At 45.3% G+C, this 123,550-nt stretch overlaps 2 protein-coding genes across 2 annotated transcripts; both read left to right on the forward strand.

Annotated features, from left to right (window-relative positions):
- Positions 1 to 218: 218 nt before the first annotated feature.
- LOC137412467 (L-lactate dehydrogenase A chain) lies at positions 219 to 19,853 on the forward strand. The gene is made up of 7 exons (XM_078772551.1): positions 219 to 394; positions 10,652 to 10,769; positions 12,885 to 13,058; positions 14,630 to 14,803; positions 15,399 to 15,516; positions 15,642 to 15,765; positions 19,342 to 19,853. The coding sequence occupies exons 1-7, from the start codon at positions 365 to 367 to the stop codon at positions 19,504 to 19,506; spliced, it is 903 nt and encodes a 300-aa protein (XP_078628677.1). The 5' UTR covers positions 219 to 364; the 3' UTR covers positions 19,507 to 19,853.
- Positions 19,854 to 37,606: 17,753 nt separating this feature from the next.
- Positions 37,607 to 110,856, forward strand: LOC137412468 (single Ig IL-1-related receptor). Its single transcript, XM_078772557.1, has 5 exons — positions 37,607 to 37,942; positions 72,900 to 73,107; positions 87,467 to 87,606; positions 107,898 to 108,038; positions 110,663 to 110,856. Exons 1-5 carry the CDS (start codon positions 37,873 to 37,875, stop codon positions 110,839 to 110,841), a joined length of 738 nt encoding a protein of 245 aa, XP_078628683.1. The 5' UTR covers positions 37,607 to 37,872; the 3' UTR covers positions 110,842 to 110,856.
- Positions 110,857 to 123,550: the final 12,694 nt, after the last annotated feature.

Raw genomic sequence — 123,550 nt, forward strand, 5'->3', positions numbered from 1 at the left:
AGAGAGGAGAGAGAGAGAGAGAGAGAGAGAGAGAGAGAGAGAGAGAGAGAGAGAGGGAGAGGAGAGAGAGAATAGAAAGAGAGAATGAAAGAGAGAATGAAAGAGAGAATGAAAAGAAAATGAATGAGAGAATCCTTTTTGGCAACGGAGCCTTTTTTTTTTTTTTGTTTTGGGGGTGGGGATACATCAGGTGAGCAATGAGTGATGCCGGTCTCAAAGGCCCTTTTTATTTTGTAGATCGCTCATTTGATTCCTGCCTTCCTTCGTCATGGCAACCAAAGACCTTCTGATGCATGAGATCCAGCCTGTGTAGAGAAGGTATTCCCAGGAACAGGTGACCATTGTAGGGGTTGGCCAGGTTGGCATGGCTTGTGCAATCAGCATTTTGTTGAAGGTAAGCTTTATAGTGTCCCTATTACCTCGCACCAACACTTACTTTGTTTTTAAAAAAATACTTTGATGTTAATTAATTTTTGGTGATCATACTTTTAGATCAAATTCTATCCACAGGGTTTTTTCATATATTAAGGGAATTTGAAGAGGGAAGTCACCCTTCATCCTCCCCCTCCTCCCCCCCCCCTCCCCCTCTTTCCTCTCTGTATCCACTTGATCCCATTTTTATTTTAACTTCACTCCTTGCTTTCACCACTAACTACATGCAGTTGCCTGGCAGGATAACCTGGAGGTATACGCACGTACATCTAAGCTGTCTATTCTGGGTTCAAATCTGGACCCAGCTAAAAACGGTCGGTCATGTCCAGGGACGGCCATTAAACTAGGTGTCATCTGCTATCGTTAGTTTGTGAACGTTAAAGATCCCACGGTGTCCTTCACTAAGAGTAGGTGACCTATTGCCGGCGTCCTGACCAAATTCCAATTCATGCTGTAACCTCCAGTGGGCGCTGCATGGCACTGCCATGCCCCTGCAAGAACTGTTGCCAACCTATTTATTTCCTCCAATGGAGAGATTAGTTGTGTTCTGATACATTTTGCAATTGCACCTTGATATACGAGATCTACAAGATGAAACTTGGAGCCATCTATTTATTTTGTATGCACAGGGGGTGGGTTGGTAATTTAAGATTTTGTGTTGGTAATTTAGGATTTTGTGTTGGTAATTTAAGATTTTGTGTTGGTAATTTAAGATTTTGTTGGTAATTTAGGTTGGCTTAAACTCCAATATCGATCAATAAATGCAAGGTTTCATTTTATTGATTATTTTTGTTCTCCATACCAAGTCGTTCAATAATCTAAAAGCATTACTGTGTGTTGGTTGTCTTTGCATGTCTGAAGGCCATTCACATGAAATGTGAATTACCTCATCAATTAGTTTATTACCCTCGCCAGAGGAGAAGGTATTGCATTCGAGTCCGTTTGTCCACACAGAATAAATATGATTTTCTCTGCGACCGTTGGTTCAATTGACAGGAAATTTTCACCATAGGTGCACCACCTCCTGTAAAAATTATAATCATGACGTCATAGGTCACGTGATATGGGCGCCATCTTGGAAAAACCGAAAAACTTCACCTCAACTCAAAGTGCTGCATAGAAAAAAAATTTGAGACATGTCTCATAGTAAATAACTCTCCCTAGAGAATAAAATATGTTTGTCATAGGTGCCTCCATTATGACGTCATAATTCGACAAGTACAAAACTTCCGATCAAGATGAAATTTTTTGAGCCTTATTTATAGATAAATTGTTGGAGGAAAGAAAAAGACGTCATGTGGTTCGGCCACCATATTTGTTTTAACACAAAAGCCAAAAACACGTCCTGGCAAGGGTCTGCAATCTGATTGCTCTTGTTTATAATGTAGAAGCTGCTGCCCAGACAAGAACCACACACTAAGATAGCAAGTAGTACAACCTGGTGTCTAGGAACCTCGAAGACCAAACCACTTGATACCCACAAACGAGGCAAGCATTTTGGAGTTTGGCCAGGATACCAGCATTAACCATCTTGCTCTTCATGAAGCGCACAGTGCTGTCATTAGCATATACCAATCGATGCCTGCAGATGGGACGCTCAGTTTAACGTCCATCCGAGAGCCGGCATGCATGTTGATGTCGTCCTTTATGTGAAATACAGTACCAGGATGACTGTTTACAGCTGGGCCATGTTTCAAAACAAGGTTAGATAGCTGGAGAGGGCACGCATACCTGGAGACTATCCTGCCATTATAAAATAGTCACGCCCAGTGCCGTATATTAACAGAGTCTGGCCAGCCTTTGATCTGCTCAACTACCGCCGTGATTGGTCGAGCCCGCGTCACGTGGTTTACAGGCGCCATTTTGTATACCACCTCAGCCGAGCAGCTTTCCCGCTGCACCCATTCCGTGGAATTGCTTCGTATCGTTGCATATTTCATTTGAGTAATATTTCAATAAAATCAACCAATATGGTATGTTGTGCCGCTTGGGGATGTTCTGTTAGACCAGGACAAGGTCGTATAATGCACAGATTTCCTCGAGACAAGGAACGAAGTGCTATTTGGGCGGTTAAAATACGCCGAGTTGGATGGAATCCATCACCTTACTCATATTTATGTTCGGTAAGTGAAATCGCTTAATATATATTGGTTTCAAATCAAAAGTGACATGACACGTGTGTATTAGGTCTCTGGTGAGCTTAACATTTGTTTAGTCAGCCATATATATATATATATATTATATATATATTCCCTGTAACATTTTTCGTGTACATATGCAGTGTATAGAGTGTATGTATATATATATATATATATGTATATATATATATATATATATATATGTATATGTATGTATATATATATATATATATATATGTATATGTATGTATTATATATATATATATATATATATATATATATATATATATATATATATATATATATATATATATATATATACATACAGTGAAACTTTGACTTACGAGTTTAATTCGTTCTGTGACAGAGCTCGTAACTCAATTTGCTCGTTTCTCAAATTAAATTTCCCCATTAAAATGCATTGAAATGCTATTAATCCGTTCCAGCCCCCAAAAAACCACACCAATTTTTTTTGTTACGCGTTTTTAAATAAGAAAAATGTACTTTATAAATAACAAATAATGTATAAACAAGCACGACCTCGTATATACTGTACATAATAAGCGGTGTTACGCGCGCTGCTTGTAAACAAGGAGGAAGCGGACAACGCGGTAATTTGTAAGTCTTTATTCAAGAGCTCACTGTAACACTGGCGCGCTCCGGGCTGCGCGCCCGGTGTATATCCTGAGGCCACGCCTACCCCTCGGCGTGGCCGCCGCCCACTTGGTGCGCGGAATGATGTCACCACGCCAGTGAGCTTCCGTGTCCGCCACAATGTAAAGAAATAAACTGGTTTTATTAAGTGTATTTACCTTGAAGATCAGACGAAGATGCTGGCGGAGGTGGAGGAGATGACTTTTGCCTTTTTCGCCACACTTTCCTCGCTTTCACTTGCAGGGCGTTTCAATAAAAACCTGTCCAACAAGGTTTGTTTCTTCCTCCCTTTCAAAATGTTTCGATCGTACTGCTACGGTCGTACTGCCTCGCCAAGTCGACAACGCGCACACCTCGCTCATGTTTTTCGACGATTGCGTGTTTTATATCCAAGCACATCATCCTCTTCTTCTCATTACTGCCCTTGGCACTCAATTTCTTAGGACCAATGGTTAAAACTAAGAAATTTTCCAAAATAACCAACATGCGAAAACAAAGCAGCAGCGATATACGGCAGAGATGCTTGCATGGCAAGATAACCACGTGACCGGAACGCTCGTTGGGCCACCTAGTGGCGGGTGGCGTAAGCTCGTAACTCAAATCCCGGCTCGCATCTCAAAGCAAAAAACCGCCCGAGCGACGGCTCGTATCTCGGAAAACTCGTAAGTTGGTGCACTCGTAAGTCAAGGTTTCACTGTATATATATATATAAGGGATTATGTATAATAACTGAAAATCAGGTATTATACATAATCCCTTATCTCTATATATAAAGGAGGGGTGTCTGTGTGTCTGTCTGGATGTCCGCTTATAACTCAAGAACTACACATCGGAGAAAAGTTTTAGACACAGATTCGGAATCAGCATAAAATCCCGGTGGTTATAGGCTACTTTCTATTTTAATATCAATGGTTTAAAAAAACCGCGCCAGCTGCAATTCCATGGTGTAGTTTGTGGCGGCGCTATTGCCCCTTTCCGATCCCATGACGCATTGCGGTTCCGATTCGCGATAAGGTCTATGCGCTATCACCGACACTTTTCCACCTTTTCCATACCTTTTAATCAGATTTACCTTATCGTCCATCGTAACCACATTACGCTTGGAAACACTAGCATTATCCTTCTTTGGACCCATGGCTAACACAGACACAGTAAAGGAATACTGTACGTCGCCTCTGTTTTGAATGAGAATCAGCGGTTGCGCGTATGTACAGTATATTGTACGTACATATTTATATATTTTTAATGTGCTTTTTATTGTATTTTAAATTGTTTTTTAGCTTCTTTTATTGTTAATTTATGTACTATTTTATTTATTTTAAATATATTTTTAAGGAAAACAAATGTTTTCACGTCTGTAGGAGTAACGTAATGTCGCACATAATGACGTTCGCTGCCTGGTCATGAAATAAATGATGATTCTCTTGACAAAGTGACATGCAGATCAGGCAGTAAACCTCCCAACTGAGTTTCTCAACAGTTGTCAGCCTCAATTCTAAAATCCTTAATTTTCATCCTATTGACTTGAAATTTGAATGGGATTTACATATCAGCAAACTGAATTCAACCAACAACTATTTTTGAGATCACCATAGGCCAAAAGAGCAACATAGGCCAAAAGTCAACAACAATTTCAAATTTCTAAAATCCTCAACTTTCATCTGATTGACTTGAAATGTGAAGAGGATTTGCATATCAGGTCACTGAAATTGAACCACCAATTCTTTTTTGAGGTCAGCATAGGCCAAAAAGTAAACATAGGCCAAAGGTCAACATCTTAAGGTGAAGTTTTAAAAATCCTACATTTTCATCCAATTGACTTGAAATTTGGATAAGATTTGCATACCGGGTCACCGAATTCAACCACCAATTATTTTTGAGGTTAACATAGGCCAAAAGGTCAACAACTTATTTCAGGAATATTTCAAGACATATTTCTGGCGCAGGGGCAATCAATGAAGGTTGTAGGCCTGAACTTCACAGAACAAGTGTTTGCCCATGGCCAGCTGTACTTGGGCTGCTCGAGGGTTGGAAAACCAAGCAATCTTTATGTCTTGGCACCAAGTAAGAAAACCAGAAATGTTGCATACCCAGAGGTTTTGAGAAATTGAAAATTGAAAAAACGTCATGTAGGAAATGTACTGTGATATTGCTCCAAAATATACATGTTCTTTTCATCATATATTTGTATTATTCTTATTCAACCCATTGATTGATTGGTCGTCACGTCTCTTCAAAGCTGTCCCCGCGCACACGCTTTCGAAGTTAAGTAATTTTTCACAATTGTGTTTTTGTCGAATCTGTATCTTTCTTTCGGTGTATGGACCTATTGGGGTGACTTTAATAGGTTTCTCGGTGCTGGTTTTTCATACCTGTGTACAGAATCGTCGGTTTTTTCGTATCGTGTATTCTGAGGCCTAGTGTAGTACTAGTAGGCTACCGTGTCAGCCCTTGGCTTGAGGCTTTTTTTTTTGTCTCAGCGGTTCTTCGATCGTGCTGCAGATTACTTTCGGTCTCTGTTTTTCACGGTCTTTTCACCCCATACTTCCTTGTTTTAAAATCTCAAAAAAAAAAAAAAAAAAATTTTTTTTCCTTCTCTGTTATCCGTTTGTTCGTTCTTATTTGTTCGTTCGTTCTTCGACCACGTTCTTCGTGATCACGTTGTTAAAAAATGTTTCATCTGTCCCCTGAAGAACTTTATTTTGTCATATTCTATAACACCTTTTTCTTCTTCTTCTATAAAAGAATGCTTTCGACTTGCTCACCAAATATATTCATTCCAAAAAAAATTCCAGCTCTTACAGTGCATCTTTCATTCATTCCCTAAACTCTCCAGGACTCCACCCATCCTTCAGTGTCCTCAAAGGTATTTTTGACTTGAATGTCTCAAGAAACTCATTTTGCAATAAATGTTCATTTCCCATTAATCGTACACTTTTCAAAATCCAATCTCACCCCTTCCCTCCAAATCTTCCCCATCACCCATCTTTCAAATCTTCCCCCTTGCCCCTCCCGCCCCCAAATCTTCCCCCATCACCCATCCCTTTCAAATCTCCCCCCTGCCCCTTCCCTCCTAAACTCCCCCCACACCCCTCCCCTCAGACTCTCCCTCACTCCTCCCCTCCTAGACTCCCCTCTCACCCCTCCTCCTCAAAGCGTCCTCCCCGCTTCTTCCCCCTTCCAACTTTCACCTTCTTCTCCCTCAACCTTCTGCCTCACTCTTCCCCCTCCTCAAATAACACCTCACTGCGCCTCACCCAATCACCATCAAACCTCTTGTCTGCCCCATTCTTCCCTTTCTCCAAGCTATTCTGTAATCTCTGACACACCTTCAACAGCTCTCCCTACCTCTCCCTACCTCTCCCTACCTCTTCCTCCTCTTCCACATCTTACCCTACCGCTCCCCCCCCCCTTGTTCTGTATCCGATGCTCCCCCTTCCTCTTCCTTAACAGTATGGACTTCAAACAAATGGGGCCTTCGCTCAAACTTAACTGATTTCTCCATACAGGTTGCTTCTGACAAACCAGATGTGATCTGCTTAACAAAAACTTCCCTCCTTCATGATGTCTCTGATTCCTTGGTATCTTTCCCAGGTTACTCCCTCCTCCGGTATGATAGACCTGAGCCTCGTCCTGGAGGTGGGGTTGCTATCTTTATAAAAAAAACTCTTCCTCACTCGCCCTGCACTGCCCTCTCTCCACATCACCCCCAGGAATACCTTTGGCTACGGCTTCCCCTTCGCTCCCACCTTTTGTTCATATGTGTGTTGTACCGTCCACCAAACAGTGATGACTCCATCTACATCTCGCTGTCTGATAATATGGACCAACTTCTATCTACCCATCCCAACTCTCTCTTCCTCATATGTGGTGATTTCAACTGTCACCATGCCAGTTGGCTGGGGGTGGGTACCTCTCTCACCAGCCATGGCTCTTCAGCAAAGGACTTCTGTGACTCACTGGGACTGACACAATCTGTCAATTTCCCAACCCGGATCTCAGTCAACGGAGCATCTTCTCTTCTGGACTTGGTTATCACCAACTTCCCTGAAAATGTCTGCTGCTCTTCTTCTGCTCCAATCGGCTCTTCTGATCATGTGCTTGTTAAAGTGGACATCTCTCTGACCATTATCAGAGAGCCTCCTCAGCGTCCACGAGTCTGGCATTTCACTCAGGCCAACTGGCACGGTCTTCAAGCAGCCATCAATCATCTGGACTGGTCTCCCATCTCTACTGCCTCTGACGTCAACTCATCCTGGGAATTCTTCCAAAGTAAATTGCTCTCTCTCATGAACAGATTTATCCCATCTCGTCTTCAGTTGTCATACCCTTCCTCCCGTCCATGGTACACGGAATCTTGTGGTGAGGCTATTGCCCAGAAACAACTTGCTTTCGTCTCCTGGAAAGCAAATCCAACGGAAGGAAATCTCATTTCCTTTCACAAAGCCCGAAACAAGTGTGTGTCCACCCTCAGGAGAGCCAGGAAACAATATCTCTCCGTTCTCAGGACCGAACTCTCTTATCTGTCTCCCTCTTCCAAATCCTGGTGGCGTCTGGTCAAATCTGTTTCTGGTGTTTGTTCCCCCTCCATCCCCTCCCTCACCTCAAATGGCCACACGGCTGACTCCGCACATGAAAAAGCTGAATGCCTCAACTCTGTGTTTGCCTCTAAATCTTGTGTCCCAAACCCATCCCTCTCTGTACCCACCGTACCCAGTCGTACCCAGCTGCTCCTGGACTCTGTGTCCTTTCCTCCTGACGAGGTGGAAAAGTTTCTGTCAACCCTCGACTCTGATTCTGCAACTGGACCTGACGGCATCAGCCCACGGGTCCTAAAATCATGTTCTTCCTCTCTTTCACTCACTCTCTCTGTTCTCTTCACCCTCTCTTTTGCTCAAGGTCATCTTCCATCTGCTTGGAAATCTGCCAACATCACCGCTTTGCACAAAAAAGGTGCAAAAACAGATCCCAGCAACTACAGACCAATCAGCCTTCTCCCAATTATCAGCAAAGTCATGGAATCCATCATTGCTTCAGATATGAAATCTTTCCTCTTCTGCAATGGCTTGATCTCTGATCATCAATTTGGTTTAAGACCTGGACACCACTCTGGACATGCTGCTTCTGCTTTCTCAACAATGGATGGAGGTCCTCAATGCCAAACAGGAAATTAGAGCAGTCTCCCTTGACATATCACGTGCCTTCGATACGGTCTGGCACCCCGCTCTGCTCACCAAACTCTCCTCTTTTGGTATCCATGGAAATCTCCACGCATGGCTGGCGGACTTCCTCTCTAGTCGTAGTCAACGTGTGGCCCTGAATGGGTTTCTCTCATCTCCTCTTCCTGTTCAGGCTGGAGTTCCCCAAGGCAGTGTTCTGGGCCCTGTGCTTTTTCTGGTCTTCATCAATGATCTCTCTGACTCTCTTGAAAATCCTCTCTATCTCTTTGCTGACGACTCTACTCTCTGTCGCTCCATTCTTCATCCCTCAGATCGGCAGTCTGCAGCCTCCTCACTCTCTGCAGACCTGGACAAAATCACAGAATGGTCAAACAAGTGGAACATGTCTTTCAATCCTGACAAATCTCGCACTCTTACGATGTCTCTCTGAAAAGACCGACTGGACAACCCTCCCATCCACTTTCTGAATAATCCTCTCCAAGAAGTTCTGTCACTCAAGCTTTTGGGTCTCACTATCTGCCATGATCTTTCCTGGGAAAACCACATTTCAAATCTGGCCTCCAAAGCCAGTCGCCGACTGGGCATCCTCCGTCGTGCGAAGTCCTTCCTTGGCACACCTGAGCTCCTCACCACTTACAAGGCTTTCATCCGCAGCTCAATGGAATACTGCTCTCCCCTCTGGGCTGGTGCTCCTGCCTCACACCTAGCTTGCTTTCACGCTGTTGAAACCAAAGCATTCAGAATCATTGGAATCTCCCACGATGAAGCTAACTCCAAGGGCCTCTCACTCACTCACCGCAGGCAGGTTGGTGGTCTTTCCGTCTTCTACCGACTCCTCTCTGGCCTTGCCACCCCAGCTCTCTCTGGGCTCTGTCCCGCAAATATTCCTACAGGTCGCACAAGATCTGCCTGCAACCCTCTTATGGTTAAACTGCCAAAATCAAGACTCTCTGCTCACCTTCGCCCCTTCATTCCTCTTTTCTCCCGCCTCTGGAACAAACTCCCTCACTCTCTTCAATCCCACTCCACCCTCCAAGTCTAAAACAGCTGTTCACCACCATCTCTTATCTTCCCCCATCCAAAACCTTGATCTTTTCTACCCCTGCTAATTTCACCCCAATTCCACTTTTTTGAAATACCAACTTCTGTCCAGGAAGTCCTTGGTGTCCTTGTGTTTTATACTTCTCCCTCCCCCCCCCCCCCCCCCTTCCCATGCCTCCTCCCCCCTGGCCCTCTCCCTTCCACACATCTCCCTGCTCTCGGATGTTGTGTTTGTGTGCTTCCCCTTCTCCCCATCTTGTCTTCCGCTCCCTCTTTTTGGGTATTTTGTTTGTCTGGTTGATTTGTTTGTGAAGTAAATGTTAGTTTTCACGGGCCTCGATTCAGTATACAAAAAAAAAAAACCCGGGCGAAGCCGGGTACCTCAGCTAGTTATACATATACCCTGTAACATGCACTGTTTATATATGCTTATATATCAGGAAATACTTGTTTGTGATGCAATATTTGTCACTGTTTGTGTCAGTTTCCTGAGTAAAGTGTTCTTTGAAAACGTAAAACGAAAGTATAACAACATTTGTGAACCCAAGCTAATGAATAAAATAATAGACATTGTACTTTCGTAGCATTATGGGACTATTGTATGTTACGTTTCCAGATAATAGATGAAAACTAGTATACAAGCTCCATTTTATCAAATTACAATTTCATGCCAAGAGAAATAAAATTTATCAGTATGCTGTATGCAGCTGACAATAAATCGTGTGCTGCGACAGGCAAACAATTCGTGTGAATAAATGACGCCGCTTGCAGATTTTATTATTCCAATAACAAACAACACGTCACTTTAACTTGAATTAGTTGTTCCTCATTAAATCTGCGACCAAACAGTAATATCGATTCCCTTGTCACAGAACTACAGGATTGCCACAGCTGACATACATCTCGCAGTGCCAGCGCGCGAAGTTAGGTATGCAACATGGTGCCAGTATTTCAGTTGGCCAGACTCTCAATATACACGGCACTGGGGCCACCCATTGCTGGATAAGGAAAGGCTATGCAGGTTGTCGATAATGGAAGCGTGAAATAGTTTGTAACATCTTGTATGGATGTTCATACATATGGGAGGAAAGTTGTCTGAATTTTAATGCCTTGCTCACTCACGCATGCACGAGCAAGTATTGAGGCTTTTTGGCCTGCATACATGGTGGTAACGTGGTCCATTTTGCTCTCGTGTGGCGTCTCCAGAATTTGACCGATGAGCTTGCCCTTGTGGATGTCATGGAAGACAAACTGAAGGGCGAGATGATGGATTTGCTCCATGGAAGTCTTTTTCTCAAGACTCCCAAAATCGTCGCCAGCAAAGGTAATGGCAAAAGGGATTCCATCTGGACCCTAGTGTGTTTGCACCTCTGCCATTACTAACTTCTTGTTGGTATTGCAGTAAAACTTTTAACATATGCATACTTTCAATGTGGCATTAAAAATTACAAACTTTGATACCTGTTGCTGACATGGCCCATAAATCTTAAAGGATTGTTGTTGCATAAGCTTCAATTTTGACCATATGTTTTAACAAAGGATTCACATTGGATTTACAATGCAAGGTTTACATTGGGAATTCAGGAAGGAATTGAGGCTCGAGAGAGAAGTCTACAAATAAGTAACTGCTACTGATGAGGCTTGAGGTAATTGGTAAGGCCAGGCAACAAAACATAATTACAAGGAGGGAAAAGTTTAAAAAATATTCTAAGCCGATACTAATGCCAGGAGTTTAAATTGCAAGATGGAAAAGCTTGAAGCTGAAGTAGATATATAGTCAGATATATGAAGATATATGAATTTCATATAGTCAGATATCTCAAAATCACAGTAAATGAGATTTGGTTGAATGAGGAGAGTGAGTGATTGGATGACAGGCCTAGAAGGTTACAAGATGTACAGGTGTGGTGGGAAAGAGAAAATAGGAGGAAGTGTTTGTAATCTGGGTTAAAGATAATATGGTATCGAGGGAATGTGGAATGCTTTTCTGGGTGCCTGGTGTGAGGGAACAGCAGGAAGGAGTTGTTGAAGAATTCAGAAGGTCATGTGGTGGAAAGAGTATTGATTATGGGGAAATTTAATTTGCCCAGGATATATTGGGTCCTTTAACAGGAAGGGTAGAACTGATGATTTTCTAGATCCAGCATTGTTTTGTAGACTAGTCCATGAGGGGTGTAGTTTTTGACCTTTTCAGCAAGTATCCTGATATGGTAAAGGAAGGCGTGTGTGCGTGCGCGAGTTTTGGTCAGGATAGTAGAGCAAGGCTATTAGATGAGACAAATTTTGAGGATACAAGAAGAGAGTTAGGTGTTTTCTATATTGGGCAAACTAACTGCAAGGAATTGCCATCAAAGAACTGGGTAACCTTCAAAGTAAATGTGCAGTGGATGGAGTGTAGTCCAGTGAGGTGTAAATCATCCAGAGGCAGAAAGAGACCAGGGAGTTGCGGAATGATAGAGGATGAGCAGAAGGAAGCAAGTACAGTATGAAACAATGCCACTGGATTGTAGACGAGTATTGCTATTAGAGTAAACGGCTAAAAAATACCATGACCACCTAAAAGAGAATGAGGATCTCGCCAAGACTAGGACACTCAGTAGAGTGCAAACCTCCGCCAGACTGGACAGTTTGTTTTGTATCTCACTGATGGGCCAGATCTGGATTTGGACCTGAACCAAAATATAATGGGCTTGTTTTTGTCGCCGAACCACCTTCTCCACCGAGTTTGGTCGTAAGTCCTCCGTCTTCTACCGACTCCGCTCCGGCCTTGCTCCAACTTCCTTTCTGGAAGTCCTTGCCGTGTCCTTGTGTTTTATACTTCTCCCACCCCCCCCCCCCCTTCCCAGGCCTCCTCCCGCCCAAACCCTCTCCCTCCCACAGATCTCCCGATGTCCCTGCTCTCAAAAGGTTTGTGTGCTTTCCATTCTCTCCCCATCTTGTCTACCGCTCCCCTTTTTATATACTTTGTCTTTGATTTGTTTGTGTGATAAATGTTAGCTCTTTCACAAGCCTCGATTCTGTATACAAAGAAAGATGCTATACAGTGTGTTGTTTTTGGTCCTCACTCAATGGTGAAGTAAAAATTCTCGTATTCAGATCTTAACTAAAATTGAATCGATTCGTCCTTGTCATGCACGCACAACCTGTCCACCAAGTTTCGTCTGAATCTGTCCACAACATTTTGATATCCTGCTCACAGACAGAATGGTGAAACCGTAATCTCCGTGGCGAAGGTGAATCGTCCTTTTGATTTTTAATAAGTTAGAGTTATCGCTTGGAATTGTACTTTCGGATTTAGGCAGGGATGTTTGAAGTGTGTTTGCGAGCCAATGGTATGAAAAGGTACACCTTTCGACTTCTGTCTGTCTTGCCGATGGGTTCAGAAGTGACATTTGCAAGATGTTTGGTGTGAAGTTTACACTCCACACAATGTTTGCAGATTATGCCGTAAGCAGTGACTCGCGGCTGGTCGTGGTCACCGCTGGTGCTCGTCAGCAGGAGGGTGAGAGCCGCCTCAACCTTGTGCAGCGTAACGTGAACATCTTCAAACACATCATCCCCAACATCATCAAGTACAGTCCCAACTGTACACTGCTCGTCGTGTCAAATCCTGGTGAGTGAAACGTTGGACATCGGTGTGTGTACATGTGCGTGCCCCAATGTCCCACCCTTTTGTCTGCGCTGTCGCTGATTCACCAATAAGCAATGAAACCTGTCCGGCAGCTGAGGAGATGTGTAGCTTTGGGATTCATCATGTGTACTATGTGTCCTATGTTACAGCTGTGGAGGGACTTTTGAAACAGCAAAGAGCTTACCTTGTGTAGCCTTTCTTCAGGTAGATGAGCATGGGAGGAGTCTATTCTAATTGATCCCAGCCACCTGGCCCCGGTTGCTAGAAGCTATCCAGTGGATACATTTAATGTGCCAGATATATGATTTATCCACAGCATAGGCTTAACCGGGCCCTTGCGTAATTGAAGAACATATTGCGTGCCTGGAACACGATCGCCCATAGAGCGTGTACTCTGCTGGTACTTAGAATTATCCAGGATGATTCGAGTCGCATAGAATTAGCCCATCTCATGAGGGTTTTGTGTGAAGGGGGTTGAGGTGGGCATGGCCACCAAGAGGTGGATTACAGCAATGGGGAGGCGGTATGCAACATGGTTGTGAATTAAATAGTCTGACATGCTTTGCTCCAAGGAAAGCATTTTCTTTCCAATAGAAAAAAAAAAATACTGATTTGTGGTTGTCCACAACTAACTACAAAGCTTCTTTCCTACAGGATTTGTGATGTCAGCATCCTTTTCGATGAAGAATGGCCAAGTGCAGCAATTGCTGTTACTAATATGAAGGAAAAGAATGTTGAGCGGTGCATGCATGTGCTCCTGAGCTTCAGTTGGTCATGCCAAAAATTCCTATTTTAAAGCCTAATGGCATGAGTGACTAATTTTTCATCCTAATTGCTGTTTTCTACCACTGCAAGGTAACAGTAGGTCAGTTTTAATAGATCGTTGAATTTATCATTCTTTCGAACAAAGCTGACGGATTGCAGCTCGTGATGTTGGTTCAATGCATTGCGTGGATGCTTGGACACACCTGCACCTGCAGGTCCAAATTAAATTGGCCAAGTTTCATTTGCATTTGAGGGGTGTATTTATTTTGTTTGGTTAACAGCAGACCTGCCAACCTCAACTCAAGCTGTATGTGCACAACCTTGCTATGATTCGATTGGATGCCAGTTCATGAATTGCACATCAAAAAAAGTGAAATTAAACCCATTACCTAATATTTTGGTGGAATTAAAGGAATTGTAAACCTGTATGTAACACTGAGATGAACAAATTAAAAAATAGAAGGTTCTCCATCTCTGCTCAACGCATCTCTTGCTCTTCCTCATCTTCGCTCCAATTTGAAGCATGTTCACCATTCATCCACCCCACTCGATGCCTGTTCCTTGCACCCCTACTTTTCCCATAACACATGCCCACCCTGTTAATGTCAGTTTGCTACTTTGTACTCTTTGCTTGGCTTGCATGAGCTTCCAGCTGTCTGGTGGTACAGTGCAATTGCCAAGGACAAGCTGACGGCTTCAATCTTGTGGTAAGTGCGGAGACCCTTGCGTTTCTGACTTTTGGCTTGCTTCAGGCCCTCGCTCCCCTCCCTTCTTTTTTTCTCCGTCAGTCGATGTGCTGACATATGTGGCTTGGAAACTTAGTGGCTTGCCGGTGCACCGGATCATTGGCAGTGGCACGAACCTGGACTCTGCGAGGTTCCGTTTCCTCATGGGCGAGAAACTGGAAATCAATCCAACAAGCTGCCACGGCTGGGTCATTGGCGAACATGGAGACTCGAGTGGTGAGATAGAGGACTTGCTGATGCATTTACTGGTAATATAATGCTCGCACAATAAAGTTTTGGGATTTAAAAATGTGGTGTTAGACATTTACTTCCTGAATGGGGTAAAAGTAATGCTCAGTGACGACGTCAACACGTTTTCAGGCCTCTACAGCCGAAGACTGGAGGTATTATTTTCTGGTTGTCTGTCTGTCCATTATCAGTTTCCTTTTGTTACCATCATAACTTTTGAACCATTGAAGAGATTTAAACCAAACTTGGCACAGTTATGGATTCTAATGGAAAGATTAACTGATTCCATTTTAGGTTTAAAATATCAAAGGTAAAAGGGCACATTCCCTTTAATTGAAAATCATTTTGCAGACCATAAGTTGAGTTGAAAGCATCTGTTTCTTCTACTTTTTGCTCGTCTTCTCTCGTGTGACCTTTAATATCTAATGCCACCTTTAATTGCGATCAAACACAACAGTAGGTGTAACGCGGGTGGGGGCATATCCATCACACTCATGAAATTGTAATTTCTAGTTTAGATTTTAGAGATTCCGCCCACCCCCTCCCTGACTATTCACTCACTGCCTCTGTCTATGTACTGCAGTACCCGTGTGGAGTGGTGTGAATGTGGCTGGCGTCAACTTGCAGACCGTGAACCCATCATTTGGCAAGGATGATGATGCTGAAAACTGGAGGGAGATCCACAAACAAGTGGTGGACAGGTATGTTCTGGGCAACAAATGCTTAGACGTGTTTTCAATTAGCTCATTGAAGAATTAAAAGGCACATGATCTGCACAGGAAATGTTCTGGTGACACCCTGGGTGATGGTTGTTTGTTCATGACAGTGCCTATGAGGTCATCAAGTTGAAAGGTTACACATCCTGGGCTATTGGCCTGAGTGTGGCTGACTTGGCCGAAACTATTCTCAAGAATCTCCGGCGCGTTCATGCTGTTTCCACTATGGTTAAGGTAGGTGAAATACAAACCAGCATCCTGCGGCTCGTTTGTCAGTTTGCATGACGTAGGCAAAGCTCTGGGTGGTGATGGGGGTGTGATGGGTATTGGATGGGAGTGGGAGGTTTCCATGTTTGCTCTTTATCATACTTACCATCTTGTCTCATCCAAAAGCAAGTGCTAGCAAGGAGAGAATGTGCTCACTCCAAGTTCTGGTCAGGCTGTGGTCTGTCTTTGCTGCACTTTTAATGATCGAGCAGACAAGGGTTAGGGTTAGGGTTTCAAAATGCATAGCCCATCCGTGTCCACTTTGCACTCCAACTAAACGTTATGAAAACGAGTTTTTTTTTTTTTTTTTTTTTTTTTTTTTTGTATTTGTCTTTGTATATATGTATTGATATTTGACAAAATCTCAATTGGTAAAAATGGTATGGCCTGGACAGACACTGGATCTCAATGGTAAACAAGCATTACGCCTAGGTCCCCCGTCGTTGGTGATGAGTTGACAAAGTGGAAGACGCAAGGCGGCCATCTTGGATTTTGACGTGGCTACCCAATTTTCAATAGCATTCTCCCATATGCGTAGATACACCCACACACTAGATTAGAAGTTAATAGTTCGTTTATTTTTCAAGATATTTCGCTCAAGGTTCAGACATATATATGGTGGTGGCCATCTTTGATTTTGACGTGGCGACCCAATTTTCAATAGCGTTCTCCCGTATGCGTAGATACACCCACACCAGATTAGAAGTTAATAGTTCGTTTATTTTTCAAGATATTTCGCTCAAGGTTCAGACATATATATGGTGGCGGCCATCTTGGATTTTGATGTGGCGATCCAATTTTCAATAGCGTTCTTATGCCTGGATACACCCACACACCAGATTAGAAGTTGGTACTTCGCTTATTTTTCAAGATATTCCGCTCAAGGTTCAGACATACATGGCGGTGGCCATCTTGGATTTTGACGTGGGTTGCACCCACACACCAAATTATAATTCGGTCCTTCGCTTACGCACGCACGCACACACGGACAGAGGAAAACCATAGTCCCCCTTTCCCTCCGTGGTGCGACGGGGGACAATAAACGCGGAGGCAATTTAAATAAATTAAATTTATTAATAAAAAATGTGGCATCTCGTTGAGCTTTTGTATTGCAGTGGGGCTAATAAGGGCTATTTATAGTCACTGACTTTGCCCTTTCATATTTTTACCCAATTTTAAAATATGTTCTCCATATTCCCATAAAGGTTTGTTGTCTTTTTTTTTTTTTTTTTTTTTTTTTTGCCAAAAGCTCAAATGGTTAAAAAAAATTAAGGTAAGCATGCACACATTTCCTGCTGCGTGGAAGGGACAGGCTAGCAATGCCAAAACTCAACATCACAATCGATAGTTGTCCAAACCAAAAAAAACAAATTTGGATTGTGACATGTCCAATTCCGCTTGTGGATATAGACCAGCAACAGCTAGTTGCCTTTTTATTTTTATTGTTTTTAAAAAATTTTTTATTGACTATATTAAACTGTCTGACAATAATTTCGAGAACGCAATAGTTTTGTGCTTTTATGTAACTGCCATGGTTTATTTAAAATAAAATAAAATAAAAAACCAATCCCAAATTGATGTTCCTATACAAAGTCAAATGCACATGTGACTGGTCTGCATTTAGCCCCTCTTACTCAACACTAACAAAGCTGCCTTGGCCGTCATCACGCTTTGCCTAGTTCTGCTTGGCCAGTTGGAGCAGTAGAAATATGCCTTTTTGGGAGAGTGAGGAAGGACTTCAAGCCCAGCTCCAACTCTCTGCATAGTTTTATTTTTTGCCACATCTAAATTTGTTTGTTGGTGCCATTGATGCCCGTTCTGGTATTTAAATCTTTGAGTATCACGCTTGAGCACCCAATCTGACTTCATTATGCTATTCCCTTAGGTAGGGTCTTGGCAGACCCCACTGCCACTGGTGTGTACATACTTTTTTTTTCCCCCTTTTTTTTCTTTCTTCTTTTTCTTCTTCTTCTTCTTCTACTTCCTGTAAGCCTTTTCTGACAGTGTGCTGAAGTGGACATCGTAGACAGATTGCTGTTCTCATTGATGGTTACTTTCTTGTCCATGATTTGTGATGGTGACAGTTGGTAAATTATATGATAGACTCTGTGCATCTCGAGGTGTGCTAACTCTAACTTTGTGTGCTCAAGGCATTCCACCCACGCAGGATTTTTTTTTTTTTTCTTTCCGGCAAGTTGTTGGAGAAAAATCAGGTCGGTGGTGATGTAGGGTGTATGCGTAACACAAACCTGCAAATGGCGACAAACTGTCATGACTAGATTATGAAATTCAGCATTTTTTCTTTGCCACTCATTGTGATGTTTACATTGTTGTGAAGGTGTCTCTACTTCTTTAACTCCCCCAATTATTCCTACTTTCATGTAGGGTCAGCGAGGAAAGTTTACGGGCCAAGTCTTTAAGCCCCCCTTCCACCAACAGTGGAATATTTGGGGGAGGTGGGGGGGGGAAGGTTTTCCCATTCGCATTTATTATATGCTGCTCATCACGTGAGGGTACACACGAGGATCATGGAGGACATTTGTGAGCTTGCTGCCATTTGAAAGCCTGTCACAAGACGAGTATAATTAACTGTGCTTGGACAGTGCTTGGAATAGGCTACAAAAGTTAAGACAAGATTGAGGCTCGGTTGGTCCGATTGTTCCCAATTGGATTTTGGTCTTAGATTTTGGAGTTGCAATATAACATATTTTTGTAATTGAGTGTAGTATTGTAATCTGGTGTTTGTTTGGCCTCAATGATTTGACCCTCTGTGCTGTCCAATTCACCTCTATTTGGGGTTGTGGCACCTGCCAGGAGGGTGTGGTTTCACTATTTTTAGAGGGTGTGGTTTGGTCTTCAAATTGCCCTGGAGGGCATGTCGATCCCTACTCATTTAATATTATGCACTGTTTGGTACAGGTTGTTTTGACTTAACATATTTTGCTTCCACATTGTTGATGTTGTTGTTGTTGTTGTATAAGCATGGACTCTTCAGATTCTACGTGTTCCCTACATGCCCAGAGTATCTTGCTTGCCATCGTTTTAAGGCCATTTTCCCCGCTGGAGCGGGGGTTAGCCTTGCGGGCCCCATGACAATCATGGTTCCCTTTTTGAGGCAATGTTTTTATGGCCGGATGCCTTTCCTGACGCCAACCCTTAGTCGCCTCTTACAATGTGCAGGGATACAGGGTACCTATTCTAGGTTGGGGTACACACCGGGATCATTCATCCCGGCAAGCTGGTACTCGATTTGCCGACCTCGGAAGGATGACAGGCTGCTTTTTTGATTACACGTATATATAATGTAAAATGTGGGCGGGGGTATATTTGTCGACGTCGTGACACATGAGTGTCCTAGTTTGAGGTTCCATTCTACTTGTCACAATTCGCTTTCCTAATTTGGTTCTGGTTCTGGTTCATGGTTCTGCCAAATTTATAAAATAAAACAACTCGGGTTTGTGGAAGAATTTTGATATGATTTTGTAAAGGTTTATCGAAAGTGACCAACTGAACTCTTTGCCTCTACTCCTAATCACCTCCAAGGGTGTTCATGGCATCACTGAAGACGTGTTCTTGAGCCTGCCGTGCGTGCTTGGTGTCAATGGCATCACTAGCCAGATCAAGCAAGCTCTGCAGCCTTCGGAAGAGCGACAACTGCAAAAGAGTGCCACCTCACTCTGGGATGTGCAAAAAGACCTGAAATTTTAGATCAGCTTTGCGCTTCTGTTTTTGTGCACGCATGTGAACTAGTATGTGCTATTGTGTCGTGTGACTGAGTGTGTGCACGCTGCTGTTTTCTGCACTCCACCTAAACACATGGCTAATGCTACATAATGATGTGTTGTGCTTGGCATTGGTTGTGTCCAATCAGGGTTCTCAGTTATGTCCTACCTTTGCTTTAATTTTTGTTTTTTTAAACCTACGAGTTGTGCGCTCCCTGCCGGAAGATGGTTACACTGTTTTTGCGTTATCACATGTGAGACCCGATTGAAATTCCAAGTCGTCTCGTGGACCATGAAGCTCCACACTCCATTAAAGGTGCTTGCAGTGATAAATTTTCAGTGTTTTTATCTCTACTAGTGGTAACCCGTGAAAATTTCAGCTTTCACGAGCCTCGATTCAGTATACAAAAAAAAAAAAAAAAAAAAATCACAGGCATAAATAGTGTTTATGTTCATACAAACGAACTTGCCCTTCCTCTTCCTTTCAAAATAATTGTCAGTTGGCACCAACATTCATTCTGGTGGATCTCATAAATATCGCTTTGTATTCAACTGCAGTATTGTCTCTTATAGTGTGGTTACTGGTAAGTATCCCCTTTACATTTCTGATCACATTTATATTTGTATTAAAAGGCGTAGCATGCCTCTCGGCGCTGCGCATCCGGCACACATCGGGACGTCTTCTTCTCCTCGGTATAAAGTGCAGCGTCTCACTGTGCGTAAAACAAAATGGCGTGGGTTATTCAAAACTTTTCACTGATTTTCAGCTTTTATTCCACACTTATAGACATTTGGCGACATAGGTATGCTTATATGGAAGGGTTAGTCATAACTACATAGTATCACACATATCTTAGGGTGACAGGAGCAATAGCTGGAGAGAAGTTCCGATTACAAACTTCAGAAATAAGCGTTTTAATGACATAGATTACACTTTGCTCGGTTCAATATTTTAGTGATGCAAATGCAACGTTTGGATTGAAACCGTTTGGTCTTAACTGTTTGTCTGAATTTGGTGTGGTGGGGGAGAAAGCGGGGGGGGGGGGGCGGAGGTTGTAATTTGTATGCAGCACGTGACTGCAGTTTGGCATGGTGGTACTGCTGATATGGTGCCCCCTATAGGTTAGAGCAGTAATTTGACAAATGAGCTGACGATGGCTCAACTACTCGATGCGGCCCAGTTTGACGTCCATCCGTGGGACATCACACACGATGTATTGCCGTGCCTGTGAAACGTCAGAACGAACGTTTATAGCTTATCGGTATTTGAACCCAGACGAGACCGCTTGCAGGAGGGAGGGGGTGGGGGGCACAGGGCAAGTACACAGAACACTCGGCTATTGTGCAGCCCATTTATCTGCATTAATTTTGGTTTTTATTTGTTTAGTGCTCTGCTATTAGGACAACAACAAGAACAGGCATTTTAAGGACATTTTCCCTGCTAGAGCGGGGGTTAGCCTTGCGGGCACCATGACGATCTTCTCCATTTTTACCCTATTTTCTGCATCTCCCCTTGTTAACCCACTTGCCCGCATTTCTTCTTCCGCCGCCTTTAGCCAAGTCTTTCTCGGTCTTCCCCGTCCTCTACTTCCTTCTACATTCATTTCCATCGCTCTTCTCAACCAGTCACTTTCATCCTTCCTCAACACATGACCAAACCATCTCAACCTGTTTCTCTTCACAGCATCCATCACAGGCTCTATTCCCATCATCTTTCGCAATTCATCGTTTGTCCTCTCAACGATACGCCGCACATCCACCGAACCATTTCCCTTCTGCTTCAACGACATCCCTCCTCGTCAGCACGCCACTCAGTTCCCGAAACTTCTTCCATGCACATCTCACTCCAGCAACCGTTGCCGAGTCTGATCCACCTTCTCCATTCAGCATGTCTCCTAGGTAGCAAAATGTTTTCATGCTGTCTCCAAGATCCAACAACATTTTCTCCATCTCCAGCTCCCTCTGTGCACACCTTACACTTGAATGTAGCTGCCACACTGGTTAATGACCCTCAGACTACTACATTTTTGATTAACCCACTCAGCGCACATTGTACATTGAATGGAGTTCACTCCGACACCCTTCCTGCACACGGCCAATTCCCAGTTCTTTCCACCTCACCACATGCTTTACCACTTGCCATCACCTTCGTTTTTCCGATATTCACCTTCAGACCTTTTGTCGCCATACGTTCCTTCCACTTGTTCATCTTCAGTTCATCCATACTTTCCGCAATAAACACCAGATCATCTGCATACAACAACTCCAACGGTAAACCCTCCTTATCATTCCGAGCCAGCACCTCCATCACGGCTACAAATAGTAGTGGACTTAGTACCTACCCCTGATGCACTCCCATCTTCACCTCAAACTCACCACTGTTCTCGTCCATCGTCCTTACAGCTGTGCGCGCTCTTTCGTACATTGCCGTCACTACTCTGATCAACCATTCCTCCACTCCTAACTTCCTCAATGCCCATGTCACTACTTCGCGTGGAACCCTATCGAATGCTTTCTCCAGATCAACAAACCCAAGAAACAACTTCTTCCTCTCTCCATGTACTTCTGCAACTGCCTTAAAATAAAAAGCGTGCCTGTCGTTATTCCTGGCATAAATCCAAACTGCATTTTGTCGATCTTCACTTTCTTCCTTATCTTCTTCTCCAACACCCTTTCCAATACCTTCATTCCATGCTCTAACTTTATCGCTCGATACGAGCCACACTCGAGGGTCACCTTTCCCCTTGTATAGAGGGATGAGGGTACTCAGTTCCCAACCACTGGAATGCAGCCTTCTTTCACCACCAGATTACAGATCTGTCATTCTATTCACACCCCAACTTCCCGCTGCCTTCACCATATCTCCCTCCCCCTTTTCTACTCTTCATTGCTTTTATCGCTTCCTCAACTTCCTTCTCAGTTATCTTCTCTGCTGGTCCTAAAACTGGGTTACTCTGTTGCCATCCCATTCATTCTATGCATTCAACAGCATTTCCATATATCTCTTCCATCTTCCTTTAATTCCATCTCGGTCCACAATGATTTGTCCCACTTCATCCTTCAAGCAACTCACCCCCATCACATTGCACCTCTTTCGATATCTGTTTTGCAATCCTGAATACCTCTGACCCTCTTCCGAAGCCTCCTGCACCTTGCTACCTTTCTTGGCTGCCTTAACTTTCATGCTCTGCCTTTTCTGCCACTCCTTGAACTTCTTCCTCTTCTCGTCAATCCTCTTTCCAACTTCATCCCACCACCATGTTTCCGAGTGCCTCGGTGGTCTTTTTCTCCATCCACATACCTCGCCAACGGCTCCCAACGGACGATCTTTCATTGACATCCAACCACTTTCAAACTCGACCACATCCTCTTCCATACTCGGCCTTTCTTTTAATGCTCCCTCACTGTCACATCTTTTAACCTCCACACCATTCTCGGTTGGTACTTCACCCGCCGAGCTCTCCTCGCACCTTTCACCCTTATTTCGCAGACAACGAAGTGGTGCTGTGAAACAGCCTCCTCCCCCGGGATCACCTTTGTGGCCCGGAGGTGCCCCCTATCTCGTCTACACACCATCATGTAGTCAACGGTTGTCGTCGACCCACCTGACGTGTACAGTATGTAACAAGCTTATATCCTCTTTCTGGAACTGAGTATTACAAATCAAGAAACCAGCTCCATCAGCAAAATCTTTTCACCTTCATTCTTCACACCATATCCATAACCCCCATGAACTCCCTCAAAATCGTTTATATTCCTTCCCACATGCCCATTTAGGTCTCCTCCTACCACAAACTTTCACGTTTTCCATCAGCTTCTCTATTGCACACCAGAACTTGTCATTCTCTTCATCACTCCGACCGCGATGTGCACTGCTTGCTGGAAACCCTGGCTGGAAGAGTGACAGAGAACAACCTCTGGAAGGTCATTCTATAGATGGAAGAATAGTTGTGTGTCAACTTGAATTTTGGAAGGGGTTACTGGAAGAATGCATGTATCCTGGAGTAGATTGGGAGGGTCAGACAGGAGGGAGCAATGTTGGAGAATGGGCTCGAATGGAGATGGAGATCACTGACCTGCCTGTGATGTGAGCAACAAATCGTGAGCTTCGATCTCGTCCTGGTAGGTTCCAATCATTTTTATTTTTTTTAGAGCTTTATATTCCAAAGAACCCAGGAAAAACAGCTATCATGCTGGGGCAGTGCAAAAGTCTTGTAGCCTGGAGAGCAGAGGATCCAAAGATGATGGTTTTAGATTGGGGATGATCTGAGGCTGGCTTTGGAGGCAAGCTTTCCAATGTGGTCAGCTCAGGAAAGGTCATTCATGGCTGACTGAGGCCCAGAAGTTGAAGAGACTAGCAGAGGGATTATGTATTGTACGACAATATGGAGTCTTCTGCAAAAAAGAATCTGGTTTTCCAAAGCATCAGGGGCCATTTTTATCGATGATTGAGACCAACATCCTGCCTTGGAGAAGCCTGTTAAATGTGAGATATGTCCAGGGAGACTGTTCTAACACATCTCACTCTTCTTCATCCCACTCTCCATGACTCCTCCAACCCCAACTCCATGGTTTTCATTCTCGTTATACTCGACTAAAGTGTTTCATGGTTTCACATGATTTAAAGTTTTAGCCTCAATTGACCTTCATGTTAAGGATCTGAGTTGAGCACCCTGTTGATGCTAGCCGATCACTGATGCACCAACGCTACCGTTTGCAAAGAAAACTAAAACGCATCTGAAAATACAAAGCCCGTCCGCGTCTGTTTGTATTCAGACGTCTTCTTCTTCCGTATGCACAAAATAACAAACGGTAAAAAATACAAAATAAAAATTTGATTTTATGCAGCCTTGACTTTGGACCTTTTGATCTAAAAAATACAAAACAATCAGCTCGTAGCTTTTGATTGGTGAACCAATTCAATGACCCAATATGCAAATTCTTAAAATTTCAGGTCAATCGAATGCAAATTGACTTATGTGAAGCTGACCTTTGACCTTTTGACCAAATTATTAATTTCTTCTCCATATCTTATAGAGCAAACGTATATGGTTATGTACGTCTTCAAATTAAATTAACACCCAAAACACAGTCCGTGAACTCTTAATTACGTTTAGACTGCTAAGACCCCTCAGACCTGTGACGACCCTTTACAGCCCACAAGACCCAAAAGCTCTGAAGATGCCAAAGACCCAAAATACCTTTAAAGGCCCAGAGGATCCAAAAGACCCAAATGGCCCCCAAGACCCAAAACACCCTGAAGACCCTGACTACCTTAAAGTCGCAAAATACCTCGAAGACCCAAAATACCCTGCAAGGCCCAGATGATCCAAAATAACCAAAACACCCAAAAATACCCTTCAAGGCCCAGAGGATCCAAAGACCCTTTAGACCCTTAAATACCCCAAAAACCCTAGAAGACCCAAAATACCCTTCAAGGCCCAGATGATCCAAAAGACCATGAAGCCCCGAAAGACACAAATGGTCAAATATGCCTATCCCTCTGAAACGACGTGTGGTGAGGCATGCGGAGCGCACCGAGTCACGCTAGTCGTCATGATGATGCTTTTGAAAATTTGATTACAAAACTCTGTTGAATTGAAATTGCAGGTCAATTGGATTAAAATTAATGATTTTGTGATGCTGACCTTTAACCTTTTGACAAAATTATTAATTTGCATTCTATATTATAATAAAGCTTTGAAATTTTGATGACAATAGCTCCAATGATAAGGATTTACGGCCTAGACACACACATGTGATTTACAAAACCCAGTCTCCTGCTGTGCAGGGTCGGGATAAAAATATAATTGTTCAAGAGCATCAATTCGCCATGTGTGGCGAACATATTGGACGGCATTGCTCTCGAGAGAATGTGGTATTATTACTTCAGCCACCAAAGGTGGATGGAGGTTATGTTTTCACTCCTGTCTGTCTGTCTCAAAAAGTTGTGGACGGATTCGGTCGAAATTTGGCAGAGATGTACCATATGCGACAAGGACGAAATGATTCGATTTTGGTGAGGATCCGGATTCGGATCCGGATACTAGAATTTTTTAAGTGATTCTTCATTGGGATATAGGGACAAAAACTATACATAGCAGGATATCTCAAAAAGTTAAGGATGGATTTAGACGAAACTTGGTGGACATGTTGTGTGTGTGACAATGACGATTCGATTCAATTTTGGTGAAGATATCAAAATGGATTCGGATATGAAAATTGTTTAATTTTTAAGTGATTCTTCCCCATTGAGAGATCGGGACAAAAACGATACATAGCAGGATATCTCAAAAGGTTATGGACGGATTTGGACGAAACGTGGTGGACAGGTTGTGTGTGTGTGACAAGGAAGAATCGATTCGATTTTGGTGAAGATCTGGATCTGGATCCAGCTGGTAGAAAATTTTAAGTGATTCTTCACCATTGAGTGATATGGCTAACCAGGCGGCGGTATGCTCTCTACTGAGGGCTGTTCTAGTTTTTGTATAGAGTCGAGGCCCGTAAAAGAGCTATAACTGAACTGCCCAAAACGCAACAGAACAAAAGAAACAGAGGGGGGACGGGCCAATAGAAGAGTTAAAGGACAAAATTAAAGGAGACTTCGACAAGTAAAGGGTTTGGGGACAAGAAAGGAGGGATACAGAAGGAAAAACTTGGATATAGGTGGGCTTGAGGGTGAGCAGTGTTAATAGGTTTAGAAAAGATTTGGATTGGGGGTGATCTCACGTAGCGGATGGAATAATGAGGTTGAAGAGAATGAGGAGATGAGCAGTGATCCTGGATGTTGGGAGTTTCACCAGAAGTGAGCTGATGGTGGGCCGTGTGTGCCCTGAAGAGACAAGGAGGGTCCAAGCCTGCAAATAGCCAAGGGTGTAACACCAGGTGAACTGTCCAATGGGTGGAACTCGCACAGACAGATGCACGTCTCCTTTTATAGTACTAGTAGGCCCATCATCATACGCCATTTGTGTCTGTCTGATGAATTTTTGATGCCAATACATTCTGTCGTTACTTATCCAATCTCAACCAAACTTGACAGGATGACCAAGGGTTACACAATGAAGGTTGTACCGCATTCATTTGCCCCCCTCCCTAAGGTGGTTTTCTTTCCCCGAGCGAGTTTGCCCGCTATTGCCGTCAATGGGGTTGCACGTTGAGTTGTATATAAATGTTATATTAGCGTTATCATGGCGTTTTTCCAAAGACGCTTTTAAGAACAAAATTAATGATAATCGCATCATGCCCTAGTATTGTTAATGTTATTACAAAACAATATTAATACTAATAATGTCCCACTTCCCCAAGGCGTTTTTCCTGCAGTGATAACGTGTATAAATAGCTTATCTCACAATAATTCACCAAATGTCCGTCCGTCTGTTCGAAGGTACCGCAAAAACGGCTGAACCGATCGCAACGATATTTTGGGTGCTTATTCCTGGGACCCCTGGGAGTAAAATAGGCCATATTGTTTTTCCAAGTTTTTCAACTTTTCCAATTTTCCAGTTTTTCCAAACACGATGGAATAATATTTACCGATATGAACAGTGATGTGGCTTTTGTTGAAATTCTACGTACCAGGAGTGAGTGGATCGACTCCTGACGAACTCTTCCTATAGAAATGTGCGGCTCCGAAGTAACACGGCAGCGTGTGCAAAGCGACTGAGAAACAGGTGTAGCGGCCGCTTCCGTGTTACAGATTTGACGCGCACTCTTCACACATAAACGTGCGACTGAGAAAGACGTGTAGTGGCCGTCTCCGTGTTACAGATTTGGCGCGCACTCTTTACACATAAACATGCGACTGAGAAAGACGTGTAGCGGCCGCTTCCATTTTGCAGAATTCAATTTTTTTTTTCAAAATGGGTGCCATGTACTGTTTAGATTTTGATGATTTGCATGTGATATGATTCAACGGATGTTTATATGAATCGTTTAAAATAAAAAAAGCCTTCTGATATTTTGCCTTTTCATTTGGGCCTCCCAATTGAAGCCCCGCCCATAGGGCAGGTACCGTTGCTAGTAGTTATAATGGCGTTTCCGTGGGAGCAACGGCTACTACAGGAAGTTAAGATATTACACACCACAAACACGTATGCTTAACTTTTTAAACAGTCGCTAATGCTGTTTATAACATTAAGTGAAGAAATTTGGACTAATCCCGACATGCGTGAGGTAAGTTTTAATTACAGAACTGAGCGGAGATCTACTGTACTCCAGGTACCCCATAAGTGTTGGGTTAATAACATGACTCTTCCTGGCGCTGACGTGGCATTTTTCATGGCGAACTTTTGAAACTCGATCCTTCTGTTTAACAAGAAACTGAAAGGGAGGAAGCCCGGGGTGTGCTCATTTACCAAGCAGCTCGCTAGCGCTTGCCAAGCCAACCGTTCCTTAACAGTTTTGAATGGAATGCTTTCTCGAATGCTTAAACCACTTGGCGATCTCTCCACAAGAAACTTGGTAAATGAACATACACCCAATGTTCTTGAGACCAGACCATAGATCGTCCGTAATCTATGTACCCCAAAGAGGAATGACCCTTTCTGCCCCTCCCGTGGTCTTCGGGTGTACTAGTTGGACAAATTTCTCATTGCTCTGCACAGCCTTGTAGCATACCTGCCTGCTGTACTGTTTGAACATTAGCTTGCCTTTCACCAAGGCTGTACACCGCTCCTTTCCTATTCCATCTTCAGGCGCTGCATGACGTCATCGTCGGGCCTGGCGATGAAGGGGGCCTGGCGATGAAGCACGCTGAAAGGGAGTACTCAGTTTTCACTCTTTGTTTTCTTTCTTGGTTGATTTCATTTGCAAAATCTAAGATTCTTCCAGTATATTGGTTGGTCCTGTGCATTATTACTTGCCGGAATAGATTCCGGCAAGAATGTTTGTTGGTTGGTTTGTCTGTCTGTCTGTTTGTCTGCCTGTTTGTGCGCAGTACTATGTCTACATCGTTGCACATAGCATCGCCATACCTTACACACATATTTGCCTTGCCCTGGAATAGACTGTGCCCAATTTTTAACTTTCTAGGCCCAAGGTCAAGCTCAAGGTCACCCAAAACGTGAAAATCGTTAGATTTTAAACTTACAGCCGCCATGTTGGTGCTCGCCGTCACTGCGATGCGAAGCGAAACACGCCTCAGAGCTGTCACATTCACAATCGCTGTCATATGTGCTCCCGATACGTGTTTCCTTCATTGTAAAAACTACCAAGTCAACAGTTAAAAGGATTTTGAGCCGATCGGTGTTACAGCCTTGGCAAGATTGATGGAGACAGCGACCTGTTAGCTTATACACCACCCAAATAGCTATGCTGGCTATGCTGCGAGTTATACACCGCCGGCAAGAGTATACATGTATAGATTTCAAGAGTATACATGTATAGATATAGATTTCCTGCCATTTTGATCCAAAATGGCCGATGATCCAAAATGGCCGATTAAAAAAAAAGTACATTCCGGCAAGTCCGCGGTCTCTGACCGATTTTTCATTCTGTCTGTCTGTTTGTTTGTCAATCATCGCCTACAGGTCACAATTTTAAACTGATCTTCACGAAATCTCACCAGATGGTAGAGTAGGTCAATAGGAAGAAGCCTATTGATTTTGAGGTTAAAGGTCATCTTGAGGTCGAATTTCTAAAATTGTCATTTTTCATCTTTGATTTGAAAATTGAACAGCATTTGCATATTGAGTCACTAAAGTGGAAAACCAACTACTTTTGAAGTCAAAAGGTCAAAGGTCAACTCGAGGTCAAACTTCTGATATCAATTTTCATCTGAAAAATCATCAATTTTCATCTGATTGACCTGAGCTTTGATTAAGATCGTCAATTTTAATCTTGATGAAATAGACAATTTTATGTATCCATGGCAACGTTTTATTTTGGGGAGGGGTGGATTTTGCAAGTATCGTGTTCTGCATGACTCTTCTTTATTTTTTGAGTAATCCATTAATAGACGAATTACTTAATTATTATCGATTTATTAAGTACTTATTTATTTTCTTTCTCATCTGGGCGATATCTGAGGCACCTTTTGAGTGAGGAAGCTGATATTTGGCCATGACAGTGACCAGGTGATTTGGCTGTAAATGGTATTTTTCATTTATTGATTAATCAATTAATCAAATAATTATTTAATTATTCGATTATTTAATTAATTTTCAAAAAGTTACATATTTGGATGAAACAGTGGTTGTTTCGGTATGCTCTTAACCAATTGATTAGGCAATTCATTATTTTACGATTATTATTTATTTATTTTCATTATTAATCACTTATTTATTTCCTTTCTCATCTGGGCAATAACTCAGGCACCTTTTGAGCTAGGAAGCTGATATTTGGACATGACAATGACCAAGTGATTTGACTGCAAAGGGTATTTTTTTTTTATTGATTAACCTATTAATCGATTAATTATTTATTGATTAATCAGTTTATCGATTAATGATTTCATTTCTCCGATGAATTATTCAGTTAATTTTCAAAAGGTTACAGATTTGGATTGAAACATTGTTGGTTTAAGGTATGCTATTTGCCAATTGATAAAGAAATTAATTATTTTATGATTATTATTTATTTATTTTAATTAAGCAATTAACCAATTCTGTCTCCATGTGCTGCACGGCGGCATACCCTGAAGACCCCAAAGACCCCGAAGACCCAAAACACCCCAAAGACCCAAAACACCCCGAAGACCCAAAACACCTCAAAGACCCAAAACACCCCGAAGACCCAAAACACCCCCAAAGACCCAAAACACCCTTAAGACCCAAATGACCCTTAAAGACCCCAAAGACCCTTAAATACCCCAAATAACCAAAACACCCCAAAGACTCTTAAAGACACAGAAGAAACAAAAGACCCTTAAGACCCAAATGCCTCTGAAGACACAAAACACCTCAAATACCCAAAATACCCTTAAAGGCCCAGAGGATCCAAAAGACCCTGAAGACCCAAATGGCCCTGAAGACCCAAAACCCCCTGAAGACCCAAAACACCCCGAAAACCCAAAACACCCCGAAGACTCAAAACACCCGGAAGACCCAAAACACCCGGAAGACCCAAAACACCCTGAAGACCCAAAACACCCCGAAGACACAAACCACCCCAAAGACCCAAAACACCCTGAAGGCCCAAAACACCCCGAAGACCCAAAACACCCTGAAGACCCAAAACACCCTGAAGACCCAAAACACCCTGAAGACCCAAAACACCCTGAAGACCCAAAACACCCTGAAGACCAAAAACACCCTGAAGACCAAAAACACCCTGAAGACGCAAAACACCAAGAAGACCAAAAAGACCCAAAACACCCCAAAGACCCAAAACACCCCGAAGACCCAAAACACCCTGAAGACCCCGAAGACCCAAAACACCCCAAAGACCCAAAACACCAAGAAGACCCAAAGGACCCCGAAGACCCAAATGGCCCCAAAGACCCCAAAGACCCAAAAACACCCCGAAGACCTTGAAGACCCCAAAAAACCATGAAGACCCAAAATACCCCAAAGACCCAAAACACCCTGAAGCCCCCAAACACACAGAAGACCACAAAGACCCTTAAAGACCCTGAAGTTTCCAAAGACCCCGAAGACCCAAAACACCCCAAAGACCCAAAATACCATTAAAGGCCCAGAGGATCCAAAAGACCCTGAAGACCCAAATGGTGCCAAAGACCCCAAAAAAATCCAAACACCCCAAAGATCCAAAGACCCAAAATACCCCGAAGACCCCGAAGACCCAAAACACCCCAAAGACCCAAAAGACCATTAAAAACCCAGAGGAACCAAATACCCTTAAGACCCAAAAGCCCCTAAAGACATCGAAGATCCAGAAGACCCCAAAGATCCTGAAGACCCAAAATACATCGAAGACCCTGAAGACCCAAAATACCCCCAAGACCTAAAAAGACCCCATAAACCCAAAAGACCCTGATGACCCCAAAACACCCCGAAGACCCAAAACACCCTGAAGACCCCAAAGACTCTAAGACCCTGTAGACCCAAAAGACCCTTAAATACCCCGAAGAACTAAAATACCCCAAAGACTCTTAAAGACTCAGAGGAAACAAAAGACCGTTAAGTTTCAAAAGCCACTGAAGACACCAAAGACCCCCAAGATCCAAAACACCTCAAAGACCCAAAATACCCTTAAAGGCCAGGAGGATGCAAAAGACCTTGAAGACCCAAATGGCCCTGAAGACCCAAAACACCATGAAGACCCAAAAGACACCGAAATGGTCAAAGATGCCTATCCCTCTGAAACGACGTGTGGTGAGGTGTGCGGAGCGCGCCGAGTCACGCTAGTACATCCAATGACCATATATGTAGATGTTTACTCGAATCGAGAAAACAACTTTATCTCTTATTGTATTGTTCCTAATTGCAGCTAATAAGTGAAATAATGCAGTCAAAATAGTTGAACATGATGGTAGCAATCTAACTTGCTTCAGTGAACACCATTCCTTGGACAGAGCTTGATTAAGTGTGGTACAATCGGTTACACACCCTTGTTATTGTTGAAGACCATGTCGCACCCGAATGTTACATCTATGATGTATATTTGTGTCCTTCCTGCAAGAGGCAGAGGATTCCACGTCAACAGGGGACTTCCTACCCATGCAGATGACGTACAATGTTCTGCCCTAAAAGGTACACATGCCAACATGATCCACGATTTATCCTTATCTTTCATCTGATTATTTGTAGTTTATATCGTGTCTTGCTTCACCTGCTGTGAGGAAAATCGAGTAATGACTGCAGGTGCCTTGAGGCTGGAGGTCTCATCATTGGGAATGGCATGAATGCAAACATACACGCTCCAATAAAGGCAGCCCCATGAACCCACATGATATGAAAGAGGAACTGGAACTATGTATCTATCTATAATTCCATTAATCTCTGTGTGTGTGTGTGTGTGTGTGTGTGTGTGTGTGTGTGTGTGTGTGTGTGTGTGTGTGTGTGTGTGTGTGTGTGTGTGTGTGTGTGTGTGTGTGTGTGTGTGTGTGTGTGTGTGTGTGTGTGTGTGTGTGTGTGTGTCTGTGACCGCTGTTTCTCGACAACCACGGGTCCGATATACTTGAAACTTGCCAGGTATATTGCTGGGGACCCGAGGATGTGCCTTTTCAAGGTTTCATATTAATCGGACAAGTACTTACCGAGCTATGTCCAAAAAACGATTCAACCAATCAGAGAGCAGCGAGTTATCGCGTGTGCCGAACGTGGCGAACACACTCTGCCTCGGACGGCACATTTGAGAGCGTATTCATTTATTTCACGTTGGCAAACTATGTTGCCGCTATGTTGGCGTTAAACTATGTTTTAAAACTAATTAAAACCATTTCATGTAAATAGAGGGGGGGGGGGGGGATTGTCACTGTACTCGCAAGCCGTTCGCCGTTCGCTTTGGCGTTGCGAATGGACCAAAACATTTCATGGACCAAACCATTTCATGTAAAGCGTTCGCCGTTCGCTTTGGCGTTGCGAATGGACCAAAACATTTCATGGACCAAACCATTTCATGTAAATAGAGGGGGGGGGGGATTGTCACCGTACTCGCACCCACGTACCCACGTACCCACCCACGTACGGGCATTGCACCCACGTACGGGCATGCCCTAGTATATATAATTATTGTAAAGAATAGCACACTGAGCAGTAAAATAATTTAAAAGTCTTTATTAATCACCTGCCGTTTTGAGAACAAACTAGTTCTCTTCCTCAGAGGCGTTGAGTGTGGTGTGGTGGTGAAACCGTTAAGTTCCGTTGGGGACGGTTCACGTCATGGATTGGTCCAGGTCCTTGCCAGCAATACAATTCACATGTGAAGTAGAACAGGCTCGGTCTCTGCCATTCCTGGATGTACATCTTTCCAGGGACGGAAACGTCAAGCTACACACGCAGGTGTACCGTAAACCTTCTAACAGAGACAAAGTTTGGATTACCGTCGTGGCCATCCCACCTGCCACAAAAGAAGTTGTGTTTGCAATTTAGTAGATCGTGCAAAAACACACTGCAGTGACCATGAACAACGCCGGATGGAAATGCTGCACGTCACTCAACTACTGCGAGAAAACCACGACCCAAATGCATTTATCAAATCTTGTCGCCGGAAATCCAACTACGGCAACAACAATCCAACCACACCTCCACACACGGTGGCACCTCCATATATACAGCACGCTTCTGAAACCACAAGCCGCATACTACGTGAGTACAACATCAACAACACCCACAAACCACAAACATTCTTATGAGTACATGTTGTTGCTAAAATATTGGAGCAAATTGGAGAAACTTGATTTCAATTTAATTTTACATTTTGAACATGAATCGAAAACAAATCTGTAGTTTAGCAATACCATGGCTCTCAATTCGTCCTGATTGCGCATGCGCAGAGGAGTGAGATGTTATAAAGGACACAAACAACAGGCACGAATAACTAATTTGACATGTTAAATAAGGTGGTGTATAAGAAGTTGCATCAATGGCGGTAAGCTTCCAAAAATCTCTATATATAAAGGAGGAGTGTCTGTGTGTGTCTGTCTGGATGTCTGCTTATAACTCAAGAACTACACATCGGAGAAAAGTTTTAGACACAGATTCGGAATCAGCATAAAATTCCGGTGGTTATAGGCTACTTTTTATTTTAATATCAATGGTTTAAAAAACCGCGCCAGCTGCAATTCCATGGTGTAGTTTGTGGCGGCGCTATTGCCCCTTTCCGATCCCATTACGCATTGCGGTTCCGATTCGCGATAAGGTCTATGCGCTATAACCGACACTTTTCCACCTTTTCCATACCTTTTAATCAGATTTACCTTATCGTCCATCGTAACCACATTACGCTTGGAAACACTAGCATTATCCTTCTTCGGACCCATGGCTAACACAGACACAGTAAAGGAATACTGTACGTCGCCTCTGTTTTGAATGAGAATCAGCGGTTGCGCGTACGTACAGTATACGGTATGTACATATTTATATACAGTATTTTTAATGTGATTTTTATTGTATTTTAAATTGTTTTTTAGCTTCTTTTATTGTTAATTTATGTACTATTTTATTTATTTTAAATATATTTTTAAGGAAAACAAATGTTTTCACGTCCGTAGGAGTGACGTAATGTCGCACATAATGACGTTCGCTGCCCGGTCATGAAAGAAATTATGATTCTCTTGACAAAGTGACATGCAGATCAGTCGGTAAACCTCCCAACTGAGTTTCTCAACAGTCGTCAGCCTCAATTCTAAAATCCTTAATTTTCATCCCATTGACTTGAACTTTGAATAGGATTTACATGTCGGCTTACTGAATTAAACCACCAACTATTTTTGAGATCGGCATCGGCCAAAAGGTCAACGTAGGCCAAAGGTCAACCACCTTTTTTTTTAGTTTCTAAAATCCTCAATTTTCATCCGATTCACTTGAAATTTGAATGGGATTTACATATCAGCAAACTGAATTCAACCAACAACTATTTTTGAGATCACCATAGGCCAAAAGAGCAACATAGGCCAAAAGTCAACAACAATTTCAAATTTCTAAAATCCTCAACTTTCATCTGATTGACTTGAAATGTGAAGAGGATTTGCATATCAGGTCACTGAAATTGAACCACCAATTCTTTTTGAGGTCAGCATAGGCCAAAAAGTAAACATAGGCCAAAGGTCAACAACTTAAGGTGAAGTTTTTAAAATCCTACATTTTCATCCAATTGACTTGAAATTTGGATAGGATTTGCATATCGGGTCACCGAATTCAACCACCAATTATTTTTGAGGTCTAAAGGTGAAAATATCAATATGGGCCAAATTTCTAAAATCGTCAATTTTCATCTAATTGACTTGAAATTTGAAGAGGATTTGCACATCAGATCACTGAATTAAACCACCAATTATTTTTGAGGTTAACATAGGCCAAAAGGTCAACTTATTTCAGGAATATTTCAAGACATATTTCTGGCGCAGGGGCAATCAATGAAGGTTGTAGGCCTGAACTTCACAGAACAAGTGTTTGCCCATGGCCAGCTGTACTTGGGCTGCTCGAGGGTTGGAAAACCAAGCAATCTTTATGTCTTGGCACCAAGTAAGAAAACCAGAAATGTTGCATACCCAGAGGTTTTGAGAAATTGAAAATTGAAAAAACGTCATGTAGGAAATGTACTGTGATATTGCTCTAAAATATACATGTTCTTTTCATCATATATTTGTATTATTCTTATTCAACCCGGGCGAAGCCGGGTACCTCAGCTAGTTATATATATACCACCTTTGAAATCTTTATTTTATTTCAATTGAATTCCATACTTGAACAGTGGAGAACACAAATTTCCTTCTTGGCACTTTCAAAAACTTCCCGTTTACGAGTACTTGGACAAAACCTCCCGTTTACGAGTACTTGGACAAAACCTCCCGTTTAGGAGTACTTGGACAAAATCGTTGCTCGTACATGAGCCTCGACTCTGTATACAAAAAAAAAAATTGCAGCATTTCACTTCATCTCGACCAATCAAATTTGCTGCTCACAGACCCCGCCCATCTCCTTTTCTTTCTCAAGTCTACAATGGTTAAGGTGTTCCATGAACTCTCCCTCCATAACGTACATAGAGATGATGCAAATGAAATCACCGGGGTTTTAAAACCTCTTACCCCCAAAACTTTGCTCTAGTAATGGGTGTACCATGGCTTCCTCTATCCCTCCCCCACCTCTCACATGGAGCAGAAAAGAATAAAATAATTATTTGTAAGAAACTGTACTGATTGTGTTTTTGTTGTTTTGTTGTTTAACATCACCTAACCCTCGAGCCCTTTATAAACCACTCATTTGTATAACGTAACGAAAAGGTAACATAACGAAAGCCTTGTTTGAAGTCTTGAAACCATGAATGGCTGGATTCAAATCTGAAACTAAAACCTCTTGTGCTTCTGTTTAATAAAATGCCATAAATTGGTTGTATGGATATGGTCTCCTTTATGGATAACCGTAAGCTAATAACATAATTACTTCCCGAACATTAACCCTAACCGTAAGCTGATAACATAATTACTTCCCGAACCCTAACCCTAACCGTAAGCTGATAACATAATTACTTCCCTAACCCTATTCTTAACAACCCTAACCCTAAACCTAACAATCCTAACCCTAACCATAAGCTGATAACATAATTACTTCCCTAACCCTATTCTTAACAACCCTAACCCTAACAATCCTAACCCTAACCCGAATCTTTTATGGCTAACCATAAGCTGATAACATAATTACTTCCCGAACCCTAACCCTAACAATCCTAACCCTAACCCTAACCCTAACTTAACAACCCTAACCCTAATCCTAACAATCCTAACCCTAACCCGAATCTTTTATGGCTAACCGTAAGCTGATAACATAATTACTTCCCTAACCCTAACACTAACCCTAACCCTAACAATCCTAACCCTAACCCGAATCTTTTATGGCTAACCGTAAGCTGATAACATAATTACTTTCCTGATCCTAACCCTAACAACCCTAACTCTAACCCTAACCATAAGCTGATAACATAATTACTTCCCTAACCCTAACCCGAACCCTAACCCTAACAATCCTAACCCTAACCCTAACCCTAACTTAACAACCCTAACCCTAACCCTAACAATCCTAACCCTAACCCGAATCTTTTATGGCTAACCGTAAGCTGATAACATAATTACTTCCCTAACCCTAACCCTAACCCTAACCCTAACAATCCTAACCCTAACCCGAATCTTTTATGGCTAACCGTAAGCTGATAACATAATTACTTTCCTAATCCTAACCCTAACCCTAACAACCCTAACTCTAACCCTAACACTAACTGTTTTTAGAAAATGTTTGGTCGCCACGGTGCTGCTCTGGTCCGAGTGTCATTAAGGTGTGCAGGCCTTGCCAAGATCGACGGGCCCATGTGGGTGAGTGCAATTGATAGCGTTCGTCAGGGTTCCTCCCGGAGAGGAGAAAATGACATTAGAAACCTCCCAGAATTCAAGCTACTCGGGGAGGTGCCTCAAAATGGTGCCCGCCTCCTGTCAATGTTTCTTTTCAACCATAGCGCACCCCACGGGCCTCACAGTTAATGATTGTTGAGCGGGTAAGGCTGGAGAGCTTGTGGGTCGGTTAACTGCTCTGTCTTGTGAGCACACCGTCCTCGAATTGTTAACTATTTTGGCTGGCTGGTCATCTTGGTCGTCTGAGTCTGTGTCAGACCAGGTATGTGGTGGCATGGTCTTGCAAGGTCTTGTGCCAGCAATTAAACGGTGAAGCTTGTTTTTCTGCCTCCAATCACCACTCAAAGGGAGCCAAAGGCCGGAGCTGGGGCAAAGCGGAGCCTGGACATGCTTCGCCTTTTCATTCTCGCTACCCTGGGAGCCACTGCGCAATCTTCACTACCCCTCGATGTTGAAGGTAAATCATGGAAATTAAAGTGAGTCAAAGAAAATTTTGTTACAATGACATTCGCACCATGAAATGGACTATTGATTGTATCCTTATCATCGAAAAGCAAGTGTCAATGACTAATCCATTTATAGGGTATCAGGTGCACCCATTGGATGTACAGTATTATCTTGTATGATTATTTTAAGAATATTTTTCAGGACATTTCATTTTTCAAAGAAATCCAATATTTGGCCTGATAATGGTTTTTGATGAGCATGTATCTACTAATTGGGGATTTTGGGTTGCGGAGGAGGTAGTCTGTGTACCCCGCACCTTTTGTATGATTTATAATTATCCCAGCAACCCTCCTAATTGTAGTAAAATTGTCGTAGTTCCTTCCCCCTCTCCAATAAAAAATATATAGGGGCAATACACCCCTGGTGCTCACACTGACTAAAGGTATTTTAAACCAATTTCAATGGTTGCCAGAAGATAGCGCAGCATGTGGAATCATACAAACATAATCATAAGACTTTAAACTTCAAGAGGAAAATACCTATTTTGGGGGGCAACCTCTCTGTAGACCCCCAAAAGGTGCAGAATTTTTTGAATGCCATGAACAAACTTTGGTACATCACAGGTGGTTATGGTTGTGGTGAAGTTTCATCGAAAAAGTGTGTGTAGTTTCTGAGAAATAAAGCAAATTCCTATTTTGGGGGGCAATCCCACCCCGTAAACCCCTAAAGGGGCAGATTTTTTTTAATGCCGTGAACAAACTTCGGTACATCACGGGTGGTGACGGTTGTGGTGAAGTTTCATCGAAAAAGTGTGTGTAGTTTCTGAGAAAAAAACAATTCCTATTTTGGGGGTGAAACCTGGATCCACTTTGACCCCCGGTAAAACCCCTTAGACCCCAACTCCTTTAATGCCGTCAACAAACTTTAGTCAAAACACAACAAATATCATTTGTGCCAAGTTTGGTCACAATCCCTTCAGTGGTTTCGGATAAGAAGTTGCAAGTGTTTACGGATTGACGGACGGATGGACGGACGGACAACGCGCCATCGCATAAGTTCCCCGGAACTTCGTTCCAGGTGAGATCAAATGTGAAAAATTCCATTCTGACCGATTATTATGCCACTTCTGGCAAATGAGCATTATTCAGAGCACGAACCACGTATAACCAGTTCTAACCCTAACATCATTTCACAATATGTGGTTTAACATTGCACCATTATGGATGTTACGTGGAAGAGGTTTACTGGAAATGAGTTACATCATGCTCGGAACTCGGTATTGAACTTTTGAGTCGCTAAGTTTCAGAACTTATTTGGTTTCATCTTCATCGGCTCCTTCAAAATATGAACACCAAAGATGTTGTAAAAAAAAAATAAATAAATAAAATAAAATAATATCCATGAGGTATTTGCGGACCACACCTCCTTGATGTTAAAATTGATCTTTCTTGTGACGTAAGAGACAACACCTTCACGATCAATGAATATATGTGATATGGGAGTTTGGATTCAGTTTTTATTTATTTATTTATTTTTGTTGAAACTTTTAAAGTTAGAACTCTAGAATGTTATCAGATTTTAATTGTCTTCTTCGTCCCTCCCACCGTCACTCGCCCTTTTATCACCTTTTATTCCCTGCGATCCATACCTGGTTTTAAGCAGTGGTTAAAGTGGAATCTGGAACATGGTGGTGGGTGGTGGCAGGCACAGTATGTAACCACCAAGGTCATTCCTCTTAGTAAAATTTAAAAATACCAACCATTCGAGAAGGAAAATGTCAAACTATGGCTGAGGGGCCTCTTCCTCGGCAATTTGATTGGATGAAGACGTGGGCTGGAATCTACCCCCACGCTAACCTGGTTTACGTTAAACCTTACACGTTAAACCTACCTGGTTTAAACACTTAATCAGGCTAGACAGCTCCAGGCAAGTTTCTCCGAGCAACATTTCCCTTCAAACGTGCGTTGCAGAATGTTTGTGGAATTTGCAGAATGTTTCACTTTTGGTATTTTCTGCCCCAGAGATAAAGGCCCATGGATCCTTTTGTTGCCCACGCACCTGAACCACCTGTCATATGAGCAAACAGGATTGAAATTCCACCTGATGTAATCCAAGAACGCACAGGTACATTAATTGTGTACATTCTTAACGATGTACAGTACCTGCCACGTCCTGCAAGCGCAGCATCCCTCTTTACAAGATCGTATCGCCAGACGGTGGGAGCAGAACTCTAATCTGTAATCTGTCCTTTTTCTGGGAGCTACACGATGTTCAACGTCAGGTACACTGCCAACTACAACAACTACCAACTGATGCCTACGTCTTCGGAGAGAATGGAACAGGTGTCCTTCAGTTTGAAATGGGCGGGTCTGGCAATCGGACACGTGTGAAGCCTCGGGTGGAGGCAGAGCGTTTACTCAAAGCATGTTTGCTTACAGGTATTTGGTAAGAAGGGACTTTTAGGATTTCCGCCCATTTGTTGAAACAACAATCGTGTTGACTGGATTATTCTCTTTTGTTTGGAATGTAAACATTCGATGTTGCTGAGTCGTGTTCATAATACGTGACATCCACCACCAAGTCCTGTATCCAAACCTGACAACATTTCTGACTTGCTGCCTCTGGTTATTTTTCATATTTAATTCCTAACACTTCAGGGTTTTCTTTTTAAGTCTTTCTGCGTATCCAAGTGATTTCAGCCTCCCACTTTTCATGACCAAAAGATTGGAATTTGAACATTTTCACATTTGTCTTCCTCGAATTGGAATGGCCATACCAAGTTCCTCATTTGCTTCTTCCATTATATTTATTTATTTATGACACTGTATTTTTTCCATTTGTAATTCGATTGCGACACCTGCTTCCTGCTCCCACTAATTAAGAGTAATTGTCCTGGCTGGGGATTGATGTCAAAATTTTACATTAAAGGAAAGAAGTAAAAACAAGGCGAAGGATAAAATGTCAAACTTTTCACAATGCCAGAAGATTAGCAATGCCATCTATGAAGAGTTAAATAATATTTTCATAGCTTTAGTGACAAAGGGTTGAGAAGCAAATTTTTATTTGTAAATACCTTGCCCGGCAGGATAACCTAGGGTGTCCTTTGGGGTGGCTAGCCTGGGTTTGAATCCAGATCCAGCTAGAAACTGTCATCCCGGTATTCCACAACAATGTACGCACCATCCCTCAGATGCACGTTAAACATGAAAGAGCAATCGGAGATTTCAGACCCTCGCCAGGACACGTTTTTAGTGTTTTTTAAGGCTTAAAAAATATATATATTTATATATATGGCGGCCAAACGACATGACAAATGACGTCATCATTATTTATTTATTTTCTTCACCAATTTATCCCTACAAGACACAACACAATTTCAACAAATTTGATCGATGAAGTTTTGTACTTGTCGAATTATGATGTTATAATGGAGGCACCCATGACGTCATCATTAACATATTTTATTCCCCATGGAGAGTTCTTTACAATGAGCCATGTCTCAATTTTTTCTATTCAGCACTTTCAGAGATATACAGGTGCAAATTTTTTCGGTTTTTCCGAGATGGCGGCCGTACCACGTGATATATGACGTCATAATTATCATTTTTATATTCTACAGGTAGAGGTGCACCTATGGTGAAAAATTCCTATCAATCAGACCAACGGATGCAGAGAAAACTAGAACGGCACTCAGTGGAGCTCATGCCTCTGCCAGACTGAACAGTTTGTTTTGTATCCCATTGATCCCGGATCTGGATTTGGACCTGAACCAAAATCGAATCATTTCGTCCTTGTCACATACGCTACATCTCTGCCAAATTTCGTCCGAATCCGTCCACAACTTTTTGAGATATCTTGTTCACAGACAGACAAACAAACAGACAGGCAAGGGTGAAAACGCAACCCCCATCCACCTTTGGGGGCAGAGGTAATCATTTATTCTGTACGGACAAACAGACATACAAACAAACAGACAAACAGACTCAAATGCAATACCCTCTCCTCTGGTGAGGGTAACTAGATGGCCCTGCTGCTGGCATTACTTTGTGGATGTTAAATATCCAGTGGTGTCATTTCCAAAGACGAGGTGAGTTATCGCTAGCATTCTGAACAACAAATTACAAATTCCTGCCCTGATATACTTGTGGGAAGACAATAGCAAACTAGAAAGCATCTGAAAATGCAAAGCCTGTCTGCGTCCGTTTGTATTCAGAGGTCTTCTTCTTCTTCCGTATGCACAAAAGAACGAAAAGTTTTTTTTTTAAATTCAAAATGAAAATTGACGGTTTTATGCAGCTTTGGATCTAAAAACAACAACAATCAGCCAACTCCTTTTGTTAGGTGAAGCAATTCTGTGACACTATGCGAATTCATAAAATGTCAGGTCAATTGGACAAAAATTGAGGAGTTTATGCAACCTTGACCTTTTGATTAAAAAAAAAAACAATCGACTCCTCGCTTTTGATTAGTGAACTAATTCAGTGACCCGTGAATGTTTCAATTTCAGGTCAATCGGATGAAAATTGATGATTTTATGTGACGCTGACCTTTGACCTTTTGACCAAATTATTAATTGCCTTCTCCATATTCTCATAATAAAGCTTTGCTGAAAATTTTATGACAAAAGTCAAATTGTAAATTTAAATTTCAGGTCAATTATGATGAAAATTGATGATGTATGTGACGCTGACCTTTGACCTTTTGAAAAAATTATTAATTTGCTTTCTCTGTATTATCATAACTAGCAACGGTACCCGCCCTCCGGGAGGGTAGGAGCCCATTTGGGCATTGGGAGGCCCAAATGAAAAGGCAAAATATCAAAAATTGAAGGCTTTTTTATTTTAAACGATTTATATAAACATCCGTTAAATCATATCACACGCAAATCATCAAAATATGAACAGTATTTGTAGAATTTCAATAAAAGCCACATCACTGTTCATATCGGTAAATATTATTCCATCGTGTTTGGAAAAACTAGAAATTTGGAAATTGGAAAAATTGGAAATTGGAAAAATTGGAAAATTGGAAGAAAAAAAATGGAAAACTGTATAGCCTTTTTTACTCCAGGGGGTCCCAGGATTACCCACCATATATTTCTTTGCGATCGTGTTCAGCCGTTTTTTGCGGTACCTGGGAACAGACGGACGGACAGACAGACGGACAGACATTTGGTGAATTACAGTAAGATAAAGCTTTGGTGAAAATTTGATGACAATAGCTCAAATGGTAAAATAGTTACGACCCAGACACACACACACACACACACACACACACACACACACACACACACACACACACACACACACACACCACAGACAGACACACACACACACACACACACACACACACACACACACACACACACCACAGACAGACAGACAGACACACAGACAGACACACAGACAGACAGACAGACACACAGAAGTGATTGCAAAACTCCGTCTACTGCTGGGCAGTGGGCAAGCTAATCACACAGTATAATACGAACACCCTTGCCCAGGAACGGCTTTGGCAGCAGAAAGGCTCTTTAAACAGTAAGGTATGTTGATGATACCACATATAAAGCAACCACGACTTAAAGAGCCCCAATTATGCATACCTTATTGTGGGGTCGACCAGGGGAAGATTTTGGTCCAAGTCGTTCACGAACCGGTTGATCAGGTCTTGCGTTTGAGCGAATGTAATTTGGAGAGGACTTTGTAATTTGTTCAGGGTTCAGGTGATAACTTGGCTACTCTTCACAAAAGACACCAAGGGGATATTTGGCATCCACTAACTAATGTCAGCAGTCTGGTCCTCCGGCTTAATGTCCATCCGATGAATGGCACATCTAAAAGACCGGGATAATAGATGTCGGGATCCAAACCCAGGCTAGACAGATCAAAGCTAAGTGCACGACATATCATCATCCTGTCTGACTATTTGAAAAATAAAATAAAAACGATGGTAAATGATTTGAATGGGCTGGCAGGAGCGCTTAGAGATACACATACTTGCCTCTAAGCTTTCAAGCCAAAACACGTTGTCTAGCCTAAATAAGCTGTCTAGACGAAGCTGTCCAACCTTAATAACTGTCTAGACTAAGCTGTCTAGCCTTAATAAGCTGTCTAGACGAAGCTGTCTTGCCTAAATAAGCTGTCTAGACTAAGCAGTCCATCCAAATTAAGCTGCCCAGACTAAGCTGTCTAGCCTTAATAAGCTGTCGACACGAAGCTGTCTAGCCTTAATAAGCTGTCTAGCCTAAATAAGTTGCGTAGTCTGAATAAGCTGTCTAGACTAAACTGTATAGCTTTAATAAGCTTTCCAGACACACCTGTCTCGCCTTAATAAGCTGTCGAGACAAAGCTGCCCAGTCTTAATAAGCTGTCTAGACGAAGCTGTCCAACCTTAATAACTGTCTAGACTAAGCTGTCTAGCCTTAATAAGCTGTCTTGATGAAGCTGCCTTGCCTTATTAAGCTGTCTAAAAGAAGCTGCCAAGCCTTAATAAGCTGTCAAGCCTTAATAAGTTTTCTCGCCTAAATAAGCTGTCAAGACGAAACTGTCAAACCTTAATAAGCTGCCTAACATTAATAAGCTGTCGAGACGAAGCTGCCTAGCTTAAATAAGCTGTCTAGACAAAGCTGACTAGCCTTAATAAGCTGTCGAGACGAAGCTGCCTAGCCCTAATAAGATGTCTCGACTAAGCTGTCTCGTCTGAATAAGCTGTCTAGACAAAGCTGTCTAGCTGTCTAGCGTTAATAAGCTGTCTCGACTAAGCTGTCTAGCATTATCAAGCTGTCTAGACAAAACTGTCTAGCCTTAATAAGCTGTCTAGACAGAGCTGTCTAGCCTTAATGAGCTGTCAAGACTAAGCTGTCTATCCTTAATAAGCTGTCTAGACTAAGCTGCCTTGCGTTAATAAGCTGTTGAGACTAAACTGTCTATGCTTAATAAGCCGTCTAGACGAAGCTGTCTAATCATAATAAGCTGTCTGGACTAAGCCGTCCAGCCTTAATAAGCTGTCTATACTAAGCTTTATAGCCTTCACAAGCTGTCTCGACGAAATTGTCTGGCCTTAATAAGCTGTCTAGACTAAGATGCCAAGCCTCAATAAGTGGTCCAGACGAAGGGGTCTAGTAATAAGCTGTCCAGACTAAGCTATCTAGCCTTAATAAGATGTCTAGACAAAGCTGTCCAGCCTTAATAAATCTGTCCAGACAAAACTGTCTAACCTTAATAAGCTGTCTTGACGAAGCTGTCTATCCTTAATAAGCTATCTAACCTTAATAAGCTGTCTAGACGAAGCTGCCTAGCCTTAATAAGCTGTTGAGTCTAAACTGTCTCTGCTTAATTAGCTGCCGAGACTAAGCTGTCTAATCATAATAAGCTGTCTGGACTAAGGCGTCTAGCCTTAATAAGCTGTCTCTACTGAGCTGACTCGCCTTACTAAGCTGTCTCGACTAATCTGGCTAACCTTAAGAAGCTGTCTAGACTAAGCAGTCCAGCGTTAATAAGCTGTCTCGACTAATCTGTCTAGCCTTATACACGAAGCTGTATAGACTAAGATGTCTAGCCTTAATGAGCTGTCAAGACTAAGCTGTCTATCCTTAATAAGCTGTCTAGACTAAGCTGCCTTGCGTTAACAAGCTGTTGAGACTAAACTGTCTATGCTTAATAAGCCGTCTAGACGAAGCTGTCTAATCATAATAAGCTGTCTGGACTAAGCCGTCCAGCCTTAATAAGCTGTCTATACTAAGCTTTATAGCCTTCACAAACTGTCTCGACGAAATAGTCTGGCCTTAATAAGCTGTCTAGACCAAGATGCCAAGCCTCAATAAGTGGCCCAGACGAAGCTGTCTCGTAATAAGCTGTCCAGACTAAGCTATCTAGCCTTAATAAGATGTCTAGACAAAGCTGTCCAGCCTTAATAATCTGTCCAGACAAAACTGTCTAACCTTAATAAGCTGTCTTGATGAAGCTGTCTATCCTTAATAAGCTATCTAACCTTAATAAGCTGTCTATACGAAGCTGCATCGCCTTAATAAGCTGTCTAGACGTAGCTGCCTAGCCTTAATAAGCTGTTGAGACTAAACTGTCTCTGCTTAATTAGCTGCCGAGACCAAGCTGTGTAATCATAATAAGCTGTCTGGACTAAGCCGTCTCGCCTTAATAAGCTGTCTCTACTGAGCTGACTCGCCTTACTTAGCTGTCTTGACTAATCTGGCTAACCTAAAGAAGCTGTCTAGACTAAGCAGTACAGCGTTAATAAGCTGTCTCGACTAATCTGTCTAGCCTTATAGACGAAGCTGTATAGACTAAGCTGTCTAGCCTTAATAAGCTGTATAGACTAAGCTGTCTAGCCTAAATTAGCTGCCTAGACGAAGCTGTCTAGCATTAATAAGTTGTTGAGCCTAAATAAGCTGTATCGACTAAGCTGTCTCGCCTAACTAAGCTGTCTTGACTAAGCAGTCTCGCGTTAATAATCTGTCTCGACTAATCTGTCTAGCCTTAATAAGCTGTTTAGACAAAGCTGTCTAGCCTTAATAAGCTGTCTCGACTAATCTGCCTCGCATTAACAAGCTGTCCAGACAAAGCAGTCTAGCGTTGATAAGCTGTCTTCACTAATCTGTCTAGCCTTAATAAGCTGTATGGACTAATCTATCTGGCCTTAATAAGCTGTCAAGACTAAGCCGTCAAGCCTTAATAAGCTGTCAAGACAAATCAGTCTAGCCTTAATAAGCTGTATCGACGAAGCTGTCTAGCCTTGATAAGCTGTCGAGATGAAATTGTCTCGCCCTAATAAGCTGCCCAGACTAAGCTGTCTAGCCTTAATAAGCTGTCTCGACGAAGCTGTCTAGCCTTAATTAGCTGTCTACACGAAGCTGCCGAGCCTTAATAAGCTGACGGGACTAAGCTGCCTAGCCCTAATAAGCTGTCTTGACTAAGCTGACTAGCATTAATAAGCTGTCTCGACTAAGCTGTCTCGCATTAACAAGCTGTCTAGCCTCAATACGCTGTCGAGACTAAGCTGTCTAGCCTTAATAAGCTGTCCAGACTAAGCTGTCTAGTTTTAATGAGCTGTCAAAGCCCAGCTGTCTATTCTTAATGAGATGTTAAGACTAAGCTGTCTGGCCTTAATAAGCTGTCTAGACTAAGCTGCCTCGCATTAATAAGCCAAGACTAAACTGTCTACACTTAATAAGCTGTCTAGACAAAGCTGTCTAATCATAATAAGCTGTCTGGACTAAGCCGTCAAGCCTTAATTAGCTGTCTAGACAAAGCTTTCTAGCCTTCATGAGCTGCCTAGACTAATCCGTCTAGCCTTAATGAGCTGTGTAGATGAAGCTTTCTCGCCTTAATAAGCTGTATAGACGAAATTGTCTGGCCTTAATAAGCTGTCTAGACTAAGCTGTCAAGCCTTAATAAGCTGTCAAGACAAATCAGTCTCCATTAATAAGCTGTCTCGACGAAGCTGTCTAGCCTTAATTAGCTGTCGAGATGAAATTGTCCAGCACTAATAAGCTGTCCAAACTAAGCTGTCTAGCCTTAATAAGCTATCTCGACGAAGCTGTCTAGCCTTAAAAAGCTGTCGGGACTAAGCTGTCTAGCCTGAATAAGCTGTCTTGACTAAGCTGTCTAGCATTAATAAGCTGTCTAGAATAAGCTGTCTCACATGAACAAGCTGTCTCGACTAAGATGTCTAGCCTTCATGAGCTGTCTAGACTAAGCTGTCAAGCCTTAATAAGCTGTCAAGGCAAATCAGTCGAGCCTTAATAATCTGTCTCGGCGAAGCTGTCTAGCCTTAATAAGCTGTCGAGATGAAATTGTCTCGCCCTAATAAGCTGTCCAGACTAAGCTGTCGAGCCTTAATAAGCTGTCTCGACGAAGCTGTCTAGCCTTAATAAGCTGTCAAGACTAAACTGCCGAGCCTTAATAAGTTGTCGGGACTAAGCTGCCGAGCCCTAATAATATGTCTAGACTAAGCTGTCTAGCCTGAATAAGCTGTCTTGACTAAGCTCTCTAGCAATAATATGCTGTCTCGACTCAGCTGTCTCGCATTAACAAGCTGTCTAGACTAAGTTGTCTAGCCTTAATACGCTGTCGAGACTAAGCTGTCTAGCCTTCATAAGCTGTCCAGACGAAGATGTCTGGCTTTAATGAGCTGTCAAAGCTAAGCTGTCTATCCTTAATAAGCTGTCTAGACTAAGCTGTCTCGCCTTACTAAGCTGTCCAGACTAAGCTGCCTCGCATTAATAAGCTGTTAAGACTAAACTGTCTGCACTTAATAAGCTGTCTAGACAAAGCTGTCTAGTCATAATAAGCTGTCTGGACTAAGCCGTCTTGCCTTAATAAGCTGTCTAGACTAAGCTTTCTCGCCTTCATGAGCTGTCTAGACGAAATTGTCTGGGCTTAATAAGCAACCTAGACCAAGATGCCAATCCTCAATAAGCGGTCCAGACGAAGCTGTCTGGTAATGAGCTGTCCAGACTAAACTGTCTAGCCTTAATACGCTGTCGAGACTAAGCTGTCTAGCCTAAATAAGCTGTCTAAACTAAGCTGTCTAGCGTTAATGAGCTGTCAAGGCGAAGCTGTCTATCCCTAATAAGCTGCTGAGACTAAGCTGTCTTGCCTTAATAAGCTGTCCAGACTAAGCTGCCCAGCCTTAATAAGCTGTTGAGACTAAACTGCCTCTGCTTAATAAGCTGCCAAGATGAAGCTGTCTAATCATAATAAGCTGTCTGGACTAAGCCATCTAGCCTTAATAAGCTGTCTAGACTAAGCTGTCTAGCCTTAATAAGTTGTTGAGCCTAAATAAGCTGTATAGACTAAGCTGTCTAGCCTTATTAAGCTGTCTCAACTAATCTGTCTCGCCTTAATAAGCTGTCTAGACTAAGCAGTCTAGCCTTAATAAGCTGAATGGACTAATCTGTCTGGCCTTAATAAGCTCTCTAGTCAAAGCTGTCAAGCCTTAATGAGCTGTCAAGACAAATCAGTCTCGCCTTAATAAGCTGTCTCGACGAAGCTGTCTAGCCTTAATAAGCTGTCGAGATGAAATTGTCTCGCCCTAATAAGCTGTCCAGACTAAGCTCTCTCGCCTAAATAAGCTGTCTCGACGAAGCTGTCTAGCCTTAATAAGCTGTCTAGATTAAGCTGACGAGCCTTAATAAGCTGTCAGGACTAAGCTGCCGAGCCCTAATAAGATGTCTTGACTAAGCTGTCTCGCATTAATAAGCTGTCTCGACTAAGCTGTCTAGCTTTAATGAGCTGTCAAAGCTAAGCTGTCTATTCTTAATAAGCTGTCTGGACTAAGCCGTCTAGCCTTAATAAGCTGTCTTAACTAAGCTTTCTAGCCTTCATGAGCTGTCTAGACTAAGCTGTCAAGCCTTAATAAGCTGTCAAGACAAATCAGTCGAGCCTTAATAAGCTGTCTCCACGAAGCTGTCTAGCCTTAATAAGCTGTCTCGACTCAGCTGTCTCGCATAAACAAGCTGTCTAGACTAAGTTGTCTAGCCTTAATATGCTGTCGAGACTAAGCTGTTTAGCCTTCATAAGCTGTCCAGACTAAGCTGTCTGGCTTTAATGAGCTGTCAAAGCTAAGCTGTCTATCCTTAATAAGCTGTCTAGACTAAGCTGTCTGACCTTAGTAAGCTGTCTCGACTAAGCTGTCTCGCCTTACTAAGCTGTCCAGACTAAGCTGCCTCGCATTAATAAGCTGTTAAGACTAAACTGTCTACACTTAATAAGCTGTCTAGACAAAGCTGTCTAGTCATAATCAGCTGTCTGGACTAATCCGTCTAGCCTTAATAATCGGTCTAGACTAAGCTTTCTCGCCTTCATGAGCTGTCTAGACGAAATTGTCTGGCCTTAAGAAGCAACCTAGACCAAGATGCCAACCCTCAATAAGCGGTCCAGACGAATCTGTCTGGTAATGAGCTGTCCAGACTAAGCTGTCTAGCCTTAATAATCTGTCCAGACAAAACTGTCTAACCTTAATAAGCTGACTCGACGAAGCTGTCTATCCTTAATAAGCTGTCTAGACGAAGCTGCCTAGCCTTAATAAGCTGTCACGATGATGCTGCCTAGCCTTAATAAGCTGTCGAGACTAACCTGCCTTGCCTTAATAAGCTGTCGAGACTAAGCTACCTCGCCCTAATAAGATGTCTCGACTGAGCTGTCTAGCCTTAATAAGCTGTCAGGACTAAGCTGTCTCGCGTTAATAAGCTGTCTAGACTAAGCTGTCTAGCGTTAATAAGCTGTCTCGACGAAGCTGTCTAGCCTTAATACGCTGTCGAGACTAAGCTGTCTAGCCTAAATAAGCTGTCTAGACTAAGCTGTCTAGCTTTAATGAGCTGTCAAATCCAAGCTGTCTATCCTTAATAAGCTGTCTAGACTAAGCTGTCTAGCCTTAATAAGCTGTCTAGACTAACCTGTCTCGCCTTAATAAGCTGTCGAGACTAAGCTGCCTCGTGTTAATGAGCTGTCAAGACTAAGCTGTCTTGCCTTAATAGGCTGTCCAGACTAAGCTGCCCAGCCTTAATAAGCTGTTGAGACTAAACTGCCTCTGCTTAATAAGCTGCCAAGATGAAGCTGTCTAATCATAATAAGCTGTCTGCACTAAGCCGTCTCGCCTTAATAAGCTGTATAGACTAAGCTGTCTAGCCTTAATAAACTGTCTGGACTTAGCTGTCTTGCCTTACTAAGCTGTCTCGACTAATCTGCCTCGCCTTAATAAGCTGTCTAGACTAAGCAGCCTAGCTTTAATAAGCTGTCTTGATTAATCTGTCTAAGCCTTAATAAGCTGTATAGACTAATCTGCCTGGCCTCAATAAGCTGACTAGACTGAGCTGTCAAGCCTTACTAAGCTGTCTCGACTAATCCGTCTCGCCTTATTGAGCTGACTAGATGAAGCTTTCGCGCCTTAATAAGCTGTCTAGACGAAATTGTCTGGCCTTAATAAGCTGTCTAGACTAAGATGCCAAGCCTCAGTAAGTGGACCAGCCTAAGTTGTCTAGTAATGAGCTGTCCAGACGAAGCTATCTCGCCTTAATAAGATGTCTCGACGAAGCTGTCTATCCTTAACAAGCTGTCTAACCTTAATAAGCTGTCTTGACTAAGCTGTCTAGCTTTAATGAGCTGTCAAATCTAAGCTGTCTATCCTTAATAAGCTGTCTAGACTAAGCTGTCTAGCCTTAATAAGCTGTCTAGACTAACCTGTCTCGCCTTAATAAGCTGTCGAGACTAAGCTGCCTCATGTTAATGAGCTGTCAAGACTAAGCTGTCTTGCCTTAATAGGCTGTCCAGACTAAGCTGCCCAGCCTTAATAAGCTGTTGAGACTAAACTGCCTCTGCTTAATAAGCTGCCAAGATGAAGCTGTCTAATCATAATAAGCTGTCTGCACTAAGCCGTCTCGCCTTAATAAGCTGTATAGACTAAGCTGTCTAGCCTTAATAAACTGTTTAGACAAAGCTGTGTAGCCTTAATAAGCTGTATAGACTAAGCTGTCTAGCCTTAATAAGCTGTCTGGACTTAGCTGTCTCGCGTTAATACTCTGTCTCAACTAATCTGTCTCGCCTTAATAAGCTGTTTAGACAAAGCTGTCTAGCCTTAATAAGCTGTCTGGACTTAGCTGTCTTGCCTTACTAAGCTGTCTTGACTAATCTGCCTCGCCTTAATAAGCTGTCTAGACGAAGCAGTCTAGCATTAATAAGCTGTCTTGACTAATCTGTCTAGCCTTAATATGCTGAATGGACTAATCTGTCTGGCCTTAATAAGCTGTCTAGTCAAAGCTGTCAAGCCTTAATGAGCTGTCAAGACAAATCAGTCTCGCCTTAATAAGCTGTCTCGACGAAGCTGTCTAGCCTTAATAAGCTGTCGAGATGAAATTGTCTCGCCCTAATAAGCTGTCCAGACTAAGCTCTCTCGACTAAATAAGCTGTCTCGACGAAGCTGTCTAGCCTTAATAAGCTGTCAGGACTAAGCTGCCTAGCCCTAATAAGATGTCTTGACTAAGCTGTCTAGCATTAATAAGCTGTCTCGACTAAGCTGTCTCGCATTAACAAGCTGTCTAGACTAACCTGTCTAGCCTTAATAAGCTGTTTAGACTAAGCTGTCTACACTTAATAAGCTGTCTAGATGAAGCTGTCTCGCCTTAGTAAGCTGTCTAGACTATGCTGCCTCGCATTAATAAGCTGTTAAGACTAAACTGTCTGCACTTAATGAGCTGTCTAGACAAAGCTGTCTAATCATAATAAGCTGTCTGGACTAAGCCGTCTCGCCTTAATAAGCTGTCCAGACTAAGCTGTCTAGCTTTAATGAGCTGTCAAAGCTAAGCTGTCTATCCTTAATAAGCTGTCTAGACTAAGCTGTCTGGCCTTAATAAGCTGTCTAGATGAAGCTGTCTCGCGTTAATAAGCTGTCTAGACTGTACTGCCTCGCATTACTAAGCTGTTAAGACTAAACTGTCTGCACTTAATAAGCTGTCTAGACAAAGCTGTCTAATCATAATAAGCTGTATGGACTAAGCCGTCTCGCCTTAATAAGCTGTCTAGGCTAAGCTTTCTAGCCTTCATGAGCTGTCTAGACTAAGCTGTCCAGCCTTAATAAGCTGTCAAGACAAATAGTCTAGCCTTACTAAGCTGTCTCGACGAAGCTGTCTAGCCTTACTAAGCTGTCGAGATGAAACTGTCTAGCCCTAATAAGCTGTCCAGACTAAGCTGTCTAGCCTTAATAAGCTGTCTCGACGAAGCTGTCTAGCCTTAATAAGCTGTCTAGACTAAGCTGTCTAGCCTTAATACGCTGTCGAGACTAATCTGTCTAGCCTTAATAAGCTGTCCAGACTAAGCTGTCTGGCTTTAATGAGCTGTCAAAGCTAAGCTGTCTATCCTTAATAAGCTGTCTAGACTAAGCTGTCTGACCTTAATAAGCTGTCTCGACTAAGCTGTCTCGCCTTAATAAGCTGTCCAGACAAAGCTGTCTCGCATTAATAAGCTGTTAAGACTAAACTGTCTACACTTAATAAGCTGTCTAGACAGAGCTGTCTAATCATAATAAGCTGTCCGGACTAAGCCATCTAGCCTTAATAAGCTGTCGAGACTAATCTTTCTCGCCTTCATGAGCTGTCTAGACGAAATTGTCTGGCCTTAATAAGCTATCTCGAATAAGATGCCAAGCCTCAATAAGCGGTCCAGACGAAGCTGTCTCGTAATGAGCTGTCCAGACTAAGCTATCTAGCCTTAATAAGATGTCTAGACGAAGCTGTCTCGCCTTAATAATCTGTCCAGTCAAAACTGTCTAAAATTAATAAGCTGTCTCGACGAAGCTGTCTATCCTTAATAAGCTGTCTAGCCTTATTAAGCTGTCTCGACTAATCTGCCTAGCCTTAAGAAGCTGTCTTGACTAAGCAGTCTCGCGTTAATAATCTGTGTCGACTAATCTGTCTAGCCTTAATAAGCTGTTTAGACAAAGCTGTCTAGCCTTAAAAAGCTGTCTGGACTTCGCTGTCTAGCCTTACTAAGCTGTCTCGACTAATCTGCCTCGCCTTAATAAGCTGTCTAGACTAAGCAGTCTAGCGTTAATAAGCTGTCTTGACTAATCTGTCTAGCCTTAATAAGCTGAATGGACTAATCTGTCTGGCCTTAATAAGCTGTCTAGTCTAAGCTGTCAAGCCTTAATGAGCTGTCAAGACAAATCAGTCTCGCCTTAATATGCTGTCTCGACGAAGCTGTCTAGCTTTAATGAGCTGTCAAAGCTAAGCTGTCTATCCTTAATAAGCTGTCTAGACTAAGCTGTCTGACCTTAATAAGCTGTCTCGACTAAGCTGTCTCGCCTTAATAAGCTGTCCAGACTAAGCTGCCTCGCATTAATAAGCTGTTAAGACTAAACTGTCTACACTTAATAAGCTGTCTAGACAGAGCTGTCTAATCATAATAAGCTGTCTGGACTAAGCCATCTCGCCTTAATAAGCTGTCTAGACGAAGCTTTCTCGCCTTCATGAGCTGTCTAGACGAAATTGTCTGGCCTTAATAAGCTATCTCGAATAAGATGCCAAGCCTCAATAAGCGGTCCAGACGAAGCTGTCTCGTAATGAGCTGTCCAGACTAAGCTATCTAGCCTTAATAAGATGTCTAGACGAAGCTGTCTCGCCTTAATAATCTGTCCAGTCAAAACTGTCTAAAATGAATAAGCTGTCTTGACGAAGCTGTCTATCCTTAATAAGCTGTCTAACCTTAATAAGCTGTCTAGACGAAGCTGCCTAGCCTTAATAAGCTGTCTCGACGATGCTGCCTAGCCTTAATAAGCTGTCTAGACGAACCTGCCTAGCCTTAATAAGCTGTCGAGACTAACCTGCCTAGCCTTAATAAGCTGTCAGGACTAAGCTGTCTCGCATTAATAAGCTGTCTAGACTAAGCTGTCTCACGTTAATAAGCTCTCTAGACTAAGCTGTCTAGCCTTTATACGCTATCGAGACGAAGATGTCTAGCCTAAATAAGCTGTCTAGAATAAGCTGTCTTGCGTTAATGAGCTGTCAAGACTAAGCTGTCTATCCCGAATAAGCTGTTGAGACTAAGCTGTCTAGCCTTAGTAAGCTGTCTCGAATAAGCTGCCAAGCCTTAATAAGCTGTTGAGACTAAACTGCCTCTGCTTAATAAGCTGCCAAGATGCAGCTGTCTAATCATAATAAGCTGTCTGGACTAAGCCGTCTCGCCTTAATAAGCTGTCTAGACTACGCTGTCTAGCCTTAATAAGTTGTTGAGCCTAAATAAGCTGTATAGACTAAGCTATCTAGCCTTAATAAACTGTTTAGACAAAGCTGTCTAGCCTTACTAAGCTGTCTAGACGAAGCTGTCTAGCCTTATTAAGCTGTCTCGACTAATCTGCCTAGCCTTAATAAGCTGTTTAGACAAAGCTGTCTAGCCTTAATAAGCTGTCTGGACTTCGCTGTCTAGCCTTACTAAGCTGTCTCGACTAATCTGCCTCGCCTTAATAAGCTGGCTAAACTAAGCAGTCTAGCGTTAATAAGCTGTCTTGACTAATCTGTCTAGCCTTAATAAGCTGAATGGACTCATCTGTCTGGCCTTAATAAGCTGTCTCGTCTAAGCTGTCAAGCCTTAATAAGCTGTCAAGACAAATCAGTCTCGCCTTAATAAGCTGTCTCGACGAAGCTGTCTAGCTTTAATGAGCTGTCAAAGCTAAGCTGTCTATCCTCAATAAGCTGTCTAGACTAAGCTGTCTGGCCTTAATAGGCTGTCTAGATGAAGCTGTCTCGCCTTAATAAGCTGTCTAGACTATGCTGCCTCGCTTTAATAAGCTGTTAAGACTAAACTATCTGCACTTAATAAGCTGTCCAGACAAAGCTGTCTAATCAGAATAAGCTGTCTGGACTAAGCCGTCTAGCCTTAATAAGCTGTCTAGACAAAGCTTTCTAGCCTTCATGAGCTGTCGAGATTAATCCATCTCGCCTTAATGAGCTGTCTCGATAAACCTTTCTCGCCTTAATAAGCTGTCCAGACGAAATTGCCTGGCCTTAATAAGCGATCTAGACCAAGATGCCAAGCATCAATAAGTAGTCCAGACGAAGCTGTCTAGTAATGAGCTGTCCAGACTAAGCTATCTCGCCTTAATAAGATGTCTAGACTAAGCTGTGTAGCCTTAATAAGCTGTCCAGACGAAGCTGCCTAGCCTTAATAAGCTGTCTCGACGATGCTGCCTAGTGATGATAAGATGTCTAGACTGAACTGTCTCGTCTTAATAAGCTGTCAGGACTAAGCTGTCTTGCGTTAATAAGCTGTATAGACTAAGCTGTCTAGCGTTACTAAGCTGTCTAGCCTTAATACGCTGTCGAGTCTACGCTGTCGAGTCTAAGCTGTCTAACCTTAATGAGCTGCCAAGACTAAGATGTCTATCCTTAATTAGCTGTCGAGACTAAGCTGTCTAGCCTTAATAAGCTGTCCAGACTAAGCTGCCAAGCCTTAATAAGCTGTTGAGACTAAACTGGCTTTGCTTAATAAGCTGCCAAGATGAAGCTGTCTAATCATAATAAGCTGTCTGGACTAAGGGGTCTAGCCTTAATAAGCTGTCTGGACTAAGCTGTCTAGCCTCACGAAGCTGTCTCGATTCATCTGCTGAGCCCTAATAAGCTGTCTTGACGAAGCAGTCTAGCGTTAGTAAGCTGTACAGACTAAGCTGTCTAGCCTTAATAAGCTGTATAAACTAAGCTGTCGAGCCGTAATAAGCTGTCTACACTAAGCTGTCTTGCCTTATTAAGCTGTCTCGACTAATCTACCTAGTCTTAAGAAGCTGTCAAAACTAAGCAGTCTAGCTTTAATAAATCTGTCTAGACTAAGCTGTGTAGCCTTAATAAGCTGTCTTGACTAAGCTGTCTAGCCTTAATAGGCTGTTTAGACTAAGCTGTCTGGCCTTAATAAGCTGTCTAGACTAATCTGTCTCGCCTTAATAAGCTGTATACACTAATCTGTCTCGCCTTAATAAGCTGTCTAGATTAAGCTGTCTGGCCTTAATAATCTGTCTAGACTAAGCTGTGTAGCCTTAATAAGCTGTCTTGACTAAGCTGTCTAGCCTCAATAAGCTGTCTGAACTAAGCTGCCTCGCCTTAATAAGCTGTTGAAACTAAACTGTCTATGCTTAATAAGCTGCCTCGACCACGCTGTCTAATCATAATAAGCTGTCTGGACTAAGCCATCTAGCCTTAATAAGCTGTCTCGACTAAGCTGTCGAGCCTTACTAAGCTGTCTCGACTAATCTGCCTATCCTTAAGAAGCTGTCAAGATTAAGCAGTCTATCATTAATAAGCTGTCTAGACTAATCTGTCTTGCCTTAATAAGCTGTCCAGACTAAGCTGTCTAGCCTTAATAAGCTGTCTAGACTAATCTGTCTTGCCTTAATAAACTGTTTAGACTAAGCTGCCTCGCCTTAATAAGCTGTCTTTTCTGATTAAGCTGTCTCGACTAATCTGCCTAGCCTTAAGAAGCTGTATAGACTAAGCAGCCTAGCGTTAATAAGCTGTCTTGATTAATCTGTCTAAGCCTTAATCTGTCTGTCTGTCCTTAATAAACTGTATAGACTAATCTGCCTGGCCTCAATAAGCTGACTAGACTGAGCTGTCAAGCCTTAATAATCTGTCTCGACTAATCCGTCTAGCCTTATTGAGCTGACTAGATGAAGCTTTCGCGCCTTAATAAGCTGTCTAGACGAAATTGTCTGGCCTTAATAAGCTGTCTAGACTAAGATGCCAAGCCTCAGTAAGTGGTCCAGCCTAAGTTGTCTCGTAATGAGCTGTCCAGACGAAGCTATCTCGCCTTAATAAGATGTCTCGACGAAGCTGTCTATCCTTAATAAGCTGTCTATCCTTAATAAGCTGTCTAACCTTAATAAGCTGTCTTGACTAAGCTGTCTAGCTTTAATGAGCTGTCAAATCTAAGCTGTCTATCCTTAATAAGCTGTCTAGACTAAGCTGTCTAGCCTTAATAAGCTGTCTAGACTAACCTGTCTCGCCTTAATAAGCTGTCGAGACTAAGCTGCCTCGTGTTAATGAGCTGTCAAGACTAAGCTGTCTATCCCTAATAAGCTGCTGAGACTAAGCTGTCTTGCCTTAATAAGCTGTCCAGACTAAGCTGCCCAGCCTTAATAAGCTGTTGAGACTAAACTGCCTCTGCTTAATAAGCTGCCAAGATGAAGCTGTCTAATCATAATAGGCTGTCTGCACTAAGCCGTCTCGCCTTAATAAGCTGTCTAGACTAAGCTGTCTTGCCTTAATAAGTTGTTGAGCCTAAATAAGCTGTATAGACTAAGCTGTCTAGCCTTAACAAACTGTTTAGACAAAGCTGTGTAGCCTTAATAAGCTGTATAGACTAAGCTGTCTAGCCTTAATAAGCTGTCTGGACTTAGCTGTCTTGTATTACTAAGCTGTCTCGACTAATCTGCCTCGCCTTAATAAGCTGTCTAGACTAAGCAGTCTAGCGTTAATAAGCTGTCTTGACTAATCTGTCTAGCCTTAATACGCTGAATGGACTAATCTGTCTGGCCTTAATAAGCTGTCTAGTCAAAGCTGTCAAGCCTTAATGAGCTGTCAAGACAAATCAGTCTCGCCTTAATGAGCTGTCTCGACGAAGCTGTCTAGCTTTAATGAGCTGTCAAAGCTAAGCTGTCTATCCTTAATAAGCTGTGTAGACTAAGCTTTCTGGCCTTAATAGGCTGTCTAGATGAAGCTGTCTCGCCTTAACAAGCTGTCTAGACTATGCTGCCTCGCTTTAATAAGCTGTTAAGCCTAAACTGTCTGCACTTAATAAGCTGTCCAGACAAAGCGGTCTAATCAGAATAAGCTGTCTGGACTAAGCCATCTAGCCTTAATAAGCTGTCTAGACTAAGCTTTCTAGCCTTCATGAGCTGTCGAGACTAATCCATCTAGCCTTAATGAGCTATCTCGATGAACCTTTCTCGCCTTAATAAGCTGTCCAGACGAAATTGCCTGGCCTTAATAAGCGATCTAGACCAAGATGCCAAGCATCAATGAGTAGTCCAGACGAAGCTGTCTAGTAATGAGCTGTCCAGACTAAGCTATCTCGCCTTAATAAGATGTCTAGACTAAGCTGTGTAGCCTTAATAAGCTGTCCAGACGAAGCTGCCTAGCCTTAATAAGCTGTCTCGACGATGCTGCCTCGTGATAATAAGATGTCTAGACTGAGCTGTCTCGTCTTAATAAGCTGTCAGGACTTAGCTGTCTTGCATTAATAAGCTGTCTAAACTAAGCTGTCTAGCATTAATAAGCTGTCTAGCCTTAATACGCTGTCGAGTCTAAGCTGTCTAACCTTAATGAGCTGCCAAGACTAAGATGTCTATCCTTAATAAGCTGTCGAGACTAAGCTGTCTAGCCTTAATAAGCTGTCCAGACTAAGCTGCCAAGCCTTAATAAGCTGTTGAGACTAAACTGCCTTTGCTTAATAAGCTGTCTGGACTAAGCTGTCTAGCCTCACAAAGCTGTCTCGATTCATCTGCTGAGCCTTAATAAGCTGTCTCGACTAAGCAGTCTAGCGTTAGTAAGCTGTATTGACTAATCTGTCTTGCCTTAATAAGCTGTTAAACTAAGCTGTCGAGCCATAATAAGCTGTCTCGACTTCGCTGTCCAGTCTTAATAAGCTGACTTGACGACGCTGTCCAGCCTAATAAGTTGTCGAGCCTTAATAAGCTGTCTTGGCTAAGCTGTCTATCCTTAATAGGCTGTTTAGACTAAGCTGTCTGGCCTTAATAAGCTGTCTAGACTAATCTGTCTCGCCTTAATAAGCTGTATAGACTAATCTGTCTCGCCTTAATAAGCTGTCTAGATTAATCTGTCTGGCCTTAATAAGCTGTCTAGACTAAGCTGTGTAGCCTTAATAAGCTGTCTTGACTAAGCTGTCTAGCCTCAATAAGCTGTCTGAACTAAGCTGCCTCGCCTTAATAAGCTGTTGAAACTAAACTGTCTATGCTTAATAAGCTGCCTCGACCAAGCTGTCTAATCATAATAAGCTGTCTGGACTAAGCCATCTAGCCTTAATAAGCTGTCTCGACTAAGCTGTCGAGCCTTACTAAGCTGTCTCGACTAATCTGCCTATCCTTAAGAAGCTGTCAAGACTAAGCAGTCTATCGTTAATAAGCTGTCCAGACTAATCTGTCTAGCCTTAATAAGCTGTCCAGACTAAGCTGTCTCGCCTTAATAAGCTGTCTCGACGAAGCTGTCTCGCCTAGATAAGTTGTCGAGCTGCAATAAGCTGTATAGACTAAGCTGTCTAGCCTTAATAAACTGTTTAGACTAAGCTGCCTCGCCTTAATAAGCTGTCTTGTCTGATTAAGCTGTCTCGACTAATCTGCCTTGCCTTAAGAAGCTGTATAGACTAAGCAGTCTAGCGTTAATAAGCTGTCTTGATTTATCTGTCTAAGCCGTAATAAGCTGTATAGACTAATCTGCCCGGCCTCAATAAGCTGACTAGACTGAGCTGTCAAGCCTTAATAAGCTGTCTCGACTAATCCGTCTAGCCTTATTGAGCTGACTAGATGAAGCTTTCTCGCCTTAATAAGCTGTCTAGACGAAATTGTCTGGCCTTAATAAGCTGTCTAGACTAAGATGCCAAGTCTCAATAAGTGGTCCAGGCTAAGTTGTCTAGTAATGAGCTGTCCAGACGAAGCTATCTCGCCTTAATAAGATGTCTCAACGAAGCTGTCTATCCTTAATAAGCTGTCTAACCTTAATAAGCTGTCTTGACTAAGCTGTCTAGCTTTAATGAGCTGTCAAATCTAAGCTGTCTATCCTTAATAAGCTGTCTAGACTAAGCTGTCTAGCCTTAATAAGCTGTCGAGACTAAGCTGCCTCGTGTTAAAAAGCTGTTAAGACTAAACTGTCTACACTTAATAAGCTATTTATACAAAGCTGTCTAATCATAATAAGCTGTCTGGACTAAGCCGTCTGGCCTTAATAAGCTGTCTAGATTAAGCTTTCTAGCCTTCAAGAGCTGGCTAGACTAATCTGTCTCGCCTTAATGAGTTGTCCAGATGAAGCTTTCTCACCTTAATAAGCTGTCTAGACGAAATTGTCTGGCCTTAATATGCTGTCTAGACTAAGATGCCAAGCCTCAATAAGCGGTCCAGACTAAGCTGTCTAGTAATGAACTGTCCAGACTAAGCTATCTCACCTTAATAAGATGTCCAGACTAAGCTGTCTAGCCTAAATAATCTGTCCAGACAAAACTGTCTAACCTTAATAAGCTATCTCGACGAAGCTGTCTATCCTTAATAAGCTGCCTAGCCTTAATAAGCTGTCTCGTCGATGCTGCCTCGCCTTCATAATCTGTCTAGACTAAGCTGCCTCCCCTTAATAAGCTGTCGAGACTAAGCTGCCTAGCCCTAATAAGCTATCAGGACTAATCTGTCTAGCGTTAATAAGCTGTCTAGACTAAGCTGTCTAGCGTTAATAAGCTGTCTAGACTAAGCTGTCTAGCCTTAATACGCTGTCGAGACTAAGCTGTCTAGCCTAAATAAGCTGTCTAGACTAAGTTGTCTTGCCTTAATAAACTGTTTAGACTAAGCTGTCTCGCCTTAATAAGCTGTCTAGACTAAGCTGTCTAGCCTTATTAAGCTGTCTCGACTAATCTGCCTCGCCTTAAGAAGCGGTCCAGACTAAGCAGTCTAGCTTTAATAATCTGTCTAGACTAATCTGTCTGGCCTTAATAAGCTGTTTAGACTAAGCTGTCTACACTTAATAAGCTGTCTAGATGAAGCTGTCTCGCCTTAGTAAGCTGTCTAGACTATGCTGCCTCGCATTAATAAGCTGTTAAGACTAAACTGTCTGCACTTAATGAGCTGTCTAGACAAAGCTGTCTAATCATAATAAGCTGTCTGGACTAAGCCGTCTCGCCTTAATAAGCTGTCCAGACTAAGCTGTCTAGCTTTAATGAGCTGTCAAAGCTAAGCTGTCTATCCTTAATAAGCTGTCTAGACTAAGCTGTCTGGCCTTAATAAGCTGTCTAGATGAAGCTGTCTCGCGTTAATAAGCTGTCTAGACTGTACTGCCTCGCATTACTAAGCTGTTAAGACTAAACTGTCTGCACTTAATAAGCTGTCTCGACAAAGCTGTCTAATCATAATAAGCTGTATGGACTAAGCCGTCTCGCCTTAATAAGCTGTCTAGGCTAAGCTTTCTAGCCTTCATGAGCTGTCTAGACTAAGCTGTCCAGCCTTAATAAGCTGTCAAGACAAATAGTCTAGCCTTACTAAGCTGTCTCGACGAAGCTGTCTAGCCTTACTAAGCTGTCGAGATGAAACTGTCTAGCCCTAATAAGCTGTCCAGACTAAGCTGTCTAGCCTTAATAAGCTGTCTCGACGAAGCTGTCTAGCCTTAATAAGCTGTCTAGACTAAGCTGTCTAGCCTTAATACGCTGTCGAGACTAATCTGTCTAGCCTTAATAAGCTGTCCAGACTAAGCTGTCTGGCTTTAATGAGCTGTCAAAGCTAAGCTGTCTATCCTTAATAAGCTGTCTAGACTAAGCTGTCTGACCTTAATAAGCTGTCTCGACTAAGCTGTCTCGCCTTAATAAGCTGTCCAGACAAAGCTGCCTCGCATTAATAAGCTGTTAAGACTAAACTGTCTACACTTAATAAGCTGTCTAGACAGAGCTGTCTAATCATAATAAGCTGTCCGGACTAAGCCATCTAGCCTTAATAAGCTGTCGAGACTAATCTTTCTCGCCTTCATGAGCTGTCTATACGAAATTGTCTGGCCTTAATAAGCTATCTCGAATAAGATGCCAAGCCTCAATAAGCGGTCCAGACGAAGCTGTCTCGTAATGAGCTGTCCAGACTAAGCTATCTCGCCTTAATAAGATGTCTAGACGAAGCTGTCACGCCTTAATAATCTGTCCAGTCAAAACTGTCTAAAATTAATAAGCTGTCTCGACGAAGCTGTCTATCCTTAATAAGCTGTCTAGCCTTATTAAGCTGTCTCGACTAATCTGCCTAGCCTTAAGAAGCTGTCTTGACTAAGCAGTCTCGCGTTAATAATCTGTGTCGACTAATCTGTCTAGCCTTAATAAGCTGTTTAGACAAAGCTGTCTAGCCTTAAAAAGCTGTCTGGACTTCGCTGTCTAGCCTTACTAAGCTGTCTCGACTAATCTGCCTCGCCTTAATAAGCTGTCTAGACTAAGCAGTCTAGCGTTAATAAGCTGTCTTGACTAATCTGTCTAGCCTTAATAAGCTGAATGGACTAATCTGTCTGGCCTTAATAAGCTGTCTAGTCTAAGCTGTCAAGCCTTAATGAGCTGTCAAGACAAATCAGTCTCGCCTTAATATGCTGTCTCGACGAAGCTGTCTAGCTTTAATGAGCTGTCAAAGCTAAGCTGTCTATCCTTAATAAGCTGTCTAGACTAAGCTGTCTGACCTTAATAAGCTGTCTCGACTAAGCTGTCTCGCCTTAATAAGCTGTCCAGACTAAGCTGCCTCGCATTAATAAGCTGTTAAGACTAAACTGTCTACACTTAATAAGCTGTCTAGACAGAGCTGTCTAATCATAATAAGCTGTCTGGACTAAGCCATCTCGCCTTAATAAGCTGTCTAGACGAAGCTTTCTCGCCTTCATGAGCTGTCTAGACGAAATTGTCTGGCCTTAATAAGCTATCTCGAATAAGATGCCAAGCCTCAATAAGCGGTCCAGACGAAGCTGTCTCGTAATGAGCTGTCCAGACTAAGCTATCTAGCCTTAATAAGATGTCTAGACGAAGCTGTCTCGCCTTAATAATCTGTCCAGTCAAAACTGTCTAAAATGAATAAGCTGTCTTGACGAAGCTGTCTATCCTTAATAAGCTGTCTAACCTTAATAAGCTGTCTAGACGAAGCTGCCTAGCCTTAATAAGCTGTCTCGACGATGCTGCCTAGCCTTAATAAGCTGTCTAGACGAACCTGCCTAGCCTTAATAAGCTGTCGAGACTAACCTGCCTAGCCTTAATAAGCTGTCAGGACTAAGCTGTCTCGCATTAATAAGCTGTCTAGACTAAGCTGTCTCACGTTAATAAGCTCTCTAGACTAAGCTGTCTAGCCTTTATACGCTATCGAGACGAAGATGTCTAGCCTAAATAAGCTGTCTAGAATAAGCTGTCTTGCGTTAATGAGCTGTCAAGACTAAGCTGTCTATCCCGAATAAGCTGTTGAGACTAAGCTGTCTAGCCTTAGTAAGCTGTCTCGAATAAGCTGCCAAGCCTTAATAAGCTGTTGAGACTAAACTGCCTCTGCTTAATAAGCTGCCAAGATGCAGCTGTCTAATCATAATAAGCTGTCTGGACTAAGCCGTCTCGCCTTAATAAGCTGTCTAGACTACGCTGTCTAGCCTTAATAAGTTGTTGAGCCTAAATAAGCTGTATAGACTAAGCTATCTAGCCTTAATAAACTGTTTAGACAAAGCTGTCTAGCCTTACTAAGCTGTCTAGACGAAGCTGTCTAGCCTTATTAAGCTGTCTCGACTAATCTGCCTAGCCTTAATAAGCTGTTAGACAAAGCTGTCTAGCCTTAATAAGCTGTCTGGACTTCGCTGTCTAGCCTTACTAAGCTGTCTCGACTAATCTGCCTCGCCTTAATAAGCTGGCTAAACTAAGCAGTCTAGCGTTAATAAGCTGTCTTGACTAATCTGTCTAGCCTTAATAAGCTGAATGGACTCATCTGTCTGGCCTTAATAAGCTGTCTCGTCTAAGCTGTCAAGCCTTAATAAGCTGTCAAGACAAATCAGTCTCGCCTTAATAAGCTGTCTCGACGAAGCTGTCTAGCTTTAATGAGCTGTCAAAGCTAAGCTGTCTATCCTCAATAAGCTGTCTAGACTAAGCTGTCTGGCCTTAATAGGCTGTCTAGATGAAGCTGTCTCGCCTTAATAAGCTGTCTAGACTATGCTGCCTCGCTTTAATAAGCTGTTAAGACTAAACTATCTGCACTTAATAAGCTGTCCAGACAAAGCTGTCTAATCAGAATAAGCTGTCTGGACTAAGCCGTCTAGCCTTAATAAGCTGTCTAGACAAAGCTTTCTAGCCTTCATGAGCTGTCGAGATTAATCCATCTCGCCTTAATGAGCTGTCTCGATAAACCTTTCTCGCCTTAATAAGCTGTCCAGACGAAATTGCCTGGCCTTAATAAGCGATCTAGACCAAGATGCCAAGCATCAATAAGTAGTCCAGACGAAGCTGTCTAGTAATGAGCTGTCCAGACTAAGCTATCTCGCCTTAATAAGATGTCTAGACTAAGCTGTGTAGCCTTAATAAGCTGTCCAGACGAAGCTGCCTAGCCTTAATAAGCTGTCTCGACGATGCTGCCTAGTGATGATAAGATGTCTAGACTGAACTGTCTCGTCTTAATAAGCTGTCAGGACTAAGCTGTCTTGCGTTAATAAGCTGTATAGACTAAGCTGTCTAGCGTTACTAAGCTGTCTAGCCTTAATACGCTGTCGAGTCTACGCTGTCGAGTCTAAGCTGTCTAACCTTAATGAGCTGCCAAGACTAAGATGTCTATCCTTAATTAGCTGTCGAGACTAAGCTGTCTAGCCTTAATAAGCTGTCCAGACTAAGCTGCCAAGCCTTAATAAGCTGTTGAGACTAAACTGGCTTTGCTTAATAAGCTGCCAAGATGAAGCTGTCTAATCATAATAAGCTGTCTGGACTAAGCGGTCTAGCCTTAATAAGCTGTCTGGACTAAGCTGTCTAGCCTCACGAAGCTGTCTCGATTCATCTGCTGAGCCCTAATAAGCTGTCTTGACGAAGCAGTCTAGCGTTAGTAAGCTGTACAGACTAAGCTGTCTAGCCTTAATAAGCTGTATAAACTAAGCTGTCGAGCCGTAATAAGCTGTCTACACTAAGCTGTCTAGCCTTATTAAGCTGTCTCGACTAATCTACCTAGTCTTAAGAAGCTGTCAAAACTAAGCAGTCTAGCTTTAATAAATCTGTCTAGACTAAGCTGTGTAGCCTTAATAAGCTGTCTTGACTAAGCTGTCTAGCCTTAATAGGCTGTTTAGACTAAGCTGTCTGGCCTTAATAAGCTGTCTAGACTAATCTGTCTCGCCTTAATAAGCTGTATACACTAATCTGTCTCGCCTTAATAAGCTGTCTAGATTAAGCTGTCTGGCCTTAATAATCTGTCTAGACTAAGCTGTGTAGCCTTAATAAGCTGTCTTGACTAAGCTGTCTAGCCTCAATAAGCTGTCTGAACTAAGCTGCCTCGCCTTAATAAGCTGTTGAAACTAAACTGTCTATGCTTAATAAGCTGCCTCGACCACGCTGTCTAATCATAATAAGCTGTCTGGACTAAGCCATCTAGCCTTAATAAGCTGTCTCGACTAAGCTGTCGAGCCTTACTAAGCTGTCTCGACTAATCTGCCTATCCTTAAGAAGCTGTCAAGATTAAGCAGTCTGTCGTTAATAAGCTGTCTAGACTAATCTGTCTTGCCTTAATAAGCTGTCCAGACTAAGCTGTCTAGCCTTAATAAGCTGTCTAGACTAATCTGTCTTGCCTTAATAAACTGTTTAGACTAAGCTGCCTCGCCTTAATAAGCTGTCTTTTCTGATTAAGCTGTCTCGACTAATCTGCCTAGCCTTAAGAAGCTGTATAGACTAAGCAGCCTAGCGTTAATAAGCTGTCTTGATTAATCTGTCTAAGCCTTAATCTGTCTGTCTGTCCTTAATAAACTGTATAGACTAATCTGCCTGGCCTCAATAAGCTGACTAGACTGAGCTGTCAAGCCTTAATAATCTGTCTCGACTAATCCGTCTAGCCTTATTGAGCTGACTAGATGAAGCTTTCGCGCCTTAATAAGCTGTCTAGACGAAATTGTCTGGCCTTAATAAGCTGTCTAGACTAAGATGCCAAGCCTCAGTAAGTGGTCCAGCCTAAGTTGTCTCGTAATGAGCTGTCCAGATGAAGCTATCTCGCCTTAATAAGATGTCTCGACGAAGCTGTCTATCCTTAATAAGCTGTCTATCCTTAATAAGCTGTCTAACCTTAATAAGCTGTCTTGACTAAGCTGTCTAGCTTTAATGAGCTGTCAAATCTAAGCTGTCTATCCTTAATAAGCTGTCTAGACTAAGCTGTCTAGCCTTAATAAGCTGTCTAGACTAACCTGTCTCGCCTTAATAAGCTGTCGAGACTAAGCTGCCTCGTGTTAATGAGCTGTCAAGACTAAGCTGTCTATCCCTAATAAGCTGCTGAGACTAAGCTGTCTTGCCTTAATAAGCTGTCCAGACTAAGCTGCCCAGCCTTAATAAGCTGTTGAGACTAAACTTCCTCTGCTTAATAAGCTGCCAAGATGAAGCTGTCTAATCATAATAGGCTGTCTGCACTAAGCCGTCTCGCCTTAATAAGCTGTCTAGACTAAGCTGTCTTGCCTTAATAAGTTGTTGAGCCTAAATAAGCTGTATAGACTAAGCTGTCTAGCCTTAACAAACTGTTTAGACAAAGCTGTGTAGCCTTAATAAGCTGTATAGACTAAGCTGTCTAGCCTTAATAAGCTGTCTGGACTTAGCTGTCTTGTATTACTAAGCTGTCTCGACTAATCTGCCTCGCCTTAATAAGCTGTCTAGACTAAGCAGTCTAGCGTTAATAAGCTGTCTTGACTAATCTGTCTAGCCTTAATACGCTGAATGGACTAATCTGTCTGGCCTTAATAAGCTGTCTAGTCAAAGCTGTCAAGCCTTAATGAGCTGTCAAGACAAATCAGTCTCGCCTTAATGAGCTGTCTCGATGAAGCTGTCTAGCTTTAATGAGCTGTCAAAGCTAAGCTGTCTATCCTTAATAAGCTGTGTAGACTAAGCTTTCTGGCCTTAATAGGCTGTCTAGATGAAGCTGTCTCGCCTTAACAAGCTGTCTAGACTATGCTGCCTCGCTTTAATAAGCTGTTAAGCCTAAACTGTCTGCACTTAATAAGCTGTCCAGACAAAGCGGTCTAATCAGAATAAGCTGTCTGGACTAAGCCGTCTAGCCTTAATAAGCTGTCTAGACTAAGCTTTCTCGCCTTCATGAGCTGTCGAGACTAATCCATCTAGCCTTAATGAGCTATCTCGATGAACCTTTCTCGCCTTAATAAGCTGTCCAGACGAAATTGCCTGGCCTTAATAAGCGATCTAGACCAAGATGCCAAGCATCAATGAGTAGTCCAGACGAAGCTGTCTAGTAATGAGCTGTCCAGACTAAGCTATCTCGCCTTAATAAGATGTCTAGACTAAGCTGTGTAGCCTTAATAAGCTGTCCAGACGAAGCTGCCTAGCCTTAATAAGCTGTCTCGACGATGCTGCCTCGTGATAATAAGATGTCTAGACTGAGCTGTCTCGTCTTAATAAGCTGTCAGGACTTAGCTGTCTTGCATTAATAAGCTGTCTAAACTAAGCTGTCTAGCATTAATAAGCTGTCTAGCCTTAATACGCTGTCGAGTCTAAGCTGTCTAACCTTAATGAGCTGCCAAGACTAAGATGTCTATCCTTAATAAGCTGTCGAGACTAAGCTGTCTAGCCTTAATAAGCTGTCCAGACTAAGCTGCCAAGCCTTAATAAGCTGTTGAGACTAAACTGCCTTTGCTTAATAAGCTGTCTGGACTAAGCTGTCTAGCCTCACAAAGCTGTCTCGATTCATCTGCTGAGCCTTAATAAGCTGTCTCGACTAAGCAGTCTAGCGTTAGTAAGCTGTATTGACTAATCTGTCTTGCCTTAATAAGCTGTTAAACTAAGCTGTCGAGCCATAATAAGCTGTCTCGACTTCGCTGTCCAGTCTTAATAAGCTGACTTGACGACGCTGTCCAGCCTAATAAGTTGTCGAGCCTTAATAAGCTGTCTTGGCTAAGCTGTCTATCCTTAATAGGCTGTTTAGACTAAGCTGTCTGGCCTTAATAAGCTGTCTAGACTAATCTGTCTCGCCTTAATAAGCTGTATAGACTAATCTGTCTCGCCTTAATAAGCTGTCTAGATTAATCTGTCTGGCCTTAATAAGCTGTCTAGACTAAGCTGTGTAGCCTTAATAAGCTGTCTTGACTAAGCTGTCTAGCCTCAATAAGCTGTCTGAACTAAGCTGCCTCGCCTTAATAAGCTGTTGAAACTAAACTGTCTATGCTTAATAAGCTGCCTCGACCAAGCTGTCTAATCATAATAAGCTGTCTGGACTAAGCCATCTAGCCTTAATAAGCTGTCTCGACTAAGCTGTCGAGCCTTACTAAGCTGTCTCGACTAATCTGCCTATCCTTAAGAAGCTGTCAAGACTAAGCAGTCTATCGTTAATAAGCTGTCCAGACTAATCTGTCTAGCCTTAATAAGCTGTCCAGACTAAGCTGTCTCGCCTTAATAAGCTGTCTCGACGAAGCTGTCTCGCCTAGATAAGTTGTCGAGCTGCAATAAGCTGTATAGACTAAGCTGTCTAGCCTTAATAAACTGTTTAGACTAAGCTGCCTCGCCTTAATAAGCTGTCTTGTCTGATTAAGCTGTCTCGACTAATCTGCCTTGCCTTAAGAAGCTGTATAGACTAAGCAGTCTAGCGTTAATAAGCTGTCTTGATTTATCTGTCTAAGCCGTAATAAGCTGTATAGACTAATCTGCCCGGCCTCAATAAGCTGACTAGACTGAGCTGTCAAGCCTTAATAAGCTGTCTCGACTAATCCGTCTAGCCTTATTGAGCTGACTAGATGAAGCTTTCTCGCCTTAATAAGCTGTCTAGACGAAATTGTCTGGCCTTAATAAGCTGTCTAGACTAAGATGCCAAGTCTCAATAAGTGGTCCAGGCTAAGTTGTCTAGTAATGAGCTGTCCAGACGAAGCTATCTCGCCTTAATAAGATGTCTCGACGAAGCTGTCTATCCTTAATAAGCTGTCTAACCTTAATAAGCTGTCTTGACTAAGCTGTCTAGCTTTAATGAGCTGTCAAATCTAAGCTGTCTATCCTTAATAAGCTGTCTAGACTAAGCTGTCTAGCCTTAATAAGCTGTCGAGACTAAGCTGCCTCGTGTTAAAAAGCTGTTAAGACTAAACTGTCTACACTTAATAAGCTATTTATACAAAGCTGTCTAATCATAATAAGCTGTCTGGACTAAGCCGTCTGGCCTTAATAAGCTGTCTAGATTAAGCTTTCTAGCCTTCAAGAGCTGGCTAGACTAATCTGTCTCGCCTTAATGAGTTGTCCAGATGAAGCTTTCTCACCTTAATAAGCTGTCTAGACGAAATTGTCTGGCCTTAATATGCTGTCTAGACTAAGATGCCAAGCCTCAATAAGCGGTCCAGACTAAGCTGTCTAGTAATGAACTGTCCAGACTAAGCTATCTCACCTTAATAAGATGTCCAGACTAAGCTGTCTAGCCTAAATAATCTGTCCAGACAAAACTGTCTAACCTTAATAAGCTATCTCGACGAAGCTGTCTATCCTTAATAAGCTGCCTAGCCTTAATAAGCTGTCTCGTCGATGCTGCCTCGCCTTCATAATCTGTCTAGACTAAGCTGCCTCCCCTTAATAAGCTGTCGAGACTAAGCTGCCTAGCCCTAATAAGCTATCAGGACTAATCTGTCTAGCGTTAATAAGCTGTCTAGACTAAGCTGTCTAGCGTTAATAAGCTGTCTAGACTAAGCTGTCTAGCCTTAATACGCTGTCGAGACTAAGCTGTCTAGCCTAAATAAGCTGTCTAGACTAAGTTGTCTTGCCTTAATAAACTGTTTAGACTAAGCTGTCTCGCCTTAATAAGCTGTCTAGACTAAGCTGTCTAGCCTTATTAAGCTGTCTCGACTAATCTGCCTCGCCTTAAGAAGCGGTCCAGACTAAGCAGTCTAGCTTTAATAATCTGTCTAGACTAATCTGTCTGGCCTTATTAAGCTGTCGAGACTAAGCTGTCTATCCTTACTAAGCTGTCTAGCCTCAATAAGCTGTCTGGACTAAGCTGCCTCGCCTTAATAAGCTGTTGAGACTGAACTGTCTTTAATAAGCTGCCTCGACCAAGCCGTCTTGCCTTAATAAGCTGTCTCGACTAAGCTGTCTAGCTTTACTAAGCTGTCTTGACTAATCTGACTAGCCTTAAGAAGCTGTCTAGGCTAAGCAGTCTATCGTTAATAAGCTGTCTAGACTAATCTGTCTCGCCTTAATAGGCTGTCTCGACTAAGCTTACTTACTAGCGTTAGTAAGCTGTCTCAACGATGCTGTCTAGCCTTAATAAGTTGTGGAGCCTAAATAAGCTGTATAGACTAAGCTGTCTAACTTTAATAAACTGTTTAGACGAAGCTGCCTAGACTTAATAAGCTGTCTAGACTAAGCTGTCGAGTCTTATTAAGGTGTCTCGACTAATCTGCCTAGCCTTAAGAAGCTGTCTAGACTAAGCAGTCAAGCGTTAATAATCTGTCTAGACGAATATGTCTCGCCTTAATAAGCTGTCTAGACGAAGTTGTCTCGCCTTACTAAGCTGTCTCGACTAATCTGCCTCGCCTTAATAAGCTGTCTAGACTAAGCAGTCTAGCGTTAATAAGCTGTCTTGACTAATCTGTGTGAGCCTTAATAAGATGAATAGACTAATCTGTCTGGCCTTAATAAGCTGCCTAGACTAATCCGTCTACCCTTAATGAGCTGTCTTCATGAAGCTTTCTCGCCTTAATAAGCTGTCCAGACTAAGCTGTCGAGACTAAGCTGTCTAGTGAAACACCAAATTTCTGCCTTATGTACTGCTGGGAAGGCAATTGCAAACCACCCAGTGTCATGCATCCTTGGGAAGCTTCCTACAGTTCCGTGAAAAAGTAAGTACACCCCATGTAAAGTTTTGACTTTTTCAACATATTTCAACATGCAGGTATTTGATCTTCATTTCAGCAATATTGATAGATAAAGGTGATATAATATAACAAATATTATGAAACATTTACATTTTGTAGTCCATTGTATAATTTAAATAAACATAAATGCAAATTTCACATGTGGAAAAAGTAAGTACACCCTTGGCTGTAATAGGTGGTATTGCCCCCTTTGGCAGAAACAACCTCAAGTAGACGTTTCTTATAATTGTCTACCAGTCTCTGACATCGACTGGGAGAACTTTTTGCCCACTCCTCCATGCAGAATCCTTTCAGCTATGCGATGTTTGAGGGGTTTCTTGCATGCACAGCTCGTTTCAAATTCCCCCACAATATCTCGATGGGATTTAGATCCGGCTTTGACTTGGCCATTCCAGAACCCTCCATTTCTTTATTTTCAGCCATTCCTTGGTGGATTTACTGGTATGTTTAGGGTCATTGTCATGTTGCAAGGTCCACCTTCGGTTGAGCTTCAACTTTCCGACAGATGGCCTCACATTATCCTCAAGCACCCTCTGGTACAATGAAGAAATCATAGTGGATTCCATGATGGTGAGCTGCCCAGGCCCTGATGCAGCAAAGCTGCCCCAACCCATAATATTTCCACCACCATGCTTTACAGTTGGTATCAGGTTCTTGTGGTCAAATTCTGTCTTTTGTTTTTGCCAAACATGTCTTCTGGTACTGTGGCCAAATAGCTCTACCTTTGACTCATCTGTCCAGAGCACATTGTTCCAGAAGTGCTGGTCTTTGCCTAGGTGTTCATTGGCAAACTTTAGTCTTGCCCTGATGTTCTTTCTGGACAGCAAAGGTTTCCTCCTGGCATACCTCCCATGTAGATCAAATTTGTGCAGCCTCTTTCTAATGGTAGACTCATGCACTTTGACATCAACAGTGGCAAGAGCTACCTGTCGGTCCCGTGATGACATTCTGGGGTTCTTAGAGACCTCTTTCAGCATCTTGCGGTCTGCTCTTGGGCTGAACTTGCTGGGGTGGCCTGGCCTGAACAAGTTGGCAATTGTTTGGAATCTTCTCCTTGTTTATGATCTTCCGGACAGTCGAATTATTGATTTCAAATTGTTTGGAGATCTTTTTAAATCCCTTCCCAGACTCGTAGGCATCTATAACCTTCTTTCTGAAGGCCTCAGAGAGCTATTTTGATCTAGGCATGGTGACGCCGCACACTTCAACAACAAAGAGCAAACCAAACTAAATGTCTGAGGTTTAAATAAGACAGGTTCCTCCAAGATCCTCTCTAACGATGTTCTTATCATTTGCACCTGAGCTGGTGCACCTGATTCGAATTTTACGTATTTGAAGTAGTGATAAATGGCGGGGTGTACTTACTTTTCCCACATGCGAAATTTGCATTCATGTTTATTTAAATTATACAATGGACTACAAAATGTAAATGTTTCATGATATTTGTTATATTATATCAGCTTTATCTATCAATATTGTTGAAATGAAGATCAAATAGCTGTATGTTGAAATATGATGGAAAAGTCAAAACTTTACATGGGGTGTACTTACTTTTTCACGTGCCTGTAGGTGGCACTGACTCTCTGTGAAGATTATGGTACATTAGAGAGAGAAAGAAGTGTTTTGATAATTTGATATTGAAATACTTCTGTTGAGTCTGGTGCATGTACTGTTTTCTATCTGGGTACAGCAAAGCTTTGCAACCGGGATGAATGGCTCTCCGAAAACCTTCGGCCTCAGACACAGATACATACGCCGGGTGAGACCATCGTATTGAATTGCACCGTGAATCTACCAGTGTCCTATGCCGAGTGTGTTGTTGCCTTCCATTGGCTCAAGGCCGGCAATCGCCTTAGCAACAATACTCCTGGTTACGAGATCTCCAATTGGAACCAAAGGTGGGTTCGCACTGTTTTAGATTAAACAATTGAATGGGATAAAGTTGGATTGCATTTTTACTTCGCCACTCCAAGACGTGCCAGATTTCCACCAATTGGATGTTTCATTGGAATTAAGTATTCTTAATTTCAATTTCTACCCTGCTGACACCATTGAGATATCAACAGGGGTGTTTATTGGGATTTAGTGTGTGTGGGTGTATTGCAATATATATTTTGTCCATTTTCAGACAGTTTTATGAATTTTTGTTTCTCCTGGAATTGTGGCTTTGAGTGGCATCAGTAAGCAAAATTTCAGCTTTCTTTCCCACTTCAAAAGTACTAAATAATTATGAGTGAGTCACTGACAGGTTAGAGAGAGATTTAGATACATGATGTACACATAGTTTTCTAATTCCAACAAGTCTTAGTCGACTTCTGGTAACATTCAGAATCAGATTTCTCGAAACAGCCATATCCTGCTCAGGTCGATATACAGCACCTTTCGAAAATATTGTTACGTCTGTGGGGGTAGAGGAAGAAATACCCAAATACAGATAGGATTATGTAGTATTAGAATGGACCGTGGGCACGTAGGAGGCATCTCAATGTATTTAAGCAGGGAAACTGTTGCTTAAGATTGTTTACGTGTCACCACATGGGGAGTGGTGTTTTGTTAACTAGGTAGGGTCTAAGGCTAGTTTATCCCAGTATGTGATTGCCCCCTGTGACCTTTTCCTACGTTTTTACAAATTGCAACAAGGCCATCCAATAAAACTTATGCTTGTTAAATCAACAACAATAACAAAAACCTGCCATTTAACAACAATAACGGGCATAATTTCCGACAGAGGCCAAACATTCTTGATCGAGAGCTAAACCCCGCCTCTAAGGGATAGTAAGCTGGCAGGCCATGCCCTGAGGTTCGTCTTTGGTCAAGCAACAGCATGGGGTGATTCGCCGGAGCTCGGTCATTGGTCGGTGTGACGTCACAGGGAAGTTTCGAGCAGGAGAAGAAGAAGAATCGCTCATTCTCTCTCTCTCTCTCCGCTGGTTCTGGCTTGAACAAGAAGCTCGCCATTGTTGGTGCGATTTGTGTGCTCGTGATTTTGGTGCACTGGTGAGGAGAATGAGAACTGAGAAGGTTTGAGCTTGAAGGAAGAAGAATCGCTGAGTCTCTCGCTCTCTCGGCCTGGCTTTCGGCTCGGGCGGTCACTCTGTCTCGTATGCGCTCGTGAAGAAAACTTTTCGGAGCTCTGTGAACCTTTGCAACGTTGGCTGAGGTGGTGTTGTTTGACTCGGTGCTTTTCCGGGGAGGAGAGAGCCGCATCTCGCTTGGCGGTGGAAGCGAGGAAGGGCTGGTTGGCTGCTTGCTCCTGCCTGGGCGTTTTCAGCGCCATTTGTTGGAGCATTTCCCGTACGGGTTGCTGCATGGCCTGCAGCAACCATCAAGCTCCCAGGCGCATTGTGGACCAGAGCTGAGTACCGGCCCAATAAAAGAAAACCTTTTATTTTTATTTCATCATTCCCCTCTTGTGTGAGTGGAGATGCATCACATCAGGATTTATTTTACCTCAACCTTTATTGTGCCGTGCTTTATTTCATTAAATCATTATCGTGGTACTTTAATTTGTTGTGTTGTGTGCATTTATTCATTGTGGATTTCGGGAAGCAACCCTTGTCTTTCGTGCAGGTAGGCACTTTGGTTCCTTCACCCACGCGCGACGGACCAACCGCTAGCTTCAGCTGCGCGCCTCGGAGTTAAAACCGCTCCGGCCATTCGTCACCCTGTGGTGTTAATCGCAGGGCTGACACAATAGTATTCACACCCCTCGACTTTTTCACATTTTGTTGGATTATAGCCTGAATTTAAAATGGATTAAATGGAAATGTTTTTGTCATCGATCTCCACATAACACCCCATAATTTCAAAGTATAATTTCTTTTTTCGAAATTGTGACAAAATAATTGAAATTAAAAGCTGAAATGTCTCGAGTCAATAGTTATTCAACCCTTTGATATGACACTCCAAATTAAGCTCAGGTGCATCAATTTCCTTTGATCATCCTTGAGGTGTCTCGACAACTTGATTGGAGTCCACCTGTGGCCAACTCGATTGATTGAACATGATTTAGAAAGAAACACACCATTCTATATAAGGTCCCATAGGTGACCGTGCATGTCAGAGCAAAAACTCTACCCTGAAGTCCAAGGAACTGTGCGTAGAACTCCGAGATAGAATTGTGAGGAGGCATAGATCTGGGGAAGGGTATAAAACAATTTCTGAAGTGTTGAAAGTTCCCAAGAGCACAGTGAGTTCCATCATTAGGAAATGGAAAACATCTGGAACTTCCCAGACTCTATCTAGGGCTGGCTGTCCGACCAAACTGAGCAACCGGGAAAGAAGACCCTTGGCCAGGAAGATGACCAAGAACCCAATGACCACTCTGACAGAACAACAGAGTTTCTTGGCTGAGATCGAAGAATCGATCGGAGGACGCTGAGGATGCATCCGCCTTTCCCCACAGCCAGGAACACAGAGAGAGAGAGCATCAATGCGACCGCCTACGACCAAGCCCAGCATGAGAGAGAGCAATGCATGCAGTCGGTAATGAAAACTCAGCGCAAGAGAGAGAGAGAGATGGCAGCCGCTTCGTCTTTTTGTCCCTGGTCCTGGAAGGTTCTGTCTGATGACGTTACATGTGCGCAAATCAACGAGCGCCATCGCATTGCCCCATGGCCACGATCAATCATCACCTCTCAGGGCAGAGCCCCACAGCCCCCCTTGCGATGACTCGGCTGGTGACATCAGTGGTAGTCGCATGTCCGGATCCGGTCAGTGATTCCTTTATTTAATTTTAGGTGCTGATAGCATGGCTTGTGTTGTAAGTGTCATAAGGAACAAGGGGAAATCACAGAGGCAACTACACACAGGGAAAGCTACCTAATACCCGAACTAATTAGCATAGCTCCACCCCTCGTATGGAGACACATATATGATCTTACTGGACATGCAGGCTGACTTAGTTACATTGAGGTGTCTACACCGCATACGGAGCACACTACCTTATACAATCCTACCTGGCCTAAGGTATTCCATTGCCTACCCCTCCACAAACGTAACAACATATATATCATGATATTTCAAAAAGCGGTGGATGGGTTGTGACAAAACTAGGTATATAAGTTGGATCTTGGATGGGTGACTGGAACAAGCCAATTTAATTTTGGTTCAGGTCCAAATCCAGATCCGGCCTCAGTGGGATATAAAACGTAAACTGTTCAGCCTGGTGGAGATATGCACTCTACCGAGTGGAGTGCCGTTTTAGTCCTCTTTGTTATTGCTATGTTACAAGGAAATGGAGCCCATGTTTAACTTTTTTGAATGTGTACACACACACACACACACACACACACACACACATATATATATATATATATATATATATATATATATATATATATATATATATATATATATATATATATATATATATATATATATATTGTTACGGACCGCAGATAAGATGTTGATTTGCCGAGCGGATGGCGCCGCGGCCCTAACAGTTACCCCGACTAACCCGATTCCCGAACGTTGGCCAAAACCGTGCCACAGGTATTCAATAAGGAAAAGACAAAGGTGACACGGATGTGAAGAAGAAGAAGAAGACAAAAAGGTTTGAAATACTACTAAATTTATTCCTACTATTTACACGCTCAAAGTAACCAAGGAGAAGGAAAGATAATAAAATAATATACAGAAGAATCAGAGACACAGTGCAATTATTAGCTTACCTACAGTCTTAATTATTACCCAGGGACAGAACAAACAAAGACAGACTCACGCGGGGAATGATGACAGGAATGGCAGGAGGTGGATGGCTGGAAGGGGAGGAAGGTCCAGCTGGAACCGCAGCACGGTCGGGTCGGGGATGAGCAGCCGCCGCCCTCTCTCGATCGGCGCGTTTAGCAGCCGCCAATTCCTCTTTCGATCAGCGCATTTAGCAGCCGCCGTTCCTTCGCGGCCCTGCTCAAAAACTGCCGTCAAGGCCCCCAAGCTGCTGTGGCTGAAGCTGCTGTGGCTGCTGCTGCTGTGGCTGAAGCTGCTGTGGCTGAAGCTGCTGTGGCTGAACTTGCGGTGGCTGGAGCTGCTCTTTCAGGGATCCCTTACTCAACTCTTCTTAACTCAACTCTACTCAACTCCTGCTCAGTCCAACCACACACTCTCGGCTTTTGCGTGCGCGCTTTTATAGCACCTCAGGCGATCAAGCCGCTAGTGTCCAGGACACGCCCATCGGTCAGCTCGCCTCGGCCCTGATTGGTCGGCACGGCCCTCTGGCTCCGCCCTTGATGACGATGGGCGGGCACGCCCTTCTTCCCCGAGCTGAGCACATGCTTAATGGCGGCAATTGTAGTTGGCAGTAGAAGTTTTGGGAGTGGGAATGGGGAATGAAAGGGGATCTATCTATTTGAATTCGGTGCAATGGAGTGTCATCTTAATGGAAGACAAGGCCTTACCCTAATACACATAATAAGGAAATAAGCTACTGAACAGGGATATTATGGTGTCCTTCATGTATGCTTTATGGAACTAACTACGGGAACGCCCTTTGACCTTTATACAACACTGGAGCAAGGAGGGCGATATTTTAACAACAATTTACACGACAACAACAACAAAAAAAAAACATTCTCATATCCACAACACTGCACCCTCCTCCTCTTAGGCACGTCTCGGGCCTATAACTTTAACTTTTAGTGTGGCACGTAGGTGTAGTTCCCTCTACATTTAACCTGACCCTGAGTGCGACAGTTTTAAAACATAACTAAATATGTCCCGCTGCTCCATTGCACCCTACCTAACAGACTCACGCCCACAGCTAACCGAATTGCGGAATGGTCTTCAAACTATACATTTACGGTGGGGGCGCATTATTTACAATGACTCTACTTTTATTTACAATACGCAACCCAGGACCTGTGATTGTTCTTTTGGGGGGGAGAGACAGTCTGCTCTGCATCAATGCACCTTGAAAGCACCCAAAACGCACCAACACACCCTCAAGCACCAATCGGTGCTCAGTCATCACTGTTCATCAAAATAAAAACAACAACCCCTAACCCTGCTGGTGGTCTCTTGCTCTTCGGCTCCCTCTGCTGGCTTTTGCTTTCTTCCAGATGTTGTCATTTTCTTTGCTGGCAGCCTATTTGCAATAAAACTTGCACAAAACGTGTCCATTTTTATTTTCTTTATGGCTCACAGGGCCGACTAGTGTGGTTCACCTGTGGGGCATCGGTGCCCTGTGGCCAAGGTCCGCCAGCAAGATCTCGGGCCTTCATGGCCGGTTCCAGCAGAGGGGCCATGCCCCAACCCATGGGGTCCATAAGTGGTGCTCGGCCACAGACATGTGGTCCATAAGGTGGTGCATCACTGCAGACAGCTGTGGTTGCGAGAGGTTCGGGCGCACAATGGCCGACTCACGCACGCTCCCCTCGGCGCCCAGTGGCGCACAAGCCCTCATGTGGGAGACAAAAGGGGGGAAAAGACAGATGAGCGAGGGGTAAGGTCACAAGGGTACACATCAAACAAGGCAATGCAAGGCGAAGTGCGTACGGAGAGCGAAGTGAGAAAGCTCGTCCCTACCGTACGTCACCCCCCCTGTCACCTACTCTACCCTTGCCCTTACCCCATATTTACAAAAATCTACACATTTACAATTCGTCACTACTGTCACGTCTTCCCCATATTTCTCCTATACCAAATTCGTTCCACAATCCCTCTATCCAAAATTTGCCATCACCCAATTCATCATCAATCCTCATAAAGGAGGAAGAGATGGAACATCAGCACAATGTCACACCCACATCATGATGCGTCTCTCAATCCAAACATCTGCACAATAAAAATAATAAAACATGGCATGGTGTGGAGGTACGTCACCTCAGGTGAGTGGATGCAGATGGTGCGAGGAGATCTTCATCCTAACTACTTTCTAAATGACTTTAATACACTTTACACTACCCGGGATCTTTCCCTGCCAATCCATTGGCCATCTTACACTATGGGTTCTAAAAAACCAATTCCCATTGACCAAACTGTGGTGCTTCTCAATTTGGGGTCTCACTCCCCCGATTCATCTCCGGGTGCCCTTGCACAATTTCCGGGCTGGGTCGTGTAGCTCTCCCAGCAGGTCTACCCACCTGCACACCTCCACCACTGTAGTTGCCTCCGAGCTTACCTGCTCCTTACCCTAACCTATCTAATTGGGGAAGGCCCCTCCTGGCTCTGTCACCCCTCGGTGCCCTCTGGCACTGGGCTACCCGGGTCCGTCCTCCGGATCCTCTGGCCCCATCCACAACAACTCTACCGGCTCCCAGAGCCCACCTGTGGCCTCACCTGGCCGACATCCTCACAGTGGTGGAGTGCCCAAACCAACTATACACACTAACAGGCTACACGCCCAGCCATTTCCACAACACTAATGCACCCATCCAAATACCATTCTTCCACCCGCACCACAGATGCCAATATCCAACCACAATTTACCTATACCCTCTACCTAACACTTACACTACCCTCCCCGGGTATTCGTGATGGGGGTCCATCCTTCCCCCATTCACACCTCCGCACCATCCACTCCACTCCACAGTTTCCATCCTACTCACTCCACGACCATCCATTCCAATACTCCATATATTCCACACTACAATTTATTCCATACACCTGTAGTTGCACACCTGTGCAATCACACCTGGTGCCACCTGCAACCTCCTTCCTTCCTGGACCATTTGGTCAGCACAACTCACTTTACTATCACTCACTCATACATTGCTCCATACACATGTTCAGTTGCACACCTGTGCAATCACACCTTTTAACCACACACTTTTCACAATACACTTCTGAATACACCTCCAACACTCACACGGCATCATCTAATCTACCTGTTGCCCTGCTAACTTAGTGCTCCCCGTCTTCCCTTTAAACTAAGCACATACCACGTCATTATCATCCACTCTAATCTACCTGCGTCCCCACTACAGGTATCATTGTCACTACCTAATCTTAACGTTACCTAAGGTCATATCCTAGGTCCCTATCATTATATCCTAACCCTCCCTCGGCGAGTTTTCACTGCCATAAACCCCATAAAACTAGTGCTCCTTTGCCCCCGTTGTGAGAGATGGCAGAGTTGCCATCCCCCCACATCGGGTATCTTTCATTATAAATTTTGCTCGTCCAAATTCCAGCTAATCAAAAATTTGCCAATCACTACCAATCGTCTGCCAATCCTCACTCTGCCAATCATCAAATTTTGTTTTTCTAATTTCGGGGCCAAAACACTATCCTCATCATCACGTCTACTCACTAGAGCCTCTCGGTGCGCCAATTCACTTCTACAGCCCGGCTTCGCACAGCCGAGCAATGAATGCGGGTTGCTTGGTGCCGGCGGCTGGATGCGTCCGGCACTCGGTGCAGGGAAGGAGGTTTACCCGGGCCGAGATCCCACGCACCACCTCGGCACGGAGCCATCCAATGGCCCGATCTCGACCTGCCGGAACGCCTCAACAAAAAGGGGTCGCCATGACGACCCTCCCTATCGGGCTGCCCGCTCCGCCTAGTGGAGCACGGACGCGGCCGTTCCGAGCGAGGCCCAGCGTGGATCGCGTATGGCGGTTCTTTCGAAACCGCCGTGGTTCGGATCCCCGCTGGTCCTCGCGGCACGCGAAGCTGCCCGGCGCGCACCGAGGACCCGATTCGGCTATACGTCGCTCTAACCGCTAACCCGGTTACCGTCGATGCTCCACTTGCATGCTCACACCCCGCAGCCCGTTCCTTGCTCCTCATCATTGCACCTTCTCTTACACCCCCAGGTACACTCATTCCGCTCACAGACTTGGTCACACACCTGACCACCGCACACCTTTGCACACACTCGTCGTTCGCACACCTCACCAACACACCTCTTCGCGCCCCCTCCTCGGTCACCTCCTCTGTGACCACCACAGGTGTGCTCTCACTTGCACACCCAACCACGTGCCTCACTACCAACTCCATCGTGCATTCCCATACGCGCTCTACCATTCCAGGTGTGCATCCTTCCATTCCAGGTGTACATCCTCTCTCACCTGCCACACCCAACTCACGCTCCGTGTCACTCTCACTACTTTCACCTCCACACTCGGTCACGTACTCACCCTTACTCTCGACAGCGTACTCTGTACTCATGCACCCATCCGTTACACACCTTTCTCGCGCACACTCTCCCATTACATCCTCCGTAACACTCACCACAGGTGTGCATTCTCCCTTACTTTTGACAGTGCACTCTTTCCCCATGCACCCATCCGTTACACACCTTTCTCGTGCATCCTCTTGCGCACACTCTCCCGTTACTTCCTCCGTAACACTCCCCACTACGCGCTTCCATGTGCTCCCTCGCACACGCGCTACGACCAACTCACTTTCGACAGCACACTCACTCCTCGGCGCGCACTTTTTCCTCACACACCCCAGAGTCGAACATTCTCGCACACCTCCTCCTTCGCACTCCGTACCTGTCGCACACTTCACCAACGGCCTCTCACGAACACCCGGATCCAAATCAACCCCCAAGCCGACTGAAGCTCCCCTCACATCATGTACATTTCCATGTATATCGCCACTCACCTTGGCACCTCGTCTCCGCACCTCCTTCGCCACCTGCAAACTCTTTATTTGGTTAGTGAGCACACAATTATGAGTTGAGCACCGACCTTGCACATATTCCATCACCTCCTCCTTTATCTCCCTCTTAGTTTCCCTCCGTCTCTTCTTAATTTCACTCACCTCCTCTTCCACTTCCGCTAACTTTTGCTTCACCTCTTTTATTTCCCGGTGCGTCTCCTCAATTTCGTCCTCTAAGGCTACCTTGACCGTCTCTATGTGCGTCCTCACCTCCCGGTCGTTCGTCTCCATTACTTCTGTCACCTCATCCAACCTCGTTGTCAGTCCCTCACGTACCATCTGACATTGCCTCTTCGTCGCTATCAAGTCGTCCTTGATGTCTTTTTGTGTCGCTTTTAACCCTCCTAGTACCGCAGTGTTCTTTTGTACCTGCTCCACTAACTCCGTCTGTCCCACCGTCAGCTGTTCCACCTCCTGCGTCAGGTCCTCTATGCCCCCTTGTAACCTAGCCATTCCATTTCTCACCTCTTTTTCCATACGCTTCTCACCTCGCTTTACCTCCTCGCGTACCCCCGAGACCTCCTCGCTTACACCTCGTCGTATTTCCTCCTTCATCTCCTTCATCTCCTCCATCTCTTTTGTAGATGCCACCCTCATCTGTCCCAATTCATCCCTCTGAGCATCTAATTTACCTTCTAACCCAATTTTCACCTCCTCTATCTGGTTCCCCATCCGTTTGATTTCCCGGGCGGATTGCTCCCCTACTTCCCGCAATTTGTCGTCCATTGTGTTTTCTAACCCCCTTAACCCATTTTTCACCCCCTCTATCTGATTCTCCTGGGCAGCCATTCTATTTTCCACCCCCGTTAACCCATTTTTCACCTCTTTTATCCCGTTGTCTAACCCCTCAAATTTATTGTCTAAACGTTCACTGGTACCCCTTGCTTCGTCCCTCTTTGCCCCCATCATTCTGTTTTCCATTTTTTCACTATCAGCCCTCGCTTCGTCCCTTATTCGCTCACTATCAGCCCTCACTTCGTCCCTTATTCGCTCACCCATTTTGTCCATAATGGCCCCCATTTGTAGCAAAAAAAGGTTCGAATCCACCGGTGCTGCTACGGTCACGGGCGCCGCTAAATTTGGTGCCGCTACACCCGCGTGCGCGAGGACGCCATTTTGCGCGCCTGACACCTCCTCAACCACCTCCTCAACCACCTCCTCATTGCTCTCCTCAATTTCTTCCCTCTGATCCTGGGTTACCCCTAACCCCTCTTCTAGTTCCCCCACCGGCATCTGATCGCCTTGACTAGCCATGGCGCGATTTCAAAGTTCGGGTTTTTGTTTTTGTTTTTTTTAAACAAAACAAATTTCAGCAGCTCGTAATTTTGAGCGCGTTAAGCGCGCTTCGGGTCCAATCCCGCTCCTGACACCAATTGTTACGGACCACGGATAAGATGTTGATTTGCCGAGCGGATGGCGCCGCGGCCCTAACAGTTACCCCGACTAACCCGATTCCCGAACGTTGGCCAAAACCGCGCCACAGGTATTCAATAAGGAAAAGACAAAGGCGACACGGATGTGAAGAAGAAGAAGAAGACAAAAAGGTTTGAAATACTACTAAATTTATTCCTACTATTTACACGCTCAAAGTAACCAAGGAGAAGGAAAGATAATAAAATAATATACAGAAGAATCAGAGACACAGTGCAATTATTAGCTTACCTACAGTCTTAATTATTACCCAGGGACAGAACAAACAAAGACAGACTCACGCGGGGAATGATGATAGGAATGGCAGGAGGTGGATGGCTGGAAGGGGAGGAAGGTCCAGCTGGAACCACAGCACGGTCGGGTCGGGGATGAGCAGCCGCCGCCCTCTCTCGATCGGCGCGTTTAGCAGTCGCCGTTCCTCTTTCGATCGGCGCGTTTAGCAGCCGCCGTTCCTTCGCGGCCCTGCTCAAAAACTGCCGTCAAGGCCCCCAAGCTGCTGTGGCTGAAGCTGCTGTGGCTGCTGCTGTGGCTGAAGCTGCTGTGGCTGCTGCTGCTGTGGCTGCTGCTGCTGTGGCTGAAGCTGCTGTGGCTGCTGCTGCTGTGGATGAAGCTGCTGTGGCTGAACTTGCGGTGGCTGGAGCTGCTCTTTCAGGGATCCCTTACTCAACTCTTCTCAACTCAACTCTACTCAACTCAACTCTACTCAACTCCTGTTCAGTCCAACCACACACTCTCGGCTTTTGCGCGCGCGCTTTTATAGCGCCTCAGGCGATCAAGCCGCTAGTGTCCAGGACACGCCCTTCGGTCAGCTCGCCTCGGCCCTGATTGGTCGGCACGGCCCTCTGGCTCCGCCCTTGATGACGATGGGCGGGCACGCCCTTCTTCCCCGAGCTGAGCACATGCTTAATGGCGGCAATTGTAGTTGGCAGTAGAAGTTTTGGGAGTGGGAATGGGGAATGAAAGGGGATCTATCTATTTGAATTCGGTGCAATGGAGTGTCATCTTAATGGAAGACAAGGCCTTACCCTAATACACATAATAAGGAAATAAGCTACTGAACATGGATATTATGGTGTCCTTCATGTATGCTTTATGGAACTAACTACGGGAACGCCCTTTGACCTTTATACAACACTGGAGCAAGGAGGGCGATATTTTAACAACAATTTACACTACAACAACAACAACAAAAAAACCATTCTCATATCCACAACAATATATATATATATATATATATATATATATATATATATATATATATATATATATATATATGTATGTATATACTATATATATATAAATATATATATAGTATATACTATATACTATACTACTACAAGATATATATATATATATATATATACTATACTATACTACTATATATACAATATATACTATACTATATATATACTATATACTATACTATATACTATATATATACTATCCTGCTGCTACTACTTAATTACTGGCCACAATTATTCCCATATTGTGGTGTCAGCCAGGAAACATTTCAGACCCAAGTGTTTTACGAGTAAACTGTCCAGGTCTGACGTTCAACTGAAAGTGATTTTTGGGACGAATTTGTTATTTGTTGCAATGGATGTTTGTGTTTCATTAATCGTTCCTTTTGTCCATCTTCAGTGTCAATCCCTTCACTGTCTATTCCCCCCTACACTTCTACTTGCCCATATCCCACAAACCCTATCCTTTACCAGTGTCCTACACCATATCCCATCCCTCTACTCCGTCGTACCCCCATTCCATCACCACCGCTTCCCCTCCCCTTCAAAACTCCCCCCTCACCCTCCTCTTCAAATCTCCCCCCCCTCACTCCTCCTCCTCAAAGTTTCCCCTCACATCCACAAGGCTGCCTCCTCCATCCTCCCTCTCTCTTCCAACTCATTCCTCTTCCTCCTCCTCCAATTTCTGCTTCCCTCTGCCCCCTCATATTACACCTCACGGTCCTTCATCCCATCACCACCTAGCCTTTTGTCCTCCTCCTCATCCTATCCTCTCTCCTAGCTCTTCTGCAATCTCCGACACACTGTCAACAGTTCTCATTACCTTCCTCATATTACCGAGCTTACTAAATCCTGGTGGCATCTGGTAAAATCTGTTTCTGGTGTTTATTCCCCCTCCATCCCCTCCCTTACCTCAAATTGCTACACAGCTGAATTCCTCAAGTCTGTTTGCTTCAAAATCTTGTGTCCCAAACCCATCGCTTTCTGTACCCACCTTACCCAGTCACACCCAGCAGCTCCTGGACTCTGTGTCCTTCTCTCCCGACAAGACGGAGAAGTTTCTGTCAATCCTCGACACCGGTTCTGCAACTGGACTAGATGGCATCAGCCCACGGGTCCTAAACTCCTCCTCTGCCGCTCTTTCACTCCCTCTCTCTGTTCTCTTCACCCTCTCTTTTGCTCAAGGTCATCTGCCTTCTGCTTGGAAATCAGCCAACATCACCGCTTTACACAAAAAGGTGCAAAAACAGATCCTTGCAACTACAGACCAATCAGCCTGCTCTCAATAATCAGCAAAGTCTTGGAATCTATCATTTCCGACATGAAATCCTTCCTCTTCTCCAATGGCTTCATCTCTGATCATCAATTTGGATTCAGACCAGGCCACTCTACTCTGGACATGCTACTTCTGCTGTCTCAGCAATGGATGGAAGTCCTCAACGCCAGACAGGATATCAGCGCGGTCTCCCTTGACATATCTCGTGCCTTCGATACGGTCTAGCACCCCGCTCTGCTCAACAAACTCTCTTCTTATGGCATCTCTGGAAATCTCCACGCATGCCTGGTGGACTTCCTCTCCTGTCGTAGTCAATGTGTGGCTCCAAATGGAATTCTCTCATCTCCTCTTCCTGTCCAAGCTGGAGTTCCTCAAGGCAGTGTTGTGGGCCCTATGCTTTTTCTGGTCTTCATTAATGATCTCTCCGACTCTCTGGAAAATCCTCTCTATCTTTTTGCTGACGACTCCACTCTCTGCCGCTCCATACCTCAACCCTCAGATCAGCAAGCAGCAGCCTCTTCACTCTCTGCAGACCTGGACACAATCACAGACTTGTCAAACAAGTGGAACATGTCTTTCAATCCTGACAAATCTCACACTCACTTTGTCTCTCCGAAAAGACCGATTGGAAGACCCTCACCTCTACTTTCTCAACAATCCTCTCGAAGAAGTTCTGTCAGTCAAGCTTTTGGGTCTCACTATGATCTTTCCTGGGATCTGCCATGATATTTCCTGGGAAAACCACATTTCCAAGCTGATCCCCAAAGCCAGTCGCCGACTGGGCATCCTCCGTTGTGTGAAATCCTTTTGTTGGCAGAACTGATCTTCTCACCACATACAAAGCTTTCATCCACAGCTTGATGGAGTACTGCTCTCCCCTCTGGGCTGCTCTCCTCTCTCCCCTGATGGAGTACTGCTCTCCCCTCAGGCTCCTGCCTCACACCGAGCTCGGCTTCACGCTATAGAAACCAAGTCTTTTAGAATCATTGGTATCTCCCACGATGAAGCTGATTCCGAGGGCCTTTCTCTCACCACAGGCAGGTTGGTGGTCTTTCTGTTTTCTGCCAACTCTTCTCCGGCCTAGCTCCCCCTGCTCTGTCTGTACTCTTCCCACCCCCAATATTCCTGCAGGATGCACAAGATCTGTCAGCAACCCCTTTTGGTGAAACTTCCAAAATCAAGGCTCTGCTCACCTTCACTTTTTCATTCCTCTTTTTTCTCGCCTCTGGAACAAATCCCTCACTCTCCTCAATCCCACTCCTCCGTCCAGTTCTTTAGAACAGCTGTTCACCACCATCTCTTATCTTCCCCCTTCCAAAACCTTGATCTTTTCTACCCCCGCTAATACACCCCAAATCCACCTCCTTCAAATTCCTTGTTTTCTTTCCTGAAAGTCTTGGTAGTGTCAATATTGTTTATCCCGTGTTCTCCACCTCAGCCATCTCTCTTCCACAGATCTCCCAATGTCCCTATTCCCTACTGTTGTTGTGCTTCCTTCTCACCCCCTCTTGTCCCCCACTCCCTTTATGATATGTTATATGTGTTTGCTCTTACACGAGCCTCAACCTAGTAAACAACAAAATTGTTCAGTGTACCTTCTTATTTGAGATAGCAGGTGTATTTACCTCGACCTCTAAACTTGGTCACATAATAAGTTTGCAAATGTGAGTTATTTATTTGCTGTGTTGACTTTGTCTGTCGCAGGTATTCCGGTTACAATGGGACGCTGTACGTTTCCAGCGTACTTTACACAAACCTCACTGAGGCGCACTTTGGAATCTACGAGTGTCACATTCAGAGTGAAGGTTCCAACATCACCATAACGTTCGCTGTGATGAAGCCAGGTAGTAAGAGTCCTGGATTTAATCCTACACCAGTAAAATGGTACTACATGTATTATTCCAGTGCTCTAATATTCATTAACCAGTATGAGTCTGTGTAACTCTGAAATGCTCTTGATAAATGCTTCCAGAAATTTGCAAAGCTGGAAGTAAATATGAACAAACTTGAAGTTTCACTCTCAAAAATGTATATTGCACTTTAGAAATTTAACCTGTTATTGTCAACTTGGAAAGTTTAACATGTATAGCAGAATTTGTAAGTTTTACATACATTGTTGGGCTTGTAAGTTTTATATCTCTTATAGTACGTGTAAATGTAACATGTATTGCCGAGATTGTTAGATTGTCCCTCCACGCAGCAGGAAACGGGATTTTGTAATCACTTTTGGGTGTGTGTCATTGATTGTTATCCACATAATTTGGGTTTCAGAAGGTGGAACGGAGTCCTCCCAGAACTCGAAGTATCCACCCCCACTTCGGTGTAGGATTGTGATTCAAGGGCTAAGTGGGAAGTTTTCATGTTCTCAGAGTTTTGTTCCAAGGCCTCTTTTCAGGAGCGTCACTGAGCCTCGTACAGCCTCCAAAGATAGTTTGTTTGTGGTAATGTTCCCACGGATGGTTTTTAAGTTCTCTGTAAGGTTCTTCTTCCTCAATCCTGTTGCCACAATTATCACTGGTACAATTTTGGTGCTCTTCAGCTTCCAGGAACTTTTCACTTCATTCTTGATGTCTTGATATTTGGTCATTTTCTTGATTTCTGCCTTATTTAGGCCAAAATCCCTGGGTACTGATATCTTAATCATCGATGCTGTCTTGTCCTTTTTGTTCCTGAGTACTATGCCCTGTGGCAGTGCTTTTTTTCTGTGTTCACGCTGGATGGGATCAGGTTGTACATTTGCATTATGTCCTTCTTTTCAATGATTGCGTTTGGTTCATGTTTCCATGAGTTTTGTGGAACTGGGATATTGAAATTTCTGCAGATGTGCCAGTGGATTACTCCACATACCTTGTTGTGCCTTTGAATGTACAGCTGCTCTGACATGAGTTTTTTTTACATCCCAATAGGTGACTTGTGTTTTCAGTTTCTACCTTGCAGAACCTACACTTGTCCGATTGGCTCAGTCCTCCCATCTTTTTAAAGCCATTGATGTGATGTCCTTGGTGTTGGGCATTAATTCGTTCTCTGTCCCAGTTCAGCTGACCTCTTCTTAGCCATTCCAGTGATCCTTCTTTGTCGATCCACAATATGTCCAACTCTTTTTTTTATTTTTCACTGCTCTTTTGTCTTTCTCCCAATTGTCACTATGTATCTGCTGGTATTTCATCCTTTATTTTTCTTTTGTCTTTTTTGCAATTGTTGGGGCTCTGTGTGTATGTCTGTCTGTCTGTCTGTGTCCAGGTCATAACTTTTTTGCCATTTGAGCTTTTGTCATGAAATCTTCCAAAAAAAAACAAACCCTTTAATATGAGAATATCAAGAATACAAATAAATGAAATATACAATGTTTAAAAAAAAAAAAACTGTTCTTATCTTTAAGTTTAGTTTGAGTAACAAAGCGGGCTTTTCATTTTGAGATGCTTTCTTGTTTTATATGTACGTATTATAGAGTTTGTTTATAAGTTTTATATGTATTATAGAGTTTGTTTATAAGTTTTATATGTATTATAGAGTTTGTTTATAAGTTTTATATGTATTATAGAGTTTGTTTATAAGTTTTATATGTATTATAGAGTTTGTTTATAAGTTTTATATGTACTAGGGCATGCCCGTACTATATATATATCTAAAATTATATCCCCCCCCCTCTATTTACATGAAATGGTTTGGTCCATTCGCAAAGCCAAAGCGAACGGCTTGCGAGTACGGTGACAACCCCCCCCCCCCCCCCCTCTATTTACATGAAATGGTTTGGTCCAAAGCGAACGGCTTGCGAGTACGGTGACAATCCCCCCCCTCTATTTACATGAAATGGTTTGGTCCAAAGCGAACGGCTTGCGGAGTTTGGTAAAGAAATCGCCATAGCTCGGTAACTACTTCTCCGATTAATATGAAACCTTGAAAGTGCCCGTACGTGGCGTACCCGTAACCGTACCCGGTACCGTACCCGTACCGTACCCGTGACGTGCCCGTAATGAATATGTACAAAATATAAATATGTATGTACTACAATCGATCGTACCTTACAACAATCGACACAGATTGCAACGTCAAATAAATGAATACGCTCTCAAATGTGCCGTCCGAGGCAGCGTCTGCTCGCCACGTTCAGCGTCACTATGACTATCCGTAAGTCCGGAAGTGACGTCCTCATTTGACTGTCCGGAAGGTCGCATATCGCAGTTACGATGAATCGCAAATTAGTTTTAATTAGTTTTAAAACATAGTTTAACGCCAACATAGTTTGCCAACGTGAAATAAATGAATACGCTCTCAAATGTGCCGTCCGAGGCAGAGTCTGTTCGGCACGTTCGGCACACGTGATAGCTCGCTGCTCTCTGATTGGTTGAATCGTTTTTTGGACATAGCTCGGTAACTACTTGTCCGATTAATATGAAACCTTGAAAAGGCACATCCTCGGGTCCCCAGCAATATACCTGGCAAGTTTAAAGTATATCGGACCCGTGGTTGTCGAGAAACAGCGGTCACAGACAAACAAACACACACACAGACACACAGACACACACACACACACACACACAGAGATTGCTGGAATTATAGATAGATGTATGCAGTTCTTCTTCTTCTTGTGTATGCAGCACAAGGCTGCGAGTGACATCATTGGTGGGGGCGTGGCTGTACCGCTGATGCAATGTCATCTGCTGGTTCGGGTCAGAATTTAGAAATTCGGCCAGGGTGCCGGCGATAGCTCGCCTACTCTTCGCGAAGGACACTGTGGGATCTTTAACGTCCACCAAATAATTCTGGCAGACAGGATGCCTGTTTCATGTCTATCCAAGCGACGGCAGACACAATGATGCCTCGCCTTGCCTACAAAACACCGGCAACCGGCAAAACACCGGCAAAAACAAAACACCGGCAAAACACCGGCAAAACACCGCCTTGCCTACAAAGACACATAAATATGTATGTACTACAATCGATCGTACCTTACAACAATCAACACAGATTGCAACGTCAAATAAATGAATACGCTCTCAAATGTGCCGTCCGAGGCAGCGTCTGCTCGCCACGTTCAGCGTCACTATGACTATCCGTAAGTCCGGAAGTGACGTCCTCATTTGACTGTCCGGAAGGTCGCATATCGCAGTTACGATGAATCGCAAATTAGTTTTAATTCGTTTTAAAACATAGTTTAACGCCAACATAGTTTGCCAACGTGAAATAAATGAATACGCTCTCAAATGTGCCGTCCGAGGCAGAGTCTGTTCGGCACGTTCGGCACACGTGATAGCTCGCTGCTCTCTGATTGGTTGAATCGTTTTTTGGACATAGCTCGGTAACTACTTGTCCGATTAATATGAAACCTTGAAAAGGCACATCCTCGGGTCCCCAGCAATATACCTGGCAAGTTTAAAGTATATCGGACCCGTGGTTGTCGAGAAACAGCGGTCACAGACAAACAAACACACACACAGACACACAGACACACACACACACACACACACACACACACACACACACAGAGATTGCTGGAATTATAGATAGATTATAGAGTTTGTTTATAAGTTTTATATGTATTATAGAGTTTGTTTATAAGTTTTATATGTATTATAGAGTTTGTTTATAAGTTTTATATGTACTAGGGCATGCCCGTACTATATATACTAGGGCATGCCCGTACGTGGGTGCCCGTTCCTTGCCAAAAAAAAAAAAAAACGCTACCCGTACGCTCTACCCCGCCCGTACGCCCGTACGCCCGTAAACAAAAAAAACAACGCTCTTCGCTTCCGCCCTTCGCTCTGGGAGAAATAATGCGCATAAGAAATCGAGAAATTATTATTTTCTCTGGAAGAAATCGAATTACGAACCGTAATGGCGCACGCGCTCGGCTCGGCTCGCAACAACGCGTTCTGTGATTGGCTGCCGGAAGTGAAGTCTTCACTGTCCGGAAGGTCGCAAATCGCAGTTACGATGAATCGCAAATTAGTTTTATTTAGTTTTAAAACATAGTTTAACGCCAACATAGTTTGCCAACGTGAAATAAATGAATACACTCTCAAATGTGCCGTCCGAGGCAGAGTCTGTTCGCCACGTTCGGCACACGTGATAGCTCGCTGCTCTCTGATTGGTTGAATCGTTTTTTGGACATAGCTCGCTAACTACTTGTCCGATTAATATGAAACCTTGAAAAGGCACATCCTCGGGTCCCCAGCAATATACCTGGCAAGTTGCAAGTATATCGGACCCGTGGTTGTCGAGAAACAGCGGTCACAGACAAACAAACACACACACAGACACACACACACACACACACACACACACACACACACACACAGAGATTGCTGGAATTATAGATAGATATCTAAAATTATATCCCCCCCCCCCCCTCTATTTACATGAAATGGTTTGGTCCATTCGCAAAGCCAAAGCGAACGGCTTGCGAGTACGGTGACAATCCCCCCCCTCTATTTACATGAAATGGTTTGGTCCAAAGCGAACGGCTTGCGAGTACGGTGACAATCCCCCCCCCCCCCCCCTCTATTTACATGAAATGGTTTGGTCCAAAGCGAACGGCTTGCGGAGTTTGGTAAAGAAATCGCCATAGCTCGGTAACTACTTCTCCGATTAATATGAAACCTTGAAAGTGCCCATACGTGGCGGACCCGTAACCGTACCCGGTACCGTACCCGTACCCGGTACCGTACCCGTACCGTACCCGTGACGTGCCCGTAATGAATATGTACAAAATATAAATATGTATGTACTACAATCGATCGTACCTTACAACAATCAACACAGATTGCAACGTCAAATAAATGAATACACTCTCAAATGTGCCGTCCGAGGCAGCGTCTGCTCGCCACGTTCAGCGTCACTATGACTATCCGTAAGTCCGGAAGTGTCGTCCTCATTTGACTGTCCGGAAGGTCGCATATCGCAGTTACGATGAATCGCAAATTAGTTTTAATTAGTTTTAAAACATAGTTTAACGCCAACATAGTTTGCCAACGTGAAATAAATGAATACGCTCTCAAATGTGCCGTCCGAGGCAGAGTCTGTTCGGCACGTTCGGCACACGTGATAGCTCGCTGCTCTCTGATTGGTTGAATCGTTTTTTGGACATAGCTCGGTAACTACTTGTTCGATTAATATGAAACCTTGAAAAGGCACATCCTCGCGTCCCCAGCAATATACCTGGCAAGTTTAAAGTATATCGGACCCGTGGTTGTCGAGAAACAGCGGTCACAGACAAACAAACACACACACAGACACACAGACACACACACACACACACACACACACACACAGAGATTGCTGGAATTATAGATAGACTAGGGCATGCCCGTACGTGGGTGCCCGTTCCTTGCCAAAAAAACAAAAAAACGCGACCCGTACGCTCTACCCCGCCCGTACGCCCGTACGCCCGTAAACAAAAAAAACAACGCTCTTCGCTTCCGCCCTTCGCTCTGGGAGAAATAATGCGCATAAGAAATCGAGAAATTATTATTTTCTCCAGAAGAAATCGAATTACGAACCGTAATGGCGCACGCGCTCGGCTCGGCTCGCAACAACGCGTTCTGTGATTGGCTGCCGGAAGTGAAGTCTTCACTGTCCGGAAGGTCGCAAATCGCAGTTACGATGAATCGCAAATTAGTTTTATTTAGTTTTAAAACATAGTTTAACGCCAACATAGTTTGCCAACGTGAAATAAATGAATACGCTCTCAAATGTGCCGTCCGAGGCAGAGTCTGTTCGCCACGTTCGGCACACGTGATAGCTCGCTGCTCTCTGATTGGTTGAATCGTTTTTTGGACATAGCTCGCTAACTACTTGTCCGATTAATATGAAACCTTGAAAAGGCACATCCTCGGGTCCCCAGCAATATACCTGGCAAGTTGCAAGTATATCGGACCCGTGGTTGTCGAGAAACAGCGGTCACAGACAAACAAACACACACACAGACACACACACACACACACAGAGATTGCTGGAATTATAGATATATGTATGCAGTTCTTCTTCTTCTTGTGTATGCAGCACAAGGCTGCGAGTGACATCATTGGTGGGGGCGTGGCTGTACCGCTGATGCAATGTCATCTGCTGGTTCGGGTCAGAATTTAGAAATTCGGCCAGGGTGCCGGCGATAGCTCGCCTACTCTTCGCGAAGGACACTGTGGGATCTTTAACGTCCACCAAATAATTCTGGCAGACAGGATGCCTGTTTCATGTCTATCCAAGCGACGGCAGACACAATGATGCCTCGCCTTGCCTACAAAACACCGGCAACCGGCAAAACACCGGCAAAAACAAAACACTGGCAAAACACCGGCAAAACACCGCCTTGCCTACAAAGACACATAAATATGTATGTACTACAATCGATCGTACCTTACAACAATCAACACAGATTGCAACGTCAAATAAATGAATACGCTCTCAAATGTGCCGTCCGAGGCAGCGTCTGCTCGCCACGTTCAGCGTCACTATGACTATCCGTAAGTCCGGAAGTGACGTCCTCATTTGACTGTCCGGAAGGTCGCATATCGCAGTTACGATGAATCGCAAATTAGTTTTAATTAGTTTTAAAACATAGTTTAACGCCAACATAGTTTGCCAACGTGAAATAAATGAATACGCTCTCAAATGTGCCGTCCGAGGCAGAGTCTGTTCGGCACGTTCGGCACACGTGATAGCTCGCTGCTCTCTGATTGGTTGAATCGTTTTTTGGACATAGCTCGGTAACTACTTGTCCGATTAATATGAAACCTTGAAAAGGCACATCCTCGGGTCCCCAGCAATATACCTGGCAAGTTTAAAGTATATCGGACCCGTGGTTGTCGAGAAACAGCGGCCACAGACAAACAAACACACACACAGACACACAGACACACAGACACACAGACACACACACACACACACACAGAGATTGCTGGAATTATAGATAGATAGATGATAGAGTTTGCTTATTAGTTTTATATGTATTATAGAGTTTGTTTATAAGTTTTATATGTATTATAGAGTTTGCTTATTAGTTTTATATGTATTATAGAATTTGTTTATAAGTTTTATATGTATTATAGAGTTTGCTTATTAGTTTTATATGTACTAGGACGTGCCCGTACGTGGCGTACCCGTAACCGTACCGTACCCGGAACCGTACCCGTACCGTACCCGTACCGTACCCGTACCGTACCCGTACCCGTGACGTGCCCGTAATGAATATGTACAAAATATAAATATGTATGTACTACAATCGATCGTACCTTACAACAATCAACACAGATTGCAACGTCAAATAAATGAATACGCTCTCAAATGTGCCGTCCGAGGCAGCGTCTGCTCGCCACGTTCAGCGTCACTCTGACTATCCGTAAGTCCGGAAGTGACGTCCTCATTTGACTGTCCGGAAGGTCGCATATCGCAGTTACGATGAATCGCAAAGTAGTTTTAATTAGTTTTAAAACATAGTTTAACGCCAACATAGTTTGCCAACGTGAAATAAATGAATACGCTCTCAAATGTGCCGTCTGAGGCAGAGTCTGTTCGCCACGTTCGGCACATGTGATAGCTCGCTGCTCTCTGATTGGTTGAATCGTTTTTTGGACATAGCTCGCTAACTACTTGTCCGATTAATATGAAACCTTGAAAAGGCACATCCTCGGGTCCCCAGCAATATATCTGGCAAGTTGCAAGTATATCGGACCCGTGGTTGTCGAGAAACAGCGGTCACAGACAAACAAACACACACACAGACACACACACACACACACACACAGAGATTGCTGGAATTATAGATAGATTTATAGAGTTTGGTTATAAGTTTTATATGTATTATAGAGTTTGTTTATAAGTTTTATATGTATTATAGAGTTTGTTTATAAGTTTTATATGTATTATAGAGTTTGTTTATAAGTTTTATATGTATGATAGAGTTTGTTTATAAGTTTTATATGTATTATAGAGTTTGTTTATTAGTTTTGTATGTATTATAGAGTTTGCTTATTAGTTTTAAATGTATTATAGAGTTTGGTTATAAGTTTTATATGTATTATAGAGTTTGTTTATAAGTTTTATATGTATTATAGAGTTTGTTTATAAGTTTTATATGTATTATAGAGTTTGTTTATAAGTTTTATATGTATGATAGAGTTTGCTTATTAGTTTTATATGTATTATAGAGTTTGTTTATTAGTTTTATATGTATTATAGAATTTGCTTCTAAGTTTTATTTGTATTATAGAGTTTGTTGATAAGTTTTATATATATTATAGAGTTTGTTTATAAGTTTTATATGTATTATAGAGTTTGTTGATACGTTTTATATGTATTATAGAGTTTGTTTATAAGTTTTATATGTATTATAGAGTTTGTTTATAAGTTTTATATGTATTATAGAGTTTGTTTATAAGTTTTATATGTATTATAGAGTTTGCTTATAAGTTTTATATGTATCACCTCACCATGTATCATATCACCAAGGAGCTCGGGCTCCCACGTCGATCGGAAGAATGGACGCGACAAAAAGCTGGAATTCGTCCGAGTTGCTTTATTCAAACAAAACACTCAGGTACTCTGAAAAGCCCGTTTATCGGGCAGCAATATATATACACACATTATCCCGGAGCATTTGCCCAGGAAAGGCGAGAGGGGGCGTGGCCGAGCGTCCTGGCTGCGGCCTCGCAAGTTGAGCGCGGGCCTGCCCGGGCGTCCTGGACGAGCCCGGCATGGTGATCGCTCCGCGTCCTTGATAGGTGCAAGGCGATTGTGAAAACCCAGCGGTAGCCGCTACACACGTCCCCCCAGAATCGACTTGCACTGGCAGGGTCAATTTGAGGGGGGTCCTGATGACCCGGCCGAAGCGACCCCTGGCGGGTCGTGGGGGGGGGGGGGTCCGGTGTGGTGGTGGGCGGTCGAGTGGGGGGCACCGTGGACGGGGGGCGGCCTCGCCGTGGCGGAAGGGCCACCCGTGGTGGTTGGTCGACGTCCACGTGCGCCGGCCTGAGGCGGTCCACCGCAATCCGGTCCGACCTGCCGCCGATGTCGATGACGAACGACTTGTCGTCCCGTCGCAGGACCCGGAAGGGCCCGTCGTACGGCAGCCGGAGTGGCCCCCGATGTGCGTCGTGATGCACAAAAACATACTCCGCTGTGCGAAGTGCTGGGGGGACGTAGGACTGGGGGTCACCGTAGTGGGATGTTGGCACGGGGGCAAACCGTCGGGCGGCCTCCTGGAGGTCCGAGCGCTGGTGAGCTGCGGACCAGGGACTGGTAGCGTCGGGCACGAATTCGCCCGGGACGCGTAGCGCCTGGCCGTAGACAAGCTCGGCGGTGGATGCCTGGAGGTCCTCCTTGGGGGCCGTGTGGAGGCCCAAAAGGACCCACGGCAGCCGGTCGGCCCAACCGCCGTCTTGAAGGCCGTCCATGAGTGCGGCCTTCATGGAGCGGTGGAATCGCTCGCACAACCCGTTTGCTTGGGGGTGGTAGGCCGTAGTACGGTGGAGCTTGACCCCCAGGTTGCGGGCGACCGCGCCCCACAGCTCGGAGGTGAACTGTGGTCCGCGGTCTGATGAGATGTCCGCCGGTGCGCCGAAGCGGGCGACGCAGGTGGCGATGAAAGCCTGCGCCACGTCGGCGGTGGTGGTGGAGACGAGGGGAACGGCCTCCGGCCACCTGGTGGTCCTGTCCACCATGGTGAGCAGGTGTGTGAACCCCTGTGACAGGGGGAGGGGGCCCACCAGATCCACGTTGACGTGGTCGAAACGTCGTTCGGGCACGGTGAAAGGTGCCAGCGGGGCCTGGGTGTGTCGGTGGACCGTGGCCCGTTGGCAGGCTGTGCAGGTGCTGGTCCAATCGCGGACGTCCCGACGAAGGCCGTGCCAGACGAATCGCGCCGACACCAGCTTCTGGGAAGCTTTCCGGCCCGGGTGGGAAAGGCCGTGGAGGGAGGCGAAGATGCGGCGTTGCCAGGTGAAGGGCACAATGGGGCGAGGCTGGCCTTGGGAGACGTCGCAGAGCAGGGCAGTGTCCGCGAAGGGGATGTAGGCCAGGCGGAGGCCCGTGTCCGCCGCCCGGAGGGCTTGCACCGTGGTGTCGGTGGTTTGGTCTGCCGCCATAAGCGCGAAGTCCACGCCCAGGTGGACCGCATTCGCGCTGGCCCGGGAAAGACAGTCGGCCACGGCGTTGTTTTTGCCGGCGACGTGCCGGATGTCCGTGGTAAACTCCGACACGGCGGAGAGGTGGCACTGTTGGCGGGCCGACCACGGCTCCGTGACCTTGGCCATTGCGTAAACCAACGGCTTGTGGTCGACGAACGCCGTGAAAGGTCGGCCCTCCAGGAGGTGGCGGAAATGGTGGACGGCCAGGTGTAGACCGAGGAGCTCACGGTCAAACGTGCTGTATTTGAGCTCGTTCGGCCGGAGCTGCCGGCTGAAAAAAGCGAGTGGCTGCCAAACCCCGTTCACCCATTGCTCATGTACGGCGCCCACCGCGTAGTCGGAGGCATCCGTGGTGAGGGCGATGGGAGCGTTGAGCACCGGGTGAGCGAGCAGTGTTGCGTCGGCGAGGGCCCGCTTTGAGCTTTGGAAGGCCGCGTCCATTGCTGCGGACCAGGCGATGTCGTGCTTGGCCGGCTTGCCCCGGAGGGCTTCGTAGAGGGGCCGCATGAGTTGAGCAGCGCGGGGCACGAAGCGGTGATAAAAATTCACCATTCCCAGGAATTCCTGCAGGGCCTTTATGGTGCGGGGATGCGGGAACGTGGTGATGGCCTCGACCTTGGTTGGCAGCGGCACGGCCCCGTTCTTGGTGATGTGGTGGCCCAAAAAATCAACGGCCGTCGTGCCGAAGTGGCATTTGGCCGGGTTGACGATGAGGCCATGCTCGCTGAGGCGCCCGAACAGTGTTCGGAGGTGGAGGAGGTGCTCGGCCCGGGACGTGCTGGCGACGAGGATGTCGTCCAGGTAAACGAAAAAGAACGGCAGGTCACGCAGCATGCCGTCCATCAAGCGCTGGAACGCCTGAGCCGCGTTCTTGAGACCAAACGGCATCTGTAAGAATTCAAATAAGCCGAACGGCATGATGACTGCCGTTTTAGGGACGTCGGCTGCCCTGACAGGTACCTGGTGTGATATCCCTGTATGAGATCAATTTTCGAAAAAATGACCCATCCCGCCAGACGGGCGGAGAAGTCTTGGATGTGCGGGATCGGATACCTGTCGGGGGTGGTAGCATCGTTAAGGTGGCGGTAGTCGCCACATGGGTGCCAGCCGCCCCCTGGCTTTGGGACGATGTGTAGTGGCGAAGCCCACGCGCTATCGGAGCGCCACACGATGCCGAGGTGTTCTAAAGCGTCAAACTCGGCTTTGGCCACGGCGAGCTTGGCTGGGTCGAGGCGGCGGGCTCTGGCGTAGACCGGCGGGCCCGTGGTTGGTATATGGTGCTCGATCCCATGCCGTACTGCGACGGCCGAAAACGTCGGCCGCGTGAGGGCCGGGAACTCCGTGAGCAGGCGAGCAAACTTGTTCGCCGCCGGGAGGGCGCATGCCAGCTCGGTCGGCACGGAGCTGCTCAATGTGCACACCAGGGAGCTGAAGGTTTCAGCGTTTATTAAACGACGCCGTTGGACGTCCACCAGCAGTCCGTGTGCGCAGAGGAAGTCGGCGCCTAGCAGAGCCATGGGAACGTTTGCGGTTACAAACGTCCAAGCAAAGCATTGGCCGCCGAAGCAGAGGGTGACGTTGCGCAGGCCGAAGGTGCGGATGGCCGATCCGTTGGCCGCAACCAAGGAGGGGCTGCAAACCGCAGACTGCCTGTCCTGGTCAGAGGCGGGTATGACGCTCAGTTGGGCGCCGATGTCGCACAGGAAGCGCCGTCCGGACGCTTTATCCATGATGAACAGTAAGTTGCCCGTGTGGCCAGCGCTCATGGCTGGTAATGAACGCCGGCCCGGCCGTTTCCCGGCCTGCCGAAGGTGCACGGGGGTCGGCATGTCCGGGCCTTCTGTCCGAACCTGGCATGATAGTAACACCATGCTTGGTCAGGTGGAGGCCCCGGTCGTCGTGCTGGAGGTGGTCGGCTCGGTGTAGCGGCCGCCAATTGCATCGGCAGTTCGGTCGTCGACCGTGCCGGGTGCTCGGGCGCCATGGGTGTAGCGTCGGACGGCGGTGGGCCCCAGGTCGCTGCTGTGATGCGCTGGCCTGCGGCGGAGATCTTGTCGGCTTCCCTGGCAAGGGCACGGGGATCCGTGATCGTCGTGCTTGCCAGGGCGAGGCGTACCGGGCTAGGCAGCTGACGGAGGAACAGCTCCCAGAACAGGAATGCCGGAGAGTGCTCGCCGAGCAGTGAAAGCATGTAGTCCATTCGCTCGGAAGGGCGCGTGTCGCCGAGCTCGGGCAGGTCGAGCAGGAGCCGTGCGCGTTCCGCCGATGGGAGGGCGAAAGCGTCGAGGAGGAGCTTTTTAATCGCGCCATATTTGTCAGCGGCTGGCGGGCTCTCGAGGAGGCTCAGGGCGCGGGCCGCGGTGGCTGAACCGAGCGCTGCTACCACATGGTGGAAGCGGGTGTCGTCGGCCATGATGCCTCGCAGGGCGAACAGGGAGTCCGCCTGTGCGAACCAAACCGCCACGTGAGCCTCCCAGAAGGTAGGCAGTTTGAGGGCGACTGCCGTGTCCATGTCGGTAGGTCACCAATGAAGGAGCTCAGGCTCCAACGTCGATCGGAAGAATGGACGCGACAAAAAGCTGGAATTCGTCCGAGTTGCTTTATTCAAACAAAACACTCAGGTACTCTGAAAAGCCCGTTTATCGGGCAGCAATATATATACACACATTATCCCGGAGCGTTTGCCCAGGAAAGGCGAGAGGGGGTGTGGCCGAGCGTCCTGGCTGCGGCCTGGCAAGTTGAGGGCGAGCCTGCCCGGGCGTCCTGGACGAGCCCGGCATGGTGATCGCTCCGCGTCCTTGATAGGTGCAAGGCGATTGTGAAAACCCAGCGGTAGCTGCTACAATATGTATTATAGAGTTTGCTTTTAAGTTTTATATGTATTGTAGAGTTTGTTTATAAGTTTTATATGTATTATAGAGTTTGTTTATGAGATTTACATGTATTATAGAGTTTGTTTATAAGTTTTATATGTATTATAGAGTTTGTTTATAAGTTTTATATGTATTATAGAGTTTGTTTATAAGTTTTATATTGCCCCCCAAGCTGGGGTCGCACAAGCTGGGGTTTATAATATCTCTGGCCTTGCCCCCCCAGCTCTCTCTGGGCTCTGTCCCGCAAATATTCCTACAGGTCGCACAAGATCTGCCTGCAACCCTCTTATGGTTAAACTGCCAAAATCAAGACTCTCTGCTCACCTTCGCTCCTTCATTCCTCTTTTCTCCCGCCTCTGGAACAAACTCCCTCACTCTCTTCAATCCCACTCCACCCTCCAGGTCTTTAAAACAGCTGTTCACCACCATCTCTTATCTTCCCCCATCCAAAACCTTGATCTTTTCTATCCCCGATAATTTCACCCCAATTCCACTTTTTGAAATACCAACTTCTGACCTGGAAGTCCTTGGTGTCCTTGTGTTTTATACTTCTCCCACCCCCCACCTCCGACCCCACCCCTTCCCACGCCTCCTCCCCCCGAGCCCTCTCCCTCCCACACATCTCCCTGCTCTCAAATGTTGTGTGCTCTCAAGTGTTTGTGTGCTTCCCATTCTCTTGTCTTCCGCTCCCTCTTTTTATATATTTTGTTTGTCTGGTTGATTTGTTTGTGAAGTAAATGTCAGCTCTTTCACGAGCCTCGATTCAGTATCCAAAAAAAATAAAAAAAATAATGTATTATAGAGTTTGTTTATAAGTTTTATATGTATTATAGAGTTTGTTTATAAGTTTTTTATGTATTATAGAGTTTGTTTGTAAGTTTTACATGTATTATAGAGTTTGTTTATAAGTTTTATCTGTATTATAGAGTTTGTTTATAAGTTTTATATATATTATAGAGTTTGTTTATAAGTTTTATATGTATTATAGAGTTTGTTTATAAGTTTTATATGTATTATAGAGTTTGTTTATAAGTTTTATATGTATTATAGAGTTTGTTTATAAGTTTTATATGTGTTATAGAGTTTGTTGATACGTTTTATATGTATTATAGAGTTTGTTTATAAGTTTTATATGTATTATAGAGTTTGTTTATAAGTTTTATATGTATTATAGAGTTTGTTTATAAGTTTTATATGTATTATAGAGTTTGTTTATAAGTTTTACATGTATTATAGAGTTTGTTGATACGTTTTATATGTATTATAGTTTGTTTATAAGTTGATGTGTATCATAGAGTTTGTAAGTTTTGTATTTTAGTGTGTGTAAATTTATCATGGCACCACAACTGACATCCTAGTAACATCGACTGGATGGCTAACGAGCTGTTACCTTGGTTATTGATTTGAGTGACTTCGTGATCTGACTATGTATTACCTTGAACAACATATTTTGGCTTATATTTATATATATATATGAGCAGAGGTGTTAGCGAAATGAAATGAGAATGGTGAGATGTATTTGTAATGTGACACTGAAGGATAGGAAACCAAATGTGTAATTAGGAGGTAGGTTAGGTATAGAGAGCATTAGTGAGGTCATGCATAGGATTAGGTTGAGGTGGTTCGGACATGTGAAAAGAATTTGGGGGGTGGGGGGAGGGGGGGGACAGCTATGTGAAGAGGTGTATATATATATATGAATGTGAATGGAATATACATTTTGAGTGTGTGTAATTTTATCATGAATTGTAGAGTTTTAAGTTTAACTTGCTCTGCCAAAAACGATTAGCTGAAATGTCAGATGTGCAGTTTAGAGGAATGTTTGGCATTCTAGAAATGTGAATGATACATGGAATTTGGGGCACATACAGTTTTTTCAGAAAGTATTCACACACCTTGACTTTTTCACATTTTGTTATGTTACAGCCTGCATTTGAAATGGATTAAATTGACATTTTTGTCACTGATCTACACATAATGTACCCCATAATACCCCATAATGTCAGTGGAATTTTATTTTTAGAAATTTTCACGAAATAATTAAAAAATTTAAATGCAGAAATGTCTAATTTATTTTTAGGAGAAAAGAATTCATGCTGAAAATTTTCTGGAAGGTTCACTTGGCTGCGCCCGGATGAGTTTGAGGGTAGAAGAGTAGCAGCTGAAACCCGAATCCTTTCCAGGTTCCTCCTGATAACTGCAACTTTGCTCTTTACTTCTTCTGGTTCCTTCTGATGACTCCAATGCAGTATTTGGTTTTCCATTACATTACATAAGTATTCAACCACCTGAGTCAATGCTTCATAAAAGCGACTTTGACAGCGATTACAGCTTCGAGTCTTCGTGGGTATGTCTGTATCAGCTTTGCACATTTGGCTTTGGGAAGTTTCTCCTATTCTTCCTTGCAAATTTGCTCACACAATGTCAAGTTGGATGGGGAGCGTCAGTGAACAGCAATCTTCAAGTCTTTCCATAGATTATCAATGGGATTCAAATCTGAGCTTTGGCTATACCACACAAGGACATTTTCACGTTCTTGTTCTGCAGCCATTCCAGTGTTGCTTTGGCTGTGCGCTTGGGGGTCATTGTCCTGTTGGGACGCAAATCTTCGCTGCAGTCTAAGGTCTTTTACACTCTGAAGCAGATTCTCCTCAAGGATTTGCTTTGGTTTCATTCATTGGTCCCTCTATCCTTACAAGTCTCCCAGTTCCTGCCACTAAAAAGCATCCCCATAGCATGATGCTGCCACCACCATACTTCACGGTAGGGATGGTGTTTGATGGTTGATGAGCTGTGCTTGGTTTCCACCAGACGTAGCACTTTGCATTCAGGCCAAAGAGTTCAAATTTCATCTCATCAGACCACAGAATATTTTGCCTCATGATCTGAGTGTTTCAGGTGCCTTTTTGCAAACTCCAGACGTGCTGTCATGTGCATTTTTCTCAGGAGTGGCTTCCCTCTGGCCACTCTCCCATAAAGCCTGAATTTGTGAAGTGCTGCAGAGACTGTTATCTTTCCAGCACGCTCTCCCATCTCAGCCAAGGACCTCTGTAGTTTTGTCAGAGTGATCATTGGGTTCTTCCTCACCTCTCTGACCAATGTCCTTCTTGCCCAGTTTCTCAGTTTGGTCAGACGGCCAGCTCTAGGAAGAGTCTGGGTAGTTCCATATTCTTTCCATTTCCTTTGGAGCATTCAACACTATAAATTATTTTCTATCCTTTCCCAGATCTATGCCTCCTCACAATTATATCTCAGAGTTATACAGACAGTTTTTGGACTTCATTGTAGAGTTTCTTCGCTAACATTGTACAGTCAACTGTGGGACCTTATATGGAAAGGTGGGTTTCTTTCTAAATCATGTCTAATCAATTGAATTGGCCACAGGTGGACTCCAATCAAGTGGACATTTCAAGGATGATCAAAGGAAATTGGATGCACCTGAGCTCAATTTGGAATGTCATAGCAAAGGCCTTGAATACCCATTGCATCAAGATATTTCAGCTATTCATTTTCTATTAATTTGCAAAAATTTCTAAAAAATAAAATTCCACTTTGACATTATGGGGCAGATCAATGACAAACATCTCAATTGAATCCAGTATAAATTCAGGCTGAAACAACAAAATGTGAAAAAGTCAAGGGGTGTGAATACTTTCTGAAGACACTGCACAAGACACAAGACCCTCTTGCAAAAATACCAATTTGACGTTTTGCACACATTCACAAAATAATTGGGTGGTGTGGGGGAGGCAATCGGCCCCATACATGGATATACTAACATAATCATACTAAAAGAATCACAAGACTTTAAACAAACAAACAAAAAAAATACCTATTGTGGGCCCTGCCTCCCCCCTCCCACCCCCCCCCCCCCCCCCCCATCCCGTATACCTCCACAGACCCCAATTTTTGTAATGCCTTGAACAAACATTGGTACATCATGGGTGATGAAGGTTGTGGTGAAGTTTCATCGAAATTGTGTGTGTAGTTTCTGAGAAGAAAGCAAATCCCATTTTGGGGTGGTCAAACCTGGATCCACTTTGACCACTGGTAAACCCCCTTAGACCCCAATTTTTTTTTAATGCCGTGAACAAACTTTAGTCACAACACAACAAATATCATTTGTGCCAAGTTTGGTCACAATCCCGTCAGCGATTTCGGATAAGAAGTTGCGAGTGTTTACGGCCGGACGGACGGACTGATGGACAGACGACGCGCTATCGCATAAGCTCCCCTGAGCTTCGTTCCAGGTGATCTAACAAGGCGAAAGAGACATAAAATGTCATTGCCCAATGGTTTTAGTAATTTTGCTGTATGGAGTTAAAGACTGGAAGTCGGCCTTGTTTGGTCGGATTACAAAACAAAGGCTTCTGCATATGTATATTCTCATGTATTGCCTTTGTGCCAAGTTTGAGCAAAATCGGTCAAGGAATCTCGAGAAATGATTGGGGACACATTTAAATGGCAAAATAGCCTCCCGTGGGCCATCTTGGATCTGATCTTGAAACAAAATAACATGCTTATGTAAGCCATCATTCATTATCTGTGACAAGTTTGAACAAGATCGATAAATAAATGTCCGAGAAATGGTTAAGGGCGTGGTCAATATCAGGATTTTTTACAACTAAAATGGCCGCCATTCCACCGGTCCGCCATCTTTGAACAAATTGCAAAAATAAAGTGAGGTGCACATGTATGCCATCATGTACTGTGCTTGTGCTAAGTTTGAACAAAAGCAGACCATGCATGTCCGATAAATTGTTGGGGACACGTTTGAGTAATAGAATGGCCGCCAGTCGGCCATATTGGATCTGATCTCCATAAAAATGACGTGCATATGTAAGTCATCTTTCATAATTATCTGTGTGCCAAGTTTGAACAACATTGGCAAATGCATGTCCGAGAAATGGTTGAGGACTTGTTCAACTTATTCTGCTGTCTCAACAATAGATGGAGGTCCTCAATGGCAAACAAGAAATTAGAGCTGTCTCCCTCGACATATCACGTGCCTTCGATACGGTCTGGCACCCCGCTCTGCTCAACAAACTCTCCTCCTTTGGTATCCATGGAAATCTCCACGCATGGCTGGCGGACTTCCTCTCTCGTCGTAGTCAACGTGTGGCCCTGAATGGGTTTCTCTCATCTCCTCTTCCTGTTCAGGCTGGAGTTCCCCAAGGCAGCGTTCTGGGCCCTGTGCTTTTTCTGGTCTTCATCAATGATCTCTCTGACTCTCTTGAAAATCCTCTCTATCTCTTTGCTGATGACTCCACTCTCTGCCGCTCCATTCCTCATCCCTCAGATCGGCAGTCTGCAGCCTCATCACTCTTTGCAGACCTGGACAAAATCACAGACTGGGCAAACAAGTGGAACATGTCTTTCAATCCTGATAAATCTCACACTCTTACGATGTCTCTCCGAAAAGACCGACTGGACAACCCTCCCATCTACTTTCTGAATAATCCTCTCCAAAAAGTTCTGTCACTCAAGCTTTTGGGTCTCACTATCTGCCATGATCTTTCCTGGGAAAACCACATTTCCAAGCTGGCCTCCAAAGCCAGTCGCCGACTGGGCATCCTCTGTCGTGCGAAGTCCTTCCTTGGCACACCTGAGCTCCTCACCACATACAAGGCTTTCATCCGCAGCTCAATGGAATACTGCTCTCCCCTCTGGGCTGGTGCTCCTGCCTCACACCTAGCTCGTCTTCACGCTGTTGAAACCAAAGCGTTCAGAATCATTGGAATCTCCCGCGATGACGCTATCTCCGAGGGCCTTTCACTTACTCACCGCAGGCAGGTTGGTGGTCTTTCCGTCTTCTACCGACTCCTCTCCGGCCTTTCTCCCCCAGCTCTCTCTGGGCTCTGTCCCCCAAATATTCCTGCAGGTCGCACAAGATCTGCCTGCAACCCTCTTATGGTTAAACTGCCAAAATCAAGACTCTCTGCTCACCTTCACTCCTTCATTCCTCTTTTCTCCCGCCTCTGGTACAAACTCCCTCACTCTCTTCAATCCCACTCCTCCCTCCAGGTCTTTAAAACGGCTGTTCACCACCATCTCCTATCTTCCCCAATCCAAAACCTTGATCTTTTCTACCCCTGCTAATTTCACCCCAAATCCACTTTTTTGAGGTGACTTTTGTCTTCTTTCCTGGAAGTCCTTGGTGTCCTTGCGTTTTATACCTGTCCTGCCTCCCCCCCAGGCCCTCTCCCTCCTAAACATCTCTGGATGTCCCTGCTCTCAAATGTTGTGTTTGTGTGCTTCCTCCCCTTCTCTCCCCATCTTGTCGACCGCTCCCCTTTTTATATACTTTGTTTGCTTGTTTGTTTGATTTGTTTGTTTGATAAATGTTAGCTCTTTCACGAGCCTCGACTCTGTATACAAACAAAAATAAAAAAAATAAAAACGGGTTTGTTTACAACTAAAATGGCCGCCAGTCAGTCATCTTTGATCGCATCACGAAACACAATAATGTGCATATGTATGCCATCAGGTATTGTCTTTTTGTCAAATATGAACAAAATCGATCTATACATCTCCGAGATATGGTTGCGGATGGACGAGACCCAATCCATAAGCCCCCGTTTTGGAGTAAGTCCAACGGGGGGCTAATAATAAAACCTATGCAGGATTCTTGAACTGGTGTAAGTATTAGGGTCGGGCATCCACTTATTTGAGCATCTGTCCGCTCTGAATCTGGGAGATAGGTGGTTCAAACTCTGGCCGAGTTATACCTTAGACTTTATAAAATAAATGTTACGTGCTGCTTCCTTGCTTGGCGATCAGCATTTTAAAGGATAAGCAAAGACAAAAATGCTGGGAAGGTAATGGCAAATCAGCCATCGTTGCCCTCGCCAATAGAATGCCTTGGCAGCGCCAATGCTCCGTCATGAGTATAACGATGAAAAGCGTTGAAGAGGGAGAAAAAGGGAAAGGAAGTTGGGAAACTATCGGAGTAAAGAATGTGTAGGCAAGGAGGAATGAAAGAAGGGAGTCGAATATTTGACCATTTTTGGTAAGTAATCTGCATATGACCTCTAACCTTAGATTTTCAATGATGTACAGAATGGATGACCAATTTTAGGAGTTTAAAGTGCCTTTTGTCATAGCTGCAGGTGTGATTATGTGGTTTCCTGTTGTATATTTCAGAGCCACTTTCCGTGAGGCATGGCGTGGCCGCCATTTTTGTACTCATCTTGCTCTGTTTCATCATCACCGCCATCTACATGCGGTGCAGGCTCGACCTCAAGCTGTGGTATCGTGACAAATATGGCGACTTTGAGATAAACGGTATGGGTCCTTAACTCAAATGGAACAACTACTTTTCACACAACTCCTGTCTCTTGTCGGTGCCTTCATTGCATTGATTTGCCGATGCACAAACGAGGACCATGGAAGAGCAGTTTGTACAGGGAAGTAAATGCACATGTGGAAGTAGAAGGGGTACAGTAGGAATGTTGGAGAGCAGTAAGCTTGGACTTTGGAAGGTTGATAAAGATATGGATTACTGTATCTACGAATACCTGCACACTGGTTTGGAGATGGTGGGCCGAAAGGGCAGGGGATGCAAGACCGCAGGTGAGACTGGAGGAGACTGAGAGGTCACCGATCTGCCTGCGGTGAGGTAGGGGCAAGCTTTTCAATTCGACCTCATTGGTTGATGGTGCTCTTGAGGTTCAAGATGTTGAATGTGCAACGCATGAGTCTGATGCATGTTGTGTGACATGAAATTTAGGAAACGAGTGTTGTTGAAGTGAAGACAGCTCATTTGAGGTGTGTTTCATGGTGTTTACTCGCATGCAAAATCCCATCATCCAAAGCCTGAGTTCTCCTTCCTCAGGAGCAGTTCTCATCCGTCTTCAAATGAACCAGCAGGAAACATTAATTTGAATGGGATGAAGTTGATGCAAAGAGTAAAAGATACAATCACATATGTCAAGAGCCTGGTGTTTGCTTATCGGTTAAGGTGGCCAGCTTAACATCCTTGGGTCTTGAGTTCAAGTCCCTGTAATTCTGATGAATTAACACCAGGTGGGTCAACTCAGCCTGTCATCCGACCCAGGTCGGCAAAATGAGGATCAGCTAGTTGGTAAGGGGTCATTGCATCAGCGACACAACTGCGCCCCCAGAAAATGATGCAGCCAAGCAGCCACTGGCTGCATACAAATAAATAAACAAGAAATGTGTCGTGCATAGCATGATACTTGCGACAATCCGAAAATAAGTTGATCATCTTTGGCCAATGTTGATCTCAAAATTAATTATTGGTTGAATTCAGTGACCTGATTTGCAAATCCTCTACAAATTTCAAGTCGTTCGGTTGAAAATTGAGGATTTTAGAAATAACGCTTCAGCTGTTGACCCTTGGCCTGTATTGACGTTTTGGCCAATGTTGGCCTCAAAAATCATTGGTGGTTGACTTCAAAGGCCAAGGATGTAAATCCTCTTCAAATTTCAAGCCAATTAGATGAAAATTGTCGATTTTAGACATTCGGCCTATGTTGACCTTTTGACCTCAAAAGTAATTGGTGGTTGACTTCAACGGCCAAGGATGTAAATCCTCTTCAAATTTCAAGCCAATTAGATGAAAATTGTCGATTTTAGAAATTCGGCCTATGTTGACCTTTTGACCTCAAAAGTAATTGGTGGTTGACTTCAACGGCCAAGTATGTAAAGCCTCTTCAAATTTCAAGCCAATTAGATGAAAATTGTCGATTTTAGACATTCGGCCTATGTTGACCTTTTGACCTCAAAAGTAATTGGTGGTTGACTTCAACGGCCAAGGATGTAAATCCTCTTCAAATTTCAAGCCAATCGGATGAAAATTGTCGATTTTATAAATTCGGCCTATGTTGACCTCAAAATTAATTATTGGTTGAATTTAGTGACCAGATATGCAAATCCTCTTCAAATTTAAAGTCAATCGAATGAAAATTGAGGATTTTTAGAAATCTGGCCTATGTTGACCTTTTGGCCTATGTTGACCTCAAAATTAATTATTGGTTGAATTTAGTGACCAGATATGTAAATTCTCTTCAAATTTAAAGTCAATCGAATGAAAATTGAGGATTTTTAGAAATCTGGCCTATGTTGACCTTTTGGTCTATGTTGACATCAAATAATACTTGGTGGTTGAATTCAGTGACCAGATATGCAAATCCTCTTCAAATTTAAAATCAATCGAATGAAAATTGAGGATTTTTAGAAATCTGGCCTATGTTGACCTTTTGGTCTATGTTGACATCAAATAATACTTGGTGGTTGAATTCAGTGACCAGATATGCAAATCCTCTTCAAATTTAAAATCAATCGAATGAAAATTGAGGATTTTTAGAAATCTGGCCTATGTTGACCTTTTGGTCCATGTTGACCAAAAAAAATAATTGGTGGTTGATTCAGGGACCTGATATGCAAATCGCCTTTAAATTTCAAGTCAATCGGATGAAAATTGAGGATTTTAGAAATTTCACAAAGGTTTTGAACTTTGGCCTATTTTGACCTTTTGACCTCAAAATCAATAGGTTTCTTCCTTATGACAAACTACCATTTGGTGAAGTTTCATAAAGATCGATTTAAATTTGTGACCTGTAGCCGATTAACATACAGACAAACAAACAGACAGACAATAACCCACAAGACCAACAACAAGACCAACAAATACTTGAAAAATCTTCGATTTTCGCAAAAAAAATAAACATATCAAAATGAGCAAATGTGAATTAAGACAAAAGGATGTAAAGAGTGAAAGGGCCGAAGAAGGGGGAGGGAAGACTGTGCATACTTGGTGAGAGGGGAGGCTTAAGTAATCCCACCATATTTGCATACCTAATAAATGAATGACTTTCAAAGCACATGAGAGTTCAGAACTGTTTCATTAACTCGCTCAATACATTGACCTTTCGACTTTGTACCAGATGGGAAGCAATACGATGCATACCTGTCTTATGTGAATGCTGACTTCGATCGGAAGTTTGTGAACCTCACACTGCGACCCTTCTTGGAAAAACAATATGGCTTTCGACTGCACATGGATATGGCGGACCTGCTGCCTGGCCTAGGTATGTCTCGGATTCCGAAGAGGTTTTCTTCATGATGTATAAGGTCAGGGAAGGTTTAGTTTTACCTGCTTTGTAAGAGGTGTCCATCCTTTGTCACCCAGTAGGACATTAGGTCAATGACAAATTTGAAGATTGGCATCATGTGTAGACCAGACTACAGGGCAGTTTGGCAGTACACCTGTGAGCTGTGTAGATTATGCTTGCTTCCTTACCTGAATATAAAACTGTTTGATTGGTGCTTTTAAGGCAGGGCGTTAAACCAATGATTATGCCATCCCTCAGATGGGATGTTATGCCTGGTGTCCCATTGGTGAACGTTAAAGATCCCACGATGTCTTGCAATGAGTCAGCCATTGCGCGCTAGCATATTCGTTCCCTAACCAGCCGTGGGGTTCATGCCGGACGCCATCTATAGGTGTGGCCCTTGAAGAACCCTCGGTGAATCAAATGAACAGAAAACTACCAGAATATACTGTATTAGACTGTATCAACATTTCTGCCAACATATCATCCAATGGACTCATCTATTCTGACCAACCTGGAAACACACACACACACACACACACACACACACACACACACACACACACACAAACACACGCACATACTAACACACACACACACACACAAACACGCACATACACACATACACATACACACACAATCACACACACACACACACACACACACATACACACATACACACATACACACAGTGTACAAAACATGAGGAACACCTGCTTTTTCCATAAAATGGACTGATCAGGTGAATCCAGGTGAAAGCTATGATCCCTGATTGCACCTGTTAACTCCACTTCAGTCAGTGTAGATGAAGGCGAGGTGACAGGTTAAAGAAGGATTTTTTAACCTTGAGACGACTGAGACATGGATTGTTTATGTGTGACGTTCAAAAGGTGAATGGGTAAGACAAAATATATAAGCGCCTTTGAACAGGGCATGGTAGTAGGTGCCAGGCGCACCTACTACCGGTTTGAGTGTGTCAAGAACTGCAATGCTGCTGGGTTTTTTACACTCAACAGTTTCTCGCGTGTATCAGGAACCACCCAAAGGACATCCAGCCAACGGCATGCCAGTGGTCGAAAATGGCTCTTTGATTAAAGAGACCAAAGGAGGCTGACACGAACACGGGCGACAGTTAGTCAACTGATAATCCAGTACAACATTGTTGCCGAAAGACCCATAAAAGAATGCACCACTGGTCGTACCTTGACACAAATGGGGTATGGTCGCCAATGACCGTACAGAGTTCCACGTACTTCAGCAAAAAACAAGAACCTGCGGTTGCAGTGGGCTAAGGAATGAAAATACCGGACACTGGAGGATTGGAAAAACATTGCCTGATCTGATGAATCCCGGTTCCTGGTGTTTCACGCTGATGGGAAGACGAGGGTATGGAGAAAACCACTTGAGTACATGCATCCATCATGCTGTGTGTCAACATTGCAGGCTGGTGGTGGTGTGATGGTGTGGGGTGTGTTTTCATGGCACCCATTGGACCCCTTGATATAAGTGGAGCACCGTTTGAATGCCACAGGATATCTGAACATCATTGCCAATCAGGTGCATCCGTTCATGGCAGTGTACCCATCTGTGAATGGATTTCTTCAGCAGGATAATATTCCGTGCCACAAGGCTAGGATTGTCCAGGAATGGTTCCATGAACATGACAGTGAATTCAGCTCACTGCAGTGGCCTGCCCAGTCACCAAATCTCAATCCAATTGATTGAGCATCTGTGGGATGAGATGGAACGAGCTATTCGGAGTGGAGATCCACTACCAGCCAACTTGACACAAATGTGGGAAGCATTGGAGTCAACATGGGCCAACATCCATGTGGAATGCTTTCGACACCTTGTCGAGTCAAAGCACCGATGAATTGAGGCTGTTCTGAACTTATACATATATATATATATATATATATATATATATATATATATATATATATATATATATATATATATATATATATATATGACTCCATGGTAAGATCTCCAACCTTTAATTGAACAAACAATGACTCAACGTTTCGATTAACAACATGTGACAAAGCCACACGCCTCCGTTAATCTTCCTCAAGAGTGATAAAATCATCTCAACATCCCCTTATATGCAAAGTGGGCGGGGTATATGCAAAGTGGGGTGGGCAAAGCTGGACAGCCAATGAAACCGTATCACACTGCTCTCGTGAACGGAGACGTTACTGACCAAATTCAAAAATCAACCGCATATTAACAGCTCAAAATAATCCTGTAAGCAATGCTGGATTATAACTCGTGTTTAGAAAATCAGGAACAATCATTACATTTAATTAAAAGTTAAACTTGTAAACAATTAAATTGTAAATTAAATTAAAACTGTAAATATATTATAGCAAAAAATTTTAAGATAAAATAAAATTGCCATAATATCAAGATCATCACATGTGGCCCTATGCGGTAAAGGGGAATGCGGGAAGGGGGGAAAGGTTATAGGGGGGGATAAAATGGGGGGGGGGACCAGAGGGGGGGCGGAAGTGGACAGGGGGGGGTTGGGAGAGGGGTGGTTTGGAGGGAGGGGGGAGGGGGGGAGGGGGCAAATTGTCCGAATAAAAACCTTGTGTGACATATTATGTGGACTCGTTGTTCAAAGTACGGAATGCCTGCTTCGTTTACACAAGAGTGGGTCAAACGCTACCGGTAAGTCAACTACCTCTTGTGTGATCGAGGTAACCGTTTCTTCTGTGTGCCAAGCCTCCAAAACACGTCTTCTGTTTCTGTTGGGTGTGGAACCCAAAATATTAACCCCATCCCATAAAGGTGTGTGGCCTTCCTTAAGGCTGTGTTTGGCAATAGCAGATCTGCTGGGATAATTACATTCAAATGCAGAACAAAGGTGATATAACAAAGGTGATATACATACAGTCACATGAAAAAGTAAGTACACCCCATGTAAAGTTTTGACTTTTTCAACATATTTCAACATACCGCTATTTGATCTTCATTTCAACAATATTGATAGATAAAGGTGATATTGAAGGAGCCGGGGCTCCCACGTCGATCGGAAGAATGGACGCGACAAAAAGCTAGAATTCATCTGAGTTGCTTTAATGAAATCAAACACTCAGGCACTCTGAAAAACCGTTTATCAGTCAGCAATATATATCTATTCCGACAGGGGGTTTGCCCAGGCCCGGCGCCAGGGGGCGTGGCCCAGCGTCCTGGCTGCGGCCTGGCAAGTTGAGGGCGAGCCTGGGCGTCCTGGACGAGCCCGGCATGGTGATCGCTCCGCGTCCTTGATAGGTGCAAGGCGATTGTGAAAACTCAGCGGCAGCCGCTACACACGTCCCCCCAGAATCGACTTGCACCGGCAGGGTCAATTTGAGGGGGGTCCTGATGACCCGGCCTAAGCGACCCCTGGCGGGTCGTGGGAGGGGGTCCGGTGAGGTGGTGGGCGGTCGAGTGGGGGGCACCGTGGACGGGGGACGGCCTCGCCGCGGCGGAAGGGCCACCCGTGGTGGGTGGTCGACGTCCACGTGCGCCGGCTTGAGGCGGTCCACAGCAATCCGGTCCGACCTGCCGCCGATGTCGATGACGAACGACTTGTCGTCCCGTCGCAGCACCCGGAAGGGCCCGTCGTACGGCGGCTGGAGTGGCCACCGATGTGCGTCGTGACGCACAAAAACATACTCCGCTGTGCGGAGTGCTGGGGGGACGTAGGACTGGGGGTCACCGTGGTGGGATGTTGGCACGGGGGCAAACCGTCGGGCGGCCTCCTGGAGGTCCGAGCGCTGGTGAGCTGCGGACCAGGGACTGGTAGCGTCGGGCACAAATTCGCCCGGGACGCGTAGCACCTGGCCATAGACAAGCTCGGCGGTGGATGCCTGGAGGTCCTCCTTGGGGGCCGTGCGAAGGCCCAAAAGGACCCACGGCAGCCGGTCGGCCCACCCGACGTCTTGAAGGCCGGCCATGAGCGCGGCCTTCATGGAGCGGTGGAATCGCTCGCACAACCCGTTTGCTTGGGGGTGGTAGGCCGTAGTACGGTGGAGCTTGATCCCCAGGTTGCGGGCGACCGCGCCCCACAGCTCGGAGGTGAACTGTGGACCGCGGTCTGACGAGATGTCCGCCGGTGCGCCAAAGCGGGCGACCCAGGTGGCGATGAAAGCCTGCGCCACGTCGGCGGTGGTGGTGGAGACGAGGGGAACGGCCTCCGGCCACCTGGTGGTCCTGTCCACCATGGTGAGCAGGTGTGTGAACCCCCGTGACGGGGGGAGGGGGCCCACCAGATCCACGTTGACGTGGTCGAAACGTCGTTCGGGCACGGTGAAAGGTGCCAGCGGGGCCTGGGTGTGTCGGTGGACCTTGGCCCGTTGGCAGGCCGTGCAGGCGCTGGTCCAATCGCGGACGTCACGACGAAGGCCGTGCCAGACGAAACGCGCCGACACCAGCTTCTGGGAAGCTTTCCGGCCCGGGTGGGAAAGGCCGTGGAGGGAGGCGAAGATGCGGCGTTGCCAGGCGACGGGCACGATGGGGCGAGGCTGGCCTTGGGAGACGTCGCAGAGCAGGACAGTGTCCGCGCAGGGGATGTCGGCCAGGCGGAGGCCCATGTCCGCCACCCGGAGGGCTTGCACCGTGGTGTCGGTGGTTTGGTCCGCCGCCATAAGCGCAAAATCCACGCCCAGGTGGACCGCGTTCGCGCTGGCCCGGGAAAGACAGTCGGCCACGGCGTTGTTTTTGCCGGCGATGTGCCGGATGTCCGTGGTAAACTCCGACACGGCGGAGAGGTGGCGCTGTTGGCGGGCCGACCATGGCTCCGTGACCTTGGCCATGGCGTAAACCAACGGCTTGTGGTCGACGAACGCCGTGAAAGGTCGGCCCTCCAGGAGGTGGCGGAAATGGCGGACGGCCAGGTGTAGACCGAGGAGCTCCCGGTCAAACGTGCTGTATTTGAGCTCGTTCGGCCGGAGCTGCCGGCTGAAAAAAGCGAGTGGCTGCCAAACCCCGTTCACCCATTGCTCATGTACGGCGCCCACCGCGTAGTCGGAGGCATCCGTGGTGAGGGCGATGGGAGCGTTGAGCACCGGGTGAGCGAGCAGTGTTGCGTCAGCGAGGGCCCGCTTTGAGCCTTGGAAGGCCGCATCCATTGCTGCGGACCAGGCGATGTCGTGCCTGGCCGGCATGCCCCGGAGGGCTTCGTAGAGGGGCCGCATGAGCTGAGCAGCGCGGGGCACGAAGCGGTGATAAAAATTCACCATTCCCAGGAATTCCTGCAGGGCCTTTATGGTGCGGGGACGCAGGAACGTGGTGATGGCCTCGACCTTGGTTGGCAGCGGCACGGCCCCGTTCTTGGTGATGTGATGGCCCAAAAAATCAACGGCCGTCGTGCCGAAGTGGCATTTGGCCGGGTTGACGATGAGGCCGTGCTCGCTGAGGCGCTCGAACAGTGTCCGGAGGTGGAGGAGGTGCTCGGCCCGGGACGTGCTGGCGACGAGGATGTCGTCCAGGTAAACGAAAAGGAACGGCAGGTCACGCAGCACGCCGTCCATCAAGCGCTGGAACGCCTGAGCCGCGTTCTTGAGACCAAACGGCATCCGCAAGAATTCGAATAAGCCGAACGGCGTGATGACTGCCGTTTTAGGGACGTCGGCCGCCCTGACAGGTACCTGGTGATATCCCCGTATGAGGTCAATTTTCGAAAAAATGACCCGTCCCGCCAGACGGGCGGAGAAGTCTTGGATATGCGGGATCGGGTACCTGTCGGGGGTGGTAGCGTCATTGAGACGGCGGTAGTCGCCACACGGGCGCCATCCACCCCCCGGCTTTGGCACGATGTGCAGTGGCGAGGCCCACGTGCTATCGGAGCGCCGCACGATGCCGAGGTGCTCCAACGCGTCGAATTCGGCCTTCGCTACGGCGAGCTTGGCTGGGTCGAGGCGGCGGGCCCTGGCGTAGACCGGCGGGCCCGTGGTTGGTATGTGGTGCTCGATCCCATGCCGTACTGCGACGGCCGAAAACGTCGGCCGCGTGAGGGCCGGGAACTCCGTGAGCAGGCGAGCAAACTCGTTCGCCGCCGGGACGGCGCATGCCAGCTCGGTCGGCGCGGAGCTGCTCAATGTGCATACCAGGGAGCTGAAGGTTTCAGCGTTGATTAAACGACGCCGTTGGACGTCCACCAGCAGTCCGTGTGCGCAGAGGAAGTCGGCGCCTAGCAGAGCCACGGGCACGTTGGCGGTTACAAACGTCCAAGCAAAGCGTTGGCCGCCGAAGCAGAGGGTGACGTTGCGCGGGCCGAAGGTGCGGATAGTCGATCCGTTGGCCGCAACTAAGGAGGGGCCGCAAACCGCGGATTGCCTGTCCTGGTCAGAGGCGGGAATGACGCTCAGTTGGGCGCCGGTGTCGCACAGGAAGCGCCGTCCGGACGCTTTATCCATGATGAACAGTAAGTTGCCCGTGTGGCCGGCGCTCATGGCTGGTAATGAACGCCGGCCCGGCCGTTTCCCGGCCTGCCGAAGGTGCACGGGGGTCGGCATGTCCGGGCCTTCTGTCCGAACCTGGCATGATAGTAACACCACGGTTGGTCAGGTGGAGGCCTCGGTCGTCGTGCCGGAGGTGGTCGGCTCGGTAGAGCGGCCGCCAATGGCGTCGGCAGTTCGGCCGTCGACCGTGCCGGGTGCTCGGGCGCCCTGGGTGTTGCGTCGGACGGCGGTGGGTCCCATGTCGCCGCTACGATGCGCTGTCCTGCGGCGGAGATCTTGTCGGCTTCTCTGGCAAGGGCCCGGGGATCTGTGATCGTCGTGCTTGCCAGGGCGAGGCGTACCGGGTTAGGCAGCTGACGGAAGAACAGCTCCCGGAACAGGAATGCCGGAGAGTGCTCGCCGAGCAGTGAAAGCATGTAGTCCATGCGCTCGGAAGGGCACGTGTCGCCGAGCTCAGGCAGATCGAGCAGGCGCCGTGCGCGTTCCGCCGATGGGAGGGCGAAAGCATCGAGGAGCAGCTTCTTAATCGCGCCGTATTTGTCAGCGGCTGGCGGGCTTTCGAGGAGGCTCAGGGCGCGGGCCACGGTAACCGACCCGAGCGCAGCTACCACATGGTGGAAGCGGGTGTCGTCGGCCGTGATGCCTCGCAGGGCGAACAGGGACTCCGCCTGTGCGAACCAAACCGCCGCGTGAGCCTCCCAGAAGGTAGGCAGTTTAAGGGCGACTGCCGTGTCCATGTCGATAGGTCACCAATGAAGGAGCCGGGGCTCCCACGTCGATCGGAAGAATGGACGCGACAAAAAGCTAGAATTCATCTGAGTTGCTTTAATGAAATCAAACACTCAGGCACTCTGAAAAACCGTTTATCAGTCAGCAATATATATCTATTCCGCCAGGGGGTTTGCCCAGGCCCGGCGCCAGGGGGCGTGGCCCAGCGTCCTGGCTGCAGCCTGGCAAGTTGAGGGCGAGCCTGGGCGTCCTGGACGAGCCCGGCATGGTGATCGCTCCGCGTCCTTGATAGGTGCAAGGCGATTGTGAAAACTCAGCGGCAGCCACTACAATATAATATAACAAATATCATGAAACATTTACATTTTGTAGTCCATTGTATAATTTAAATAAACACAAATGCAAATTTCACATGTGGAAAAAGTAAGTACACCCTTGGCTCTAATAGGTGGTATTGCCCCCTTTGGCAGAAACAACCTCAAGTAGGCGTTTCTTATAACTGTCTACCAGTCTCTGACATCGACTGGGAGAAATTTTTGCCCACTCCTCCATGCAGAAATCTTTCAGCTGTGTGATGTTTGAGGGGTTTCTTGCATGCACAGCTCGTTTCAAATCCCCCCACAACATCTCGATGGGATTTAGATCCGGGCTTTGACTTCGCCATTCCAGAACCCTCCATTTCTTTCCTTTCAGCCATTCCTTGGTGGATTTACTGGTATCTTTAGGGTCATTGTCATGTTGCAAGGTCCACCTTCGGTTGAGCTTCAACATCCGTCAGATGGCCTCACATTATCCTCAAGCACCCTCTGGTGCAATGAAGAATTCATAGTGGATTCTATGATGGTGAGCTGCCCAGGCCCTGATGCAGCAAAGCTGCCCCAAACCATAATATTTCCACCACCATGCTTTACAGTTGGTATCAGGTTCTTGGGGTCAAATGCTGTCTTTTGTTTTCGCCAAACATGTCTTCTGGTACTGTGGCCAAATAGCTCTACCTTTGACTCATCTGTCCAGAACACATTGTTTCAGAAGTGCTGGTCTTTGCGGAGGTGTTCATTGGCAAACTTTAGTCTTGCCCTGATGTTCTTTCTGGACAGCAAAGGTTTCCTCCTGGCACACCTCCCATGTAGATCAAATTTTGCAGCCTCTTTCTAATGGGAGACTCGTGCACTTTGACATCAACAGTGGCAAGAGCTACTTGTGGGTCCCGAGATGACATTATGGGGTTCTTAGAGACTTCTTTCAGTATCTTGCGGTCTGCTCTCGGGCTGAACTTGCTGGGGCGGCCTGGCCTGAACACGTTGGCAGTTGTTTGGAGTCTTCTCCACTTGTAGATGATCTTCCGGACAGTCGAATGACTGATTTCAAATTGTTTGAGATCTTTTTAAATCCCTTCCCAGACTCGTAGGCATCTATAACCTTCTTTCTGAAGGCCTCAGATAGCTCTTTTGATCTCGGCATGGTGACGCCACACACTTCAACAGCAAAAAGCAAACCAAACTAAATGTCTATGGTTTAAATAAGACAGGTTCCTCCAAGATCCTCTCTAACGATGTTCTAATCATTTACACCTCAGCTGGTGCACCTGATTCTAATTTTAGGTATTTGAAGTAGTGATAAATGTGGGGGTGTACTTACTTTTTCCACATGCGAAATTTGCATTTATGTTTATTTAAATTATACAATGGATGACGAAATGTAAATGTTTCATGCTATTTGTTATATTATATTGAAGGAACTGTGCTCCAACGCGAGTCGAAAGAATTGACGCGACCAAAGACGGAATTCGTCCGAGTTGCTTTATTGTAACAAAACAGCTCAGGTATTCTCACCAGCCCGTTTATCGGGCAGCAATATATATACACATTTATGTCGGGAAGTTTGCCCGGCAAAAGCTATACCGGGCATGCCCGGGTGTCAAGGGCGAGCCTTGGAAAGGCGAGTCTGGACCTGCCCGGGCGTGTTTGGCTGTGGCCTGGCAAGTCGAGGCTGGGCATGCCCGGGCGCTCTGGACGAGCACTGGAAAGGCGAGAGCGGGCATGCCCGGACGCTCTGGGCGAGCCCTGGAAAGGCGATAGCGGGCATGCCCGGACGCTCTGGGCGAGCCCTGAAAAGGCGATAGCGGGCATGCCCGGACGCTCTGGGCGAGCCCTGGAAAGGCGAGAGCGGGCATGCCCGGGAAAGACGAGACCGGGCGTGCCCGGGAGGTTCGGGCGTGCCCGGGAACAGTGAGTCCGGGCATGCCCGGGAGAGGCGCGTCTGGCCGTGTTCTGGCCGGTGCAAGGCGATTGTGTGCATCCAGCGGTAACTGCTACACACGCCCCTCCAGAATCGACCTGCACTGGCAGGGTCAATTTAAGGGGGGTCCGGATGACCCGGCCGAAGCGACCCCTGGAGGGTCGTGGGGAGGGGTCCGACGTGGCAGTGGGTGGTCGAGCGGGGGGAACTGTGGACGGGGGGCGGCCTCGCCGCGGAGGAAGGGCCAACCGTGGTGGTCGGTCGACGCCCATGTGCGCCGGTTTGAGGCGGTGAACAGAAATCCGGTCCGGCCGGCCGCCAAAGTTGACGATGAAAGACTTGTCGCCCCGTCACAGGACCCGGAAGGGCCCGTCGTACGGCGGCCGGAGTGGCCCCCGGTGCGCATCATGACGCACAAAGACGTATTCCGCTGTGCGAAGCGCCGGGGGGATGTAGGACTTGGGGCCACCATGGCGGGACGTCGGCACGGGGGCAAATCGTCGGGTGGCCTCCTGGAGGTCCGAGCGCTGGTGAGCGGCGGACCAGGGACTGGTAGCGTCGGGCACGAATTCGCCCGGGACGCGGAGCGGCTGGCCGTAGACTAGCTCGGCGGCGGACTCCTGGAGGTCTTCCTTGGGGGCCGTGCGAAGGCCCAAAAGGACCCACGGCAGCCGGTCGGCCCAACCGTCGTCCTGAAGGCCAGCCATGAGTGCGGCCTTCATGGAGCGGTGAAACCGCTCGCACAACCCGTTGGCTTGGGGGTGGTAGGCCGTGGTGCAGTGCAGCGTGACCCCCAACGAACGGGCGACCGTGCCCCAAAGCTCAGACGTGAACTGTGGGCCGCGGTCGGACGAGATGTCCGCTGGTGCGCCGAAGCGCGCGACCCAGGTGGCGATGAACGCCTGCGCCACGTCAGCCGTGGTGGTGGAGGTGAGGGGCATGGCCTCCGGCCACCTGGTGGTCCTGTCCACCATGGTGAGCAGGTGGGTGAACCCCCGCGAGGGGGGCAGGGGACCCACCAGGTCCACGTGGACGTGGTCGAAACGCCGTTCAGGCACGGCGAAAGGTGCCAGTGGGGCCTGGGTGTGGCGGTGGACCTTGACCCGCTGGCAGGCCGTGCAGGCGTTGGCCCAGTCGCGGATGTTTCGTCGAAGGCCGTGCCAGACGAAACGCGCCGACACCAGCTTCTGAGAAGCTTTCCGGCCCGGGTGAGAAAGGCCGTGGATGGAGGCGAAGATGCGGCGCTGCCAGGAAACGGGCACGATGGGGCGAGGCTGGCCCTGGGAGACGTCGCAGAGCAGGACGGTGCCCGCGAAGGGAATGTCGGCCAGGCGGAGGCCCGTGTCCGCCGCAAGGGGTGCCTGCACCGAGGCATCGGTGGTCTGGTCGGCCGCCATGAGCGCGAAGTCCACGCCGAGGTAGACCGCGTTCACGCTGGCCCGAGAAAGACAGTCGGCCACGGCGTTGTCTTTGCCGGCGACGTGCCGGATGTCCGTGGTGAACTCCGACACGGCGGAGAGGTGGCGCTGCTGGCGGGCCGACCACGGCTCCGTGACCTTAGCCATTGCGTAGACCAACAGCTTGTGGTCGACGAAAGCCGTGAACGGGCGGCCCTCCAGGAGGTGTCGGAAATGGCGAACGGCCAGGAATAGCCCGAGCAGCTCACGGTCGAACGTGCTGTAGTTTAACTCGTTCGGCCGGAGTTGCCGGCTGAAAAAAGCGAGTGGCTGCCAAACCCCGTCCACCCATTGCTCATGGACGGCGCACACCGCGTAGTTAGAGGCATCCGTAGTGAGGGCGATGGGCGCGTTGAGCACCGGGTGAGCCAGCAGCGTTACGTCGGCGAGGGCCCGTTTGGTGCTGGCGAAGGCCGCGTCCATGGCCGCGGACCAAACAATGTCATGCTTGGCCGGCTTGCCCCGGAGGGCCTCGTAAAGGGGCCACATGAGCTGAGCAGCGCAGGGCACGAATCGGTGATAAAAATTCACCATGCCGAGGAACTCTTGGAGGGAATTGATGGAACGGGGACGCGGGAACGTGGTGATGGCCTCGACCTTGGTCGGCAGCGGCACGGCCCCGGTCTTGGTGATGCGGTGGCCCAAAAAGTCAACGGTCGTCGCACCGAAGTGGCATTTGACCGGGTTGACAATTAAGCCGTGCTCGCTGAGGCGACCGAACAGTGTTCGGAGGTGGAGGAGGTGCTCGGCGCGGGACGTGCTGGTGACGAGGATATCGTCCAGATAGACGAAAAGAAACGGCAGGTCGCGCAGGACGCCGTCCATCAAGCGCTGGAACGCCTGGGCCACGTTCTTGAGGCCAAACGGCATCCGCAAAAATTCGAACAGGCCGAACGGCGTGATGACGGCCGTCTTCGGGACGTCGGCCGCCCGGACAGGTACCTGGTGGTAGCCCCGTATCAGGTCAATTTTCGAAAAGATGACCCGTCCCGCCAAACGGGCGGAAAAGTCCTGAATATGCGGGATCGGGTACCTGTCGAGGGTGGTAGCGTCTTTGAGACGGCGGTAGTCACCACACGGGCGCCATCCACCCCCCGGCTTTGTTACGATGTGCAGTGGCGAGGCCCACGCACTATCGGAGCGCCGCACGATGCCGAGGTGCTCCAACGCGTCGAACTCGGCCTTCGCCATGGCGAGCTTGGCCGGGTCGAGGCGGCGGGCCCTGGCATAGACCGGCGGGCCCGTAGTGGGTATGTGGTGCTCGATCCCATGCCGCACCGCAACGGCCGAAAACGTCGGCCGCGTGAGGGCCGGGAATTCCGCGAGCAGGCGAGCGAACTCGTTCGCTGCCCTTGAGGGCGCACGCCACTTCGGTCGGCGCGGAGCTGCTCATTGTGCACGCCAGGGAGCTGAAGGTCTCGGCGTGGACAAGGCGACGTCGTTTGACGTCGACCAGCAGCCCGTGCGCGCAGAGGAATTCGGCGCCCAGCAAAGCCACGGGGACGCTGGCGGTAACAAAAGTCCATTGAAAACGCTGGCTGCCGAAGCAGAGAGTGACGACGCGTGGGCCGAAAGTGCGTATGGCCGAGCCATTAGCAGCGACCAAAGAGGGGCCGCAAACGGCGTCCCGCCTGTCCTGCTCGGAGGCGGGTATGACGCTCAGTTGGGCGCCGGTGTCACACAGGAAACGCCGCCCAGACGCTTTGTCCCGAATAAAAAGCAAGTTCCCCGAGTGGCCGGCGCTCATGGCTGGGAATGAACGCCGGCCCGGCCGTTTCCCGACCTGCCGAAAGTGCACGGGGGCCGGCACGTCCAAGCCTTGTGTCCGAACCTGGCATGGTAATAAC

This window comes from Myxine glutinosa, chromosome 1, assembly GCF_964187855.1.
Source record: "Myxine glutinosa chromosome 1, kmMyxGlut1.1, whole genome shotgun sequence".
In the NCBI taxonomy this organism is placed as follows: domain Eukaryota; kingdom Metazoa; phylum Chordata; class Myxini; order Myxiniformes; family Myxinidae; genus Myxine; species Myxine glutinosa.

What these genes read in the sequence shown, in the direction of transcription:
- LOC137412468 (XM_078772557.1), top strand. Translation starts at nt 37,873, where the DNA reads ATGCTTCGCCTTTTCATTCTCGCTACCCTGGGAGCCACTGCGCAATCT. An exon ending in GTTCGCTGTGATGAAGCCAG is followed by an intron (nt 87,607 to 107,897) that starts GTAGTAAGAGTC and finishes TGTATATTTCAG; the next exon opens with AGCCACTTTCCGTGAGGCAT. An exon ending in TGGCGACTTTGAGATAAACG is followed by an intron (nt 108,039 to 110,662) that starts GTATGGGTCCTT and finishes ACTTTGTACCAG; the next exon opens with ATGGGAAGCAATACGATGCA.
- LOC137412467 (XM_078772551.1), top strand. Translation starts at nt 365, where the DNA reads ATGGCTTGTGCAATCAGCATTTTGTTGAAG. An exon ending in CAATCAGCATTTTGTTGAAG is followed by an intron (nt 395 to 10,651) that starts GTAAGCTTTATA and finishes TGGCGTCTCCAG; the next exon opens with AATTTGACCGATGAGCTTGC. An exon ending in CAAAATCGTCGCCAGCAAAG is followed by an intron (nt 10,770 to 12,884) that starts GTAATGGCAAAA and finishes CAATGTTTGCAG; the next exon opens with ATTATGCCGTAAGCAGTGAC.